Consider the following 135,590-nt stretch of genomic DNA (forward strand, 5'->3'; position numbering starts at 1 on the left):
CACACACACACACACACACACACACACACACACACACACACACACACCCTGGCACAACAGCCCAGAGTAAACCAGACTTCCTTCTGGGAAGTCATGGAAAGCTGCAGAGGGCACACGCAGGGTAGCCTCATCCACAGCCTCTGTGGAGTCACGTTTGCACTTTGACAGGCTTAGAAACAGTTCATTAGTCTACGGTGAAAGACAGGTGTTCATGAGACCCACGGCAGCTATCATGCTCACAGATTCTCCCTTTCCCCTGAAGAAGGGGGTCACAGGGCTCCTTCTAGGTGAACCAGCTTTCTTCACATCATGCCACACACAGTCACCACTCCCACCCCCACCCCAACCTCTAGTTCAATAAAACAAAGAATTGGCACCTAAACCAAAGACCTATGAGCTGACCCAGTGACCCTTGAAACAACGTGCTACTTTTCTGTGCCTTTACTCTGCCCAATAAAGTCACTCCATAACGATGGTGTACTTCAAGCCACACAGAAAGGTAGCAAGGGTAGTACAAGCAGCCCTGGGGATACATTAGAGTACAGGAAGAAAGTATTCAAATGTATTTATATTTATTTTTTCCATTTTTATATATGTTTAATAATAGTACTACATACATAGCTTCTAAATACATAAATATACACATAATGGAGGTGTGTGCTCAATTTTTTTTTTTTTTTTAATTTTTTGGCCACACCACACAGCATGCGGGATCTTAGTTCCTTTACCAGGGATTGAACCCGAGGCCCCTACAGTGGAAGTGTGCAGTCTTAACCACTGGACTGCCAGGGAAGTCTCTCAAATATTTTTCTAATAGGATGTGTAATGAAAAAATGTGGTGACCAGAAGACACCATGTTACTTGGGGTGTTTCTAAACAAGGTGTGGTCCTTAATCCCCACCCCTATCAGAATCTCCTGTGGAACCTGTTAAACATGCAGATTACTTGACCCACCTCAGACCTACAGGACCTAAATCTCTCGGGTTGGTATGCTTAAAGAGCTTCCCAGTAATTCTGATGCCTACTGAAATGTAGGAACTACTGCAATAGAAGAATTAGAGAAGCAGACATAAAGAAGCTGAGCCATGGAAAGGGCAGAGTCAGTGCAGAGGGGAACATCAGAAGCCTGATAACAAGTCACTACAGCCAGGTCCTGCTGGGGCCTGACCAAGGAGGAGGAGCCACCCAACTTGTTCTGCCAGAACTCTGGTTCTATGGGTATTGAGACAATGCCTGTACTTCTTCCAACTAGCCTTCAATTAAATCCTCATCACCTAAGGAAGCCTGGGTACCTCCTCTCCTGACAGCTGGGGAGCCGAGGTGGGGAACCTTAGAAACCAAAAGCCCCTCACATAGAGAGAGGATGCAATCCAGGAGATCTGAAAAGATAGCTGATATAATTTCACTAATTGTGTACCTTAAAGAGTAAGGTTGAGACAGGAGGAAGCGGGTATATGAGCCAGAGTTGTCTGTAAGCATTTGAAAAACTGTACTGATTGACCATTTAGTCTGAAATCATGTGGGTGATTTCTAAAAAGCATACCAAGTAAAAATGGAGGCTGTAGAACAGAAGCTAACACTGTCTGTGTGACCTTGGGCAACTCACTGATTCTCTCAGTTCCTCATCTATTAAATAAAAGGTTAGATTTTAAGTGATATCTAAAGACCTTTCTGTGTTTCTGGAACCCAAGTTCAGGCTCAAGTCCTAGTTCAGGGTTGCTTCCACTATAACATTCTGATCAAGAATAAATTAAAATTCTGGACCTTTAAATGAAAGCATTCAGAAAACACTCCTGCATCCTTAAGAATTAATTATTAAATGGGTCTTCATAAAGAGCAAATCTCTGCTTTTGTCAGTCCTACGCCCTCCCCAAATAGGTACCTCACACACAGCTCTTTGGACCTATCCAATAGCCGACTGTTTTCCAAACCTGAATGAAAATCCGAGTGAGGTTAACTGACTGATTTTTACCCTGTGCAATGAGACTGCATTATCACTGGAATGTAAATATCCAACCTAAACAAAGGGACATCTTATTTTGATTTATTGCTACCTTAGTTTTCTTTTAGGGTCATCCTCTATTTCTCTTTTCTCCTATCAGAAGGAAGGCAGGTTGGTGGGTTACCAGCATTCCATATAAAATGAAACCTGCTAATTGTCACCAACCCCAGGTACAGAGACATCACCTGACATAATACTTCCTACACTTCACTGGGGCAAGCTCTGTTGAATCAGACTTGAGTGAAGTGACACTGTGTAATGTACTCCAATATAGTATAGCTAATGCCCAAATGGAAAAGTGGGAACTGTCTCCTGAAATCTGCTGCAGGTACATAAAAAATTCCAAGGAGAATAAAAATGACAAATCCCTGCAGTATGCCACATTTTATTTCATGAAGATGGAAAGTGCCACAGCATGATATTCATCTCTGGGAAAACTGAATAAAACGTCATCTGAGTCACCAGTTTAAAGAGACTGCTTTAAAAATATAAGCTTGATCTTATGTGTTCTATTACAGATTGAACTTTCTTTATAGATGTCTTGGAACCTAAACTACATAAAAATTCTTTTATAACTTTAATTCAATTGCCTAAAATAGCTGCTGTTAATAATGGATTAGGCCAGTGTTACAAAACTCATCTTCTGTATATGTGGAGATAAAAGATCAGACCCAGTTTTGTTATGAGGCAGCAGAGCCTAGTGGTTAGCAGTATAGGTTCTGGAGTCAGACAGTCTGGCTTCAAATCTGGCTTTACCATTCAATTGCCCTGTCACCTATATAACATACTTGACCACTTTAAGCCTCAGTTTCCACATCTGCAAAATGGGAATACCAATAGTATTATTCCCTTGAAACCATTGTTTTGATCATTCCATTAAATAATGTTAGAAAGCATTTAGGACAGTGGGGCACTTAAGTAAACACTTAACAACTATTAGTGATTACTATCTAATGACATTTCCTATTAATGACTGGGAGTTAAATACTTAAAAATTGAAACTGGTTTCCTCTCTCAAAATATGCTAAAATAAAAATTACACGGCAGTGAGAGGCCTGCGTACCTCAAAAAAAAAAAAATCATGCCAGTTAGAATATAATTTAAAATATAGTATGCACAGGTATTGGACAGCCACCTGTTCTGTCTGGTAAACATTTACCCACATGCAAATTATGTACCAGCTCCTTTCACTTTCCAGTATGACACTGAAATGACAACAGAGAAATGAAATACAGTGCTGTGTTGTATGATGAATAATTGCATCACCCGGCCGTGGATCTAACCATCCACTCTTATTCATTTGCAGCCAGCTCTTTTTAGATTCATGCTTATTTCTTCAAGCCATCCGGCGGTAGGCTATATTAATTTGCAGAACAACGCCAAAACCTGTCCTTCACACTGGCAAATACAATACATGCAGCCCCATTCTCACTCCTGCTTTGAATAGTATCTAGAGCTACAACGTCCCCCTTGTGGTCATGTTGAGTATTTGCCAGGCTCTTGGGGAAAACACCAGGAACCTCAGTGATATGTGTACCCCCAGAATCATCATCTCTGACAACCTTTAGCTAACACCATTTGATTCCAGGATTCTTTTGATTAACACTGTGCAGTTTTTAAGTATATGCAACAAGAAGGAAAAAAAGCAAATTCTAAAGAGAACCAGTAGAGAAAAGAGGGAAGTGAGGAGAATGCAGTTATTCCAATTACTCCACTTGCCCTCCTCCCTCTTTATCATATGCAAGGTAGGGATGTGAAGTTTTCAATTTCTATTTTGCTTCCATGTTTAATATTATTTATTTGTCACTCCTCTCTATGTTTCTATGTTATTTTTCTAAAAATAATTTTTATTGGAGTATAGTTGATTTACAATGTTTAGTTTCTGGTGTACAGCAAAGTGAATCAGTTATACATATATCCACTCTTTTTTAGTTCTTTTCCCATATAGGTCATTACAGAGTATTGAGTAGAGTTCCCTGTGCTATACAGTAGGTCCTTATTAGTTATCTATTTTATATATAGTAGTGTGTATATCTCAATCCCAATCTCTCAATTTATCCCTCCCCCCTCCATGTTCTTTAGCATCAGTATATTGTTTTAGCATACAAATCTCTTTAAAATAGGGGCCATTAGACTGTAACTTGGATGACCTCAGGAAAGTCCACCTCTGAGGGAATTAAGAAAACAAGAGAAATTAAAGTATGAAGTAGACAAGTAAAGATAATATAATGACAACTAACAAATAAAAGGGTGAGGGTACTTTTTTTTTAGGATCTGTATAATCTATAAGCAATATTATGTTTGACTTTTTATTTTCTTACTCCCACTTCCCTCCCCCCTCACAATGTGAACTCAGCTATCTTCTTTCCCTCCTAAACTTCCCCCCAAATTTCCTTCATAATTCCTCACACAGTGGTGGTCACTTAACAGTGGAGCATCTTTCTCTTTTGAAATTGGACTTTGAGACTTTAAGGACAAATTACTTCATTTCTAAAATCAAGGCATTCCAAGACATATTTGTTGAATCGATGAATTAATTCTTTTTCTTACAAATCTGAAAGTGGTCACAGCAGAGAGGTCAGTGGCATCTTGTTACAGAACCCACGCTATCTGTCCCAAGCAACAAGGTTTTGAGATGGGCCTGAGGAGCTGTTACTGAACACAAGTTCATGTGCCTGACTTACAGTGAGGCCAAACAAACCAAAACATCAGAGTTTCGAGCAGAGAAAGGTTTATTGCAGGGCCAAACAGGGAGAATGGGTGGCTTATGCTCTAAAAAAATCCCCTAACTCCCTGATGGTTTTGGGGGAAGATTTTATATGCAAAATTTGGGGGTGAGAGGTGCAGGGCGTGTGACTTTCTTCTGACCGGTTGGTGGTGAGGTAACAGGTCAGCACTCCAGGAATCTTGCCCTCAGCCTGAAGTTACCATCCTACATTTGGGCAGGGGATAGTTTCCACAGAACTCACAGATATTATTATGTATAGTCCTTGACTGCAAACCAGGACCCTGAGCCAGGGCTGCACTATTGCTTCCTGACTGCGCCTCCCTTGTTTCCCTTCCCAGATTAGCAACTGCTTGAATCTGGCTTTTGGAACTAAGGGACAATCAAAGAGGCTGAATGAAGCCTATTTCCTACAAACAATAAATGGGGGACACAGAAAGGCTTTTGTGCCCAAGTGGGCCCACAGGGTCCTGCTCTGCTTCAGAGCAAACCTGGGCAGGTAAGATCCTGAGCTCAGGTATTTTTTCTCGGGATGGTCTGCAAGATAATTAGCCTAAGGCAACCCAATGCTCCGTCTGAATGAAGGGCTGCTTTAGTAGTTCAAAACCCAAGGTCTCTGTGGTAAAACTCTGAAAGAATTTGTCGAAAGTCTGCATATGTAGGTTTATTTCAAGTTACTGCAATAGCAACAAGCGGTCAGAAGACGAAGAAATGACGAGGCTGAACTACCAAGATTTTGAACCCCAGGTGCACACTGAACAAAGGCGCAGTACAAAATGGCGCCCTCCTCGAGGAGGAAACGTCAACTCGCGTAGAGCGTGTATCCGCCCGGGGCTCTCCCAGGGCAACGCTGGGACCAAACTCACGTGAGCTGGAGCGTCCTATGACAGCTCTAGTTAGACTCCTCCCCGGTCTCCGCCACTCCCTGCGCACATGCGCTCCAGGCCCTCAGTAGGATCCCAGTTGCGCAGGCGCAACAGGCCCCTCCTCTCAGGCAACTGACGCAAGGAGACTGTTCGCAATTTATCCCGTGTGACCTTGAGTCTTTTCTGCCTCCGAGGACCGGGGTTGTCCACGGTTCTGCCTTATACCGCTTTTAGCCTCCTGATCTGTCACGGAGCCCAGACCTGCCGCAGCTGGCACGGGAGGACACGCTTTAACCTGGCATCATGCCCCGAAGCGTATTAGCCATAGGCCCTGACTCCGGAAGCAGCGTTCAGGTATTATCTTATCAGGCGGCGCGGGCGGCGCCTCAGAGGAAGAGCGGGCTTCCAGGCCGCAGCGATCAAACCCCGCCCCCCACCTCACGTAGTTGGAGGTTTCCAGAAGCGCTAGCATCGCCGCGCCGCGCAATTCTCGGTGGCCGGAGCGCGTGTTTGCTGTCTCGTATTTCCACCATTTAGCAGCCATGATAAGCGCCAGCCGAGCCGCAGTAGCTCGTCTTGTCGGCGCCGCAGCCTCCCGGGGCCCCCCAGCCGCCCGCCACCAGGTAAGGGACTGCTGGGCCTTCCCCGAGGGGCTCACGGCCTTGGGACTCAGTGCGGCAGGCCGCGGCCTTCGGGGTCAGAATCCTCGGGGAGAGACGGAAAATAATGGACGTTCAGTATTCATTGCTGCCGGTTCAGGGCCTCATTCAGGGTTTTGCGTTCCTGTTTCAGGCCCTGCTGAGTCACACTCCTTGGGAGCCTAGAGTTTTATCTCATCGAGTAGCGGGCAGTGGTCTTGATTAGTCCTTTTGAGACGATTACAGTTTTGGTCTTGAGTAGAAGGACGATTGTTCGCCGTGAAATGCGGAGTGTGCGAGGACCCCGTTGCTATGATACAACGAAGGAAGGAAGAGCATCTGAGCAGTAAATTAAAAATCAAGCTCTGATTTTCTTGCTTACAAACATTTGACTAGTTAGCTCCCCAGAATTTTGTTCTCCGTTATTTCAGAAAAAATGAGCAAATCAGGAAAAGGCCATGGAATAGTTGTTCATTATCGTGTAAGACTAAAAACATACCTTTTGGGGAACAGGGAAGTAGCCTGAGATGAGATTGTAATAAAGGTCTTTGACACTGATGGGAAGCCACTCCTGACAATTTTTTTTTTTCCCTCGTAAACTGACTTCACAAAATTACCAATTCTAGTTCCCTTAAAGCAGCAGCTTGTCAAGGTCAGGGGAAATGTCTCTGATTAAGTTAAATCTGTACCTGCAACACGTAACATATGTGGGTCTTAGGTAGACACTGCTCCTGATGATGAAATTGAGTAGTATTTTAATGTATTTTTGCTTCTCCACGGGATATTTGGCACAGTCTGGAAATAATTTTGGTTGTCACAACCTGGGTAGCCATGCTACTACTGGGTTCTAGTTGTAAAGGCCCAAGCTGATGCTAAACATTCTGCAGTGCATAGAACGGCCCAGCTCCCAACAAAGATTTTGTTCAAAATCAATAGTGCCAAGGTTGAGAGACCCTTTGGTAATGTAATTCAATATAATTTTATATCAATTTATTTCTCTGATTTCATTGGGAAAATTTGTACTTTATTAGGCTTGTTTGTTTCAGTACCATAATGTCTCTTAGATATGAAATATTTTATTTCAGTATATTTTATACATGGTAACCACTCAGTGAACAGAATGAAAGTCTCAACCTTTGATGTATTCTTCAGAAGAATAATTAAAACAAGCGCAAGTTTTCATGTGTAGTTCATGGCTGATCCTTTTTTTGTTTGTTTTTAAGGATGGCTGGAATGGCTTTAGTCATGAAGCTTTTAGAATTGTTTCAAGGCGGGACTATGCGTAAGTATAATTTCATTTCCTTTAGCGTTAAGATAACAAATGTTAAGCCCCAGAGCAATGGTCTCTAAATTTGTGATTAATTACTTCACTCAGAAAAAAAGACACAGCTAAGTTTATTTATAGAGTATGCATTTTGCCACAGTAACAAATATTGTTTTCTTATGTTTTTCTACAACCATTTTGGAGATCACTGTTAAGATAATTAATCATAGCATTGTTTTAAATGTCTTACAGATCAGAAGCAATCAAGGGAGCAGTTGTTGGTATTGATTTGGGTACTACCAACTCCTGTGTGGCAGTTATGGAAGGTAAACAAGCAAAGGTGAGCATGATTGGAAGCTCTGGATCATGTAGTGGTAACCAGTACACAATTCAGAATTCTGCGTCCTTTGGCTTAGATAAGGGACATTTTCAAAGCTGCTTTTAAACTCTTAAGACTCTTGTGAGGTGAATCTTTGTGCTTAATTGTATGTTGGTAATAAATGAATGGATTTGACTTCCCAGGATTTAAGTGTGTCCTAGTATAGATGTAAGACTACTAAGTTACCATTAGGACCCATTGGGATGACTTGTGCTGTTGATTACTTCTGTAATTAACGTTCTGCTTTTTTGTAAGTCAGTTAAACAAAGGCTAAAGGTGCAGGAACAGTCTAGAAGCAAGTGGAGCTCCAAATAATGCATAGGCTGCATCCTAAGTAAGGCATGTTTTTTACTTCCTTCTGGAGGAAGTAGAGGCTGTTGCTCCTTTGTTTGTGAAATCTTTATTCCCACCTGGTTCTCTTCAAGAATATTTGGAGCACCTGGATTTTTGAATTCCTTGTTGGCAGTTTTTTTTAATGCCTGAAACTTGTAGGCATCACCAAAAAATCAGAAGTAGATTTAACTCTCCGTATGGAAGGAAAGATTACGTTGTCCAAACATTGAGTATGAAAGATGTGATTTATATTTATTCCTGTTTCTTGGATGTTCTTAGTTGTAGGTTGTTTGAATCTTCAATAGTAGTTGCTTACTATATCAGCATTCACAGAGCAGAAAAGTATGCCCATTAGTACTGTTCTTTAATATTTGTTTTGTGTCTTAAATGATTGGTACAAAAACAGTAGTGGTGACTGGAACCTCATTCTCTGTCCTATCTTGGGAGTTTTAGGTGCTAGAGAATGTTGAAGGTGCCAGAACCACCCCTTCAGTTGTAGCCTTTACAGCAGATGGTGAGCGACTTGTTGGCATGCCGGCCAAGCGACAGGCTGTCACCAACCCAAACAACACGTTCTATGCTACCAAGCGTCTCATTGGCCGGCGATATGATGACCCAGAAGTTCAAAAAGACATGTGAGTAATAGCAAAAATGTATTTATATGCAAAGGCTAAATAGATGAATCTTACCAGCAGGATCTCTTGGGACAGGCCCTGCTCCTGCCAAAAGGGTATCCTTCAAAAAATTCAATTTTGCCTTCACAGATTAGGTCTTTGCTATGTGTGACATGATACATGAACATCTGGCTAGTCATTTCTGGACCACATAAATTGGCGTTAAACACATAAGGTAGATAATGGCATAGGCGCCATCTTGATACTGATCAAATGTTTTCAAGGTTCATCCTTGTTGTGGCGTGTATCGGTATTTCATTCCTTTTTATGGCCAAATAATATCCCATTGTATGCTTACATACTGCATTTTGTTTATCTGTTTGTTGATGGGCATTTGGGTTCTTTCCACTTTTTGGCTAATATGAATAATGCTTTGTGTATAGGTTTTTTTTTTTGTTTTTTTGTTTGTTTTTTTGCAGTACGCGGGCCTCTCACTGTTGTGGCCTCTCCCGTTGCGGAGCACAGGCTCCAGACGCGCAGGCTCAGCGGCCATAGCTCACGGGCCCAGCTGCTCCACGGCATTTGGGATCTTCCCAGACCGGGGCATGAACCCGTGTCCCCTGCATTGGCAGGCGGACTCTCAACCACTGCGCCACCAGGGAAGCCCTGTGTATAGGTTTTTGTGTGGACATGTATTTTCATTTCTCTTGGGTAGACATCTAGTAATGGAATTGCTAGGTCATATATACCTATATGTTACCGCTTTCCAAAGCAGCTGCATACATTTTTGGTGAGAAGAATGTTCATGTTTCAATTCATCAAGATGTTTTTACATGTTAATGGGTGCTTTCTAAAGGTTTTCATTAAACAAATTCCTGAAGTTCTCATTTGTTGGCCATGGATCTATTGGGGTGGAAGATGGGCTTTCATGGTGTATGGTAACCTCATGGTAGGTTGGGCTGGCATGTTTCTTCAGTACAATTTTTGTGTCTTTCAGTAAAAATGTTCCTTTTAAAATTGTCCGTGCCTCTAATGGCGATGCCTGGGTTGAAGCTCATGGAAAACTCTATTCCCCAAGTCAGATTGGAGCATTTGTGTTGATGAAGATGAAAGAGACTGCAGGTGAGATAGCTTAGTTCATATCTGGGAAAATTTAGAGAACAGCATGATTCCTCTGAGATCACTGGCTTCCATACTTCAGTGTCCTTTGGATGAGTCTGCAGTGGCTTTTATACAGAATACCTAGGAATGGCAAAACTTTATTACTCTTTCCCTACAAATTGAATTTCTCTTCCAAGTTTTCCTAATGGTGGCTTGCTTGTTTCTTTTTTCCAGAAGGGAAATCAAAAGACTACACATTAAGTTTTTGTATCTGTTAGATAAAACTTCCCATTTAAGAAACTAGTGGCTCTTTTAAATCTGAAACTAGGTCATTGTAGCTGGTGAGCCTTCACTAACATGTTAAAGGTGAGATCTTGGGTTTTTTAAATTGGAGTGTTTTCCTACAAGGTCTCTTCATGTTAGGTCATATGTTAAAAACTATTGGGTGCTGTTTGTGACCTCAAGAGAGTGACACAGGTTGTTAGGCTACATTAGTAATTGTAGCCTGTTTCATCTGATAGGGTCTCATGAATGATTTTCATTGATTGCTTTTCCAGAAAATTACTTGGGGCATACAGCAAAAAATGCTGTGATCACCGTCCCAGCGTATTTCAATGACTCTCAGAGACAGGTGAGTTTAATTATCATTTTTAATAATTTGTTTTTATCTATTTATTTTTGGCTGCATTGGGTCTTGGTTGCTGCACATGGGCTTCCTCTATTTGCAGCGACCGGGGGCTACGCTTAATTGCGGTATGTGGGCTTCTCATTGCTGTGGCTTCTCTTGTTGTGGAGCACGGGCTTAGTTGCTCTGCGGCATGTGGAATCTTCCTGGACCAGGGCTCGAACCCTTGTCCCCTGCATTGGCAACAGGATTCTTAACCACTGCTGCCACCAGGGAAGCCCCCCAATTAGCATTTTTATTCAGGAAATTAATGGTACCTGGGACACGGTGGAAAATGCTTTTTTCTTTTTTTATAGGCCACTAAGGATGCTGGCCAGATATCTGGACTAAATGTGCTTCGGGTAATTAATGAACCCACAGCGGCTGCTCTGGCCTATGGTCTAGACAAATCAGAAGACAAAATGTAAGTTTGTGCAGTGAATTCCACCTAGATTTGTGAGACTTAAGTGCATGGAACCTTGAAACTTACCCTAAATCATCATCTTGATTTCATGGTGATTGAGCCTTATACTTAGACTGGAAATGTACTGCCTTGACCTTTTCCCAAGGCTTTTATGGTCTGTGTTTTTCATTCATTTCAAGATTGTCCCTTGATTACGTTTTCTTTTTAAAGTACTGGCTGTGGTCATTTTTTCCCCTTGGTATGCCTGTTGGCAAGTATTCATCCAAAAGAGTGGTTTTTGCTTTTTAACATTTCATTTTAACTGTATGTATGTTTTACATGTTGCTATTAGGGCCACCTGTTAAGACGTACATCACTTATGCAGTCATCAACTTTCATAATTATACCTGGGGGGGAAATAGCCAAATTTATGTTGGTTTGGTTACTGAAATCCATACGCTGTGATGAGTTTTGTTCCTGACGGCCTTTTTCCTTTCTAGCATTGCTGTATATGATTTAGGTGGTGGAACTTTTGATATTTCCATACTGGAAATCCAGAAAGGAGTATTTGAGGTGAAATCCACCAATGGAGACACTTTTTTAGGTGGTGAAGACTTTGACCAGGCCTTGCTGCGTCACATTGTGAAGGAGTTCAAAAGAGAGGTTAGTTACCAGTGTGGTTAATACGTACACATTGGAATACTGAGAATTTCTTTGTTCGGACTGCTATTTGCTTTGTTTTATGATTTTTTTTCCCTTAAGAGAGTGTTGAATAGGCCACTGAAATTGCATTGTAGTTCCATGGGTGCTCTGAACTATTCTGGTTATCGTAGCTTCAAATTGGAAACAAACAACAAAAGGCTATAGCAGGCTTCCCTGGTGGCACAGTGGTTGAGAGTCTGCCTGCCGATGTGGGGGACATGGGTTCGTGCCCCAGTCCGGGAGGATCCCACATGCCGCGGAGTGGCTGGGCACGTGAGCCGTGGCCACTGAGCCTGCGTGTCTGGAGCCTGTGAGAGGCCACAACAGTGAGAGGCCCGCGTACCGCAAAAAAAAAAAAAAAAAGGCTATAGCACCTGGTGTACAATAGTACTATGGCATTTTATATAAGGGACTTTGAATATCTTTGGATTTGGGGTATCCGCATTTGACAGGGGTTGCTGGAACCAATTCCTCACAGATACCAAGGGATGACTGTGTAGGTTTCCCTCACTATCTGAAAATTGAGCCTGCGAAATTTTTGATAAGCTGAAATGTCGTGAAGCTACACATTTTGCTAACGGATGCACAACATAAATGGTTGTATGCTCACAGACAGTTCAAAGCTATGGTGGTGGTTTGGTGCTCAAATAAGTGTAGTTACTGGGGAAGGAGCTTGGGGTGCACACTGCCTCTGTAATGGCTCGCTGCAAAGCAAACGCTGAACATTATTTGTCCTTTTTGCCTTTTTTGTAAAAGTGAAAATCCTTTTTAGATTTCATTTGGTTAGCAAAAACAGGTATTAAAGTAGATCTTATATAAAAGGGAAGTGGTGTAAAGCAAACTTTGGAAAAGGAATTATGGGAACTCCTTTTTTGAGCTAGAATTCTACAGCTGGAAAGAACTGAGAACAGTTCATCCTCTAACTCCAGACACATATTTCTTTTTCAAAGTAGGTCTTCTTTTTTCCTATAGATTTTTAAAGGCAATAAGTAATTTCTGCTTGTTTATAACGGTATGGCTCTATTTTGTTTTGTTACACCTTACCACTGCAATTTAAGTAGCATTTATTTTCTTAACATTAATATATTGTGTGTCTTCACTTTGTAGACAGGGGTTGATTTGACCAAAGACAACATGGCGCTTCAAAGGGTTCGGGAAGCCGCTGAGAAGGCCAAGTGTGAACTCTCTTCATCTGTGCAGGTGAGACGTGGACAAATTCCACCAGTCTTGATGGATCTTTTCAGCCTGAGTTTACTCGAATAGCATATTCTAATTGGCATAATGTCAGTCAGATTTCTTTTAACAGCTTTCTGGTTGGTGATAAAAAGCCTTTCCATTAGCAAAGGAGCATTATGTTTTTTATGGGTGAGCTGAAGCACCCAAATCAGAGGTTATGATTTGCTTTCCTGCTGCCACCTGAGAACCTGGAATTAGATCTCCTGCCATCTTGCTATATCCCTGACACGGACCTAACATACTGTTATTCTGTTCTTAGTGGTTAAGGCAAAGGGAGGCTTCATCTTTCAGAACTGGAGCAACTTTAGCACTCTGGGAAGGGAAGAGGTATTTATAGCATCTGTCATTGTGTTGGTAAAGTGGGTGACCTTCAGTCACATCTGGATTTTTTTTTTCTTTTTTTTTTTTTCTTTTTAATAGCAGCTATAAGGAGTGACAAAGCTGTACAGGGTCATCCATGAAGTTGATGGTATTCCCTTGTCCTGCTGTCAGAATTTGCAGCATGATGGTTGGGGCTGAAATATGTGGCAGTACCAGAGGATAGCTTATAATTCTTCCCAGGGGTTGTCACTGTATGAAACGGGACGTTGGTTAGTTTTACTGTGGCTCTATCCTATTAATAGATATTTGGATTGTTTTCCACCATTTTGCTATTATAGCAAGGTGTATTGACCACCCTTGTACATTAATGTTTGTGCATGTGTGATTGTAAGTCTGTAGGTTAAATTTATAGAAGCATTTATTACCCTTGAGTTTATAATGTGGTTTGGGGAGGTGGACACTAATGAGAACACTTTTTTTTTTTTTTTTGCGGTACGCAGGCCTCTCACTGTTGTGGCCTCTCCCGTTGCGGAGCACAGGCTCCGGATGCGCAGGCCCAGCGGCCATGGCTCACGGGCCCAGCTGCTCCACGGCATGTGGGATCTTCCCGGACCGGGGCACGAACCCATGTCCCGTGCTTCGGCAGGTGGACTGTCAACCACTGTGCCACCAGGGAAGCCCGAGAACATTATATTAGTAAACATCAGAAGTAATGTAGAGGTTAAGAGTTACTCCGGGGCTTCCCTGGTGGCACAGTGGTTAAGAATCTGCCTGCCAATGCAGGGGACGCGAGTTCGAGCCCCGGTCCAGGAAGATCCCACATGCCGCAAAGCAACTAAGCCCGTGCGCCACAACTACTGAGTCTGCGCTCTAGAGCCCGTGTGCTACAGCTACTGAAGCCCATGCACCTAGAGCCTGTGCTCCACAAGAGAAGCCACCACAATGAGAAGCCCGCACACCGCAATGAAGAGTAGACCCCGCTCGCTGCACCCAGAGAAGACCCAACGCAGCCAAAAAAATAAATAAATTTTTAAAAAGAAGAGTTACTCTGCAAGCAGACTGGTGGAGATGAAGTCCTTATTTCATTACTTATTAGCTGTGTGACTTTGAATGAATTACTTAACATTTCTGTTTTCTATAAAATGAGGATAATTAGTGTTCCATTCCCCCTTAGAGTTGAGAGGATTAGTAAATTAATACATATAACATGCTTAGGACAATGTGTAGTAAATAGTAAGTGGTATTCTAAATGTATGCATGTATTTTGTTTTTTTAAAAAGGCAAAGTTAGATTTATAATAAAGGAACCTGACAGGTGTTTGACATAATTAGGAGAGCTTCTGTAAGGTGAGTTAATCAGGAAGAGATAAAGGGTCAGGCAAGTATGAGGTTCTCGGGTAAAGACCTGAGTAAGGGTCAGTGTGGCTGAAGTACAGACTAGACTGGCAGGAGGAGCATAGAAGATAAGGCTAGAGGCTTTATAGATTGGAGATTTGGTATCTTTCCTGAGATAATGACAACAGACAACTGAAAATTTTTAAGGTGGGCCAGTAACATGGTCAGATTTGGTGAAAGCACTCTGAGGTGGAGTGCTCTTTGTGGCAGCCTGAGTGGGTCTGGGAAAATGTTGGGAGGCTATTGCAGCACACCAGGTGGTGAGAGAGGAAGGACTTGGACCAGAGTGTGGTAGTGAGAGATACATGGTTGGAATTGAGAGAGAAGAGGGACAGAACTTCATGGTGGAACTGGCTTTCGAGGGTGGAGAACCCTGGAGTTTTTCACCTGGTCATTATAGCATATAGAACTGCACTAATACAGTAACTACATGTGGCTATTTAAAATTAAATACAATTTTTAAGAATTCCATTTCTCAGTTCCACTAGCTGTATTTCAAGTATTCAGCCACATGTGACTAGTGGCTGCTGGATCGAAAAGCAGAGATAGAGAACATTCCCATTGCCACAGAAAGTTCTGTTGGATTGCATTACTATAGATAATTTTATTTACTGATGCGGTTTGTTAACATTTTGCAAAGAAAGAGAAAATTGTTATTGGTGTTCTTGAAACTATATCCAGTATCATTTACAAAAGATGTGTTGATTTTCCCTGTAAAGCACTTATCTGTCCAGGGTACTCTACCTGAAGAAAGCTGGTTAAGGATTTGCTCCCTTCAGTCTTTATTCCCTGTTGGCCTTGCTTTGTGAAGTTTGAGGGGCAGCATGCACAAACTCTTTTCCTGGGGGTTCACCCCGAGACATCTGTTTCTGCATGTTTAGTAATGAGTTTTGTTAGTCTAAATATTCTTAATCCATGCCTTATCAGGATTTTAGGCTTATTAAATACTGTATGTTACATGGTGTGACTGTAGCAGTGTTAGCTACTCTCTGGGGATGTGATAGCAGTAGTCAGTCCTTGTACTTCTCTTTAGCATTTTTGTTGTATTTTTCTTAACCATCTTCCTGAAACTTGCAAAGCCCTGGTTTAGTGGCAGATTATTTGGTTCAGAGCATACCTTTCACATTTTTCTTAATGTGCAAGGAAATTTTTTAAAACTTGGTAAAAGAACACAGTAGTGTGATTCTTAATATATATATATATATAGATATATATATATATATTTTTTGGTGGTATGCGGGCCTCTCACTGCTGTGGCCTCTGCCGTTGCAGAGCACAGGCTCCAGATGCGCAGGCCCAGCGGCCATGGCTCACGGGCCCAGCCGCTCCGCAGCATGTGGGATCTTCCCAGACCGGGGCACGAACCCGTGTCCCCTGCATTGGCAGGCAGACTCTCAACCACTGCGCCACCAGGGAAGCCCCTTAATATATTTTTAATAGCAGGACAGACTGTTCTTCACCTGAATGGGGATTTTTCCTGCTTCTCTATTCCTTTCTCCATTGTTAATAACAGATTTATAGTGTTTACTTCTGGGAAGATAAGAGGTTGAATCTTAAAGAGTCACTGTCTTTGGTGGCCATTCATTTAAAGTGTCTGACCCTCACTGTGGCTTTCAGAGTCTTCCTTTCCTAGGGTATAGTCTTTAATTGAAGTAATAAAGAGACTTCACTACTGGTCTCCCTGCTTCCTTTGCAGACTGACATCAATTTGCCATACCTTACAATGGATGCCTCTGGACCCAAGCATTTGAATATGAAGCTGACCCGGGCTCAGTTTGAGGGGATTGTTACTGATCTAATCAAAAGGACCATAGCTCCATGCCAAAAAGCCATGCAAGATGCAGAAGTCAGCAAAAGTGACATAGGAGAAGTGATTCTGGTTGGTGGCATGACTAGGATGCCCAAGGTAAGGACCCATGGAATTCTTGACATAGAGCGCAGAGAGGGCCAACACATAATGATTTATTAGGACATAACATATGGCTTATGTTGTGTAGGGACATGAATATGTGGCCTTTCTACCACGCTGACCTGAAAGACGGATGAATTTGTGCCCTTGCTAAAGAGTTCTTAAAGTGTATTTTAAAAAAAGGATTAGGAAAGGGGGAATGTCTTTGGGGTAGTAGCAAGGAGGATCCTGAACTTCAGTTTTATAGAATTTTTAGGAATGAAACAAAGTTTGCGGTCAGAGACAGCTTAACATCCTGGTATTAACTAGCCTCTATGGGCAATTTTGGACATGTGTTTTGCAGTATAGTGTTTGGGGTTTCTAAAGGCATCTCTTCAACAGAGATTTGTGCAATGATGCATTTTATCAACACATCATTCTGAAAAGACAGGTGTGTGGAAAACTAATAACTGAGCACGGAACCTGTTGATGGTGTAATTCTTGCTTTATAGCTTGAACAGAACTATCTTGGGCCTTGATTTTCATAATTTTTCCTTTGGAGTACTTGTGCTTAGGAAAATGATGCATACAATAAATCTGAAGTGAAAAGGAGAGGCTTTGAACCAGGCAGATATTTTTATGTTAACAAATTATCCCAGATGTTACTCAAATAGAACTTTTTCCTAGCATTAGTAAAATAAGCAGGAGGGGAAAACATGCCTCATACTTGCACCGGTATTGAATTACTACTGCTTCTGTTAAGCTGATTTTTAGTTGATATGTAGAAGAGGACTTGGACTATACAAATTAAGTCCCCTTGCCTTGTACCTTGTATTTCTAATTTGATGTGTTGCTTGAAACCAGATAAAAAAATTTAGGCAAATTGTTCCCAAATTTAAAAGGGCTATGAATGAGATACTCAAGAGTAAAGTATATGTGTAACCAAATAATATACTTAACTCATTAACAAGAACTCAACTACAAAATAATTTGAGTAAACGTTCTTGGATCTGAAGCACCCTGTCCTGAGACCTGGTGGGGTCTCAGGACACACGTGCTACTCTCCTCTTCTCAGGCAACTGCCCTGAGTAGTGAGTGACAAGGTTCTTTTTTCTTGGTGCTCAGGTTCAGCAGACTGTGCAGGATCTCTTTGGCCGAGCCCCAAGTAAAGCTGTCAATCCTGATGAGGCTGTGGCCATTGGAGCTGCCATTCAGGGAGGTGTGTTGGCTGGTGATGTCACAGATGTGCTACTCTTGGATGTCACTCCCCTGTCTCTGGGTATTGAGACTCTGGGAGGTGTCTTCACCAAGCTTATTAACAGGAACACCACTATTCCAACCAAGAAGAGCCAGGTAAAAGCCACCCCACTCTACTTTGTCACAGAGATACTAGGTTCTGTGAGGATGTGATTGTAGCCACTTCTGTGAGCTTTTCCTAGAAAACTTTCCTTTTTGTTTTGCAGTCCATACTAGTTGAATATGGAGGGGTGGTAAGAATCTTGTCCTTTGTTCTCTTTTGTTCCTAGAAAAGTTCTCTTTCTGTCAGCCAGTGGTGATAATTTTAGGGAAGTCATCAGTAGTCTCTCCTTCTCAGGATAATAATTGCCAGAAGGAGCCTCATTATTTGAGACTGAATTCCTATACTCTTCTGTTCTCAAAGGCAGTAAAAAGAATGGCGTGGCTGAGACTAAGGGAGTTTGCTTGTCTTCCTGGAGAACGATAGGGGTTCTGAGATATCAAGCCAGGGTTATTTGGACAATGGCTTGGTCTTAGATTAAGAATTATTTCCTTTCTCAGGTTTGGTGTTTTTCTGAAAGAACTATGGCTATTGCTATGTTTGAAGTGACGTATTGCCAACACATCATTCTGAAGTGTGTGGTGATTTCCTGTGACTATGAGCATAAAATAAATGTCCTCTCTCTGACCCATTTCTTTGGATGAGCATGTTTCAACATCTCGCTTTTTATAGCTCCTTCTCTTGAGGCCTTCTGTGCTAATGCTGCATCTTTGTACAATGCCTTTGCTTAGCTGAAAACAATAGCTATTGTATGCCCTTTGCTGTGCTAATCCTACTCCTGTTCTCTGTAAAGACATAAGCCTTTGTTCTGAACATAGTGTACATTAGGATTCTTCCAGTGTTGGGAGGTGAATTTCTTCCTTTGGTTTGTTGCACTTTGTAAGGGGGAATAGGCTGGGAAAAAAAAAAATCAGGCTGCCAACCCAGCAAGTTTCCTTTTTCTCCCTAGGTGTTTTCTACAGCTGCTGATGGACAGACTCAAGTGGAGATTAAAGTGTGTCAGGGTGAAAGAGAGATGGCTGGAGACAACAAACTTCTTGGACAGTTTACTTTGGTAGGTATTGGGAATCATGAATGTTATGTTCATTTTTTTATGGTGAAGTTACACTATTCTAACCCCTAATGTTACCATAAACTGCTGACAGACGTAGTCTGTGTTATCTTAGCATAGTATTCAAATGAATTCTGCAACTGGATAACCATCGCTTCAGTTTTTACCTGAAAGCCCTGCTTCTTGTGCCTTAGGAACTAAATAAAGAAGCTTGTAAAAGCCAGGGAAATGTTCATAAACAGTGCTTATTAGAAGAAATTCCTGATTACTATTTTACTACTTTGATACTGCTGCTACTTTGTCATCGTCGTCTTTTTTTTTTGGCCATGCTCTGTGGCATGTGGGATCTTAGTTCCCTGACCAGGTATTGAACCTGTGCCCTCTGCAATGGAAGTGCAGAGTCTTAACCACTGGACCGCCAGGGAAGTCCCTTGTTACTGGCTTCTAGTCAGCATTGCTTATTGCTTGTTGGGATGAATGATGGAAAAGTTTACTCTTCACGCATTGTGTATCCTTAGGTACATAAAGCCACTGTGGTTACTTGCTATAGCCAGCCTTCACTAGTATGAGTCCTGTTTATTTCAAGCAGCAATAAAATTACCACCCTCACCGACAAACTCATGTTTTTGTACATTTAAGTGAAAGTTTCACTTGTTCCTCCCAGAAACCAAGTAATTTCTTCCCCAGAAGACCGTATAGGTTTTGGAAATAGAGCACTGGACCCCTTTGTGAGAGGAGCTTACTCTGGTATTTATTTATTCTAGATTGGGATTCCCCCAGCCCCTCGTGGAGTCCCTCAGATTGAAGTTACATTTGACATTGATGCCAATGGGATTGTACATGTTTCTGCCAAAGATAAGGGTACAGGACGCGAGCAGCAGAGTAAGTACTCTTATTTATTAAGACTGTAAGAGTGAGGTGAGGGACTTCTCTCTGTTGGGAACTAGACCCTCTAGATTGGGCATTATCTTTTCCCTTAGCCTCAGGGGAGGATGATGAGTCCTCTTTGCCCTCTTTCTCCTCAGGTATCAGTGTCACATTAAAAGGTATGGTGTTTATTCCCCCAAAAAAGGCAAGCACTGAGCCTCTGGATTGCTGAAGTTTTGGTAGGTAGGACAGTTAGTTGTTCTCTGTATATTTTAGACCCTTGGTTTCCCTCTGCTTATTGTAGAACAATAGGATATTCCCCTTCTTCATAATGCACATCAAGACAGCTACTTTGAAGAGGAGGATTCTTTTTCTTAATACAGTAGAGGAAGAAGCATATAGTTTTCCTGGGAAATAATGAGGTGCCTTCTTTTCACTATAGTTGTGATCCAGTCTTCCGGTGGGTTAAGCAAAGATGATATTGAAAATATGGTTAAAAATGCAGAGAAGTATGCTGAGGAAGACCGGCGAAAGAAGGTGATTACTTTGCTCATAACTTCTATGTGAAATGCCTTTCTTATTTATTCTCAGTCTTCCCATATCAAAATTTTCATGTTACAGCATCCAGCTAAAACCTCTTACAGACATCTCAGACCACAGTGATTTCTCCCTCTTAACTGTTTATACTCTGTTAACTGTGTGTAGCAGTTTTCATGTTGTCTTCTTAATGAGGACATTCAGCCAACTAGTTGATTGGGAAGTCTTCATTCATACTACATTTTTAATTTCTCTTAGGAACGAGTTGAAGCAGTTAATATGGCTGAAGGAATCATTCATGACACAGAAACCAAGATGGAAGAATTCAAGGACCAATTGCCTGCTGATGAGGTAAACCCTCTTTTAAAATAGCTCAAGAAGTTGGGAGGCATCGTCACCAATGTCAGTGAAGGTCATTTTTTCTGTGTGGGTCTTGATAGGAATTTAGTTTTTAAAAAATGTTTCTAAACATTCTGCTGTGTGTTATGGGATAAGAACCAGAAAAAGTGAGGGTCTGGTGTTGTTTTTAAGTGCCACAAGCTAAAAGAAGAGATTTCCAAAATGAGGGAGCTCCTCGCTCGAAAAGACAGTGAAACAGGAGAAAACATAAGGCAGGCAGCATCTTCCCTTCAGCAAGCATCATTGAAGCTCTTCGAAATGGCATACAAAAAGGTACAAGGCTGTTTTACTCAATGAATATTTTGCTCCTAACTTGATGTAACTGCTCTTGATTACTGTCACTGATGGCTCCTACATAGCCATTTATGGAACTGGGAGTATTGGAATTGGAAATATCCTTCTTCCTGCCTTCTTGACTACGTTGGGTGGGTGGGAGGGAGGGAGGGAGGGAGGGTGAGGTCAAAGGGAAGAAATCACTAAAACTGGGAGAGTGGAACAGGCAGGATATGGCTTTTTCGTTTTTAGTTCATCAGAGAGCAAACTGTCACCCTTAACATTAAACAAGTGATTCTCAAATGTTTTCTTACAGATGGCATCTGAGCGGGAAGGCTCTGGAAGTTCTGGCACTGGGGAGCAAAAGGAAGATCAAAAGGAAGAGAAACAGTAACAGCAGTAAACTTTGGAGTCGAAAGGACAACATATTATGATGCTTGGGAGTGAAGGGATTTCCTGAGCTGAAATGGGCAAAACTTCAATCTTCTACTGTGTTTTTGCAGTACTCTATATATAATTTCCTGAATATGTAAATTTAGTGACCATTAGCTAATGATCATTTAACAAGTAATAATTCCCAACAGTACAAAGTTCACAGTATTTTGTCCCTAGCCTGTCATTCTTTTTCAGCTGCATGTAAGATGGGGGGAAAAGTTATAACGTTGTTTTGTGCTGAAGTAGCTGTATTTTCAAAGGGGTGAAGCCATCTCACACACTGAAGACAGGTCTGGAATGAGACCATAGGGGGATGAGATCCTTCTAGTTACCTAAGTACTGCTGTACCAGCCTGTGTGTATATGGAGTTCTTCAACTGAGGCCTTGCAAGGCAAGCCAGCTAGCTGTGCCATGTTGGGAGGTAGGGCAGGGGAAGCTGAATCAATGGAAAACTAAGCTAGCTATTTATGTGAGGTCCAGCTTCTAAAACACAAGTCTCCCAAACTTTCTGAAGGCATACTTTCCTAGCTACCCTTTGGCCTGTGTCAGTGGCATCTGTATCTCTGATGACTGTTCTTTTTGATCCATTCTGGATTTTTTTAAAAATAAATAGGAAAAGCATTTTGATCTCTTGTCTGTGAGGGGTGAGGCCCTGAGATTTAGCTTCAGAAATATGACATGAATCACATTTCCCAACTCCCTGACCTCGATACAGGATTTTCTAACACTGGCATTTGAATTTCTAACAAATTGAAAACTTGGGAAGGCTGGTATAATAAGCATTATCACCAAAGACAAGTCTGGTTCAGAGGAGGCTTTTATTTTTTTTCTCTCCCTAGCCCCATCTAAGGTTTGGATGTTGAAATAGTCTTTAGATCTCTAACATGAAAATCAGGCCTCCTATTTCCAGGCTGCTTTCTGCTCTAAATAAGTCCAACCAGAATTGGCTTACAGTAATGAAACACGTCTAGTATTAAGTCCTAAGGTGATTTCAGTGGCTCAATAACAGGAACCCAGATTCTTTCTATAGTTCTGCTTTTTCATCCTCAGTGAGTTGCCTTGTCCTAATTTCTCTAATGTAGTTCTAAATATCACATGCTAACAACTTCAGAACCAGGAAGGTGACTGCATCTTAGAACTCACTTTAGTTTTAATAATTATTTCTTAAGTTTATTTCTTAAAAATTGAGATTGTTTATGTGATAATTATATTTCTGGAAAATTGTTTATTAACACCCTTTTAAAAGCTTCTTGAGGTTTCATATGAGAAATAATAGGCTCAAATTTTCAGCCACACGACCACTTGGTGGGAACCTTGTGGGGTGTGCAGTAATTCTTTATGAAGGATTGTTTTGTGGCATGCTGGGGAAGATAATTAGCATCTCTGGTTGGCCCTTGCTCACTAAATGCGTCTAGTGTTTACCAATCATTGTGATAACTAAGCCTCTCAAGCATTTCCAAAGTACCCCAATTCAGAACTACTGGTTTATATTATTCAAGATTTCATCTTTGAGATCAGTGAGAGGAGCCAAGCATACCCTGAACAAAATGGGTTCTATCAGAGAGGTGGGGAGAAGAGCTGCTTGGGCAGGTACCCACAGATACTGTCTCAAGCTGTGCCATGAGTGGTATATGTAGTAGTAGTTCGGTTACCTTCTAATAAAACTAATAATCAGCACAAGCAGCCTTGAACAAAAATTTATAAATTCAGATACAGTCTTCCTTTTGTGGTGCAAGTGCTTGATAGGTCCCAAAAGGAAAACTTCCTGGGATTATTCCAGTTGTCTTCCCCAACTTAAAACTCCACCCTTGCTACACAATAGTACAACACATGTGATCTGACCCCTGAATACCTTTCTTTTCCCCTGCCCTCCTACTATACTTTGACCTTGCTTGGACAGTCTCCCACAGATTTCTACCTGACTCATCCCTCACTTTTTTCATAAGTCATAAGGGTTTTTTTTTTCTAATTTAGTCATAAGGTTTTGAAATGTCATAAAACATGCTGCCTTCTTCAAGTCCCTGTCATTTCCTATCCTTACCCTACTCTTTCTCCACAGCAGTTATTACCACCTAATTTATCTTTCCCCCCATTGCTATGGTCTGAATTTTTAGGTCCCCCAAATCCCTATGTTGAAATCCTAACTCCTACAGTGATGGTATTAGGAGGTGGGGCCTTTGGGAGGTGGTAGATCACTAAAAGGGGCTCTAGAAATCCCTGATCCCCTTCCACCATGTGAGGACACATTTAAATTTATAACCTGGAAGAGGGCCCTCACCTGACCATGCTGGCACCCCAATCTCAGACTTTCCAGCCTTCAAAACTGCAAGATAAATTTTGTTTATAACCTACCCAGCCTGTGTTTTGTTATGGCAGCTTGAACGGACTAAGACCCACCATTTTAAGTTTCAAGAAGCCAGAAACTTCTGTTCACTGCTATTTTCCAACATTAGAACAATGCTTGGCACTTAAGCACTCAAATCTTCTGTCAAATCAGTCTCTCCCACGTCCAAAACTCTTGAGTGGTTTGGTTTCTCCATTTGAGAGAGAAAGGCCTTAATTTTTAAGTTTATGTATAAATTATACTCTGTCAAGAGTTCTAGGGGCAACAAACCAAACCCAGAAATTAGAACTTAACTGGTAAAAGATAAGTCTTAATTAGGAAAAGAATTTAAGGAAAAATTAATAGTAATGTTTAGAGGACTAAAAATGTGGCCTGAGGTATTCCTGGGCCAGCAAAGGGGGAATACGAATGACCAGAATAAATGCGCAACCCTCTTTTATACTTCATAGGTGTAAAAGTCCAATTCTGTTGCTGACTCTCTTGAAAAAATTTATCCAAGTGGAGTTTTTTCTCAACTTTTTATTTCAAACCTGTTCTTAGAAAATTAAAAGAACGGTATAATGAACACACAAAACACCATTCACCTAGATTCAATTTGCATTTTGCCACATTTGCACTCTCACACTTGTGTGTTCACTCTCTATATATTTTCTGAACATCATGACACTTCAGCCTAAATTTTTCAGCACTCTTAACATTCTCCCCGCAAATATTATAATCAGGAAATTTAGCACTGATAATACTACCACCATATATATAGTCCATATAAAAATTTCCCTGATTGTCTCAACTTTTTCATCTAAGGTCAAATCAAAGATTGCACATGGCATTTAGTTCTATCTCCTTTTCCTAAGAATAGTTCCTTTGCCTTTTTGTCTTTTCATGATGTTGATAGTTTTGAAGGGTACAGGCCATTTGTTTTACAGAAGAGGCCTTTGTTCAGATTCACCTGGTGATTTCCGTGTGCTCAGCGTCATGTACACATTATTGGTAGGGATACTATGTAAGTCTTGTGTCTTAATCAATGCATCAATTACCAGGGAGAATAAGATATCAATTCTGCGCTTTGCTCCACACTTCATTCTTAAGATACCTTTAATAAGTAATCTCTGGCGGTGGCTTAATTTTAAGTATAACGTTTATACTAGGGATTCTATAGCAAGAAGGAGCAGTAAAGAGAAAAGCAAGTTCTTACAGATGGTACATGAGAAGATCGGGAGTAAAGAGACAACTCAAACTTTGAAAATAAACTGCTTCAAAGCAAAGACCCTTCACTATTTCAGATACCACTGTGACTCCATTCTCCAGTCCTAAGGCTGCTATGTTAGGGCTATGTCTCCACCTTTCCTTCCTCTGGTATCAGAAGAACAATTAAATGAGTGAAAGCCCTAGATAAAGGAGCTATAAGGCAACATACATTATTCAACCTGTGAAGGAGGTAATGTAGCAATTACAGAAAGAACCATTGAAACAGCCATTTTAGTAGGTCAAAAACGGTTGAGTATCACCAATTTCATATTGTTAAACCTAATTACAATGCACCATCAATCCCATTTCTGCTGCGGTAAGTCAGGAAATGGAAATCTATCTTCACACTAAAGAGAATACTGCAGCTGAACCAACCTTTAATAATTAAAACTTTCAATGCTGAGTGAGGCCACAGGAAACAGGAAATGTCCCACCTAAACCGTAAGCTCTTAAACCGGTTCTTGGAGCCCCTAACCCAGAGCGTAGAGATTTGGGGCAATGGTTGGTAAGTGGGGAGTCCACGTGAGTGACTTCAGGGGGTCTATAAACCACTGATTGTAAAATGCAAGACTGCAAATATTAATTTTTCTGGGGAAACGGTCCATTGCTTTTACTGATTTCTTGAAGGAATCTGTGACCAAAAGGTTAAGAACCACAGATTTCCTAAATGGGAAACCAATCTACCTTACTAGTCTAACTACTTAAATTCAAGCCATACGCCTTGGTCCATGTACCCCCCTTGCCTTTAGCCATCTCCCCAGTCATGCCTTTCCATATCTTAGGTATCCTTGGTCTACCCTCTTCTCTGAAGCCTTCCCCATTCAGCCCACACTGGCTGTTTCACTCAAATTCTTACACTCTATTTTTCAATTTTTTAATGTTCAATTCAGGAACTTATTATAGCTTTTAATATTTTCTCCCATCTTCCTTTGGATTATTTTGAAGCAAATTCCAGAAATCATAATTTTACTCTAACATTGTTCCTCTAAAAAGGTTATTCTATAAAATATAACAATATCATGATCATATCGAAAAAAATTAACTCCTTAATGGCAAAAACTTGAATGTTCAAATTTTCCCAATATTTTCAAAAACTTTTATTTTTTTTTTTTTTTTTTGACCACGCCACGTGGCATGCAGGATCTTAGTTCCCTGACTAGGGGTTGAACCCGGGCCCCCTGCACTGGGAGCGCATAGTCTTAACCACTGGACTGCCAGGGAAGTCTCATAACTTTTTCAACTGTTAAAGAGTCAGGAGCCAATAACGGCCACACCCTATATTGGTTGATATGTCCCTTAAGTCTCTTTTAAACTATAGATTTCCTTGCCTCTTTTTCCCCTGCTTTGCAATTTATTTGTTGAAGAAACTGTGCCACTTGTCCTATAGTCCTGTAATCTACATTTCACTGATTGCATTCTTACGATGTCATTTAACATGTTCTTCCATCCCCACTTGATCTGATTCAAGTTAAGCTTTTTGACAAGATTAGTTCATCAGAGGGTATATAATTCTGGTTGGCTCTTTTGTGATGTTAGCAGCCACTGATGATCATTACCTACCCCTAGATCTCTAATTTCATTAAAGGTATACTATTCTACTTCTATCTTTTCTTCATTTTTTTATATGAAATACCTCTCTAGTGAGAAACTTCCCCTCATAACAAGTAACTAGTTACCCTGAGGTAGAGTTCATATGGGAAAGGCTTCTTTATTTACTGGTTTTTAGAATGAGTTAGATCTGTAGTATTAATCAAAGGTGAGACCAGTGAGATTTCTTGGGTGTCTTTGTGAACGCACGGATTTTAACTTATTTAATGTGCTTCAATTCACTGCAATTATTCTTATTAAGGCTCAAATTCTTCTAACTTTGGCCTTGGTAGGCTTTTCCTTCTGGCTTAGTTGTTTTTTTTTTTTTTTTTTGCGGTACGCGGGCCTCTCACTGCTGTGGCCTCTCCCGTTGCGGAGCACAGGCTCCGGATGCGCAGGCTCAGCGGCCATGGCTCACGGGCCCAGCCGCTCCGCAGCACGTGGGATCCTCCCGGACCGGGGCACGACCCGTGTCCCCTGCATCGGCAGGCAGACTCTCAACCACCGCGCCACCAGGGAAGCCCCCTGGCTTAGTTTTGACAAGACCACATTAGTAAAGGACAGTATCTTCCATAAATGGTGTTGGGAAAACTGGACAACCACATGCAAATGAATGAAAATGGACCACTATCTTACACCATACACAAAAATTAACTCAAAATGGATTAAAGACACGAACGTAAGACCTGAAACCATAGAACTTATATAAGATAACATAGACAGTAAGCTCCTTGACATCAGTCTTGGATTTTTGGGATTTGACACCAAAATCAAAAACACCACCAAAAATAAACAAGGGGAGGGGGTACACCAAACTAAAAAGCTTCTGTACAGCAAAGGAAACCATTAACAAAATGAAAAGGCAACCTACTGAATGGGAGAAAATATTTGCAAATCATATATCTGGTAAGGAGTTAGTTCCCAAAATATATAAAGAACTCATACAACCCAATAGCAAAAAAATAATCAAAAAATGGGCAGAAGACATGAATAGACATTTTTCCAAAGACACAGATGGCCAAAAGGTACATGAAGAGGTGCTAAGCATCACTAATCATCAGGGAAATGTAAATCAAAACCACAGTGAGGTATCACCCCACACCTGTAGAATGGCTAGTATCAAAAAGACAAGAAATAACAAGTGTTGGCATAGATGTGGAGAAAAGGGAACACTTGTTTACTATGACTGGAAATGTAAACTGGTGCAGCTACTATGGAAAAGAGTATGAAGGTTCCTCAAAAAATTAAAAATAGAACTACCACAGGATCCAGAAATTCTACTTCTGGGTATTTATCCAAAGAAAACAAAAACAGAAATTTGAAAAGATGTATGCACCTCCATGTTCACTGCAGCATTATTTACAGTAGCCAAGATATGGAAACAACCTAAGTATCCATTGATGAATGAATGGATAAAGAAGACGTGGTGTATATATACAATGGAATACTATTCAGCCATTAAAAAAAATGAATTCGTGCTGCTTGTGATGACATGGATGGAATTTGAGGGCATTATGCTAAGTGAAATAAGTCAGACAGAGAAAGACAAATACCGTATGATCTCACTTATATATGGAGTCTTAAAAAAAACAAGCTCATGTATACAGAGAACAGATAGGTGGTTGCCAGAGGTGGGGTTGGGGGTGGGGTGGGAGTGATAGGGGGCTGAGTGAAATGGGTGAAGAGGGTCAAAAAGATAGACTTCCAGTTATAAAATAAATCAGTCTTGGGGATGTAATGTATAATATGGTGACTGTAGTTAATTATACTGTATTGTATATTTGCAAGGTGCTAAGAGTAAATCTTAAAAGTTCTCACCACAAGAAAAAAATTATTTAACTATAAATGGTGATAGACGTTAACTAGACTTATTGTGATCACTTCACAATATATACAAATATCGAATCATGTTGTATAGCTGAAACTAATATGATGTTATACGTCAATTATACCTCAGTAAAAAACCAAAAGTCTATCAGGGTATTAAAAGTACTTTAAAAAAAAAAAAAAAAAGACCCCCAGTAGTCTTCGTTCCTTTCCTTTCTTACTGATATAGCAAAGTGTTTCAGGCTCAATTTGTTCATTTCTGCCTCAGTCCTATAAACAGCTACTTCTCCTTTTATACTATTATCTATTTGTTAAATATTCCTATATCTTTTTTCCCCTAAAAAAAGACCATAAATTTAATGACTGCACTACATCTAAAAAGAATGTTCAGCACTTACCCCAGCACTCTGCTAGACAGAAAACTAGTACGCGATAAATATTTACGGAATTGAACTAAAAGATTAGCATCTGTCTAGCTATTCTACAAGGATGTCTACTGAGTCAAGACAGGCAGCACAGGAAACATTAAGCACTTACCTCCTCCCCAGGTGGTCCAATGGCATGGCTCAATCTCACTCTAATTATTCTTTCATGTTATGGGAAGACCTACTCCAGCTCTAGTGAGTACTCCCTAGAACAAGGATTCTAAAAAAAGAAAAATAAATTTTTCTAGAGTTGAAAGAATGAGAAAAAAAGTTCTCTATGTGCATAAAGTTGGAAATCATTATAAGGTAAAGCATTTAATGGTCCATATCTGCTTAATTTAACAAGACTACAAATTAGTGTAAAGATGTTTGGTTACCTAGAGAGGAAACTGCTGTCATTCCTTAGCTGTAGTCCCCCTTCCCACTGAAAGGTTACATTTCACCACTAGGTGTCCACAGGGGAGGAAATGATACCTTACACTGGCCCATTTCAAGTCACTTTCACACACATCTGCACTCCACAATTAAGCAACTGTGCCTTATGTCAATTTACACAAATCTTCAATCCTTTGAGTTTTATATTGTACCATGTAGGTCTTCTTCATAGACTTTTACTTATGTAAGATTTTTTTATTTACTTAAAGATGGAATCTTCAGAACTGCATTCCTTAAATTCACTATGCTTAAGTACAGCCAAGAATTGAGGGCAGACTACACATTCCTTTATTTATAGAGCTCTACTTCATGAACCTGTAAGCACTTTAGAGATAGTCTAATCCAGAGATTTTTCAAACTATTTTTTATTTTTCTAGGCACAGAAACATTTTTTTTTTCTTTTTGAACATACTATATGTAACTCTTTGATGGATGGACGGGGCAAGGAAAACACACGCAGTTACTAGGATACCTAGGAAAACGTCATCCATTCTACTAATATAGTTAGGGTTATAAAAACCCAATATTTTAAACTCTAACTCTGAAAAGTTCTGAATTTCTAACAATCATTAACACACCAGCCATGGAAGCAGCAGAAAATATCCCACAGACTTATTTTACTGGTCCCCTCTTTCCACCAGAAGGAAAAAATCCCTAAGAATTGTACTTTGGATCTGTTCTTCCTTTAGTTTTTCAAACTTACTTTCTGCTAGAGAATGATCAGGTGAGTAGTGTCACAGATCCTCAATAGAAAGAGTATAGAAAACAGCAGAAGAGGACAGAACAAATTAGGAAAAACTAAAAAGAGAACTAAAATTCACTGGTGACACATGCTTGCTGTAAATGGTACTAGGAACTTCACACAAATTATTCAATCCAACAATAGTCCCAACAAAATAGATGGGATCCCCATTTTACAGACAAGAAAACTGAGATTCTGCAAGATTTAAGAAGTGATTTGTTCAAGGTAAGGAGGAGAGCGAAGGCTCAACCCTAAGACCTCCTAGCTCCAGACTTTTCTTTAACAACGCCATTGACTTCCAGAAGAGCCATGGGTTTGCCTTAGCAAACCTTTCCACAACCATCCCTTGCCGCCTTCTCCACCTTGATTACTCCTAAACTGGCCTCCACATTAGCAACCAATTATTTCATTCTGTACCTAACAGCACTTTGTTCTCAAGCTGCTACAGGTGTTTTCAACATCGAAACAATCCATCCCTTTCCTTTCCCCTGAATCCCCACCTATTTACTAGGAATGTCACCTATACCCCATATTTAAAATTATTACCTAAAGTTCTGAGGTCATCAAGAACAAATCCTTCATTTTTCAGAGGACAACCTGTGCCTAGAGAGGTTATATATTCTACATTTTGAAAAAAATCTTTATCACCGTTATATTACAGGAGGTTCCTCCTGAACACTGAATGGTCATGGCCTCCTCCTTGCCAAAGGAAATAGCATCCCTGTTCTATTGCTCCCAAATCACTTCTGCTAGAGATCCATGCCAGCTTTTGTCTCTAACACACTGATTTCCAACTCTAAGTGCAGAGATGGTGAATTTGCAGCAACTAGGCAAGTAAGCTTTTAGGGCTACAGTTCAACTGCCTGGATTTAGAATATTCTAAGAAAGAAATTGCAGGAATATTACTCAGCCATAAAAAAAGAACAAAATAATGCGGTATACAGACAAATGCGATGGACCTAGAGATTGCCATACTTAGTGAAGTAAGTCATAGAGAGAAAAACAAATATCATATGATATCACTTATATGTGGAATCTAAAAAAAATGGTACAAATGAACCTATTTACAAAACAGAAATAGAATCACAGGTATAGAAAACAAACTTATGGTTACCAAGGGGGAAAGGGGAGGAAAGAGATAAATTGGGAGACTGGGAATGACATATACACACTACTATATATAACATAGATAACTAATAAGAACCTACTGTATAGCACAGGGAACTCTACTCAATACTCTATAATGACCTATAAGGGAATAGAATCTACAAAAGAGTAGATATATGTATATGTATAACTGATTCACTTTGCTGTCAGCAGAAACTAACACAACATTGTAAGTCAACTATACTCCAATAAAAATTAAAAAAAAAAAAGAAACAAGTTGCATATCTTGGTAATCACCAAATTTCAAGGATTCAAAGGTTAACAAACAGCAATTCCATCTGGGATGTCACCATGCTTACTTCAGCATGAATCACAAAGAAAAGCCTGTGAGCTAGTCTAGAAAGCCTGTAAAGCTATCACACACGGACCTGAAGCAACACTATAAACATAAAAATGAGCAGGAAAAGAAAATCAAGGCAACCTAGCATAAAAAGTAGGAATTGGGGCAAAGGGAGTGAAGTAGGGAAAATCAAAGGACATGGTAGACAACCAGTCAGTAAGCAGTGCTTATGACTATTTAAGAAGGCCCATTACTAGGCACAGTGAATGGCACCCAGTAGAAGTACAATAAATATTATGAGTTAACATATGCTGAAAATTACAAAATGGAACCTAAAGAAGAGATTCCACTCTGGGAATTCATTTGCTGGGGGAAAGAAGACTTGCCCCCCATGTCCCCAACCTGAGCAACTCCCTTTTACCTTTCTTTGCCTGAGTTTCCCAATGTATGAAATGGGGGTAAAAGCCCCATTTCCAAGGTGTGGACAAAATTGAAATAACATGCAAAAAGGATTCAAAGCTCACACAAATGCAACCGCCTGAGAGCACCACTGGCATGTCTCATAAGCAATCTCAAATTTAATAAGCACAAGATGAAACTTTCAATAATCTCCCTCAACCTGCTCCTCATCTTGCCCATCTCAGTAAAGGAAACCATTTCAGTACTCTGGCCATCATTCTTGCCCTTCCTCCTCATCCAACCCATCATCCAGTCCTATCCATTCTAACCTTCAAATATCATTCACTTCTATCTGCACTGTCATCACCCTATTCTAAGCTACAATTATCTCTCACATAAATTACTGACCTTGCTCGAGCACACCAGCTTTTGCAGTTCCTCAAATGTGTTTTGCTCCCTCCTGACAAACTCCTGTTCACCCTTTGGGTCTCACTCTAGAGTTTTCACTCACTCCTCATTCATTGCACTCTCACACCATTTTGAAGTACTTATGTATTTGTGCAATTATTTTCTTTCACAAACGGCTATAAATCCAACTAAACTAAGAGTTCCACGAAGGTAGGCACTGTGATTCGTTTGGTTCTCCTCATGAAAACCGGGTCTGGCACATAGTTTAGGCCCAAATATTTGAATGACTCCAGCTGAGGTGGAGACATAAAGTAGCCAACTACAACTCCTAACTCAAAAAGACAACTGCCCACGTTGCTTCAACACTCTCCCCACCTCCACTCTCAACAGCTCAGACCAAACCATTCACGGCATCAGATACCTCAGGGTTCCAACCTCAGGCAGCCCCTGCTTTCTCCACACACACACACACCCATAAAGTTCCAGGTCCAAAGAGAACCCCTCAGCCCTGGGGCGGGAAGGGACGTGCCTCTTTTGCCCCTGCGGGTGTCGGGGTGCCGGACTACCCAGGAGAAGTTTCCTAATCCGGTACACCCTGGCCGAGCGTCTGAACACTGGTCCGCGCAGCCGTGACGCACGCAGGCCCGAGCGCTTCGTTAGCTATGAAGCAGCAAAGTGCGAGGCGCTTCTTTGAGATATCTCAGACGCAATTTAAACCGCGCGTCCCGGCTCGAGCGTAAAGGCGCGTCGCAGACCCTCAAATATCCATTCTATTCAAGAAGGTGGGACAGAAAACACTACGACCCACGCGCCTTGCCCTTTAAGAAACACCCCCGTTTGAGCCAGGCGGGGCTCCGAGTAAATCCTCGCGAGAGCCACCTGCTTCCGCCCGCTTCCTGCTCTCGGCTCTCCGGACCGGAAGGAAGGAGGTACTTCCCCCGCCCCCGGCTTCTACCTCACAAGGCAGCGCGGCCCCAGCTGCGGCCAATCGGCGGGCTCATTCTAGGCCACGGCCCAGAGAGCCAATGGAAAGTCGCGGCGCGCGCAGAGCTTCCTCTCTTCCTCACCGGCCCCTTCCCTTCCGCCTGCCGACTTCCACTCAGCCCCTGGCGGAGGAAGTGATGTCACAGGCCCCATGTGAGCGGATTGCAACACATGCAGCTGCCTGGAAAGAGGGAGCCGGTGTCCTACGTCAGAGCCGCCGCCGCGGAGCCGCCGCCGGGGAGGAGCAGCCGCTGCCGCCCAGGACTGGGCCCTTAGGTAAACCAGGGGAAGGGAAATGCCAGTGACCACCGCGGCGGGCCGCGCGGGGCGGGAAGAGGAGGGACTGTCGGGGGTGGCGAGGAAGGGGGCCGCTCTGCCCCAGCGGCGGCGCTAACTCTGTGGTCTTGGTGTCTCCGGGCCCCGCCGGGCCGCTCTAGGGAGGAGGAGGCGAGAAGATGGCGGACGACCCCAGTGCTGCCGACAGGAACGTGGAGATATGGAAGATCAAAAAGCTCATTAAGAGCTTGGAGGCGGCCCGCGGGTGAGCGCCGCGTCTGGGCCCCCCCATGCCCTCTTGGTTTCCGGACCCCTCAGGATGGCCGCCCCCGCGCCGCATGGCCGGATGAGGAGAACCGGGCACTAGCCAACTCCCGCCTTCTGGACCTCTGGGTAGTAGCCCTAGTCTTAGGGGCGAGGGTCTGCGGTTGGTCCGAGAAGGGGCCCTTTACCCTGTTAGGGCTAAGGGGTCCCGCTCCCGGGGCTCGGGCCCCTCGACCCCCTCGTGGTAGGCTACTGCTACTTTTGTACCCCTTTCAGGCGCTTGAATCCAGAACCTCCCGTTTTGAGCTCCAGGTGCTGCCACCCAACTCGGGTGCTGCTGGGGGAAAGGGCCAAGCCTTGCTTTCCGAACGCCTTCCCTGATTTCCTCTCTTCTCCTTCCTTCACTTTTCTCAGCCAAGCTTCATTAAAATGGCCTCCCCCTCCCGGGCTTCTGAGACCCGGGTGGGTGAAGTTTGGATGGGGCGGGAAGGAGGGGTTGTCAGGGACAACCTCTTTCTGACTTCCTCTGATTTCTCTGGGTCTTACAACTCTCCCAGTATGACTTCCTCCAAGTCCTTTAATTACTCCGTAGCTTCCTGGTGTTAGCTGTTACAGGAACCACCTCTAAACTGAAAATGTGTGCGGGGTCGGGGAGTGGGGGAGGTTTTGGTTGACAGGTGTGTATCTGTATATACAGGAGAAATCCCAGTTACGGGGCCGTTCATGTGAACGCTACCAACAGGGTCCCTTTTGGCCTCTCTCTGGAACTCTTGGGGTAGAGGTGCTGATGTATTAGTATTAATGCTTGTTGAAATTCAGAACTGGATTAAGCGGGCTTTGAGGGTTTTTTGTAAATTTGGGTAAGAAACTATTAGGTGTGTCCGTTTTGGGAAGGGGAGACTAGGTTAAAACTGACTTTATATGTTCTTTTTTTAATTAAAAAAAAGTTGTTCTTTGGGGGAAGGTGTGTCAGAGGTATATTCGTTCTCTCACTATATTACTTTATTTTGTTCTTTTTCCCAGTCATAGAAACTCTTTACTTACAGGAAGTAGGAGGAAAAAGTGTTTGGAACATGACATATTTGTACGTCTTCAGCATTCTTAGAAGAGCAGAGTGGCTTGTCCTGGGCCATGTTAAAAGTTATTTTCAGTACAGGAATTGGACATTCTGGTTTCCAGCACAGGTTTTGTCCTTGCTTGGTAGATTTGCAAGGATAGGATTCATCAAATTCATAGTTGTTACTGCTTTATGAAATAAAGTATGCTTAGTTCCATTGAAGGCCCAGGGCTAACAGTTTTGTCATTGTGTTGTTTTGTTTATAAATTTATTTATTTTTTATTTATTTATCTTTGGCTGCATTGGGTCTTTTGTTACTGCATGTGGGCTTTTCTTTAGTTGTGGCGAGCGGGGGCTACTCTTCATTGTGGTGCACAGGCTTCTCACTGCAGTGGCTTCTCTTGTTGCGGAGCACGGGCTCTAGGCGCGCGGACTTCAGTAGTTGTAGCACGCAGGCTCTGTAGTTGTGGCTCTCGGGCTCTAGAGCGCAGGCTCAGTAGTTGTGGTGCACAGGCTTAGTTGCTCTGTGGCATGTGGGATCTTCCCGGACCAGCACTTGAACCCGTGTCCCCTGCAGTGGCAGGCGGATTCTTAACCACTGTGCCACCAGGGAAGTCTCTGCCATTGTGTTTTGTTCCTAGTAATTAGTGACAGTTCTGTTTGGGGTGAAACTTCTGAAAGTTTAGTCCTCTTCAGTTACTGGGGCTTTTGCTCACTTTCTAAGATATGAATTGAAGATAGCAGCTTATTTTTCATTCAGTAGGTTTGTTTTTCTTTGAATTTAATACGACATTCAGACCTAGATAATAATCTTAACCAGAATTTGAACACAGATGATTCTCTGCTACATGGTAGAATGAATAATTATTCCCCAAGTGTGAGAATACTGTACAGGAGGAGCAATATAGGTCATGACCCATTATGATGCACTACCAGGAATTAGCCGGGTTCTTTTGTTTCACTAGCACCTGCTGTTATGTTACTTGAATCCTTCACTTGAGTATGGCTTTTACAGTTTGCTGTTGTTACTGTTGTTTAAAGCTGGATGTACCCCTTGGGTTTGTTCTCTTATTACTTTAACTTTTTTTTTCATTTATTTGGTTGCGCTCAGTCTTAGTTGCGGCACGTGGGCTCCTTAGTTGTGGCATGCATGTGGCATCTAGTTCCCTGATCAGGGATTGAACCCCAGCCCCCTGTATTGGGAGCGTGGAATCTTAACCACTGCACCACCAGGGAAGTACCTCTTGTTACTTTAACTTGAAGGCAGGTTCACACATTAGAACTTGAATACATTACATACTCTGAGGAAGTCTAAAATATGAATTCAAACTATAATTTGCTTCTTGTCCAAGTGAAGTGACACTGAAGATAACAGTGCTTAATAACAGCATTCCCTTTACTGCTTGATGAAGGAAGCTCATTCTTAAATTTGTTCCTATCTATGTTACCTAACCACTTGAAACTTTTAAGCTCCTCTTTAAAGCTTTTAAAGACTTTAGTCCTTTGATTAGCAAAGTCCAGTAAAGTTTAAAGCATGCTAAAAATGAGGTTCTCTTTGCAGAACTTTTTTTCTAAGTAGTAGTTTTTATACAAGATTAAACTGTCCTCTAAACAGTGTGGTTCATAATCGTGTCTTGCTTTGCCTACTTTGCTTTTATTCAGGATTTGGTTACATCTTGATCCCATGAAAATGTAAAATCTTGGCCATCTATAGGTATCAGGAAGGGAGTCACACGTTTCTTCTGTTTAACTCAAATGGTTCTTGGTATATACCAATTTCTTTTTGAGAATAGCAAGATTGTATTATCATGGTTGAGTTGTGTTAGTCAGACTCATTAGATTATAATAGTGTACAGTGAGAAATGTTTTTCCTTCTTTGCCTAATGGTAAAATACTAATAGGAGAAGCGTGATGGACTTTAAGCACAAACTGGATAGCACAATAAATCTATCTGTACTGGTGTTTAAGGGGCAAGTTGTGGGTTTCAGGAGAAAACAGGTTGTGTTCAAGCATGGTTATTAACACTAGATAGCACTTAGTGGCAGATGAGTAGAATGGCTTTGGAAATGAAGATTTCTTCTCCACCCCCCACCCCCCAACACACACACATACCCCCCCCAGCAATTCTGGGCATGAGAATCACAGATTGGTTTGTTTTTAACCCTGGCTCTTAAGGTATGCTGGGATAAGAGTAATTTTGAAATTGAGATAGTCAATATGTGATTATCTTGATATATGACCCCCAAGGTAATGTAGCTTTAAAGGGGAACCACCTGTAAAATGGACTCACTGATTAAGTACATCTGAACAGAGTGAAGTTTCTAAGCACAATAATTTATTGCACACTTGGCATGTTATAGACATTGTGTTAAGCAATACATTATTTCATTTAACCCTCACAAAAAGTATTGCCACCATTTGGTGGGAAAGGCAGACTAAGGCTGTGAGGTTAAATATCTTACTTTCTGGAATGTAGCAGATGCCCAGGATTTGAACCAATGTGCTGTACTGCCCAATGGATATATTTTATGTTTAAAAAAAAATGCAAGACTACACTACAGCTATAACAGACTGTTTTATGCTATGGAAGACCACTTATAGGGGCCAAAATGACTAAAATGGGGAACTTGCTAGGAGTCTTTTTGTAGTCTTTTTGTCATACTTAATTTTCTGAGTTAAAAAGTGTGTTACACGTATAACTTGAATTTAAGTTGGGTGGAACATACATATTTAGCTTCATATAAGCCTGGTAGAATGTTGGTTTCTGTTTATGCTAGTAAAATAACCAGCTAATTCTTCTCCTATATATAAGTCCCACTTAAAGTTAATGATAGCTCTTCCCGGTTGACGATTGCTCTTGGCGTATTCTCTGTAGTTGGCTTAATGAGGATAAATGTGTACATAAGTCAACTGGAACTAGGGCAATGTGGATGGAAACCATGGTTGTGGGTATTTTGAATAAGGAACTAAACCAGGTGAAGATATGTAGGAGAAAGGCAGTTGGGAAATTTAGGTTGTTTTTTCCTAATGTTTTCTGAGCCAGCAAGAGGTAGCCACAGAAATTGTGTTGGAAGCTTTATAGTTTTCAGGTAATAAAATCATAACCAGAGCCTGTTATTACCAAGGACAGTGGTGAATGTAACCAAGGAACAGACAAGGTTCATTTGGGCTAAATTGTGTCTGTGGGTATTAGAATATTTTTTCACTTATCTTCGGCAGGGAATCTTATTTCACATATAATGAGGGCTCAGTCAGATAACCCATGTTTGAAGATCAGCACAGTTTCTAAGCTTCATTTGAGTCTTTGGGCATTTTTAAAGCTTTTGTTAAAAACAACTTGTAGATATCTTGACTTTGAAGGAAATAAATTACCTGGCTTTACATGACTGTCTTTCCTGCCCCCAAATATAACTGGTGGGGGGACTATCTTTTTCCTCTACTCTGAGGAGTTCTGATCCTAGATGTGTGGTTTTTTGCCCCACACCAGGCAGTTCTCCAATTCTCACTCTACACCAACTGAGCGTTCCTACAGTTGAATTAGATTCTGACACTACCCAGAGTTAGTGTTGGATCCCACTAGGTAACGGGGTCAGTCCCACAAGACTGCCCACACTTGTGATGCCAAAGCAAGTCCTACCCTACCCTACTTCTCAGACAGGCTATAATTTGGGGGTTCCTATGACTCCCTCCTTGGGTTCAGTAATTTGTTAGAATGGCCCAAAGATCTCAGGGAAACTATTTATGTTAACCGGTTTATTACAAAGGATATTATAAAGGGTATAGACGAACCACCAGATGAAGTGGTACATGGGGCAAGGTCTGGAAGGGTCTGAGTGCAGAAGCTTCTGTCCTTGTGAAACTGGGGTATGCCACCTGGGTTTACCAACCCAGAAGTTCATTAAATCTTGTTCAAGAGGTTTTTTTATAGAGCTTACTCTACAGCTTCCCCTTCCCATAGGTCTGTGGATAGAGCAGAAAGTTCAGCCCTCAGAAAACTTGGTCTTTCTGATGACCAGCTCCATCCTAAGTCTGCCTAGGGGCCCCACCCTAAGTCACTTCATTGGCACTCCATATGAATAACATAAACTCCCATCTCAGGAAATTCTGAGGAATTTAAGAGCTTTGCTAAATCCGGAGACAAAGACCAAAATCTCCACAAAATTCCTTATGTTATATTGAATTAGAAGTTAGTAATTTTATGAAATCGTTGAATAGGTTTTTTAAAGACAGACAATACAGATTGTTTATATGGTTCGAATAAATTAAAGTATCTAAAATGTGTTTGGGTACCTTTCCCAAGTGAAAATTGTTGATTAGTAGAACACTTGGAAGTTCTCAAAGCGATGAATTTCGGGTACTTTTATTTTTACTTTTGTTCTCCATATCCTTAAAGAGCCGGCTGTAACTAGAGTGATACTTGGTAGTTTTTCATACTAATACAAGAATATTCAGGCTCTTAAAAGGCTTTTTTCATCCTGTGTTCTGGCTTCCCCTGCCTCTCCTGTCTCTGATTGTTAACACACAGGTAAAAGACCCCGCTAGAGAAAAGTCAGGAATTAGAATATTTTTAATTTCCTGAGAAGAGATGAGTGTAGAACAAATAACTACAGAGGTCTTGGTGGCTTCTCACTAAGGGGTCAAAATACAGATGCCACCAACAGGTCTGAGCCATGAGAAGAGAGCAAGAAAGAGGTAGTAAAGGGAAGAGGAGGAGATAAGAGTAGGGTGTGGTGGTGTTCCTCAGTCCATTCCAAGTGTCATAGGCTGCCTGCCTTAACTCGGATCTAGTCCTAACTGCCTCTGTATTCTGGCATGGTGTTCTGTGCACTGTGAACCTAATGAACAATTACTTTCTTTGAATTTCAACTCTTGACAGACTTCTCATTGTAACAGCAGATACACTTATCCTTCCAGGAAAGGAAGGCTTGCTCTGGACACATTCCTAGGTAAGCAAGAGTACCTAATTAGAGTACCGTTTAAGGCAGAATGTAATGTAGGTCTCCAGTGTCCCCCCCCCCCACACCAGTTGGACCCCTTTAGCAGAGGGCCCTTTTTCTTTGAGCTTGGGGTTGAGGTTGTGCTCAGTGTGGCAAACCTTTCAGAACATGTTTGGTTGTGAGAAAACTTAAAATGTGGGTTTTGTAGCAGGGCTAAATGGTTTTAGATCCTATTTAAAGAGAAGGAGAAATCTGCCTCTTTTCCCTAGACCTACTGCTGGAACTGTCCCTCTGAGAACTTGGGCAGCAGAAATTTTTTCTGAGTCCAGCCTGTTCTCCAGGGATCTCAGAATAGAACCTTCTTCTAGAATACATTCGATAGCTGTCTCTTAATTCTTCAGCAGCCTGCTCTTTTAGTGGCGGGGGAGAAAGGATTTAGAGGGGGTTCAAGATTCTTCTTTCCAGCAAGTTGGAAATTATGAGATTTCTCTTTGGGGCAGCTGTCCTCAGAGAGCATGATGAAGTTCCCTCTGATAACAGCTTTCTCTTATGCCACTGGACATACTTTGAACCCTAGCTTACTGCCTATCAGGAATGAAAATTTCCTCTTTTTTTTTTTTCTTTTTCTGAACAGGTATCTTTTTCTTTGAATGTAAGTGAATTGAGATAAACAATGATTGCTCTTTTTCTCACTTCTAAACATAACTGAGTTTGATTAAGAGCCATAATTTCATTATTATTCTTGTGGATACAAAGATAAAAACACTTGATTCTTGTACGTTGATAGATTGATCAAGCTTTCTGTGCTTTAATCCAGCCGTCTCTCTTTTATCTCCTTAATTTGTATGTAATAGGTGTCTTTAAAGTATTTACATGTTCGCTTTGTCCTTTTTTTTAACCTCCAAGTTGTTTTATATCTTTTTTAACACCAATTTTTAGACATGTAGCTTTCATCCAGTGTATACTTTGTCTTTACTCATCACCATCTTTTCTACCCAGTTCAGAGGACTTGACATTTTCAGGTGCCTGACAACAACTTCTTGTCATGCAGATAACTTGGGGAGTACTGGTCCTGTACTGTTCTGTTTTCACATTTTTGTTTTATCCTTTAAGGTCTCCTTTAGAAGAATGATCCTAGTCAAAACAAAAGATTGTCTTTTTCTTGCCATATCTGTGGCCTTGTAAATTAGATTTTCCCCCGAACTCACATCTAAGTATATGAAAAACAAAGCCCACAAATGTATTTTTTACTATTAACCAGTCAGCTTACAAGCTTCATCAAACATCTGCTGTAGGTTGGACATTTATACATTTAGGGGAGCAGTGTGTAATACCATGAGAATGGTCTGACACACAACTTTGGAGTGATACTATGAACCATTTCTGGCCCCAGAATAACCTGGTACATGTTGAAGGAGATGTAGTGTAAGCAAATGATTTGGGTCTTGAATGAGGCATTGGGCATTGTCAAAAACGGAGAGATTGTTTAACTACTTGAGCAGATTTCCTAGGCAAGTCAAGTGTTTCAAAGAATGTAACTGTGGGCATTGGTATTATTTGGTTGATACAGTATCTTTGATACACTGATGTAGTGGAGCTGTAACTGAACTGAGACTTTGAAATGGTCATTGAAATTCATTCTTGATTAAAAGCCAGTTAGCCTAAAATTAGATTCAAAAGCTTTATGTTGGTCGATGGTTGGTGAGCTGTCGGGGTATTGAAATAGTGCAGAGTATTTGCATATATGTGCCTTGTTGGTAAAGTTGGCTTGACAGAGTTTGACAGTCCCAACACCAGTTTGCCTTTCAGTGTAAATAAACTTTAGGGTGCAAGTACGGAAAATGTACTGATCCCCAAACATTAATTCCTTAATATCTCTGAATATTTTTAGCTTTTTACTGAAGAAGAAAAAAAGTTTTCTTCCTATTTGGCTATCCCATTCTCTGGCATCTTCTGGCCTTTATGACTCTACTTAAGAAAGAAGGCTCCTCGGGAAAGACAGGGTTAATCAAATAATGAAACTAGTTTTCTGAAGATGGGTTGAATAGCATACATTTTGGCTCCTCACAACAGCTCTGTGAGAAAAGCTATTACTGCTATTTCATGGATGAAGAAATTTGAAGTACAGAGAGATTAAGTAGGTTGCCTAATACCACAGTCTAGTACGGGGCAGTGCTAGATTCTGTTCCCACTTTCCTGATTCCAGAGCCTCTGATCCTAACTATTGTACCACACTGCCTTGCTCTTTGATTAGTATTTCTTTTGCTGAATAGAAACATCTATTCTCTTCTGAAAGGAGGATTCTTGTCCAGGGAGATCTGCAATTTACTAGAGGGAGCAGATCTGTGGAGACCGAGGAGCAAAGATAAAAGGGAAGAGGCATGCTGTTTGCAAATCTACCCTAGGAAGAATTTGGGTACTGAACATGTTTGTTTTTAATGAGCGTCATTGGTGAGGGAAAAAACTTAAGTTTTAAATCCTTCCCCAGAAGCTCATTTGTGTATTAGAAAGAAGATTAACAGGAAGGCTGTGGCTTTTCTTTTATTTGAAAAGTACTTGGCGTAGTGGCCAGAAAAGATAAGAAGTGGACTTTCTCATTTATACAGTCCTGTGTAGAACACTGGTTGTTAGTAAGTCCCTAATGTTGGTTGTGATTGATATCTCCTGGCTTTGCACTGATGTGAGAATGCTAGAGAAATTTTCCAGCTTCTGCTGCTCCCTGGTGGAATATTCCACTAGGTCGATTTGTTTGTTTTTAGTTTTCTTTTTATGACAAAGTAAATTCCTGTAATTGTAGAAAAAATACTCCACCAGATATATACATTTTTGTTTTGGAGGACAGCAATCCTAGTGCTTTGAGGATAAAATGAACCTTCTGTAAACTTTACTTTCTGTAAAATACTGGGACATCTTGAGTTACTGTATCCTCTAGGATAGAGACTGCTTTAATGTCTCAGCATGTTCAGATATTGGTACTTGTCCCATCTGGTAATGGCATCTAACCCTGAGGTCAGTTGCACAAAACCAATTTCTAGTAACTTTGTCTAGCCTCTTTCAACAGTAACAGAATCCTCCCTTAGTTTGGTATTCTGCAAGCTCTTTATAAAAAGCAGCCCCATCGACCTCCTACCTGCATCATAGGTAATGTGGGGGGCAGGCATCAAGGTGAGGATGAACCAATTAAAGGTGGCAAAAGAAGGCATTCTGAAAGTGTTAGTTTTGTTGTGTTAAAAGACTGATGGGATGGTGTGAACATTTTAGTGAAGCTAAAGCAGGGACAACTAGTCATTTCTAGGCACATGTTAGTTCCTCTCCAAAGACTGTCAAACTTTTAATTGGTATTTTATTTAGTAGTTTAAAATAAATCTCTGGCGTCCGCTTAGAAGAGACTATATAGAGAAGACCCTATTTTTTATGTTAGCAATTAACCATTTATTCATTCTCAAATGTTTGAGCATCCACTATGTCCTGAAATGAGTTCTGCTTTCAATAAGTAAGTGTTGTTTCACTGTTACTTGGTGGAGGAGAAAACAGGTCAGATCTTTGAAGTGACTGATAACCAGATAGAAGTGACTGTCTCTGAATTATATCAGAATATTTAACCCATGCCACAGCTGTAAGATGAAGCCACTTAAGCTATTTAAAGTTTTAGAGGGAAATGAATTTCTTTATTTCTCCCTTGTGATAAATTACAAAACAGCTTTAGCGTTCTGACCATATTGTTTTGAACTGTTTTGGTTTGGTTCTTTTGTTCTGTTGGTAGATTTGACAGGTCCTGTAACCCAATAAAGGTGATTACCACCTACCACAAAGTCAACTATTATCTCCCTCTTTGGACTTAACTCAGATTCAAAGAAGACTACAGCACCACCTAACAGTGTTGCTCCCCACCTCACCACACCCCGCCCCGCCCAGCTGTGCTGTGCCCTTAATTCTGGTTTTTACTATTAAGGGCAGGGGGGTAGGGCACAAGAAGCTATCAAGTTCCATCTAGTTACCATTTAGCAATCTATCTGCTTCCATGCTAGGCAGTTGACATATATTCTCTTATAGAATCCTCATGACCTTGTGAAGTAAGGAGAAACTGAGTCCCAAATGGATTTATGTGTAATTTGCCCTAGGTTGTGCTAATAGGACAGGACATGAACCCAAATCTGTCAGATTTGGAAACCTGTGCTCATAACCACCCTCCTACTACGTTCCCATATTAAACCCATATAAAACCATGGTGAATAAAATGACAAAAGGAATAGTAATTGGAGAGGAACTGATTGATTTTCAGCTGGTGATCCATATAATGTAGCTAGCTTAGTGAATCCCAGAAACACTGTGTCTGAGATTTAAGTTGAGGTTTGTGAGCTTGAAAAGGGGATAGGGGGAACCTTGGCCATCCATATCCTAGGCATATCCTAGACAAACATCGAGATGAAAGCTTCCTGGGGGGCATATACTCTTAAGTCCCAACTAGACCGTATAGTAGGCAGTCTCTAAAATGCTCCTGCCCTAACCTGAAGGTAGTTCTATTATGTAGGGGTGATAAGATGGATGGCAGGGATTTGATGATAGGGTTCTGGCTGGAAAAAGTTGGGCACATCTGAGCCATCACAATTCACTGGAGTTGTGTTACTGCTAGGGTAAATGACAGCAGCTTACTTGCAGCACTTGGGCTCTGAGTTTCTCTTTAGGTAGGGGTGAGGTCATGGAATCTCCACGACTTGAGCTGGCTAAGAGGTCTGCTTAAAGGCATACAAAGCAACCCAGACACGGTGATTCTTAATCCTAGTTGTGCATTAAAATCTACCTGATTCTGTTTAAATCAATCCATTTGAGAACTGAGACTCTCTTAACCCATAATCACTATCACCCTCACTCTCCCTGTTCATGAGCTATTGAGTCAGAATATAGAGGAAGGGGAGATCTTTTTGTACCGGAGCATTTTTGTTTTGCTTTTTAAGAAAACTCTCCAAGGGTTCTGTGGCTCTCCTGCAAATTGGGCAGTGGACAAGCTTGTGGGTACCACATTTTCTTCCTACCTACCTTTCTAAAGTGTTCTTGAGCATTGTTAATGATGAGCACTGGTGAGATCTTTACAGGTCAAAGAGTACCTAGATTTTTCTTTTTGTTTGTCACTCTTATGACCATCTGCATCAGCAGGCTTCTTGAATCCTGAGGCTGGAACCCTGAGAGCCGTAAAGTTACATAAACATATACCCCACAGCCCAGGCTTTGCTCTGCTTACCTTGTGTTTTCTTCTTTAGAGACCTTTCAGTCCTGACAATCTGAACCTTAAGTTTCCCTGTCCATAGTGTTTAGGGGTCATGAAACCTTGGATTAGGTAAGTAACTGGTGGTACTACTCTAGGGAGAGAAACATTCCTTTCAATGGTCACCTTTGAGAATGAGGGAACAGAAAGCTGTCAGCTATTTAATTCCCTTCCTTCCTGAGTTTTGTCTAGTATTATTTACTGTCCGTATTTAGTCTACTTACAGCTACTTCCTTCTGTCTCCCAGCTGTTTTATTTCTCAGAAGTTAGTCTTCTGGGTGGAAGCACTGCTGAACTCTTCTTTGAAAAGGGAAAGTGCCCCTAAAATGATGAGAAACAAGAAGGGATCTGAGAACAGAGGCCCTTGAGGCCTTACATGGCACATTGTATGTTGTGTCTTATTTTGCTCAGTTTTTACAACCTGCATGTGAATCATTGCTGTATACCTCATAATTCACTGGCTCTTGAATGAGAGCCTTTTGACTTTGGGAAAGGGACATGGTGACAAAGCAGAGGAGTGGATGAAAACTATTAAAATCAAAGGCATAGTTTGCATACACTGCCAGCAGCTCCTTAGTGAGAGCTTTATTTCTCATTCTCCCCTTAGGACTGTTTGCTCTACTTTAAAATGAAATACTCAGCTTCCTTGGTTTTATTTTGGTGTTTACACAAACTGGTCTAGCAACTTAGATTGGCTTGGGGGGGTGGGGTGGGCGGGGAGGACTATTTATTTTGTTTGGAAGCTTTCCTGGAAAAACTTTTTTTTTTTTCCTTAATTTATTTTTTAAAACCAGAAGCCTCCCTTTTTTTTCATTTTAAAAATTTTTATTTATTTATTTATTTTTGGTCACATGGTGCAGCGTGCAGGATCTTAGTTCCCTGACCAGGGATAGAACCCATGGTCCCTGCAGTGGAAATGCAGAGTCCTAGCCACTGGACTGCCAGGAAATTCCTGGAAAAACTTTAATTTTCTGTATCAAACCCAACATACAAAACATCAGAGATTATAATGTGGCCTTTAAATTTCTAAAGTAAAAGCCATCCATTTAAATAATCCTTGTTTCCTCATCCCCAGTCAGGTGTCAGATGAATTCAAAAACATAAGGTTTCCCCCAGACTGGGTAGGGAGAGGCACAAGGGGAAACTAGTGAAAGGTAATTTTTTTAAACATTAGTCAAAATTCAAAATGAGTAAGAAGCCAAGACTAACTTTCAAGTAGTGTTTCAGATTCAGCAACTTGGTAGAAATCTACCAAACAAAATTTTTTGGCAAGCTATACTTCCAAACCATTTTTTTTAAGTGGAATCCTATAACAAGATTCTGTTCTTAGGTATCTCTACCACTTTGTCCTCTCTAGGATGTTAAATGGATGTGAGTGCAAGGTTGCCCAACTCTGGTGCTATACAGTGAAGTTGCTTAATGGATGCTTATCTTCTTAACCTATCTGCAGTGGAAAGTAAATAGCTGCTTATCTTAAGGTCATTGCTTTGTCCTCCACCTGATTATCTTGCTTTAGGGATTTCCTTTAGGCATTTTGGGTTCACTCAGTTAATTTATCCCAACATCCTTTTTAGCCTCAAACTTTACATCCTTTGGGGTTTGGTGCACATTAGCTTCCTGAGCTCTGAGCCTTCACCCCTGCTATCCTTGGAGCCCCTTCTCATTACGTTTCCTACTTACTGCCTCTTTGCTCGTTCCATCTCCTAGGAAACTATTCTGTAAATCAGAGCACATGAGCTTTTTAAAACTGAGCCCTTCTTTTGAGAAGTAACTAACTCCCTTGGTCCCTAAAGATTCCAAAAGCCCCAGGGTAGAGAAATACGCTCTTTTGAGAATTGTTCATCTGAAAACAAATACAAGCCAGTGAAGCCCATATTGCAATTTAACCTGTCTTCTTTTTTCCCTGTCTTGTGTATTTTCATAATATACAGGTGGCACCTACAATCTAGAACAAGTTTAAAGTTAAATTTACTTGCCCAATTTTTCCAGCCCCTCCTAGATAAAGCAAACTCCTATTTTCCTCTTTGGCCTATAAGATTTGGCAGAACTCCAGACGGAATTATCAAAAAGTTTTTTTGAAATTCCTCTTCAGGAACCTAGCAAGATAAATATTGGAAGGAAAGCAGTTTGTTACATTTGATAGCTGAAAAATAGGACCCAGAGCATACTCACTGACTGTAAAGATCATTTTTCTTTTTTTGTAATAGAAGATACCAGTTTGTTTCATTTGAGAATTCTTTTTCTGTCTAATTCAGAAACTGGAACACGGCCACAGGTAGAATTGTCTGAGAGCGATACATCTGACTTAGTGTAAATGTGTGTGTGCATGAGCAAGGGATTGTTCCGAATCAGTCTGGTTTGTCAGTACTGTATTTGAAGTTTTAGGTGATTTAAATAATGGAACTAGATATACATTTATATAGGTGAAGAAATAACTATGGGTCAGGTGTGGTGTGTGGATATGCTTTATCTTATATGAAGTGTATCTTGGAAGCAGCTTTTTTTAATGATCATTTTCCTTGTGTTTGTGGTAACAACTAAAGCTGCTTATCATAAATTTGTTTGATTCTCTGGTTTGGCTAGAATATTTGCTCTGCTATCCAAGGGGTGGCAGCAGAGCACACACCATACTTTACCATGTATTGTTAATCGACTTGTAGTTCATTGGGGGAAGTATCACAAAGGTTCTAGATTTGGAGTAGATACCCCAACAGAAACAGTGCCGGTTTTGGAGACGGAACATTAGCTGACAATCTGAGAGCAACCATTTTGATAGTGGAAGAGCTTGATAGCCAGCTTGTCTCCTTCTATAAAGAAAACTTGTCTGACTAAGGGACTTGTGGAATTTACCACTAGGAGAAAACTTTCAAAGGGCAGGGTCTTGTGTAAGTGAGGTACCTTTCCAATGCTGGTACCAAGGTGCACATTTGTGAAGTTAATTTTACTCTAGAAAGGTAGTTTCCAGACACTTCCAGATTTTAAACAACTATAGTTATAAAGCTAATATTAGGGGTTTTCTCTTCTTTTTGATGTTGTTCCCCTCACTGTCTCTTCCCTTCTTTCTTACGCCACTTGGCACATAAGCCCATTTGACTTAACACTGTACCCATCTTTCTAATTTCTTTTTCTTGCCAACTTCCACCAGACACTGGATATGTGAGATTACACACTCGGTGATTAGGGGAAAATTTAGGTGTTTCTGTCAGTCTTCCCAGTTTATCTAAAGAAAGCCCCCACCCATTTCATTATGACACTAATACTTGTAATGATTAAACTTGTCATAGCCTTTAGGGGCATGATCTATAAGAGTCTCAGGAAGTAAGTTTCCTACAGACTCATTAAGTATCATGTAGAAACAGTCTGTAAAATGATAATCACATTACTTAACATGCTTTGGCTCGTATCAAATCAGCTTTTGCCTTCAAAATATAAATTGTCTCAATTTGTTTATTTACTTATTTTTATTGAAGTATAGTTGATTTACAGTGTTGTGTTAATCTCTGCTTTACAGCAAAGTGATCAGTTATACATAAATACATTCTTTTTTTTGTACTCTTCATTATGGTTTATCATAGGATTGTTTTAATTGATTTATTTTTGGCTGCATTGGGTCTTCGTTGCTGCGCGTGGGCTTTCTGTAGCTGTGGTGAGCGGGCGCTCCTCTTCTTTACGGTGTGCCGGCTTCTCATTGTGGTGGGTTCTCGTTGTGGAGCACGGGCTCTAGGCACGTGGGCTCAGTAGTTGTGGCTCACGGGCTTAGTTGCTCCATGGCATGAGGGATCTTGCCAGACGAAGGCTCAACCCGTGTCCCCTGCATTGGCAGGCGGATTTTTAACCACTGTGCCACCAGGGAAGCCCGATAATGTAGTTTTATGTTTGCTTCAAGGAGAACTAGGAATATTGAAATGAGGTATTTCTTAACTGGTGGTGCTAGTATCTTGAGAATGCCCAGGTAAAAAAGATATGTTGCTGGCATCAGTATTAAGGTAAGAGTGAGGCTGGTGGCTGCTCATAAGGGACCTCCCATGTGACAAGGCCTTGGGGGTGTCCTCCATAGGTCAGGGTTTAGTCCTGGTTTTTAGTTGTAGAAACTTGAATTTGCTTGAGTACCCAGAGTTGATCAGACATTCAGTGCATTCCTCTTTTTAATCAAACTCAAAAGTGATTAATATGTAAAATATATTTAGAGATACATTTATTTAGAGAGAGAGGTGTGTGTATGTGGGTGTGACACTGTGAATACAAGGCTCTCGTTTCCCATTATAAGGATACTTAGGGTGCTAAATTAGTGATTATAAATTTTCGTGGTGAGCCTGGAATTTTATTTATTTATTTTTAATATTTATTTTTTTGGCTGCATAGAGTCTTAGTTGTGGCATGCGGGATCTTTGTGGTGTGGGCTCTTCCTTCTGGCGCACGGGCTTCTCTCGTTGTGGTGTGTGGATTTTTTTTCTTTCTCTAGTGCCGCATGGGCTCTGTAGTTTTGCGGCACGCCAGCTCTTTCGTTGAGGCACCCGAGCTCAGTAGTTGTGGTGCACAGCTTAGTTGCCCTGCAGCATGTGGGTCTTAGTTCCCCGACCAGGGATCGAACCCACGTTCCCTGCACTGGAAGGCGGATTCTTTACCACTGGACCACCAGAAATTTTAAAGGGAGGGACCAGGATATTAAATTGGTATTTCATCTAGACTTTGGAAAGATTTGTTGCACCATCCTATGATGGCATCATCCTCTGAAGAACCACCAGATTCCAAGCCTCTGCCATAGACTCAAGGTCAAACTCCAGCCTGCTGTCACACCCTTATCAAAGCTTCTCTCTTCATTCCTTGGGGAATGAGGTGTTTCCCAAGAACCCCTTAAAGTGCCTTACTTCTTTACATATTACATAACTAATATTCATTCAAATATTTGAGCACCTACCATATTCTTTTTTTTAATTGAAGTATAGTTGATTGTAAATCAAACTGGTGTACAGCAGAGTGATTCAGTTATAATACATATTTTTCATATTCATTTCCATTTTGGTTTATTACAGGATATTGAATATAGTTGCCTGTGCTATACAATGGGACCTTGTTGTTTATTTTATATATATATTAGTTTGTATTTGCTAATCCCAAACTCCTAATTTATCCCTCCCCCACCCGCTTTCTCCTTTGGTAACCATAAGTTTGTTTTCTATGTCTGTGAGTCTGTTTCTGTTTTGTAAATAAGTTCATTTGTGTCATATTTTTAGATTCCACATGTAAGTGATATCATATGGTATTTGTCTCTGATTTCACTTAGTATGATAGTCTCTAGGTCCATCCATTTTGCTGCAGATAGCATTATTTTTCTTTTTTATGGCTGAGTAGTATTCATGTGTGTGTGTGTTTACCACATCTTCATCCATTCATCTCTCGATGGACATTTAGGTTGCTTCCATGTCTTGGTTATTGTAAATAGTGCTGCTGTGAACATTGGGGTGCATGTATCGTTTCAAATTTTCAAGTTTTCTCTGGGTATGTGCCCAGGAGTGGGATTGCTGGATCATATGGTAGTTATATTTTTAGTTTTTTAAGGAACCTCCATACTGTTTTCCATAGTGGCTGCACCATTTTACATTCCCACCAACAGTGTAGGGAGGGTTCCCTTTTCTCTACACCCTTTCTACCATTTGTTATTTGTAAACTTTTTGATGATAGCCATTCTTACTGTTGTGAGGTGATACCTCATTGTAGTTTTGATGTGCATTTCTCTGATAATTAGCAATGTTGAGCATCTTTTCATGAAATGTCTATTTAGGTCTTCTGCCCATTTTTTGATTGGGTGGTTTGTTTTTTGTTATTGAGTTGTATGAGCTGTTTGTATACTTTGGAAATTAAGCCCTTGTCAGTCTCATCGTTTGCAAATATTTTCTTGCATTCAGTAGGTTGTCTCTTTGTTTTCTTTATGGTTTCTTTGCTGTGCAAAAGTTTACAAGTTTGATTAGGTCCCATTTGTTTATTTTTGCTTTTATTTCTATTGCCTTGGGAGACTGACCTAAGAAAACACTGGTATGATTTATGTCTGAAAATGTTTTGTCTTATGTTCTCTTCTAGGAGCTCTATGGTGTCATGTCTTGTATTTAAGTCTTTAAGCATCTTGAGTTTATTTTTGTGTATGGTGTGAGGGGGTGTTCTAACTTCATTGATTTACAGGCGGCTGCCCAGCTTTCCCAGCACCACTTGCTGAAGAGACTGTCTTTTCTCTGTTGTATATTCTTGCCTCTTTGTCAAAGATTGACTGTAGGTGTGTGTGGGTTTATTTCTGGGCTCTCGATTCTGTTCCATTATTCTATATATGTTTGTTTTTGGAGCACCTACCGTATTCTGAACACAATTCCTAGCTCTGGGTATACTTTGATTACAGTGGTGTAGCCCCTACCTTCATGGTCACCTTGAGAGTGATTTATTTCTACTATTTTAGGGGCGTCTCACTTTTAACTCCCTTTATTAATGGTAACTCTTTACTTATATGGTACTTAAACCTCTAATGCTATACTTTCTTCGACAGCAATGGCACAAGCATGATATCATTGATCATTCCTCCCAAAGACCAGATTTCACGAGTGGCAAAAATGTTAGCAGATGAGTTTGGAACTGCATCTAACATTAAGTCACGAGTAAACCGCCTTTCAGTCCTGGGAGCCATTACATCTGTACAACAAAGACTCAAACTTTATAACAAAGGTAATCTGGAGCTTGATCATTTACCTCCTCTACTTTGTCTTGGTTGTATTTTCCACTTTGATCCTGCCATGATGCTTTCGGTCACTAGTGTTTTCTTCACCCAGCCATAAGCATTGTCCCTTTGGTCTTTTTTTTTCCCCCTAAGTTATTTTTTGAAAGTTAAGTAGTATTCACTGTACTTAAAATAATAAATCCTCCTTTTTAAAACATCTCAAGTTTCACAATTAGGGAGAGAAATCTGCCTGAGAGATTTACAGATATTTCCACTTTATTTAAATTATGAGGGGCAGGAACAACAGGCTGTGGGAACATTTTCTATTAATTGAGGAAAATTAGCTGTGGATGTAAGTAGAGAAATTGTTTGTGTTCTTTGCAGTACCTCCAAATGGCCTGGTTGTTTACTGTGGTACAATTGTAACAGAAGAAGGAAAAGAAAAGAAAGTCAACATTGACTTTGAACCTTTCAAACCAATTAATACTTCATTGTATTTGTGTGACAACAAATTCCATACAGAGGTAAGAAGTTCATCGAATATTTTCATTACCCGGAAAGAAACCCCATACCCATTAGCAGTCATTCCCAGTCCTCCCTCCCTACCCCCACACCCCAAGATCTCTCAGCTCTAGGCTACCCCTAATCTATTTTCTCTCTGTGGATTTGCTTGTGCTGGGCATTTCAATATAAATGGAATGATAGAATGGGTGGCCTTTTGTGCCTAGCTTCTTTCACTTAGCATGTTTTCAAGGTTCATCCATGTTGTGGCATGTATTTTGCTTCATTCCTTTTTATTACCAAATAATATTTGCCACATTTTACTTATTTAACATCATTTGATGAATATGTTGTTTCCACTGTTTGTTATGAATAATACTGCTTTGAACATACAAGTTTTTGTATGTCCATATGTTTTCATTGGGGGCAGGTATATACCTAGGAGTGAAATTTCTGGATCATATGGTAACTGTTTAACCATTTCAGGAATTGCCAGTCTGTTTTAATTGTGCCATTTTACAAGGCTGGCTTTTATTTTTTTTTAATTATTATGGCACTGAATGATATGATCATTCAGCATGTTTGAGGAAAGTGCTAAGCTGGGTTTGAAGAACTAATTAGAAGCAAAGAAATAATTGGTTACCTGATCTCCATGTCTCCCTATGTATCCATGATACTTCTCTACATTTCTCGCTTAGTTTTCAGCTCACAGATTGTAAAATCTTTATTAGCAGGTCCATAAGCGCTTCCCCCGCCCCCTATAAAACTTTTGAGTGACAGAGCTGCCATAATATGATGAACATTAAGGGTGGAAAGGAAAACTCATTAGAGTGACCTAAATCAGTCAACAGTAGAACAATCAGGAATTCACAGCTGGCTCCTAGTTCAGTCTCTTGCCTTTCATCGACCTAGGGGAAAACCTCTACAGTGGATTTAGAATTGACATTTGTCGACACAGTTTACAATGGATGATTTTGCTAACTTGACAGGAAGTTCAGTTCCAGTCAGATCTTGAGCGGTTGCATAGATGGTGGAGACTGATTTTCTCTTGGCTAACACAGCCTCCTTCTGGCAAAAGCTTTATTGGAGAAGCTCTTTGCCACCCTCTCCAACTTAACTGTTGTCTGGTTTGATGAAAGCAGATTTTAAATCTTGTTCATTTAAATAGTACCTGGTACTCATGTTACCTAGTTTTAGCTTACTTACTAAGTTAGCTTCATTGGTTTTTCTAAACCTTAACTCCTCTTCCAAGACACCATTTCATTGTGCTAGCTTTATCTTGGCTTTAACGTGTATGTCAATAACTACATACGAATGTGGAATACTGAACAATACAACTTATGTCGTGTTTAATCAGGATATTTATACATTCTTACGAGGGATAAGTCTATTCCCTGATGAGCAGGCTTGTTAAAAACCTAAATTAATCAAGCTGCGTATCAGAGGTTATTGGGATAAGGCAAAATTTTTAACGTGGGCAATATTCATGTCTTTTTTTTTTTAATATCCGCCAACACTTTGTTTTATTTAATTTTTTTTTGTTTTGTTTTATAAATTTATTTATTTTTGGCTGTGTTGGGTCTTCACTGTTGTGCACGGGCTTTCTCTAGTTGCAGCGAGCGGGGGCTACTCTTCGTCGTGGTGTGCAAGCTTCTCATTGCAGTGGCTTCTCTTGTTGTGGAGCACGGGCTCTAGGTGCGCAGGCTTAAGTAGTTGTGGCACATGGGCTCAGTAGTTGTGGCTCGCAAGCTCAGTAGTTGTGGCACACGGACTTAGTTGCTCCGCAGCATGTGGGATCTTCCCAGACCAGGGCTCGAATCTGTGTTCCTCTGCATTGGCAGGCAGATTCTTAACCACTGCGCCACCAGGGAAGCCCAATATTCATGTCTTAATGCTAATTACCGGGCGTGCTTTGGTAAAAGGGTGATTCTTAGTGATTAATCTGCTTTCCAGTCAATTCCTGAAGGAGGTATTTTCTTCCTCAGTTAAATGGTTTGGGTAATAATTAGTGCTAAAGAGGCTGCCACCTAGTAATTAGTCATCCACCAAGTCTATAGAATTTAAACTCCATCATGGAAAGTCTTGCCCATCTATATGGGTCCCAGGACTATTTAAATATTTTCTCTTTCAGGAGGCAGAAATACAGTGATATAATGCTAACCCAGAAGGAGGATTTTCCCCCATAAAAATTCAGAATTATTACCTGTAGTACCTTCAATATAAAATTGAGTTTTAGATCCTGATATCATTAATGATACTCAAGACATAGTTAAATGAAACATTTAAAAATTAGATCTTTTTATAGACTGTTTCTGGGTTTTGTACTCAGTGAGTACTACTCTAGAGTTGATTTACAAGATACTCTTATTTGCCATAGTGAATACCGCCTATTAATGCTGGGGTTATTAATGGTAACAGAAAGTCAACTTTTGGAGGTTAGACTTCGAATGTTATGTTCCCTAGACCATCATCAGTCTAAAATCAAGGACCTAGGAAGAATTTGAGCCCTGTAACTCTGTATTAGTTTTGCATTCCTGTGCCTAGGTCAGCTTTGTAAAAAGGCTTCACATTGATATTGTTGGTTTTCTCCTGAATCTGGTTCAAATTTGTCCATGTGAGTTACATATTTATAGCTGAAGTCTATAAATTACTCCATGAAATGGTTTTTCTGTAGTACTCATACAAGTGAGTGGAGAGGGCTTGTATATGTTCTTTTGGATTTTTGTCTTGACTTTAGCAAAGCTTTGAGGTTTATTGTGTGGTACCTGTGTTTGCTTTTCAGGCTCTTACAGCACTACTTTCAGATGATAGCAAGTTTGGCTTCATTGTAATAGATGGTAGTGGTGCACTTTTTGGCACACTCCAAGGAAATACAAGAGAAGTTCTACACAAATTCACCGTGGATCTCCCAAAGAAACATGGTAATCTAGGAAGAGAACATGAGCACCTTTCCTTTGTATCTGATTAAAGAAGCAAATTGTATAATAGGGGAAAGTAAATCCAGATGATGGGAGAAGCATCATGCAATGACTTGTTGGTGCTTGTGGCTCTTTTGACTAGAGAATTAGTGGTCACTCTGGGAAAGCCAGTAATAGCTTATACCAAACATTTAAGTTAAGGGAATAGTGATTTTCCTCTTTCTCCTCTCCTTGGGGAATAGCATGATTATATAGTTACTTTTTAATTAGCAAGGCATCTTGTACTTTTTAATAATTGACTTTTTCTCTCACTACTTTTCTTTGTCAAAGGTAGAGGAGGTCAGTCAGCCTTGCGTTTTGCCCGTTTAAGAATGGAAAAGCGACATAACTATGTTCGGAAAGTAGCTGAGACTGCTGTGCAGCTGTTTATTTCTGGGGACAAAGTGAATGTGGCTGGTCTTGTTTTAGCTGGATCAGCTGACTTTAAAACTGAACTAAGTCAATCTGATATGTTTGATCAGGTAAGTGAGAAGTAGATGCTCCTTTATGTAAGTTTCTAGGTGAGAGTAGTTGAGTTCTCTGAGTGCTGGGACATGCACATCTTTTTTACTTTTACAGTGAAAAATTCTGTGTTAAAAACCTAGCTCTGAGTGGACAAAATTCCATGTGTATTATTAGGAATATTAGGAGATATTCCCCCATGTCTTTCTGGACTTTTTTTCTTTTGAAATCAGCCATTTTTGGGATAGTATCTTTCTGGACCCTATGTTGGCCCCTGCTTTTAGTGGGTTGCCATAATTGGCTTTAAAATGGAGTTTGATTTCAAAGAAACTAGGACTGGTTTTTCCTGTCTTTTTCCTGGAGGTAAGTAAAGCAGTGAACCTCTCAGCAATATGACGGAGCTGATTAAGCCTAAAGCGTTTAATCCAGAAAGCTCTATTGGTTTATGACTTGGGCTGGGCATAACACATTCCCAAGGTGTTCTTCTGGTGTGGGGTAGTAGCATTACAGTAGAAGGCTCACTAAAGAAGCTGTCTTATATACTCTACCACCTTATATAGCAGGAACCAATAGTTCCTCCTTTCCTCCACAAGACACTTTGTTTTGTTTGTGTTTAATGAGTTAGGCTTTTATAGGTCTGATAGAATGTGTGATATCATTGGCTAAGAAGTTTATCCTGGCAGTGTTCTTCAGTGAGACCTATTCATGAGTAAATTGGGCTCTTTCCCCTCCTCTTGAGGCTTCACTGATCGTGTTGCTAGTTTTGCATGTCATTAAAAGGTAATGGGTCTTGGTAAGGGTGTTCTGAAGTACTAATGATGTGCTTTTTAAATTTTTTTTAATTGTGTCAGAGGTTGCAATCAAAAGTTTTAAAATTAGTTGATATATCTTATGGTGGTGAAAATGGATTCAACCAAGCTATTGAGTTATCTACTGAAGTCCTCTCCAACGTGAAGTTCATTCAAGAGAAGAAGTTAATAGGTATCAGTGAAATGCAACTTACTTACTATGAAATGTTTTTGTATGTATATGTGTATGTATATGATTATATGTACGAAACAAAACACTGAAAAGGTAGAAGGAAGATTTAGCATTTTAAGTCCTCTTCAGTGGAATCATTAATCTTTCTTTAGTTGTTAAGTCTAATAAATGTGTTTGTTTTTCTACTGTTTTTACTGTTTTTGGCAATAGGAACCAAACTTCAGTTAGAGTTCCCATATTAATTATCCTTTGTAATAAGAGTGATGAATAGAGAGCTCAAATTAAAAATTAATGGGGCCATTGTTTGGCTATGTTTCTAATTTGACACACATTTCCAAATGATTGTGTATTTGGCCCAACTGTTACCTCTTCAGAGTCATTTTCTGGAGCCTCAACTAGCAGTGTGATTTTTCACTGACATTTGGCACTCATTTTTAAGTTGACTTTTTTCTCTTCCTGATTTTGAGTAAGAAGGTCTGTATCTACAAAAGAAACCTTAATATATGTTCTTAATGACCTGTCCCTAACCACAGGGCGATACTTTGATGAAATCAGCCAGGACACGGGCAAGTACTGTTTTGGAGTTGAAGATACACTAAAGGCTTTAGAAATGGGAGCTGTAGAGATTCTAATAGTCTATGAAAATCTGGATATAATGAGATATGTTCTTCATTGCCAAGGCACAGAAGGTATGAGAATTAGAAAATAAGATGACTATTACCGACCTGTGTATTCAAGAAGCCTGGGAGGGAGATTTGGGAAAGGTGGCTGATTTCAGGAGCAATGAAAAGGCAGATCTATACCGTGTTTCCCAGTCTTTCAGTCTGTATCCAATTGAACTGATAAATGTCTACCTAAGATTGTTAAATATTTTGAGGACAAGGGCTATATCTTAAATATCTTTGGTGTTTCCTTATGATAGGAGCAGTGTACCTGGTAGACATTCATTCATTGCATGCTGACTAATGTTCTTATGAAAAGAAGGTTGCTAGAATGCGTTCAGGAGCTCTTTCATCTAACCTGATTCATCTCATGGAACTTAAACCTGTTAGTATGAGAAGCGGGTTAACACATTCTTTTTTCCCCAATGCTGCAGAGGAGAAAATTCTCTATCTAACTCCAGAACAAGAGAAGGATAAATCTCATTTTACAGACAAAGAGGTATGTGATTGGTTTGGTGATACACACAAGGAAACATAAATCCATATGTTAGAGCCCTGGCAGCACAGAGTAGCATCAGCCTTGGAAAACCAAACCTCGTACTTGCTGGCAGTGGGGAGTACCAGGAGGTGGTCAGCTCCGGTATGCCACATACTGATCTGATTCCAAAGAAGGAGGCCAGGTCATGGTTACCCTGGTTACTTATTTTTAAAGAAAACATTCTCATACTTGAAAAATGTTTGAGAGGAAGATTAATTAAATAGTTCCTCTCCTGCACTGTGAAGTCTGTGCTGCTTTCTTCATTTTACTTTACCAGCTCTTCTACTAAAGCAGCTTCTACAGGTTTGGCCTAACTGCACCACCACAGCTTCAAGTGTTACCTGCTCAGCACAGGTCCCTTTTAATTGGTAGCTTCTTCAAGTTCTGAGTTGAAGGACTTTGGTTTTTACAAGGCTGCTCCAAAAAGCAGTTCTGGCGTGTCTCTTCTTGGCTGTTGAATGAGTGCTGCCTAGAGACACTTTATAACAGCCTGACTTCTAGAGACAACAGGAGGAACCATAAGCTGAAAAACTGCCAAGTGTGTTAACATTTCCTTATTGAGGCTAGAGCCTGGGGAAGAATGTTGTTTGAAGTAATCAGAATTTCTGTGCTGTTGCAATTATATCACCAGAAACCATAATTCACTCACAGTTTCACATACATAGATACGACAGGGACAAGGAGAATGTTGGCAGGCAAGGGAGCAAGAGTTCCTGTCTTGATATATCCTAATCCCATTGTTTCTGTATCTCGTGGCTGCCCCTGCAGACAGGACAAGAACATGAGCTGATTGAGAGCATGCCCCTGCTGGAGTGGTTTGCTAACAACTATAAAAAATTTGGAGCTACGTTGGAAATTGTCACAGATAAGTCACAAGAAGGATCCCAGTTTGTGAAAGGATTTGGTGGAATTGGAGGTGAGTAGCAAATCAGAAAACTAATAGCCAGGGTCTCAGGCCACAGCCTTTTCCTGGCTATCCCAAAATAACGTTAACTTCAGGTGAGGTGTGCTCATCATCCACTGAAGCAAGGGATTGAGGCAGTGCATGTGCAGGTTCCTTGGTTGGGACCACTTTTTATCATCTCTTTGCTTTCTATAATTCTGCAAGGGGATGGGGCTTCCCTTAATGGAGTGAACGTGCTCCCCACCCCCCAGTTCTGTGAACCACAGCTATTGACTGTTTGTTTGTTTCCCCAGGTATCTTGCGGTACCGAGTAGATTTCCAGGGAATGGAATACCAAGGAGGAGATGATGAATTTTTTGACCTTGATGACTACTAGGTAGTCGACATGGGTCCGGCAAAACGTGCCTCACCCTCCAGCATCCAACCCAAGGAGCATACCCGTGGTGGAATCCAAACAGATCCCTGCCTTACAATTGGAACATTTCCAGAACTTAGTCCATGAGCATTGGATATTGAAAAGAAAACCGAAACAAAAACCAGACCCAACCCTACACTTTGGTTTGTCATGGTGTCAGCGCAGCAGCCTACAACTAAGTTCCTAAATGCCACTTTGGACTAATTTAAAAAAGAATCCCAGTTTTTACTTTTACTTGATGGTGAAATTGGTTGCTCTTGTATTTTATGGAAAAAAAATGATTTTTTTAACCTTCATACATAGAAGCAAAATACTTTAACTGCTGTAAACCTTCAAAAGTTAATAGAAATGAGATCCTACTGGTTTGTTTCTTATTTTGATTGGAGAAAAATTAAATTGCTGCATTTCGCAGTGACCCATTTACATGGCATTCTCAGCTTAGACTGCATAAGAAGAAATATATGTGGTGAAATGTTGGAACCATTTCTCTCTTGGTCTCTGTTTAATGTTGAAAGGGTGAGCTAATAGGAGGCAGTTTCAACTTCACTCCCTCACACTACCCCTCCCCTCCAGACTGTCAGTTTCAAGAATGCAGATTGCATTGCAAAGATAAACTGACACATGAAGCATTTGGGCCAGTGCTCTGTTTCCTTCCATCTGTTTTGCAGGCGCATTTGTGCCCGGGGTTTGGGAGCCCTTAGCATCAATTGCTTTGACAAGGGTTTGCATAATCTTGCATACTAGAAACCAGTTTGGGATGGATATGATGGGGCTTCTGTGCTATTGCTGGGATTGGGAGAAATAAAACATGCAATTTAAGTGGAAGCAAAGAAATTTAAAGAATATTTTATTTTGCTTGGGTCTGTCCTTGGCAAAAGGGAGGTGGTCATGTTTTCCTTGTGTTGGATGGCATGAGATTATATTGTTTTGATTTTTTAAAAATGAACTGCAAGGTTTTCACAGGAACAACAGACAAGACATGTATGACTGTGCATGTAATTGTAAACCCCTGACCTGGTGGGGTTGGAGCATCTGTTTCAAATATGGGACTTACAAGCACCTCTCATAGGAGAAATTATGGGAGGAGGGTGGGAAGGGCAGGGATGGGAAGGGATGGGACACAGCTTTTGGCACCAAGGACTTAACCACGTTGGATCCAAAAGTGGGCCTGAAAACCTGAAGCTTATGCTTCACAGCTGGGCTGTAAATCGGACTTGACCCCAGCTGACATGCAAGGTCATGGCGTGCCTGAGGTGGTGACAGTGAACAAAGTGTATAGGACGTGCCCAGTGGTAGCAATGGACAAAAAGTATACCAAATGGACTTTGAAGGACCAAAGGTTTTAAAAGTCAATTGGTATCACCCCACACTGCTAGGGTAGTGGGGTGCATTTGGTTTTCAAATTGGGTACTTTTAACACTTTAGTGCCTGACTGCTGTTCTTCACTGACTTGACTCAGTCACTCGTAGCTTTATTGGTCTGAACCAGCTCCTTGTTCCCAGGTTACAGACCTGCCTATCGTTCCAATAATCCTGTTTCACTTGAATGAAGGGAGTATGTCTTAAATGTAAAGCTTCTGGTTCTCACACTGTACTCTGAGGTCCAAATGACTGTCTATGTATAACCTGATGTCTCAACCCCCAGTGAGAAGAGTCAATTCTTTGGTATTCACCAACGCGGGAGGCTTCACCGGAGCAGGCTTTTGCTTTGGGCTCTGCTGTTTGTTTGCAGAACACCCAAGAGCGAGCAAACATGCTCTCTTCACAGCAGTACCTTAGGGTTTTGCCATTGTAAATGGGTCTAATGTGATATGACAAGACCAGAGAAATTGGATGTAAATTTACATTTTTGAATATGCTTGTTGTTTCACATGATACATTTAGGGTATGCAGCTCCTTTTGTAGTTTTTATTTTTACTATTTAAGTTTGGAAATGATGCCAAATTTTTGTATTTCTTTAATCAATGTGTTCTCTTTGGTGATATATATTGCATTATATATTGATGTGTGTATCAATATATACTGATATGTATTACACTTACACATACAAACACATAAATAAGAGGGGGTGAAAACCGTAGCCTTTGCATTCTCTATAGCCTCTACGGAGAGATCCTAAGCAGCAAAATCTTGGTGTTGTGATGTACAGAAATGGAGAAGAGTATTAAACCATATTTAAGAATATACTTTGTGTGCTTGAGATTCTTTAGGACTGTTCCTAAGAAAGGTCTAAACTGAGGAGAACAGTGAGTGAGCTCTCTAAGGCACATGTCAGTTTCATCATAGTTACTAACTTTTCAGCCTTAGATTTAGTTGTCTTTGGCTACATTTGCCTATAGAAGGGTATATGCAAAGGGTATCTGAGGTCATGATCCCAGCGTTAACACCAGAGAAAAGAGGTTCCAGTTGCTAGGGCCAAACGAATTTGTATCTTACTCTATTCTACATGCATGCCCAAGGGAAACTTGCCCTTTTTTAGGAAAAGGTGTTATGCCATGTTACCTCAACATTCCATGGAGGTAGATGGTGCTTCCCATTTTATAAGACAGGCCAGAAGAGGTTAAGTAGCAGCTCTTTAGTGGTGAAGCCAAATTTTATCCCAGGCCTAATTCCAAAGTTGATTCTCTTTCTACATCTGCTTGCATTTGAGTCAATAGAATGGTCCAGATGGAAGAGCAGAAACTAAGCCTCCCCACCTTGATCTTGCATACCTGGCACGGGGTAGGAGAGCAATAACCCCATTTAAGAGCAAGTCAGAGGCTGGCTCAGCGGAGCAGGGCTTCTAGGCTGTATCAAAACAAGAAGTTTTTTTTTTTTTTGCAGTACGCGGGCCTCTCACCGCTGTGGCCTCTCCCGTTGCAGAGCACAGGCTCCGGACGTGCAGGCTCAGCGGCCATGGCTCACAGGCCTAGCCGCTCCGCAGCATGTGAGATCTTCCCGGACCGGGGCATGAACCCGTGTCCCCCGCATCGGCAGGCGGACTCTCAACCACTGCGCCACCAGGGAAGCCCAGAAGAGGATTTTTGTTTCATTTGTTTTTCCAAAAGTGGAGGTACTTAGAGCTTCTATTTGGTAGCTTAGGAAGCCTAGTTGAAGTATCAAGGTGGTATGTGATTTAATTTCTCCAAATTTAAGAAGTCAATGTTTTTAACAAAATTGACCAGTAAGGGAACCTATTGTGTCACTTTGCTTTTTCAGCATACTTTTGCCCAGTTTCTTATCTGATTTAGATGATAGCCTTGATAAAACCCAATCACCCTATGGGAAGGGGCAGACATGCCCCATGCATGGTGGAGGTACAGTTTTTTCTCCTAATGCATTCCTAGCTGCTGTTTGAAATCAAAAGTTAGAAGGCAGCACAGTAGTGCCGATTATGTGGGCTGTTGTGCTTGCCTGTCTGGGCCTGCAGCACTTGCCATCTTTTGTTTTCCAGCTCCAGGTCTCATGCCATGGTGCTCCCAGACAGGCACAGTGTATTCAAGGTGGAATTTAAGCTTCATGCCAGCTTCTCCCTTGTTGCCAATTTGAGTGAGCGCCTGCTGAGACTCCTGCCTGCCAAGTCTCACCCTGATAGGACTGTGCCTCCCAGGGACATAGGAACTGACCAGCCAAGAAGTGTGGAAGCAATGGGTGCCAAAGTTATTAAGGGTATGGCTGAATAACTGGCACTAGAAGTATATGTGAAAACCATTTATCTCCAGGGTTCTCTGACAATAAGCTTCAAACGTATCTGGGAACTCTGCTTCAGGTAGAGTCTGAAATTGCTTGGCAAGCTCATCCTTGGGTTCAGTTAAGAGCCCAGGACAAAGAGCCAGCTCTTTGGACAAACATCTCTGGTTCTGTCTCTGCCATTAGTTGGACTTCTGATTTCAGATAAGTCCCTTCCTACCCCTCAGTTTCCCTATCAGTGTAAGGATGACTTTGAATCTAAAGAGCCTTTCCAGCTGTAAAGCTATCAGGATATAATGGTGAGCAGGAGATCTGACTGGAAAAAAGATCCTGCCAGTAAGACTTTGCCCATGTCTCTGAGTAGCAATTTCCCTACCTGTAACAATGCCTACTCCATAAGGACTGTGGTAAGGATTAAATGCAATAAGTCACGTGAAATACATAGTACAATGCCTGGCACTTAGCAAGGGCTCACTCAGATGGAAGATGATCCTAACCTTGGTCCTCAGGAAGTGACCTGGGTGAGTTTGCACTGGCATCCACGAGGTGGTGCTAGAGTTAAGGATACTGGTTGTGGAAGAAAGTTGCTTCTGGTGGGGAGATTTCTGACAAGCATTAAGAGATGACTGGGACAGCTTGCTTACCTTTAAAATTTGGCTATATGGAGAAGGGAAACTACCAAAGAAAGTAGGGATGAGCGAACAGAGAGGAGAAACAGGAGTCTCAATCTGGGCTTCAAGCTACCCATCTGAAAAATAACGACAATCACTAACATTTGTTGGACGGTTACCATGCACCAGGCAAGGTGCCATGTCACATGCATCATCTCATTTAATCCTTAGAAAAACAATGTGCTACATACTGCTGTATATCTGCCCATGTGGTTCCAAAGTCAATGCAAATACAGGTCGTTCCTCACTCAAGAAGAGAACAGGTGCTGGTACTGCTAAAAAGACAAGTCGACTCACCTCACCAACATTTGTGCCTTCAGAGACAACCAACAACTTGGAGTGCAACTGGAAGGCATCCATCTAGCAGTTATGTCCTTCCCCCAGGACACACACCTTTTGACTGATCAGCCCAGCTTAGCCCACAGCCACAGTTGAGAATGGATAAAAGGAGCTCCCTTGGACTCTAGAGGATCCCTGTAATTTATCCAGCATCTTCAAAGAAGAATGTACACACATAACGGAATTTCTCAGCGACTAGGGCATCTGCCCCTACTCTTAAAAACATGTTGTCAGTAGGGCAATTAATGAAATTGGAATGTGGACTATGGATAAAAGTATTGTATCTATGTTAAATCTCCTGAACTTGATAACTATATGTGGTTACATAAGAGAATACCCTTTTTCTTAGGAAATATACACTGAAGTATCAGGGGGTTTAAAATGAGACATTCACTTAGGGAATTTTTGAAATTTCAGAAATATGGAAGAAAAACATAAAAGCATCATTTAACTAACATTTTAGGGTCATCATGAACGCCCATTATAGAACAGTGTGATATAATGAGTGTTTAGGTTCTAAATGATTCACAAGGTATCTAAAACACAACTTTAGTTTGATTCTTCATTCAAGTTTGGTTTTTACTCAGAATTTGGGTTTGACTCAGATCAGCATCTAGAAGAGTTCATTCTGCTGCAGGGTACGCAGTTGAGGAGAAATCCCTACTGAGTCAGCCAGAGGGGCGAGGGGGCTGAGCCTGGGAATTGGGCCCAGACTGGAAGGAAGTGAGCAGAGGCAGTGCCAGGAGAGGAGTGCTGTCAGTCACACACCTCAGAGATGAAATCAGCTTTGAGGTTGGACCAGTGCTAGGTGAGATGAGACAGTAGGAAGAACAGGGCTTCTTGGGGGACCCTTGACCCCTGGCTCACTGAGCAACCAAGGGGGTGATGGGAAGAAGGGAAAGCTGTATCTCAAAGCCTAAAACCCATTCACAGAAAGGACAAGTGTCATCAGACTCTACTCGTTTATCTACAGCCACACCCTTCTGTTGCCCCATACTTTCACTTCTTAAGGAATCATAATTTTAGCACTTACAAGGGCCCTGGACCTTACTATTCCAATCCGCTAATTAGGAATAGGAAAGCTGAAGCCCACAGAGCAGCACGACGACCTGTCATGTTCATGCAGCAGATGACAAGAGCCAACATGAGCAGCTGATATTGCAACTCCAAATTCAGTACTCTTAACACATGGAGGATCTTGTTATTCATCTAAGCCCCTTCTCCCCCTTGTTAGAGATGAGAAAAGGGAGGATCAGAGAGACTAAGGGAGTGGCCTGAAGCCAAAGACAGAGCTGGGAGGGGAAAGGTGGCCAACATCCAGGTGGAGTTATGAAAGTTGTTTTGAAGTCACTTCCCTGTGAGTCAGGGTTGGCTTGAGTGTGTAGATTAACTTGCTTCTCCAGCCCCGAAGGTTCCATATTAGCCCCATCTAGGTTTCCCTTACAGTCAGACTTCCGGCTCTTCCACTTGGGTGAGATACCCTGCCTGGGCTCAGCCTCTTCTGCTTGGTTCTTCATCCTAACCCAAAGGAAACCTAGGGGGCAAACCCATTTTCAAATCAGGAAAAGAGGGTGGAAACGTCAGAGAGAGGCCCTGCAAACAGGAATGGCAAGGATCTTCTGAGGTAAAGGCAAGATGCAGGAATATTCTGCTACATGGGGGAAGGGAGGTGGGAGCCAGGATTGACAACAAGGAGAAATCAGGGCTTGATGCTGGAATGCCTGCCCCAAGTTGTATGGCTGTCCAGACCTAAGTACTGGGTTGGCCCAAAAGTTCCTTTGGTTAAGGAATACATTGTTCAATACAGTTCTTGGTGAAAATGAAAAATGTGTCTTTTATTTTTGCTTAAAACCAAATGAACTTTTTTTGGCCAACCCAATACATTCCCGGGCTAGGCTGAAGAGTGGGATGGACCAATCACCTCACATCACAATTCCTACTGGAGGGCCTGCAAAGGGGGACTCTGTTTGTAATAGGACAGGATGTCACCTGAGGAAGAGGAGTTGCATTCCTGTGCTCAGGGTTAGAGGCCCTCCCTCACACCCCTGTCAAACTTGGATTCTAGAGAGAGATGGCAAGGAAGGGGCTCTGCTCCTCCCTGGGGAGCTGAGCAAAGGCCCTCAGAAACTCAGTCTCCTCCAGACTCTGTTTCCACAGACATAGCTCATTGCCACCTCTATTCCTTACACTGTGCTTGGGTTAACTCTGGTCTCATTCTTTCATTCAGCAAGCATTTAGAGACATTTCCTATGTACTGGGCCCTGTGCAAGATGCTGGGATACAGTGGTGAAAAACAGTCACTGTCCCTGCCCTTCAGTACTTACACTCCAGCAGGAGAGACAGCAAGAATGACAATAAAAGTGAGGAGTATTAGAGGATGAGGGGAGGGCACCCCTACTTCATCTGGGGGTGGCCAAGCTGCCTGCTGAGCCAGGGTCAGCCTGGAGAGGTGAAAGGCGAGTTTGGAAAGGCAGATGTGCTGGTCCTGACTTGACCCAAAGGCCAGGAAACAGCTTTATTGCGGTATAATTTACAAACTATAAAATTAACCCACTGTAAGTATAGCTTGGTGATTTTTTTGAAATAAATTCGTACAGTTGTGCAAACATTACACAATCCAGTGTCCATCTCTCAGAAAGGTCTTTTGTACCCCTTTAGTCAATGCTTGCTCACTCCCAACCCTAAGCAACCAATGATCTGCTTTCTGTCTCTATGGTTTTGAATTTCCTAGAAATTTCACGTTACCAGAATAGTGCTATATATAGTCTTTTACATCAGGTTTCTTTCACTTAGCTTCCTTCATTTAGATGGATTTTTTACATACATCCATGTTGTTGCATGTTTGTTGCTTTTTATTGTTGAGTAGTGTGATACAGTAAGAAATATATATTTGGTCTTTATCTCCTGTTCTTGGTACACAGCTTCTCTAAAACCCCTGGAATCTCTAGCGTGATGAGTGTCTTTTATTTGCTAGTGAGATGCCCAGATAGTTTCAAGAGGGGGGCTGCTTGCCAAAAAAACCCCAGGATTACAGGGTTGGAAGGTTCAGCCCCACCCCAAGAGAGGGGAGAGGGGCTTAAGATCGAATTACCAATGGCCAATGATTCAATCAATAATGCCTACATGATAGTGCTTCCATAAAAATCCCTAAATTATGGAGTTCAGAGAGCTTCCAGTTTGGTGAACACACTAAGGTACTGGGAGGAATCCTTGCAATTCTATATGAATATGAGGATCAACTTTTCCATTTCTTCAAAAAAAAAAAAAAAAGCCATTGGAACTTTGATAGAGATCACACTGAATCTGCAAATTGCTTTCGGTAGTATTGCCATCTTAAAGATATTAAGTCTTCTAATCCATAAACACAAGATGTCTTCCCATTTATTTAAGTCTCTAATTTCTTTTGTAGTAGTCTGTGTATAAATCTTTTACTTCCTTGGTTAAATTTATTCCTAGGTATTTTATTATTTTGGATGCTACTGTAAAGGGAATTTTCTTAATTTCCTTTTTAGATTGTTCACTGGTGTCATTCTGGTTTTGATTTTCATTTTCCTGATGACTAATGTTGTTGAACATCTTTTCATAATCTTTTCATGTGCTCATCAGCCATTCATATGTCTTTTCTGGTAAATGTAATTTCATTCTTAATCTCCCACTCTGTATTTCTAGAGTGGAGAGAGGGGAAGTCCCTTCGTCTCTCTCACATACTTTCTCCCTTCTTCCATTTCTCTTTACTTTCAGAAAGTACTTAACAGGTAGAGGGATAGCATAGTTCAGGGGGTTAACAACACAGACACTGAAGCCATATCTAGGTCCCACTCTGCCATATACTAGCTGCATGACCATACTTCTTTTTCAGTTTCTTCAAGGTTTAAATAGGGTGTTTTGTTAAATAAGCTTTTCATTTGTTACACAAGATAACTACAGCCTACTACAGCCAAGCATTGTGCTAAACCCTACAATGCAGTCATGAGCAAAAGGGACACAGCCAATGAGCTTCCAACGCATTATTCCAGTGAATATGAAACCCCAATTGCAATTAACACCTGAGGGAGGGCCACAGGTAAGTGTCTGTCACAGGGCATTTTGACCTGGCTATCACCTGTTCTGAAGACACTGGTGCTTTAACTGAGCACAGGAGATGTTAGCTAGGCCAAGAGGAGGAAGAGCATCCCAGGCAGTGAGAACGTGTAGGGGGTGGCACAGTACAGCTGAGGAGGCAGGTGGAGAGCAGTGTGGATGAAGCTCAGAGAATGAAAGGGGAATGTGGTGGAAGATGAAGCTAGAAGAGGCCAGCATGGGCAGACTGGATTGAGACTCAAAGGCCTTGCTGAGAACTTGAAATTTCATTCTGAAGAATAGGAGAAGCTGCTGAGGTGTTTTAAGCAGAAGGGTGACAAATTCAAATTTGTTTTTCAAAGAGATCCTTCTGGACACAGTACAGTTTGAGAAGACAGCATGAGGCTGAGTCCTGAAGTACTAGAACACTTAATATCCAAATAGAGCCTTGTACGTCAAAATGTGTAAGCAATGAAAGAGAGGCCTTCAAGAAGAGATGATCACCTACAAGTCAAATGCTGCTGAGAATTACTCAAGGAAGATGAAGACTGAAAAAAATCTACTGAACTCAGAGTCAGGAGGTCCCTGGTAACAGCTAAGGAGCCCCCAAACACTGCTGCTCAGACCTCAGAGTCTGTCTGCCCTCTCTACAGCCCCACAGCCACTGCGTCAGGACTTCCCCTCTGGCAGATCAGAGCAGGTCTTTCTCATTAAGCTTCTTAGGAGGATTCCCTGGTAGCTCTCCTGGCTGGTTGCACCAGATACATCATGGGGCCAGGCCAGTTTGACCATGTCTGCCTATCTCATCTAACCCACCTCACCCATTTCGCTACTCGGGAGCCAGAGGTACCTACTGGGTGCCACCATTCAGGCAGCCTCATGCCATGGCTAAGTGCTACTCTGAAGGCAGACACCAGTTCCTAACAGCTCTACCACTAATCAAGATCTTGGTGAAAGATTTCTTTTCAATTAAAAAAAATTTTGTTTTTGAATTTTTTTGATTTTTTTTAAATTTTTGGCTGCATTGGGTCTTCATTGCTGTGCGGGCTTTCTTTAGTTGCGGTGAGCGGGGGCTACTCTTCATTGCAGTGCGCAAGCTTCTCATTGCAGTGGCTTCTCTTGTTGCGGAGCACGGGCTCTCTTGTTGTGGAGAAACTAAGCCTGTGTGCCACAACTACTGCGCAGGCTTCAGCAGTTGCAGCATGTGGGCTCGGTAGTTGTGGCACGTGGGCCCTAGAGCGCACGGGCTTCAGTAGTTGCAGCACATGAGCTCAGTAGTTGTGGTGCGTGGGCTCTAGGGCGCGCAGGCTCAGTAGTTGTGGCACACGGGCTCTAGAGCACAGGCTCAGTAGTTGTGGCGCATGAGCTTAGTTGCTCTGCGGCATGTAGGATCTTCCCAGACCAGGGATCGAACCCGTGTCCCCTGCATTGGCAGGTGGATTCTTAACCACTGCGCCACCAGGAAAGTCCTGGTGAAAGACATTTAAGTGGCCGAAACTGTTTTCCAATTTGTAAAACGCTGTGCCAGTGAAGCATGTATCAAATACTCCATCTAAGGAATTAGCTATCATAGGTTCATAGTCATTCATTCAACAGTTGTTTATTGTGCAAGTAATAGGGATATGATAGTCAACAAGACAGACGTCATCCACGTCAACACGGAATGCCTAATCTAGTGGGGGACCCAGTCAAGCAACGATTCAGTGCTTCGATGGGAAAAGCACAGGGTACTGGCAGAGGATTAGGTGGGTGGGGGAAAAAAGTCACACCCTTAGTCTTGATAGGGAGGGTTGATTTTTCTTTGGGCAAGATCATTCATTATAGCATAAATACAGGGTTGGTGCCATTGGCAAGAGAAGGTTTGGTTCCTGTCCTTAGAGAGAATTTAATTTGGTTGAAGAAGCAAGCACAGGAAAACAACGAGAAGAAAAATGCAAAGAAATTCTAGAATTTCTAGGCAACTGTCATACTGGGTGTCACACTGGCTTTTTTTGCAAAAAGTCTCAGCTTATCTATACTCAGGTTCCAAATATCCCCACCATACACAGGCCTAAAAGCTGGGCCCCAGGGCCACTGGAGTATCTGTGTCTCTCAAGACAGGGAGCAACGCAGGACCGCTACTGCTCCATAGGATTTTCCCAGGCTCGAAGCCCTCTCACCCAGAAGTGAACACAAGGCCTGCCCAGCAGAGGTCTGGGGTTCCTGCAAATTCTGTAGCTGGAGAGGAGGCTGCCGGAGCTCCCCAGCTTCTCTCAGGCCTTCCTCCTCTGCTAGGTTCAGCTATGAATAGCTTGCTGGTTTCCAGCTGGGAATCTCCCAGCCCTGCAAAGAGTAAGCACCGCCTTCTCACCCTGTGCTGCCCTCAGCCTGGAGCAGAAGGGGGTGGTAGCTGGCAAGGGTAAGGAGACTAGATGAGGGAAGGGCAAGAACCACCACCCCAGAGAAACTGGCCACTGGACTACATTACCCACAATCCCAGATCATAAATGGAAAGAAGAGGCCGCTGGAGGCCTGCAGCCTTAGGTAGGAACAAGTCCAGAGGTGTCCTAGTCCCTGGGTGTGCAGCCCAGGCCCAGACCCAGTTTTTTTTTCCGAAATGTAACCCCTAAACCTTCAGTCATGGGCCTTAGAGATCATCTCCTCTCCATGTACCCAAATCACAGGCACTCCCTGAGGCCAGAGAGACAGACAAGACTTCTTCTATTTTGGCCTTATTCACAGCGTGTGCCTGTGCTTACCACCAAAGACTGGAAGTCTGTGAGTGATTTTACTCTGGATCAAGTCCAGAGGCTTCTTAGTGCTAAAAGCCCCCTCCCTGGCATATTACTTGACTTGTTACTCCCAAGCTCTGAGCTTTTATCTCCCTGCCTCACCTGAGGAAGAGCAAATGCTCACAGGTTGGTCCATGTTGCACTTCTGGAACCACGGCGGGGTGGGTGTTCAGGAACTGCTGCTGGTTTCGTCTCTGCTGAGATCTGGTCCCTCTCTGAGCTTTGCTCATCTCCCAGCAGATAGATCAGGGTAATCACATGGCTGCGGCAGGTTTAAGTCCCTGGAGGCACTGTACGAGGGCCTGTGGGGGCCTGCTGGTTCCTGCAGTGGATAAACCGGAGCTGTCAGGCTGAGCGAGTGAAGCCATTCTGGGTGGTGGAGGCACCCAGTGGGCACCACTCCAGACCACAGTGCCACTGCAGGTGTACACCTGCCCCGTCTCTGTCTCCCCCACCCCAACCTTCCAACTTTCCACACAAACTATTCATGTTGGTTTCTGGGGCTCATGAAGCTCCAGACCACAGGGAGCGTAGCAGGTGAAGATGTTAGCGGCTGGAACTAAAGTCGGGGACCCCTGTCCAAGGTGAAAAGGCACTGTGGCTATCCTGACAACAGGGTCCTTTCCCTCTTTCCCCTCGCTCAGATATAATAACAACTTTCACATACTGAGCCAGGCACCAGGAATGCGAAGAGGAGCAAGATCGAATCGCAGTCTCAATAAATAACCGATGTGTTAGGTGCATCCCAGACCCGTGGGGTGGGAAGGACTTAGATGGCCAGAGGCCTGAAACAAGTAAGGGATGAGTAGCAGTTCTACCAGAATGGTGTGGGAAGGGCATTCCAGGCCGAAGGGACAGCTTGAGTAAAGGCAGGGAGGAGCGAGAAACAGCAAGCCGGGAGGAAGGCAGGGCGAGAGAAATACCGAAGACCGACTAGCAAAATGCTAGCGGAGGCGCGCGGCGAACGAGGGCAGGCCCTCACAGCACGCTTAGGCTTGGGGTTTTAGGCCCCGGGCCGGGAGCCGAGGGAGGAACTCCAGTAAAGTCAGCTGCGCTTAGGGAATTAGGGGGAAAAGTGGGACAAAATATAAAACCGGTGGGGACAGTGGGAACCTCAGACCCTCTTGGGACGCCCAAGTCCGCCTGTCCCGCGTTTACCTCAGCCAGGCCGGGCCGCTCGTTCCCGGCCCCGCCGCCGCCCCCTCCTTGGCAGCGGGTCCCCTGGCCGCCGGCTTCAGGGCGCGGGCGGACCCGGAGGGCCGAACTCCCGCCCACAGCCGCCCGCGGGCCGCCTGCCAGACACGCCGGGAAGGAAGAGCCTTGTATGGGCCTCAGGCAGGGAGCAAGCGTCTGGCAGGGTCCCGGGAGGAAGCTCCATATATGGCGAGGGGCGGGCCGGCGGTGACGAGCGCGCCCGGAGCGAGGAGCGCGCACGAGATGGAGGCCGCTTCCGCCGCCGCAAGGCGGAGCCGCGCCGCGCCGTGCCGCCCCACCCCCACCCCGCGCCAGGCCCACTACCCCTCACCCAACCCTTCCTGTCCCGGGAGGTACGCACAGCGCCCAGCACGGCTCCCTCGGTGTCGGAGCTACGGGAAGTGGGGACGGGAGGCGGGGTCCAGGCCGCCTTTGATGCCTGACCGAGCCGAGACTGATTCCCGGCTCCAGGCACTTGCTCTGTGACCTTGGGCAAAACGCTTCAGTCTCTGATCCTCAGATTCCTCTTCCTCCGAGAGGTGGGGATAAAAATGAGAAGGATGCCTGTTAAGCACGTCCGGGAGCGGTACGGCCCGCAGGGGCAGCGCATTCACCCTAACAATTGTGTGTGGCGGGGATGGGGGCGGGGATTCCCAGTCCCCTGCTGTGTCCTTTTAGCCTCTCCCTAGCCACCTCGGTGCCTGGGGGCTATATGGAGCTGACGCCTCCAGAAGATATATTTCCAGAAGAAAATAGGGCTACCTTAAGGTCTAGAGTTTTCCCTTCCAAGCAGTGGGATTCAGACAGACGGGGTTACAATCCCAGCTTCTCCCCTTCCAGCTGACTGATGCTGGGAAAGCTACTTTACCTTCTCTAAATCTCAATTTCCTCATCGGTAAAATGGGGATAATTCTTGATTTGCAGGGTTGTTGTGGTAATCAGATGAAACGAAATGGGGCCTCTGTGCGTGTATGTGTGTGTGGTGTGAGAGAGAGAGGGAGAGAAAGAAGTGCTTGACTCGGAGTAGGTGCTTAATTAATGTTAGTTCCTCAGTTCTCTGTGCACTTTCCCAACTGGAGGCTGGGGAGAAGGAGATAAGAAGGGCTAGGTAAGCTTGGCCATTCTTCCTGGAAGTCCTGCCCTCTTGGAGGAGACTGTCCCTTCTTTGACATCTATGGGAACTTGTTGCCAATATTTGGTGCTTCTTCCGGAGGCGTATCTGTGGCCCTAATGCTCCCCTTTCTCAGTTCAGCCACTGCCCCAATGACCTGCTCTCCTTGCCTGCTGTTCTTCTCTACCTACCCCAGAGCCTAGCTGACCTCCTGGACAGGCTGGCAAGGGCAAAAATAACCTGGAGGAAGTTGAAGTTCCCATCACAGCCAGAAACTGGTATCTAGGACATCATCCCCTCCCACACCTGCTGTCAGTACCACACCCACACATTTCAACAAGAGATGGGTATCAATCTCAGAGAAACATTCCCTAATCCTCCCTTTGGCCCTGCCCTGCGCTCATCTGTTTTGCCTGTACTGGAGTTCGACTTAAATCTAACCTGAACCTTCTTGCCTGTCAGTGGCAGCCCCATCCTGTAGTTAGCAGCCCCTAAGAGGTTCCAGGCAAGTTTGTGGACACACATAATAAATGTGTCACCCATTGCCTTGTTTCCTTTCATCCTGTCGTTGGCATGGTAACCTTCCCTGTAAAAGTTGCAGCCCTCACGGATGTTTTTCAGTTCTAGCAGGGACATAGCTCCTTCCCCTCACCCCGTGTAGATCACAGGGTGACATGTAGCTGTGTCATTCTGGCTCCTCTTCCAGAATGGGGATGTGGTGCTGGTGGCACAAAAGAAGGACTGGTTTATGGAGGGCAGCAGAGGACTTAAGGGAGATGCTGATTGGATCTCTGAGGAACAGATTCCTTCTGTCCTACATGTTGATCCTTGGCCACCCAGAGAAACCAGCTCTGAGGCCCAGAATATTTAGGGAGCCACTCAGGATCTCATGGTGAATGATAAACACACATCTTCACTAAAATCAGGCACCCAACAAATGGTATGATGGCCGGTGCTTAAGCCTATAGAATAAACTGATAAACTAAAAAGCCTCCAGAATCCAATGATTTCCTCTCTCCTCAGTCCCTCTGTGGAATAAATCAATATTTATTAACCATCTCCCGTGTTCCAGTTTCCCCATATATTATTTAAACTAATTCTTCCCACAGTCCTTTGAGGAAGGTATTAGAACACATTTTACAAACAAGGAAGCTAAAATTTGGGCAGAGATCTTAAGCAACGTAACCAAAACTACGTGGCCGTGGAGTGGTGGCACTGAGACTGGAACCTAGGTCTTCCGACTCCCAATCCCACACAAAAGTCCTGTGTTCCTTTGTATTTGTGACTGTGCTACTGATAAAGAAATCCTTGCCCCCAGGTCCCAAGGCATTGCCTTTCTAGGAGGTCCTCAGGAACGAAATGGACATCAGCGTCAGTCTCTGTGGCCAAGGGGTCCTGCGTGGTCCTGCGTGGCCCTGCGTGGCACAGCAGCAGCAGCAGCAGTGTCCTCATCCTCAAACCTGAGTCTTCCCCCTGCCAGCTGCCTTGTCTCCGTCATGGAGTTTCCCCAGCAGAGGGCAAGCCGAGGGAAAGTGGTTCCCAGCTGCCAGCCTCATCTAGACAAAATTGCATTAGCGCCAGCCCCGGCTTCGGTCCCTCCAGAGTGAGCACATACAGCTCCCCCGCAGAAGGGAGGGGCAGAGAGACATGGAGCAAAAAAGGAAACTTCCATTTCTTTCTCTGGCTGGGAAGCACTTGGCTTCGAGCTGCCACTCATCTTGTAGGTGGGGAAGATTAATACTGATCCTCTGGAGATTATAGAAGTCTCTAAAATGAACCCTTGGGCAAAAGGTTTGCTAGGGAGAGAGGCTAGTAGGAAAGCCCGAGGTTTGAGTGCAGCAGGAGGGAAAGAGAGGCAGTCTGAGGAGGGAGAGAGGCCCCTGATCTCCTCTCGTGCTCTTTTCTGGGTGTCATTCTTCTTTCCGTGGGACTTATGTCCTTTTGTCCAAAAAGACCAGAATAGTCATGTCCTGGCAACTGGAGCAGGGTGAGGGAGGAAGCAGTAGGAGGAGGCAACTATCAGATTGTCACCTCAAGCAAAACAGAGAATGCGTTAATAGTATTAATAGTTAATAGTTAATAGTGGGTCAACCACACTTCATTTATTATCTTATTTAATAGATCCTACTCTTATCCCTGTTTTAGAGAAAAAGAAATTGAGAGGTTTATGGGGCTCCTCAATGACAATACCTCCCAATAGGAGTGGGCCAAGCACTCAGCAGATATTCTCATTTAATCCTCACCACAAACCAGTGAGAGGGAACCATTATGCCCATTTTCTCCAGGTGAAAACTGAGGCTCAAAGAAGTAGGGAACTTGCCTGTGATCACTAAGTAATGTAAGTGGCAGAGTGAGGGATTAGAATTTGGATGTGTGAGTCCAGAACTTATGTGTTCAACACTGTCTTGCTGCCACCAAGTCTTCTCCACACCTTCTGGGACTCCTGCTCACATAGCCTGAGACCACAAATATCTGCCCACACCTGCACTTCCCTGCCTTTTGCCACACAGGTGAAAACCCAGCCAGGAGCATTCACTGGGTTTAGTTCAGACTTGCCACCAGCGTCTTTCTAGGGCTTGGACAGATGGGCCTGGGTAACATGGGGCCCTGTGTCTTGGGGCTCTGGCTCCCATCCAGACTCCCGAGGTGGGAGGAAACCTAGAGAGGACATTACCACCCTCCACATGCCTTGAGATTTCCCTAAGAGATACAAAGATGTATAAATTGAACAGCCCTCAGGAGGTCTCCTTAAGATCCAGGAAGGTGCTTCTTGCAGGAAAGGATGGTGAGCCCAGCAATTTCAACCAGTGAGACCCGAAAGCAGCAGTCTCTCCAGCTGGGCAGGCTCCCAGTGGCCTTTCTCAGAGGCTCCTCTGCACTGTTACATGAGCAGACTCCATCACTCCCACCCCCACTGCTGTGGAGGTGGGAAACACTTGGAATCCTGAGTCACAGGCAAGGTTCCACTTCACTTTCCCTGGAACAGCAAGTCAAGGATGCAGCCGGCAGTGTATTTGGAAAGGAAGGGCAACTGGAAAGTGAAAAAGAATAGTGCTCATTTCCTTCCCTACCATCTCTTTTATTTTAAAAACATTTTATGCATTTAATTTTTATCACACCATGTGTGATGCACGTTCATTGCAGAAAATACATGTTATGGAAATGAGGTTTATTAGTGTGAGTGTTCCTCCCTTTTTTCTCTCCTAACTTATCCGTCCACCAAAAGGTTTCCAGCTCAGAATCCGATCCCACTTTCCCACTTTCCAGTTTAGAGGGTTCAGTCTTTGCCAGCCCAGTTCCTGGACATTTTGTGATGCACAATCAGAACTGGGGGGAGGGAGTAGTTAGAGAGAGATGTAGAGTCTGAGAGGCTGGAAAAAGGAAGGACTTGGGCAGAGAGGCTAAACTGATCTATTTAATAAAGAACAAGGAAGGAGAGGGAGAAGGAAAGTTAGAAGGGCAAAGTAGGAGGACTTTTATGAAGTATTGCTGTGGGGCATTATGTGAACTCCCCATAATTCCCCAAGTAGAGATTGGAATAACTCTGTATTTTCTGGCTCCAGGATCGTAATTCCTTATTTGCAATTCTTTATTGCAAACCTTGTAGAGCTTTGACCATGTAGAAATCCAGCATTTATTAGGGTTCTATACAGGAAAGTACAAAATATCATTATCCGATAAGTGAAAGAAAATAATCAAGTATTTATCCTGCCCTTTTTTTTTTTTTTTAAACAACTATGATTAAGCCTAAGTTCATCATAGACAAATTCTGGCTAACAAATGCAAATGGAATGGTAGAATAACAAAATCACCATTTAGTAACCTCTAATGAGATAATAGATTTAGACAAGGATCATCAGTAATCCAGGGATTCCTAAAACCATTGGGTGGTGAAGGATGGAAGGGAACTTTATAATATCAATAATACTTGAACTCATCAATTAATTTTAACATCACAAAAAGAGAGACACCCAAGAAAACAGAAAACATATGTTCACATAGAAACCTGTATATAATGTCCGTAGCTGCAGCATTATTTGTAATAATCAAAATGGAAGCAACCCAAATGTCCATTAACTGATAAGTGGATTTTTAAAATGTGGTATATCCATACAATGGAATATTATTCAGCCAAAAAAAGGGGAATGGGGCTTCCCTGGTGGTGCAGTAGTTGAGAGTCCGCCTGCCGATGCAGGGGACACAGGTTCGTGCCCTGGTCCGGGAGGATCCCACATGCCGCGGAGCGGCTAGGCCCGTGAGCCATGGCCACTAAGCCTGCGCGTCCGGAGCCTGTGCTCCGCAACGGGAGAGGCCACAACAGTGAGAGGCCTGCGTACCGCAAAAGAAAAAAAAGGGGAATGAAGTACTGATACATGTTACAACATGGATAAACCTTAAAAATATTATGCTAAAAAAATATAATGCTAAGTGAACTGAGATACCAAAGGCCACATATTTTATTGTTTTATCTACATGAAATGTCCAGAATAGGCAAAGACAGACAGAAAGTAGATTGGTGGTTGCCAGGTGCTGGGGGGTGGGTGGAACACGGAGTGACTGCCAACAGGTACAGGATTTCTTTAGGGGTTGATGGTAATGTTCTGGAATTAGGTAGTGGCAGTAGTTGTACAACAGCGTGACTATATTAAAAACCACTGAATTTTACACTGTAATTTTTATGTTATATGAATTATTTTTCAATTAAAAAATAATATCTAGAAAATTAAAAAGAGAGAGAGAGAACCAAAAATTATGTGTCTCTTGATATATTGCAGAAGCAAGTACATAGCATGACCTTAAAAGTGAACCTGAATTTGATCAAACCTCTAGGTATAAAAATGAGTTTGGGGGCTTCCCTGATGGCACAGTGGTTAAGAATCCGCCTGCCAATGAATGGGACATGGGTTCGAGCCCTGGTCCGGGAAGATCCCACATGCTGCGGAGCAACTAAGCCTGTGCACCGCAGCTACTGAGCCTGCGCTCTAGAGCCCGTGAGCCACAACTACAGAGCCTGCCCACAACTACTGAAGCCCACACACCTAGAGCCTGTGCTCCATAGCAAGAGAAGCCACTGAAATGAGAAGCCCGCACACCACAACAAACAGTAACCCAGACTCGCTGCAACTAGAGAAAGCCCGCATGCAGCAATGAAGACCAAATGCAGCCAAAAATAAATGATAAAAATAAAAATAAATATTAAAAAAACGAGTTTATAGGAAATTCACGGGATAGAAGGACATAGTAAATAACATTATGAGGGGAAAAAAATGTAATCTGTCAAATCTAAAAGTGGGGAATTCTTCAGGACAAGTAACTTGGTTTCTTCAATAAATAAATAGCAAGGGAAACTAATATGAATGAAAAGAAACTTAAAAGACATATCAACAAATGAAAAATGTGGTCTTTTTCAGGTCTTGATTCAAACAAAGGAACTTAAAAAATACTCATAAAGATATATACTGAAGTATTTTCAGATGAAATTAGGTAATGTCTGGAATTTGCTTCAAAACAATCCAGCGTGTAGTAGCAGGGAGTGCGGAAGGCAGTGTAGACGAGTCAAGACCAGCTGTGAGTTGACAGGTGTTGAACTGATGGTTAGATACAGAGAAGTTCATTACACTACTCCCTCCTACTTTTGTGAATGTTTCAAAATTTAAACACACACATAAAAATGAGGCTTGATTTATCCATGAAATTGGGGCATATTTAAAAGTTATATGTTATTTAAAGGAAGATGGGCTAAGGTCAAATAATTGAGTTTGAGGTCACTCGTGCTTTATTGAAAGCTGAAATTAAAGAGCATGTGTAAAATCTGAAGTGACCAAATTATTCTTATCATTATTGTTATTATTGCAATAACTAAATTGGAAATGGAGCGGGGGGACCAGGACCCTCCCAAGGAGGCAGGAAGCAGTGCAGCCTTTCGAACACCCAGAAACACAGTCAAACTAAGTTGTTGGCCTTCTGGCCCCAACCTGCTTTTCCAGCCCCGTTTCTTGGCCCCCCTCCTTTCCTTGCTCTCAGGCCACACCACCATTAATTCACAGGTTCCTGAACACCTTGACTTCCTTGCCTTTGTACTTGTTATTGCCTCTGCCTGCAAATCCCTCTCCTGTGAACACCCCATCTTCCTCCTACACCCTGTTCGCCTCCTCCGTCATAGGATTAGTCACTCCCTGCTCCATACACACCTCTATCACACTGTGAGGCAATTATTTATTTCTAAATCTCCCCCCACCCAATTCTGTGATGGCCCAGACTCTATCTTGTTTATCTCTGCATGCTCAGGGCATGACAGAAAGCAGGTAGCATTTGGTGAATGTGTTTTGGATAACAGACTGACTGAGTAACTGAGGAGCAGCATAGACTTTGGATGGCCCAGTGCTCCGTGTGGCCCCAAGAAATTTACTCAGACTTGGGCTCTCTCCCAAGATATGCCTGCTAAACTGGGGTACAACAAAGCAAACAGTCTGATCCAAGAATAAACAACAAGATCACCTGGTTAACACCAACCCAGTTATAAGCAAAAGAAAGAAGTTTAAGAGAAAAACTTGGAGCCTAGTAGTATGCATGAATTGTGTATTGGAAATGGGGAGAGATAATTTGGTGATAGGGGCAAGAGCTCAAGAGTCCTGTGAGAAATAGGGTGGCAAGCTAATAAAACAACACTGCTTTTTGACTTTTAAAAAACCTACAGACCCCAAATATAGAAGCCAGCAGCAGCTCCCTGATGCTTCTATCCTGCCAGCCCCAACGGACAATCCACCTACAGGGAATATTAAACAGCCAACCTGTGTCCTCTCAGCAAAGAACCTAGAGCTCTTAGTCACTACAAAATCTTTCCCTTCTTTTCTTTTTAGCGCTCTTAACACCTTACAACTGAAGGAGCACATCTGTGCAGGGGGAGAAAATACTCCATCAGAGGAACTTCCTAAAGATGACTACATCATACCAGATTCTAGAAAATAATTATTTGCTTACCTAATCTTATTTTTTCTTTTTCTTTCATAAATACTTTCTTCTGATGATTTTTTAAAAACTTGCTTACTTGGAAATACAGAAAAGTACATGAAATGAAATTAAAATTTCCCATAATCCCATCAGAAATAACATTAACATTTGATGTATGTGTGTGTGCATGTGTGCATTTTATGTAACTGGAATCATGTCATATAGAGTTTTATATATTTACCACTTAGTAGTATATTTGGGTATTTTTTCAGGTCAATAGTTATTTTAGAACATGATTTATAGTGACTGCCTAGTAGTCCATCATATAACAATTTACTTCAGCCATCACCCATAGGACATTTATGTTGTTGCCAGTTTTTCTCCATTGCGAATAATACACTGTAATTAATAGCAATCCTGGAAGACCTGCTAGGTCAGAAGGCATGCACTTTTTTTTTTAAGACATTTATTTATTCATTTTTGGCTGCATTGGGTCTTCGTTGCTGCACGTGGGCTTTCTCTAGTTGCAGAGAGTGGGGGCTACTCTTCCTTGCGGTATGTGGGCTTCTCATTGCGGTGGTTTCCCTTGCTGCAGAGCACGGGCTCTAGGCACATGGGCTCAGTAGTTGTGGCTCGTGGGCTGTAGAGTGCAGGCTCAGTAGTTGTGGCGTACAGGCTTAGTTTCTCCTCAGCATGTGGGATCTTCCTGGATCAGGGATCAAACCCGTGTCCCCTGCATTGGCAGGCGGATTCTTAACCACTGCGCCACCAGGGAAGCCCTGGCATGAAGTTTTATAAGGCTTTTGGTGCATGTTGTTGAATTGCCCTCAAGAAGGCTTATACCAGTTTATTCTCCCTCCATCAGTGTGTGAGACTTTCATGCATCCAAGGGCTATCCCTCAATCTACCATGTGTGAAAAAGGTAAGGTGTTTCTATATTTCTCACAATTGATATATATTTCGTAATCAGAAAAAAAATCATGTTCTTTTTTTAAAGAAAAAGAAGTTTTCCCCATTAAACAGATGGGAAACCTGAGGCCCATGGATGAATAACTTTTAAAGTCTTGCTTTTTGAAGCCTGACAGTTGGGTCTAGGAGATTGAAAAAAAGTATTTCTGGATAGAACCAAGATGCTTCTGAGAAGAAAATTCTAAGGACCTTGGCAGTTTCAGTAGCCAAGAATGAAGTCTGGCTCTGAAGAGAATGAAAGATGGCTCTGAGGAGACAATCAGGGGAGTCATCACAAATTTGAGGGGACAAATTTGGTTCTGAGGCCGCTGGAATGGGATTGGAAGCAGTCACCACTCCAGAGTTTCTGTTTTATAGAGACTTGGGGCAATCAAATTTGCATTTGCATCATTCATAGGATATTGAGAACGCTCCCCAAAGTACTGCTTGGTCTCATCACTGATCTAAAAAGACTTACAAATGGGCCAGGTCGGGTGGACCTTAGAGTATTAAATAGGTGGTTCTGAGAAGACAGTTTAAGATGGATGATTGGTGTTGAGGTGACTGAAAACTGGTTTTCGTTTGTTTGTTTGTTTGTTTTTTTGCAGTACGCGGGCCTCTCACTGTTGTGGCCTCTCCTGTTGCGGAGCACAGGCTCCAGAAGCGCAGGTTCGGCGGCCACGGCTCACGGGCCCAGCCACTCCGCGGCATGTGGGATCTTCCCGAACCGGGGCACGAAGCCGTGTCCCCTGCATCAGCAGGTGGACTCTCAACCACTGTGCCACCAGGGAAGCCCTGAAAACGTTTTTTTTTCGTTTTTTTTTAACTACTTATTTCAAGACTTAGTATTTTTTTTTTTTATGAATCAGTTACATATATGCATATGTTCCCATATCTCTTCCCTCTTGCGTCTCCCTCCCTCCCACCCTCCCTATCCCACCCCTCCAGGCAGTCCGAGCTGATCTCCCTGTGCTATGCGGCTGCTTCCCACTAGCTATCTACCTTACGCTTGGTAGTGTATATATGTCCATGCCTCTCTCTCGCTTTGTCACAGTTTACCCTTCCCCCTCCCCATATCCTCAAGTCCATTCTCTAGTAGGTCTGTGTCTTTATTCCTGTCTTAACCCTAGGTTCTTCATGACATTTTTTTTGAAAACTGGTTTTGATAAGGCAGCTGGAGATTCACTCTCTCTGACAAGCCAGTTTGAAGGAATTCAAAGTTGGTTCTAAAGAGATTCAAAGGTGTTTGGCAGGCTGGGATGGTTTTGTTTTTTGTTCTCCCAGATCCCCTCCATATGCTCTGGACCAACTTAACCCCAGTAGGTGCTTCATTAATTTGTTCAATAAATGAGGCCCAGTTTTGTTCTCAGGAGTTTGGTCTTTGGATCTGAAAAGATTCTAGGATGAGAAGTTGGTTATGAGCAGAAATGAGCTTCTGAGGAGGCTGAGATAATTTTCTCTGAGGCGGGCACCCACTTATGGTTCTGTGGAAATGGCGACTTCTGGGTTTGTCTGGGAACTCAGGAGGCACTCAGGCCCAGGTGGGCAGCCTGATTTACCTGGGTCACAGGGCTGGGAGAACACAGATTCGTTTCCATGCATTTGCCTCCCCAGATTTACTAAACCCCCTCCCTCCAAATGAGTCCCAAGTGAGAGCCTTAGGAGGGCCTCCCTCCCCACTATTTCCAGGCCTGCTCTTTGGACTCTAGTTTGCAAATCAGCGTCATGGTCTTAGAGGGCTATGTTCTCCCAGCAGAGAGGCTGGTCAGAGCCCAGGCCAGGGCAGCCAGCAGGAGAGAGGGCTCAAGAGGGTCACCCCCAGGGAGGGAGGACAGGTCTGTAGGACGGAATGAGCACTGGGAAGTCTACCTGGGGAATGGGCACTAGAAGACAGGAAAGGAAAAGATTTTAAAAATCTAGATGTAGTGAGGTATAAAGGGTTTAAAAATAGCTTTATTTACATACCATAAAATTCGTCCATTTTAAGAATACAATTCAATGACTTTTAGTAAATTTCCGGAGTTGTTCAAACATCACAGTTCATTTTTAGAACATTTCCATCATCCCCAAAATAAGAAGCTGATTTGCAGTCAAGATCTACTCTTTTTTTTTCTCTTTTTAATTTATTTTTGGCTGCGCCCCTCCGCATGCAGGACCTTAGTTCCCCCACCAGGGATCAAACTTGCATCCCCTGCAGTGGAAGCACAGAATCTTAACCACTGGACAGCCAGGGAAGTCCCTCAAGATCTACTCTTACCCCGAGCCCCTGGCAACTACTAATCTGCTGTCTCTATAGATGTGCCTTTTCTGGACATTTCATATAAATGCAACCATACAATATGCACCTAACTTTTTTTATTATAATGTCTTTAAGGTTTATCCATGTTGTAGCACACATCCATATTTTGTCCCTTAATGATTGCAGAGTGGTCTTTCGTTGTTTGGATCTGCCACACCTTATTTATCCATTCACCAGTTGAATAGAGATTTTGACTTGTTTACACTTTTTGGCTCTTATGAATACTCGCATCCATATCTTTGTGTAAACATGTTTTCACTTCTCTTGGGTAGATAGCCAGGAGTGGAATTGCTGGGTCGTATGGTAAGTGTATGTTTAACTTTATAAGAAATGGCTAAACTGTTTTCCAAAGTGGCACCTTTTTACATGCCTACCAGCAATGTATGAGGGTTCCAGTTTTTTCACATCACCAACACTTGTTATTGTCTGTCTGAAAAGGGTAACTGTTAAGGATAATCTTCTAAAATAAAGCAAGTCACCCTCTCCCCACACCAACCCCAACATATACCCAGGCAGGCAGCAAGTGCCAGTTTATCAGAGTTGGGAACCCACCCTCTGACCCCCACTGCCTTTTCACCCTCAGGCTGCTGCACAGCCCCAGGCTCCCTTGGCCCAAAGAGGAGAGAGAAAAGATGCAGTTGCAAGACTATCTCAGAACTGAGGGGTGGGAATGTGGTAAGATAGGGTTTGTGATAACTAGTGAGTGAGTGGGGCCCATGTTCTACAAAATCCATCCAGGTAAGATCCCCCAGGAGATAGTAACAAAATGCAACGTGTACAGATAACCTCTCAGGACTAGTCTCCCGGGACAATTTCCCACACCATCTGATCTTAGCCCCTTCCTCCTTCTGAGGTACGAGCACCTCATCAGTGTGTGGCCCACCATCCACCACGCACCTTTTCTCCTTAGAAAAGTATTGCTGAGGACTTAAGGACATTTGCCAAACTGAATAAATAATGACATATAAACAAGCATACCTTATTTAGCCCCAGACATATTACCAAGAAGATATAAACAAACGGGACGGAGTTTGAAATAGAGCAATAAAGATGATGAAGGGGATGGCTCCGTTTCCATGCAGAAAGATTAAATGAAGCAAAAAAATTTTAGGAGTCTGGGCCCTGACTCTGTGAGTGGGGGGGGAAGGGGGTGATTATTGCTTTGAGTAAGAGAGAGGGGAGTAAATGGGGACGTGGTGGGAAGAAGGTGCCAGAACGGGGGGGCTCTGGAGTGAATGGGCCCACACCCACACAAATACTTGTACTCAAATGCTCAAAGCAGCTCTATTTCTAATAGCCCCTAAAGGGAACCAACCCCAACGTCCATGCACAGGTGAGAAGATGAGCAAATTGTGCTATAGCTGTGCAGTGGAATACTGCTCAGCAATAAAAAGGAGTGAACTATTTATACATGCAACAACATGGATGAATCTCAAAATAACAATGCTAAGTGAGAGAACCCAGACCAAAACGAGTACATACGGAATTATTCAACTTGTATGAAACTCCAGAAAATGCAAACTGATCTATATAGTGACAGAAAACAGATCAGCGGTTGCCTGGGGACAGAAGTAGAAGAAGGAAAGACGTCCAAGGGGTATGAGGAAAGTTTTGAAGGTGATGGATATGTTCATTTTCTTAATTGTGGCGATGGTTTCACCTGTGTACACATGTCAAGACTCATCAAATTGTACACTTTACATGTACCTCAATTGTATTTACATCAGTTTTGTGTACTTTTATATGTACATCAAGTGTACCTCAATAAAGTCATAATAATAGCAGTAATAATAATAATAAACAATCTAAGTACTGAGGAGAATGGACTTATGGGAGGGCTTCCTGAAAAAGGAGATGAGATAGTTTTACTTGGATCTGAGAAACTGAGCCACCAACTTGACTTAAGAGAACATATCGAGTAAGCTTTGCCTCAAAAGGCTCTCCTAGGTTCTAGTACTGGGAAAAGGGAGATGGGATGAAAAATCACTGAAGTGGAGGGCTAGATTTGCTATTTGGGTGCAAAATCTTATTAGCACCCAAAGGCGTATGGGTAGAATGTTGACATCTTACTTGCTCAATACCTGCTTCTTTTAGACTTGGTCTCATTCCCCTTAGGACCACTGGGATCTCACTCTGCCCAATCTTCCCCTCTCAAGTTGCATTAAGTGTCGCTGCACCAGGGAAAACAGCAGAGGAGAGAGGGGAACGTTGGAGAGAACCCCTCTGACTCCATTGCACCCGTTCCTGACTCCATTTCTTCCTGGGGTGTGGGAGCTGTAAGTGGGGGCAGGTAGAAGGAAGCACACCTCAAACCCAGCCTGACGATAGAAGCTAAGCTCTGCCTTTCTGAGTGCTTAGAATCTTTCAAAATGAATGAGGCTGAACATTCCTGAAATTTAAGAGAAAAGAGTACCTCTCAGATACTAAGAGGTCAGGGTCAAGAGTCCTTAGGACCTGGTTTTCTTTTGCTTCAGAATTGAAACCTGTCCTTCGCTGGCCGAGTTCCCTTGCCCTCTCTCCTCTTCCACCCCATTCCTCTCTGTCCCTCTCCACATCCCTGAAGCCCTAGACAATGTCCCCAGGTAGCAATCAATTGTTCAACACTATCTGGGTCCCTTCCCAAACCTCAGCCTTTATGATGATGCGAGTTTTTATCAGCACTGCCCTGTGCCCTTGGTTTTAGATTTCCCTCACAGGAGCAGGAGTTAAAGTGAACACTTTCCTTTTTCTTTACACTATAGGACCTAAAAATCAGGCAATTATTGAGTCTTGGCCTATTTAAACATGCAAAGAAACTTAAATTTCAACTGTCAGAACCTAAAGAAACCCTGGTGACAGGACTAATAATAATTAGCTGGCAGGCTTGGCATCTGCATCAGAATCACCTGGCATGCTAGTTATCAAGGCCAGTTCCAGGACCCCATTCCAGACCTCAGGAATCAGATGCTCTGGGAATGAGGCCTAGGAATCTGATTCTGATGCACTGTAACAATGTAGGAGACCCTTTGCTTTAAAGGAACAGAGTGAGTCTCTTTGCTCCTTCTTTCGTATTTTATTCTTGCCATGTTTTTTTTCTTGGAAGCCTGTGATGAGAAATTCTTAAGAATGTGTAAAAGGCATAGTCTTGTTTTCCTGGGCCTAGAGTAAGATGGGGAGGGGAGGTGGGGCTGGGAAGAGGTGTGCCAATGCAAATATTGTCCCATCAGGACGTGGTGATTTTGCCAGGAGGCTACAGGGATGTGCCCGTTGCTAGAGAAGGTGGCTTTGTTCCCCGTGTTCCAGGCTGAGGAGTCTGGTGTCATGGGAAAGGGCAGAGATCAAACACTGCTGGTGCTTGAGGGGTAGAATGGAAGAGAAAGAATTGGGTTGATGCCAGGGGATTGCTGGAATTCCCCTGGCTCCGGGAGAGGTGTGGGTTGGTAACCAGGGAGACCCTTGGGGGAGGAGAAGGTGTGGAGGTAGGTTAGACTTCGATTTCATTCAGGGCCTGATATCCATACTGGATAGAGGGGATACTTCATTGTCCTTGATTTGGGGGTCAGAAGTTGGGAAGGGAGCCAAGGCTTGGGAATTCCAGGACACCAAATTTATTGCACCCATCTGACCAATGGAAGGTGGTGTCTGACCAATTCACAGAAGACTCATACCAGGGTTGGAGGTAGCGCTTCCATTCAGTAATCCAACCATCCATCCTCCCTGTCTCACACACAAAGCAAGCCAATCGGGCTGACTTCCACTTACTCTGCCAAACTCAACTTTTCCACCTTTCCTAAGCCCCTGGGTGGGTTGAGTGTCCTTCGCAGTACTCCCAGAGAGCCTCATGCTTGCCCATGTTATATGACCTAGCACCATGTTATAATTTTTGGCTTCATCTCTATCTCCCCAACTGACAATGTGCCTTGTTGTCATGGCCAGCTCAAGGTCTCTCACAGAATAGACAGATGCTCACAAGCCCACGAGAATTGCTCTGGCTATGAGTGTGGACCCTCTGGGGGCTGGGGCCAGAGGAACCTAGCACTTTAGGCCTCCTGCATAGTGGGGACAGACTTAGTCTAGGTGGAACAATAGACACCAGGCCAGCCTCCTGCCCCCTCTGCCCTGTGTCACAGGAGGCTGCCAAGGTTCACAGCTCTAGCTGGCAAGTAATGAGATTTTCTCCTGGAAGGATTCTTGGCTTGATAACTGGTCCTTGCCTCTTCTAACCTTCTTCGATACCCTCAGGGTTCTGGGGACATGGAGGATGGGAGGAAGAGTCTGAGGCAGCCCCAGCTTTTACTGTTTCCCAAAGCCCTCTGCCCACCCCTTATCTCCCCCAGGTGTATAGGGCAGGGATTCCCAAGAACACAGAATTTCCCTACCCTGGGTAGAGATGGAGGCAGGGCTGGTCAGACATTTGGGGCTAGAATGGTGCTACCTCTGGCCACACATGTTCCTCCTCTATCTCTGGCCTTTTTTAGCTTTCACTAACCAAGATAAGCCTGAAGCCCACCAGACTGAGGAATGGGCCCAGTATCAAGAAGAGGAGACCCAAACCCAATTCTCAAAGAATTCACTCCAGTGACACACAGTGGGCACGTCTCTGGTTGGAATATCCTTGTCTCTGGAAAAGCCCCTCAAACCCCTCGATAGAGACGGCTACTACAGAGGCCTCCCCCTAGCCCAGGAAACACACCCAACCACAGCTATTTTATTTTCCTTTTAATTTTTCTGAAGGATATACACCACATATCCCATGGGCAGTAAAGCGCATTCAACGTGTTTATAAGCCAAACAGTCACTTTGTTTAAGCAAACACAAGTACAAAGTAAAATAAAACCACAAAATAATGAACTGCATGTTCATAACATACAAAAATTGCCGCCTACTCAGTAGGTAACTACAACATTCCAACTCCTGAATATATATATAAATTTACATTTTCAGTTAAAAAAATAGACTTTTGAGAGTTCTGATTTTTAGATTTTGTTTTCTTACATTCTGGAGAACTGAAGCTCAAGCTCAGCCCTTTTCCTTATTTTGCTCCCAAAGCCTCCCCTGAATCACCACTCCTTGCCCCCCTTAAGGCTAGAGGTGAGCACATCCCTCACAATTGCACATGTCAAGCCGTCAGCAAGGCGCATCACACAAAAGGCACCAAGACGTGAAACTTTTTAAACCAAAAGGACAAAAAAAAACCCAAACCTTTCAAAAAAAGGAGAAAAACCAAGCCATATTTTGCCACATGTGAGAGTACAGTCGGGCAATATTTACAAAAAGGTTAACAGAACAACACTCTGAAACATGCTCCGATTAATACCAAGAATTGCTGTTTCAAAAAAAGCTTCAAACTTAATTGTCACAGCATCATCACAAAACAAAGGATCACCATTGGTTTGCTTGGCTTTTCTTTTTTTTTTTTTTCCCCAAAGTGAGGATCTAATTTCAAATAATACAAGAGTATGCAAATTATTTCACATCAAGAGTACCCCAAGAAAAACAAAATCCATGGCACAGACACTGTACAAGAGTACAAGGCTGGACTCTGAGGGGCCCAAACCCCATTTTGCCAACTTGATTTTCTAGCATTGAAGGGAGCAAGGGGTCAGGCATACGATGGAGATGATACTGAAATGATATATCCAAAATCCATGCAAATCAAGTTCTTTGGATAGAAGTGAAGACCTTGCACATGGCTGTTTCAGGCAGCTGAAGTCAAAGGGAGTAGGTCCTGGGGAGGAAAGGGAAGTGGACAGAAAGAATTGTTGGCCAACAGACCTTCCACAGCGACCCTGGGGTCAAGTAGAGGAGGATTTGGCTCTGAGAACCTCCATCTGACTTAAGAGGAGCCCCCTCCTACGGCCATCTCCTCCTCCCGTCCTTTAAGTCTCTTGTGTTTCATTTTCTGCCTTTTTCCTTTCCTTTCAGCAAATTTCAATTGTCCTGGGAGAAAACGTGGTCGTCATGTCCGAAAGCCCTGTGGAGGCGCTGAAGGAGTTGGTGACAGCTGAGGAAGGGAAGCTGCTGACCTGGGCAGGGAAAGCAGGAGGAACGGAGGAGTATGTGGTAGCCACGGAGGGTGACGGGAAACCACTGTGCACAGGCGATGGGTAGGTCGAGGAGCCGGGAGAGGAGTAGGAGGTGGGCACGGGTGATGGGTATGAGGTGGTGGCTGGGGATGGGTAAGAGGTAGCCACTGGGGATGGGTAGGAAGGGAGAGAGGAGGTAGCGGCAGAGGCCACACTTTTGTCTGCTTTCTTGTCCTTCTGCCGCAAGTGGATTTTGGTATGCCTCTTGCGTTCATCACTCCTGGCAAACTTTCTCCCACAGATGTCACAGGCGAATGGCTTCTCGCCTGTGTGGGTGCGGATGTGGGTGGTGAGGTGGTCGCTGCGGCTGAAGTTGCGCATGCAGATGCGGCACTGGAAGGGCTTCTGGCCGGTGTGGATGCGGATGTGGCGGGTGAGCTCATCTGAGCGAGAGAAGCGGCGGTCACAGGACTCCACGGGGCAGGCGTAGGGGCGTTCATGGGGGGGTGTCTTGCTGGGTCGGTTGGGGTACTTGCGCATGCGGCTGGGTTTGATGAGCTGGGACTGGTAGGTGGTGTTGAGGGCCTTCAGGTCCTGGGAGCCCGACTGTGTGGCAAAGGCCTTGATGGTAGAGAGTGGAGTGAGCGAAGGCTGCTGGGTACGGCTCTCCAGGCCCTGGAAGGGTTTCTGGTCTGGGGTGCCCAGGCCCAGGTCCCCCTGCTGTTGTGGAAACAGATAGTCAGGGATCATGGGGACCTGGAAGCCACCCTTGGCAGCAGGGTAGGCAGGAGGTGGGTACTGAAGCGCGGTGCCTGCTGAGCCTGGAAAGGCCTGACCTTGTGGCTCAGGGAAGATGTCGGTGTTAGGTGTGGGGAAAGTGGGTGCCGCTGAGTAAATAGGGCTGCTGTCGTTGGACTGCACTGCGCAGCTCAGGGGTGGGCTCTGAGAGGCAGAGGAGGAGGCCGCTGGAGATGATGCTGAGGATGAGGTGGCTGGGGGGTTGGTCATGCTAACGAGGCCGCTGACCAGGCTGAAAAGGGGCTCAGGCCATAAGGTGTTGCCACTGTTGGGTGCAGGCTCCAGAGAGAAGCGGCCAGTGTAGGTGATGGGGGGCAGCCGGGTGGTTTGGCTGGGGTAACTCGTCTCCACTAGAACCTTCTCGTTATTCAGAGTGATGTCAGGAAAAGACTCTGGCAGGAGAGAGAGAGGGAGGAGGCCTGGTTACTGGAGAGCAATCACTGGAGGGCGAGGAGGACCCATGCTGCCAGGCGAGAGGTCGGGCCAGCTACCATTGACTCTTGAGCTGGTTAATAATTGATAGCAGCAGATTGCAATGTTCCTGGACCCGATCCAGAGGCAGAACCCATTTCAACAACAGCTGACGCAAATACGGAGAATCCCCCTCCACTGCAGCTCCCAGCGTTCCGCAGCAGCGGCTGCGAGGGCGAGGGATTCCCGCCAGCACCCCCTCGGCCACCGCTAGTGCGCGACCCCTACCCGGGGCTGCCGAGACATCCCTGGCCAAGGATCACGGTCCTTCCCTGGGGACAGGCGGCAGGCTAGCCTTCCTGGAGGCGGAGGGGGCGCAGCCCTGCTCGTCAAAACAAGCCCTCCCCCTCTCCCCCCACCCCCGCAGCCCCACAGCTCTCCATCCAAAACAAAAGCTGGCTCCCCTGTGCACCGTTAAGGACGAGGAGGGGGTGGGGGGATGTCCCCAGGCATTCCTCTAACACAGGACCTTGGGGATGACAGGAATGGAAGGGAAACCCCACTTGCATCCCTGAAGTCTAGAAGCACTGCCGCGGTGAAGGGGCGCTGCAAAGGCCGTGGGGAAGGACCAGACGCCAGGATGGTGGCGAAGGGGCTAGCCCTCGACGTAGGCCACAGCTTACCTGCGGTCAAGTGCTCGTAGGGCTGCTCGCCCGCCTCCCCCTGAGGGTTGAAGGCGCCGCCGCTGCTGTTGCTGTTGCTGCCGCCCCCTCCACCTCCACCGCCCCCGCTGCTGCTGCTGCTACCGCCGCTGCCCTCCGGGGCCCCGGAGGCACCGAGGAACTGGGGAGCCCCATTGCTCAGCAGCATCATCTCCTCCAGCTTAGGGTAGTTGTCCATGGTGGGCGAATGAGGAAAGGAGCCAAAGGGGTCGGAGATCTGCAGCGGGGACATCAGCTGCATCTCGGCCTTGGCTGCCGCCATCCCGGACTGGCGGGCTGGAGAGCTGGTGTTGGGGCGGGTGGGCGCAGCCCGGGGCAGGAGCTGCGGGGGACACCTCTCGGGGGCCTGGCCAGGTCACATGCGGGGCGCGGGGCACACTGTGGAGAGCGCAGGTGGGGTCTGCCGGCTCGCCCTCGCCGCCGGCCGGTGTAGACGCGGCGCGGCTGCCGAGGCTGGGGTAGGGGCCGGTCCTGCGGCGGAAGCTGGTGGCAGCGGCGGCGGCAGCTGGCGGCGGCGGCTCCCCGAGTTCTGCGCGCTGGGATCTCTCGCGACTCCTCGGATCCGCCTCTATTTGAAGGGTCTGGAACGACATGGACCCACCTCCTTCGTGACGTACATGGCCATAAATGGGAAACAGGAAGCCCTAATATGGCAAGACCAGCCGGGAGGACCCGGAGTGACGTGAAGCCCCCTCTCCAAGAGCCATAGGCACTGCCATCCCGCACCCTGGGCCCGACGCCGGCTCCCACACCCTGGGTGCCCAGGCCTTGAGGAAGCTTAGTGCTCAAGCCACAGCTGAGGACTCCCGGACCGAAGCTGCTCCGTAGTTCCCGGCGTTGCCCCCGCCCCTTCCCTCCGCCTTCTTCCCTCCTCCCGGAGCCGGAAACAGCCGGGCCATATCTGGGCACTCCAAATAAGGCGCTGCCCATATAAGGGTTGTTCCGGCGGGGGATCCTTCCTGCTCCTTATATGGCGTTTCCGGGTCGCTGCTTGCTGTTCCCTGCCTCCCTCCCTCCTCCCTGGTTCCGAGCCGGGAGCCCTACGCGCGCGCAAGAGCTGGGGACGCCCAGGCGGGGAGGGTTCCAGGCGCGTAGCTCTATGCGCTTCGAGGCTCCCGGCGGGGACTGGGCTGGGAAAGCCCGGGCCCTGGGCGGGGGCGAGGGCGAGTAGGACCTGGGTTCTGCCACCGTGATCCAGGGCTCGCCCGCCTACCTCTGGGACCGTGGGAGCCGGGCGGGAGCGAAGGGGAGGAGCTGCTGGGCTGGCCAGGGCAGAGGCCGCCCAGGAGAGGCGGGGCCCTGACCCCAGGCCTCGACCAATGGCATGGTGCCTTTCCAAGTGTCGCGGGGGAAACTGAGGCTAGGAAATAACGGCCAGATGGTTCCTGGGTTCCTTCCTGTGCGGTACGGTGGGCCATCTGTTTCTCCGCCATCTGCCAATGGGGTGGGGCTGCTGGAGCTTGGGGATCCCTCTGTGCCACCCGAACCAAAAGGCTGTTCTCTGGTCCCTCTGGGGAAGATCCCACGTTTGGGTGGTTGGACGAGGTAAGCTGATTGCTTCTGGAGAGACCTGAGTGCTGTTCCCACCAGGAGCTGGTGGTCCCTGTGTTGGTGGGAGACTGTCCCACCTTTATCCAGAACAGGTGGAGGTGGGGCGGGAAGTGTGGGAATCTGAAAAGGAGGCTTCCCTGTGGACTGTCTGGGGACCCCAGGCTGGCTCGAAGAGAGGACCTGCTTGGCGGGTTGGTGCTGCCCTCTGGAGGTCCCTCCAGCTCGGTTCCCCCGGCCCCTGGCCGAGTGGGCTCTTCCGCCGCCGTCTTGCTCCCCCTCCCGGCTTCTGTGCTGGGCGCTGCGCCAGGCTGGGGGAGCCTTAGACGCAGTGAGCGCGAACTGAGCAGGCGCCGCATCCTGGGCTACCCCTGCAGTCCCTGGGGAGCCGCCACAGCCGAGGCGCCCAAATCCCGGGCGGGATAACACTCCCCTCCTCGAGCCAGGCCAAGGGCGAGGGTGGGAGGAGAGGGGAGTAGACTGGAATGGTTCCCGCAGGTCTCCCAGGAGCGGGACGCAAACGAGGAAGCCCTCCCTGTCTCGTCCCCGCCCTCCTCCCCACAATCAAGTGCGCAACCAAAAGAGAACTGGGATTCCGGTAGGGGAAGGCTTCTGCTCTAGCTCTGAATCCAGGGGAGGTGGTGTTTTTCTGAATTTAAAAAGAAAGCAGAAAGTGTGTGTGTGGAAGGAGCTTGCTGACGATACTGGGAGGGAAGGGGGCGGGTTAGGGTCAGCTTGAACCTAAACAGCCTCAGGAAGTAGGTGTCGGAGGGTTTAAATTGGGGGGGGGGGCGTAGCTATCTTGGGCTTCATCCCTCTGAATCCTACACACACACACACACACACACACACACACACACTTTGGGCTTCATCCCTCTGAATCCTACACACACACACACACACACACACACACACACACACACTTTCTTATAAAAACCGGCTTAAGAAATCCGGCAGTGAACCAGGGCTCCCTCCTCTCTGTGCTCTAGGTCTGAACTCCCCATCCCAAATGCTAGGGCCTGGTGGGTGTCCACTCCCACTGCCTACCGAGTTGTTCATTAGGAGCAAGAGTGAGGCACCTCTCTGAGGCCTCCTGCTGGGCAGAAAGGCCAGGCCAGTCAGGGTCAGATGTCTTGTGTCTGAATGCCCATTTTGCTACTTCCTGGTGGGGTACCTTGGCCAGGATTTTTGTATCTTTCTTCAGCTATAAAAAAGAGCTAATGTTGGGCTTCTCTGGTGGCGCAGTGGTCGGGAGTCCTCCTGCCGATGCAGGGGACGTAGGTTCGTGCCCTGGTCCGGGAAGATCCCACATGCCGCGGAGCGGCTGGGCCCGTGAGCCATGGCCGCTGAGCCTGCGCATCCGGAGCCTGTGCTCCGCAACGGGAGAGGCCACAAAAGTGAGAGGCTCGCGTACCGCAAAAAAAAAAAAAAAAAAAAAAGCTAATGTTAATGATGCCCACATGGAAGGATTGTTGTGAAGACTGAAACTCACGTGGACTTCTGTCTGTGAAGTCCTAAATAAAGCACAGTGCCTGCCTTGCTGTTGGCATTCAGTAAACAGTGGCTATTGTTATTTATGACCCCCACAGGGTCACCCACAGCTCACCCACCCATCCTCAGCCTCCAAGCAAACCCCAGTGACCCTTTTCTGAAAAGTTGTACAGAGAAGGAGAAACATTCCAATTCTAACACAGGGGACATTGTCCTGAAGAGCTAATCGGAATCCTTCTTGCGGCAGTAGAACATCATTTCCTAGAGCAGAATTATTTCAACCTTGACTGTGCAGCAGAATCACTGTGGAGCTCTGAAAAAGAAAGGTTTTACCCTAGGCTAACTGAACCACAATCTTCCTGAGCTCCTGAGGGCCAGAACTAAGCAGGCACTTTGTCCTAGGATCCTTCTTCTGTCTCTCAGGAGCTGCCCAGACTCCAAGAGCACATCTTCCTCCCCCAGCCAGGGCAAACTGGTTCCCCTGTGATTCTAATGTGTAAGCTGACCTACGGTATCTTCAGGTCCTCACTGAAGCTGGGCACTTGAAATCCTAACAATCTACATCTTTTGCTTTGCATGTCCAACCTTTCTTTTCCTAAGTGCTCCCTGCCAGTTATTTCCTCTGGAGAGCCACCCCAATCCATGTGGTTGAGGGAAGAGAACCCCATCCTAGTTCTAGGAGAGGGTATGTCACCCTTGCCTGGCCATCTGTCTAGGACGCTTCCATCCAGCAGTCCAGGAGCATTCCATCTCCCTAGGCATAGCCACTGAATCAGGATGGGCACATGACCCAAACCAGGCTAATGAGAATCTCTTCTTGGACTTTTTCTGGAACTCTTGAACAAGGGGAATTCTCTTACCCAGGTGGTACTAAGCCAATGGAATGTAAGCCTGGAAGCCATCTTGCCATCAGGACTGGAGAGCTTACCTGAGAATGAAGCCAGTGCAGAGGAAATTAGACAATAGATTCACACATAGAGAGTAAGTCTCTGGATACAGCCTGAGCCTTTTAGTTACACAGGTCAGTGTATTCCTTTTTTATTTAATAAAACTTATTTCAGTTTCTGTTACAACACAGCAGGTTCTGATTAATACACCCATTATACACAACAACAAAAAAATTTTTGAGGACTTTCTGTGGGCAAGGCCTGGGAATAAGGCCTAACGCATAGGCCCCTGCCACTGAGAAGCTTACAGTTGGGTAGAAGCAAGCCTGGATTCCACGTTACAAGAGAATTAAGAATAGGCAGCAGCCCTGTTAGCCACCAAAAGTCAGTTACGCTACAGAACATAGAGGATAGGGGGCTGGGAAAAGGACAAGGATGATATTTTGGAGGAGAAAGAACATGATGAGGAACAAACTTTGTGGTGAGGAGATGAGAGGCACTTTCAGGCCGGGGTTGGGGGTGGGTTGGCCAGGAGAGTCCATGTGTGGTCTGTCTAGAAAAAATGCGCTGGAGTAGAAAGCGTTCCTATTGGGAAGTAGTAGGAGATACAGTTGAATAAAACATTCATTCTTTTAAAAAGAGGTTTATTGGCCATTGCGTGTATCAGACACAGTGCTAAGGAGGAGGCGGCCTTTTCAACTCTGTCCTGACTCCACGGTATATGCCCCTAGAAGGCAGCTTCCACCCAGAAACAGTGACAACAGCTGGCTCAGAGCCCCTACGCACTGCCCACCTTCGCGCTCGCTGTGAGGGGGCATGAGTGAGAAAGAAGCCCGGCGGAAAGCCTCCTCCTGGACAGGGTTATACTGCTGGTCTGCCTTCTCAGCAGTGGGGCTGGGAGCATCTGTGTTATCCCCATTCTCCTCTGGTCTGTCTTTTGGCCAATGGCACACTTTTGTTCGCTGTGACTGGGGGGACAGAGAGGGGAGGAGACATGGTGAAAAGACTTGGCCCCTCCCAAGGAGGGTTTGTGAGCACCCAACTTGTGACCAACAACCCAGATGGGACAACAGGTCTGGGGCCTAAAGGAAACCAGGTTGGGAGAAGGAAGGCCCTGAGCACCCTGGCCCGGGTGTCAGCGGGGCCTCAGGGGGGCTCAGGGATGAGTCTGGGACTCTCAGACCTTGCCTGCTGGGTGACTGATGCCAAAAACCCTGGAAAACTTGAGAGGCCCTCAGAGGTTCTGCAGGTCTGAGCTGCTATCTGTGCTCAGACCTTCCTTGCAAACCAAAGAAGAGGAAGACGCAGAGGTGAGAGCAGAACTGAGCTGGTCCAGGGCAGCTGAGGCTGCAGGAGAAAGCCAGTGGGAACCATCATGCCTGACCCAGGGTTGAGCAGGCTGCAGCTCTCGGAGTAAAACAAGCCCCTTTTTCCATTGCCGCTTCCTCCTCCCCAGCCCCAGGCTACGTCAGCACTCACATGTGCTGCTCAGATCGTGGTTTGCCACCACTGTGGCCCGCCCAGGGCTCAGGAAGTGACTCTTGCTTTGGTTCTGTCTGGGGTGCCTGTCACACTTTCCGATGGCTGATCGGCTCCGCTGGAAACGTGGAGGGCCTGGCCTTCAATGGGTCTGGGGGTAGCTCTGCTCCCACCCCAGGGAGGGTCTTTGGGTGCAGAGAGAAGAAACCTGAAGAGGCCAGGTATGGGGTGCGACAGAGGGTGCACTGAGAGGGTGGGGAGAAGTGGAGACATGGAGGAAGGGGGGAAATGAGAGAGAATCATCCCAGAGTGGTGTAGAGTGAAACCATCTCATCTTCTCCAATTACAGACAGGAAACCAGGTGCCAGAGGAGACCCTGAGCCCTAGGATAGGTGGAGAAGGGCAAGTTCTGAGATAGGCCCATGCAGAGTGATGCTGAGGCCTGAGGAAGAGGGGGGTCCACTGGGCTCTGAAGAGGTGCCTGGCATGCGCCCTCCAGATGGCATCCAGGGCTGCAGGGAAGAGCCCATGGAGGACTGGCCCAGGTGGGGGTCTGCCTGCGAGAGTTGGGGTCTGGGCTGCTGTCCTCAGAGTCTGCCTGAGGGGTCATGTGCCGGACAAAGTTAGGTAAGGCCTGAAGTGGAAGTCACGGAGGTGGCTCAGAGGGGCCATTGAGGGAAGAGGGAGGGAGTGGGTCAAGATAGACGACCTTTATCGTTTAGGCCTGCTCTCCTGGTCCTCTCTGCCCCAGAGTATCCTGCAGATGCAGAAAGAGGCCGCTGTCCCTGGACATCAGTCCCTCTGCCCTGTGCTGAGTGGCCCCTCTCCCAGGCTCAGGGCCAGCAAGATCCTGGGCTTAGAGGACAATCCATCCTGCGGTGGCTTCCTTGCTCCCCGCACCCCCAGCTGAGTGTGCAGCAAAGCTGGCTGCAGAAATCTCTGGAAGCTCGTTGGGCAGGCAGAGGGAGGGGAGTGTTACATAAGAGCCCACTGATGTGCAGGAAGTCTAGAGCAGCCTTTAGATTAGAAAGGCAGCGTTCCCATCCAGCCCAGAAAGGCAGGAATAGCAACTGCGGTTATTTCTGGCCCCTCACCACCACCCAGCGCCAGGGCTGCTCAGCTTCGTGGTGGGTGAGCTTGGACTCTGCAGACCTGGGGGGAGGGCAGGGAGCGGGGACAGGTAGCCCCTGGGGTTACCCCACTCTGGTACTGGCCTCACCATCCCCTTCCTCTAAACACCAGGATGCTGAAATCAGTGGTGGTGCTCGTTTCCTCTGATTTTCCTTAATCTCTAGATGCATTCTCTATCTCCACCCCACCCCCAAGACACATTTACGATGTGACAGCCTCCGTGCTAAACACTTGACAGGCATTTGTCCTCACAATGCCTTATGAAGTAGGTTCCATTCTCATCCCCATTTCACTGAAGAGGAAACAGGTTCAGAGAGGGCAGGCGACTTGCTCAAGGTCAGAGAGCCCGGCAGTGGTAGAGCCAGGATTCCAATCCAGACAGTCTAGAACCCTCTAGCTGAACCCCAGCTCATCCCAAGAACTGTTTTCTGGGGCCCCAGAATGAATCAGACAAAGCTTTCATCTTACCGGGGTTCTTGAGTCAAATCGAATGGGGAAGCAGACACGCGAACACATCATTTCACTTCATTCATTCAACGATTACTTATCACATATCTGCTCCACTCTAGGCATTAAAGATATAAGGAAAAAAAAAAAAAAGATATAAGGAGAAGTAAGGAGGGTTCTCCCTTTTTTGCAGGTCATAGCCCAGTAAGGGAGACAGACAAGTAAACAAGCAATTTTAACAGTGTGATATGTGCTATCATGGGGGAAGCACAGTGACTGTGGGAGCCCCTAATCCAGCTCCCACCCACTGACGTGGTTCCCAGTCAGTCAGAGAGCCGACTCACCATTTTAAAATAATTCCAGGAGGCTGGGTGGGGGAGGAATGGTGGTGAGACCAGCCAGGAAACCATGCAATCATCCAGGAGAGGGTGAGGTCTGGGTGCATCAGCACCAGCTATCACAGAGACTCTCTTCAGGGGCCTCCGAGTCAGAGGCAGAGAGCAAGAAAAACTGACACCCCAATTTACTGACAGGCATCTCAGCCCAAAGTGCATCCATTTCCCATGGTATGGAGGCAATAGGATAGTTAGAGAGGCTGGATGGAAGAGTCCTCTCTTTTTCCTCCTCTAATCATCACCCTATCTGGTCTACCCATATTATGAGGAACGCTGTTTTAGGGCAAAGTCAAAATGAGTGACTGAAGAGGAAGCTGGCACCCAGAACCAGGGAGAAGAGCTTCACTTGGGCAGAGGCTGCACTTCTGTTCCTATCAGCAAAGGGAGGGGATCTTTGGAACTGAAAGGACCCAGTTTCCCTCTGGTCAAGCCACAGAGAGAGCCATCATGGCAGGATGACGGTGTCTTTAGGCTGACATCGGACTCACTGTTTTTTTCAAAAATATATTGCAGTAAAATATACATAACATAAAATTTACCATTTTAACCATTTTAAGTGTCCTATTCAGTGGCATTAAGTACATTTGCAATGTTGTGCAACCATCACCAGTATCCATGTGCAGAACTTTTTTTATCATCCCAAACAGAAACTCTGTACCCATGAAACAGTAATTCCCCATCCTGTTCCCTGCCCTCTGGCCCCTGGTAACCTCTGTTATAGTTTTTGTCTCTCTAAATTTGCCTCTTCTAGATACCTCATGTAAGTGAAGATATTTGTCCATAATATTTGTCCTTTTATGCCTGGCTTAGCATAATGTTTTCAGGGTTCATCCGTGTTGTAGCATGCATCGGAATTTCATTTCTTTCTAAGGCTGAATAATATTCCATTGTATGTATGTACCACATTTTGTTTTGTTTATCCTCTCATCTGTTGATGGACATTGGGGTTGTTTCTACCTTTTGACTATTGTGAATAATGAATATTAGTGAGCAAGTATCTGTTTATGGATTCTGTTTCTATTCATCATTCATCTCATCTCAGCAATTACCAGAGGGATTAAAGTTAGGTTTAAGAAGGATTTTCTGGTTTCCTACTACCAGTGACCAAAGCAGCAGCATCTCCCTCTTTGGATAGTTTTCTTAACTCAAGTCTCTTCTACCTCCTCTAATCCCACCCCTAGACTGGGGTAATGCCCAGAATGGCTGCACTGGTATTAGTAAGAGGCTTTACAGGGGTCACTCTGGGGTCATAACTCTGGATGGTTTATTTTTAGGAGCTGGGTGGCAGGGGTCTCACGGTCTTCTCCTGGGCTCTGGGTACTTTTGCCACCACTACCCACCCCAGACCCAGACTTTCTCCTTTCCCTGGCAACATCCAGGCTGTCTCCCTTTTTCTCTCCCAGGCTAAATTGGGAGTGTGAAGCTGCTCTTCTTCCCAATTTAGCTTTTGAATTAAAGTGAGAACTGAATGTGGCTGGAAAGCTGACTCCCATCTGTGTGTGTGAGGGAGAGAAAAGCAGAGCAAGTGAGCATGAGCACATGCACGGGGGGAGTCCAGGCGAGGGTAGGTGATCTGGGCAGCCGCTGTTTAATGCAGACACCCATCCTCAGGTGCAGGCAAACAGCTCAGCAGAGAGATGCTGAGGTTGGAAGGTTGGTGTTTTTCCAGGAGCAGAAGAATACTGCATGGATATCATTCGAACATTCCAGAAAAATGTGCTGAGTTCTTATAGTGTGCCAGGCCCTGTACTAGATGCTGGTGGACCAGGTAGACCCATCCCCTATGCCCTGGCTTTCAGTCCAGTGGGGAAACAGGCAATGACCAAACAGGGTGATGTATGCTGTCAGGGAAGAGAACAGAAGGCCACAGGGGCCTGGACTGAGTGTGGTGTCACATCTAAGCTGAGAATTGGAGCACATGCAGGAGCTGACCAAGTGAAGCAGGAGACCAAGAGTGCTCGGGCAGAAGGCACTGCGTGTTCAAAGATTTGAGTGGGCCTGGCTTCCCCAAAGGAGGACGCTGGCCCCGGGAGCCCACCAGGTGGGCTCAAGAGGGCCAAGAGCTCCCATCTCCTCCTCGTCCTCTTCTTCCAGGGAGAACAGAGCCAGATGAGAATGACTGGGCCAGAGAAGTCTGGGAGCATGTGAGTCCCTTCTGCTCAGGCTCTAAATAGTTGAGGCAGGGGGAGGAGGGAAGCCTCAGATCTCCTCCTGAGTCACCACTCAGAAAGCTGGACCTGGCAGGTCCAAGATGGACATAGAAGAGAGGAAATGGGATCTCAGTTGCATCAGAGGAGACAAAGGAATCAAGAAGGGTCTCTGCTTGGTTTAACTTACTCCATCCTTTCCTGGGAAGCTGGCTGAGTTGGTCTCTGGGGGATCTGTCCTCTTCTAACCAAATGGCAATGAATCATGATCTGGCTGAGATAGGAACAGGTCGAAATCTTGGCAAAGAAAGACCTTCTCTTGACGGGAAAAGGAGAGAGCTCTCTGGGGGGCCATGCATTTCTCTGTCAGCTCTCTAGTGAGTTCCCCAATGACAGGCACAGCTAAGGGATGCTGGTGTAAAACTTGCCATTAATATTTCAAGCAGCATTATTTATTGATCACTCATCTGGCTGGGACAAAAGGAGAGGGTAATACATTAGGTATTCAGGGCTGGTGGGGTCAGTTTGGGAAAGAGGTCAGGCAAAGGTAGGTCATTGAGGCGTCTCGGCCCTGGCTGCTGGAAAAGTACTTTGGGATTCCAGGGTTTGGAGATTAGGGTCTTTGTCTTCTTTTTCATCCCTACAGTACCCCAGATGAAAATAAGGGAAGGGGAAGGGGACAGGGACACCTGGGGGCAGGCCTGGGACTGCCACTGTGGCCATCCAGGAGATCATATCCAGGGAATCCTGCAGCTAGGTTAGCGTTCCTCTCTCCCGCCCAACCCGTCCCTCCCAAATTCCCTACCCCTTGCCACCTCTTGGGTCCCTCTTCAGACCTGACCCTGAAATCAGCTCCAGCATCCTCTCTAGATGCCATTTCAGAGCCCAGGTTGGGTTCCTTGGGCTGTAGGGCCCTCCCAGGGTCAGCTTGGCAATTTCCCTGCTCCCAGGAGGTGCCAGATCCTCGCCCAAAGGGAGTACCTGCCCACTGGGTCTGACCATCTCCTGTGCACACAAACTGGGGTTAGGAAGTGATTGAGAATCCACAGCTGTCCTATCTACCCACAAGGATGCTTTCTTCATGAACCTCCAACTCCAGGGAGTGGGGTATAAAGCATCCTACTCAGCAGACTGACTGCTGAATGTAAGACTGTCCCCGGCAGGGGCCAGAGAATCCCACAGTGGGAGCGAGCTGCGCCATCTAGTGGGCTCTTTTCCTCCTTGCAGGCATCCCTCCCACCCATCGCTGCCTGCAGCCTAGATAAGCGACAAGCTCTCAGGTAGAAACCAAATGGCTCTAAGACTTGAGGTGCTCTCCTCCTCCATGCAGGCCTGACCCAGCTCAGAGAGCGAAAAACTGGGGGCAATTTGTGAGGCAGATGATCACGTACTGGCTGATATTTAAGGCAGTGGGGAAGCCAGCAGTACCTTTAGGCCTGGAAACAGTCTCTCCCTATTATCCAGAATGCCACATATATGGGGACCAGAGCCCCCAGAGCCCCTCCTTCCTCTACCTAACACCCTTTCCTCCAGGCTGAGCAAGGCTGGGCTCAGCTCTACCGGTCAAGGAAGAGCTGGCATAGGCTGGAGCGGCGGCTACCTTTCCTCTGACATCACAGCCTGGAAATCCCATTTTAAGCAGGTTCTCTGGGTGTGGGGCACACACAAGAAAGGGAGGGGGAGCCAGCTGAAGCAGCTTCAGGCCTGAGGCCATTTTAGCCAGGGACCTCAGGCCTGGAGGGCTGCCCAGTGTCCCCAAGATGGTCTGGGCATGGGTCACAGGGCTAGACCTCAGCCCCCGCTCCAGAGCTAATCTCTCTTAATGCCCAGTGGGAATCCAGGCAATGATCAAGCACTCTCCACATAGCTCTAGCCATACACCTGTTATGACTTCTCTTCCCCACTCCCCTGGCCTAGAGAGATCTATTGAGGCAGAGGGGAGAGGGTAGGTGGTCCCAGGGGACGAGACAGCAAGGGGTCACATATACCCAGATGTGTCTCCCCAGCCTCCTCCCCCACATTCTGTTTGTCACTCTCCATCTCTCCTCTCCTACCCTGCACCACAGGGGTCAGGCCCTGTGCCTAGTTCTAGGAGGTTGAATGTTTCCATGGCAACGGACCAATGAACTTGGAAATCGGAGCATGTTTCTGTTGACACAGGGAAACCCAGATGTGCACGGAGAGCCTGGCAATGTGGAATCTGGCAGTGACCTCCTTAGCCACTGGTCACTGTGGATGGAAGTGTGTTATCTGAGTGTGTGTGAATGTGTGTGTGTGTGTGTGTGATATGCAGCAAATGAGATTAAGGTAGAGAAGGCCTAACCTGCTTTCCTGGCCATATGGTAGCTGCTAGCAGGAGACTGCAGCATCTTACTCTCTGGAGATCTTTCTAGAACAAGGGTGTCTCTCCCCTGAATTCTACCCTGACACTTCCTCTCCTTTCTGATAGAGAAAGGGGCCAAATTGCCCAGAGGTCAATGGTGAAAGGAATGCCATTCAAAGGTCTATTGACTGGAAGAATCCAGGAAAGATGAAAAGGGCATCTCACACCCCACCTCCACTGCCACCTCAGTTCAGGAGGTTCTTGGCCAACTGGCTCAAGTGTGGCAGAAGGACATGGCCTTGTGATGCCAGGGAAGGGAGAGGAAAGCCTGATGTAGGGACATTTTGCCAACCTTGGGGTCCAGGGCCTGGATTTATGTCCCCACTCATACTCCCTACCCCATCCCCGGCGGCTATGCTTCCTCTGTTTTCCTTCCGCAAGGCTGAGCCGCTATTTCTCTTGCTTCCTTCACCCTCCCCCTCCTCCTTCCCTCCCTCTCTACTCTTTTCCTTTGTCTCTTCCAACGCTGCCTCTGATCCTCTGTCATCCTTTCCTTCTCCTGGCTTCTACCTCAGGATCTCGTCCCCACCAGCTGTGCCCCTCCACCCCTGGAGACCTTGGGTCTACCTCCCCAGAACTCAGACTCCAAGTGCTACAGCCCCCCTCCTCCTTCTCTCCTCCACCCCAGCCCAGCAGCTCAGGGCTCGACCCCTCCCTCCTCAGGCCACATGGGCATGCCTCGTTGGCCCCAGCCCTTGCTTGGTTCCCTGTCCTCCTTGCCTGGCCCCAGGGTCAGACATGAACCATGGGGCTGGTTCCTCATCTCCACCTCTCCCCTCATCCCACCTATCTCCTCCTTTCAGTGTCTGGCTCACCGTTTCTAGGCACTATGGGTATCCAATCTCCTGGTTCTGACCAGGAGCCCCCATATCCCATTCTCTCTTCCCTGGGGGCCTCATCATGATCTCTGTCCCTAGAGCTTACACCTGGCACTTTCTGTGAGGTACCAGAATGTGCAGGGGTCTCAGGGTAAGATTCTGAGGGACAGGACAACCTCTGAGGGTTGTCGCTCGCTCTTCATAAGTCCTGGCCCCGCCTAGTCCCCTGGCTCTACCTTGAACCTCAAAACCATCTTCCCAGACTGAACCGCCTCAAGCCTATCTCTTACCTTGGAGATCAGAACTCCTGGGGTTCACAGTCTGGCCTCTTCCCCCCTCCATCCCACAGCTGAGCCCTGCTTCTCACTTGAAGTCCTTCCCACCTGTGGACTGGTAGAACAAGAACAAAGCACAGAGGCCAAAATAAATGAGGTGCCAGAATTTGGTTTATTGGTTCATCCAGTGCGAAAGGTCCATTGGGCACCCTCTTTCCATGGATTTGGGAGCCCCCTGGCTCCTAATATCTTTTTCTTCTTCATACATTCCTCCTAGCCCTGACTGAAGCCACGGCAGAAGCTGGGGCAAAGTGTGGGGCAAAGGCTGGGCTCTGACGGGGGTCTGCTTACATGGGGCCTAGTTTGCTTGGCGTAAGACGAGGACCCTAGGGCGAAGGAAGATGGGCCCCCAGGTGAGGAGGAAAGGAACCAGCTCAGCAAGGGCCTCTACTGAGGGCTCTGAGGGGTGGAGCCTAGTCCAAGGGCAGGGCAGGAATGGGAGGAGGCAAAGGGGAGAGGATCAAGGGCAGAGGAGGTGAGAGGCCCCTCAGAGCCCTACTCTCTCATGAGCTGGGGTCCTCTGAGGCTCAGAGAGTAGGAGGGAGGGCTGAGGGTGGGGGGAGGTTACTGCTAGAGGGAAAGTCCTTTACTCAAAACCCCCCAGCTCTAGACCCAGAAAGATGCACACACACGTACACTCTCACACGCACACCCCTGGAGCCCCAGCTCTTTTCAGTGGGCGCATGTAGCACACAGTCCTACCCAAGGCCCTCAGCTGCAGCTCTGGCCTGGCCCTCCTGGTCATTTGAGTGCACGCTAGGCCCGTGTCCTCTATTCACAGCTTCAGGCCCAGAGCCCCTGCCCAGGTTCTCCGAGGCCTTCCCCACTCCCTCCCTCTCTCCCAGGGCCTTCAGGACTGTCTCTGGTCATTCTGGGCTGTGACTGGCCCCCGACCCCGACCCAGGGAGAGCGGTGGGACCATGTCAGGACTTCAGACGAGGGAATGGCCATGGTCTTCAGCAAGGCACTGGGTGGGCGGGGGCAGGGCTGGAGCGGGGAGAAGAGCGCTCAGGCTCTGAGGAGCCCACACCTCCTCGAGTGGCTCAGTCCTCAGCTCCTGGTCCAGCCTCTACCCTCAGCCCCCACAGCAGGGCCTCCCTCCTCTTTTCCAAGCCCTTCCGGGGGAGGGGCCACTGGGCAGGCACCAGAACCAGCCATCTGAGAGGCCCTAGGGCCTGAGAATGAGGGCTGCTGGCACAGTGTGGAGCTGGGGCTCTGCAGCCTGGGGCGGGGGGTGCGTGCCGGGGCCTCAAGCGGAGTCACCCCCCGCGGAGATCTTCTTCTTGGGCCGGGTCTTCAGCGTCTTGGAAGCCAGTGGCTGTGGGAAGGAGACAGGAAGACAGAAGGCTCAGCCTGGAGTTGCAACCCCTCGCCATTTCCCCAAGCTCTGGCCCAGCTCTCACCTCAGCTTTGGGCACTTTTTTGATGGATTTGGCCCTCTTAGGGGCCTTGTCTCCCGTGTCATCCTCAGAGATCTCTGTCCGGGGATCTGCCTGGTTCGTGCCTGACCTTAAACTCACGGCAGGGTCATCTCCTGGTTCGGGGAGGAAAGGAGAACAGTGGTCTGGCCTTTCTCCCACCTGGCCTCCTTGCCCCTGTGCCCCATGCCCAGCCCTGGGCCTGGTCTGTACCTAAGTCCTCAATGGTGTCCAGGAGGCTGCCAGGGCTGGGTCTGAGGCGGCCGTCGGGCCCCTGCAGGGGCAGCGCATCCTCGTCCCGGATCAGGGTCAGGTCCTGCATGCTGAAGCTTCGGAGCTTCTCTGACAGCACCCCCTGGCCCTAGGGTCACCACCACGCACCGGGAGAACCGGAGGAAGGGGCGGGGTGGAGATAGAGGTCACCGTGGGGCACTGGGCAGCCACTGGGCTCAGTGCTCTCCCCGCAGTGTCCTCACCCCGTCCTATGGCAGCACTGACAGGCTGGGGCCATGCTTTCCCTTTGGACAGATGAGGAAACTGGCCCGTTGAGTGGAAGTTCCTTAGCTGGAGGGTGTTAGAGGCAGGACTGGAACCCTAAGCTGCACAAGACCCCAAACCTTCACACACCTGAGGACCTGGTGGATGCAAAGGGGCTTGGCCAGGGGGACGAGATGAGCAAAGTGGGGCCCTGGGAGCTGGGTCTGCCCCCATCTCACCTTGGCAGCAGCCGTGACCGCGGCATTAGCGGCCAGGTTCAGACCCCTCTTGCCCACCCTCATCATGGTCTCATAGCTCTTGTCTCGGGCCTGTGTGATGTACTCGTCGATCTCCTGAGGGGTCGGAGGGGAAGCAGGAAGAGGTGAGGGGTGGGCCCTGCTGGCCAGGCCCTGCCCTGCCCTTGTTCACACCTGGACAAAGGCACTGCTTGCCCCAGGAGGCCAGGGCCCTGCCAGATCACCCATAGGGAGAGCCACGAATGCACGTGGTTACAGGCACTGGGCTGCCTTGACCTGGGGCAGATGGGAAGGGAGCTTCCCTCGTCCCAACAGACCTTCTCCTTGTTGGACAGTGTTGGGTGCACGAACTTGCGGTAGAGCACGCTGGAGCCTTTGGTATAAGGGGACAGCAGCCATATCACAAAGGCAATCTTGAGCTCAAAGTAGAATGGAAACCTGTTGGGTGGAGAGAGGCAAGCGGCGGAGCCTGGGGCAGGGAGTCAGGAGGTGCGCCGACTCTCTGCATGACCCTGGCTGGCCCCCCACCCCTTAGTGCACTGAGGTCCCCATGTGGCTCAGGAGACTGGTCAAGGCGAGGCTCAACTGAGACTCCAAGTGGGAAGGTGAGAGGTGATCCCGCAGGAATTCCCCGCAGCAGTGGCTCTCCTCACCCTCTTCTGACAGAAGACTACCCACTCCTCTGTCCTGGGGTCAACACCATGGCGAGATCCCTGAACCTCCAGGTGCACTCTTGGGTCCTCACCCCATTCTCTTCCTGCCCTTCCTCCCATGAAGAAGCCGGGCTTCTCCAGCTGTGCTCTGGATCCACCCCTTGATGCCATGGCATGGCCCCTGCTTTTAAGGATCGTTCTCCATTCCCCAAGGCTCTTTCCCAGGCCACACACTCCTTCAGGTCTCCTCCATCCTCATCAAAGCTCCCTCCTTTGCTTGTGTCAAGAGGCACCTACACTCACTGTTCTCAAGTTTTAACCCATTACTCTTTCCTAATTTGACCCCATTCAACTTCCTCTTCTAAAACTGTTTTTCTCAAAGGCCATAGGCCCTTGAAATCTACAAATGCAAGGATGTTTTGTCCTCTGCCTCTGTAAAACTCTTTTCTTTGGACTTCCAGTGTACCGTGCTACATTAGTCCTCTCTTCCAAGAGGCATTTGCTCATTCAGTAAACATTTTTGAGCTCCTGCTGTGAATATACAGATGATTAGGGCATTCCGTGTCCTCAAAGGACATATACATAGTCTAGTAGTGCCTAGAAAAAGCCTTTGAAATACAAGCATCCAATGTTTATAAGAATGAGTCATACGCCTATTTTACAAATAGGGAAACTGAGGCCTAGGAAACTGTGACCTGCCAAGGTCACGGCAAGTTCGGCAGAAGCAGGTTTCCTGAATTCTATTGTGGTGATTTGGCTACGACCAGAAAGAAATGTGAGGGTTATATCTGTTCTTATTCTGCTGATCAAGCCAGGCCTGGATGGGGATTGGGGGGAGGGGACACCCAGGACCCCATGGAACTGTTGGGGGATCCCACCCTGGGTCTCAGTCTTCTGTTTGACTGGCTGTGTAGAAAAAGTCAGAGGCCCTGGTCCCTGAGGATGCAGGGAGGGGACACTAAATCTCACCAGGAGAGCACAATATCTGTGAGTGTCTCGGCAGTGGTGAAGAAGGCAAAGACGATCCAGTACATCATCCATTTCACCTGAAGGTACAGAGGGTGGTGTTGGCTGGGGCCTTGGGGGAACACCCAGGACCCCACCTTTGCCTACCAACCATGCTGGAGGTGCTGTGGGGGACGCTCAGGACCTCAACTTTGCCTGCGTATCACACCAGGCCTGGAGGAGAGGAACACACTGGAACCTCCCCTGAACCAGGTCTCATTAGTGCTGACAGCATTAGTACAAAGTCATCCCCACCTGTCATGTGACCCAGTGTCCTCCCTGATCTCTGCCACGTGGGTTGGGTGGGAGATAAAGGGTCATACACTCACATATTCCTTCACGTTTTTTGTCTTCACGGCCTTGTAGGAAGAATAGGCTGGGTACAGGGTGCCAAAGATGAGCCTAGGGAGGCAGGCATGGTTACTGGGCCCCTCGGCCAAGAGCAGTAGCCTCTCCCTCCCAGCTCTGCATCAGTCCCTGGGTAGGTAAGGGGAGAATGGACAGAACTCCAGAGTGCCACATCAGCTGGACTGATGAACTCAGGTCAGGGGTTTAGGTCAAAGCAGGCAAGCCTGAGGTGATACACAAGCATGGAAGCCCCAGCCAGCTAGGGTGATGCCTCATAACACCCCCCCCGCCCCTTTTTGTTTTGGCTGTGCAGCACAGCGTGTGGGATCTTAGTTCCCCAACCAGAGATCAAACCTGGGCCCCCGGCAGTGAGGGTACCGAGCCCTAACCACTGGACACCAGGGAATTCCTCTGTAACCCTTTATTCAGTTTTTCTCCAGCCCCCGAGGCACAGAAAGACCCAGAGGCCAGAGGGTCTGCTGTGGCCTCTTCAGCCCTGATCCTTGTTTGTACATAAGCATATCAGGGGTGGGGGTCTGGTCACTGCCACAGGGTTGTCTTCCTTCTTGACACCACTCCCATTCATACCCATCTGCCCTTACCCTCTACCTCCCTGTTGCAGAGCCAAGCTGGGTAGGGCCACCTAACAGGGCACTCTACCTGGCAGTCAGAGGTACCACTGTAGCCCTTGGGGCCTGGGGAGCAGAGGGCACAGGGGCAGGAGGCCCTGAGAGAGGTTTATTCCCCCATGTAAACACTTTTGGGAACAGGCTCAGGGTAGCGTGCTGGGCTGGAGGTCCTGGCTAGAGTGGAGTCCGGTGTTGATCCCATCAGAGATCACATACAGGACACAGGTGAGGGAAGGAGAGGACCGATGCCGCTCAGCGAGCTCATTCACACGAGAGAAGCAGACACTGGGAAGGTCACAGGGAGGTCTGAGGCCCTTGGATTCCCTCTGGGGTGGGATGCGGGAGAGGCAGGAGGGAGACTCTGGTGGGTCTAGAGGAAGCCAGAACACAAGCACATGACAGCAGGGAGGGGATTCTGGGGTGTCAGTCTCCCAAGGTAGAGGCTTAGGGGCAGGGACCTGAGCTGGGGCAGGGAGGGGTTGGCTGAGGCCCATGTGGAGCCCCTGCCAGGCCCAGCCCCTTGACAATGTGTGGTACTGCCTGTTCCCCCATGGACTTGCCTCACTGAGGCAGGACACTTCTGAGAAATAGGCTTTGGAGATGGGGTGGGGGGCGGAATCCTCAAGGACAAAGTCCCCGGTTGTGGGAGAGGGTGACCTCCTGCAGCCTGGGGGAGGTGGGAGGGACGTAGCTGGCAGCCTGAAATGAAGGCCACCTAACACCTTCCCCTCCGCGTCTTTCACAATTCCAGGCTGGCCACACACATCCTCTCCCAGTTACCTCCCACACTTTGTCCTCCAAGCATCTCTGCTTCCCATATCCCGTCCTCCCTGGGGGGTCTTCAGAGCATGTGCCCTCACCCCCCAGTCTCCTGACAGTCAGTGGAAGAGGCAGGAGAAACCCGGCCCTTTGGGGAGGCCAAGGCTGCCACGGCCCTAAGCTATGGAATGAGGAGGCCCTGCCTTGCTCCCCGGGCTCTTCCATTAGCCCTCTCCCCAAGGGAGATGAGGGCCCAGGTTTGAGGAGCTCCTCCAGTCAGATCTGCGACGTGGGGGAGGGGACAAGCCGCCTCCCCTGATAAATCAAGCCGTGCTGCCCAGCCCCTGGGGTGAGGGAGGGCGAAGAAACAGGGAAATTAAAAATAAAAGGGGTGGGAAGCCAGGTCTGCCATGCTCCTCTAACAGTTCCCCCTCCTCCAGGTCCCACACCTCCACGTCTCTGGGGACCCCAAATAGGGACGATGTGCCTTTAGGTGACTCTGATGTATGAAGCCACGGAGTGGTCCATCCCGGGCTTCAATACCCCTCACCTCCCATCCCTAGCCCCCATCCCCCTCCCAACCGGCCGCGCCCCGCCGCCGCCGCCGCCGCACTCACACCACCAGGCGAGAGATGATCCAGGACACCATGGCGGGGCCGGGCGGGGCGCAGGGCGGGAACCCGGCCGGGGCCGAGGATGCAGCTGCTGGAGGCCGAGCAGCGGCGGCAGTAGGAGCCGCACTAGCAGCAGCACCCGCAGCAGCAGCCGCCGCGGGGGCCGCGGAGCGCCGAGCCGCCGCCGTTAAAGGGGAGGTCCTTGCCGCAGCGGCGTGCCGTGGGCGGTGGCGGCTCTTAAAGGGGAGGCCGCCGCGCCGGCGGCGCGCCCCCTGCACCTGCTGTCGCCGGGCATGCGCCTTTGACCTGCCTTCTTCTAATCGCTTGTTCACCTTTCTTGGGTTCCAAGCCCTGGGCTGAGGTCCTCAGAGGCCTTCATGGTTCCATCCTGACATCCTAGCCCTCCTCCTGCCCTGCCCACAACAGTCTGAAAGAACATCCCACGAGGAATAATAGCTATGACTTATTGAGTGCTTACTGTGTGCCAGGCCCGTGCTAAGAGCTTCACATGCATTATTTCAGTGACCATCCTGTAAGGTAGAGGTTATAGTTATTCTCATTTTGAAGATAAGAAAATGGGAAGCTTTAGGGAGGTTCAATAACTTGCCAAGGGTCACAGAACCACAAAGTCATGCTGCTAAGATAGGAGCTCAGGAAGTCTACTAAATGGGCTACTTCTCCCAACTGCTGACTATCAAACCCTCCTCCCCCATCACAGGCCGTCAAGACACCCACCCAGGAAGTCCTGAAGTCAAAGGTACAGGGGCATCTGTCCACCCCACCATCACCAATCACTCCAGTTGGAAAAGGACCTAACCCCGTTCCCAATCTGATCTGCTTTTTCAGTTTTGTAAGGGAACTGAGCCCTGTGCTCTCAAGGTGGATACCCTGGGGCAGGGGAGTGCCTCTTGGTAAACAGAGGCTGGTAGAGAGGCCTGGGGTCCAGGTAGGAGATGAATCCAGGGGCTCCAATTCCATCCCCATCAGCAAGCACTGGCGGCAGTGGATGCCCTAATTCTGAAGACATTTATATCCAGAATGTAGGCTAGCCTGCCTCCTGATTTTCACCAAAGCAACAAAGCTCCAGCAACCTCTGCAACCCCCCTTCCCCCACTGCTTTCCTTTCCTGTGCCATTTCAAAGCTTCTGCATTCTTTATGTCGAGGTGTAATCCTCTGATGACCATAGCATCAACCCATGCCCATCCAGGCTGAAAGGACATGCTCAGAACTCTGTATTTCATTTATGGTCCTATTCAAGCTCAGTATCCTTGAACCACACAATGGTCTATTTCTACCCGGATAATTGTATTTCCAGGCTGAAACACTTCGGAAGATGTTTTTCCAACAGGATCCAGAGAAGCAGCTTCTGATGATCCCTCTTGCTATTCTTTACAACTTCCTCTTCAAAAGGCCTTTTCTAATTGGAACGGAGTCTGTCCTCACCCTTCAAGCCACTTTAATTTCATACATGGACAGCCAGGCCTCTTGTTTTGATGAACTTTTGTCACTGATTGCCAAAAACCTTGCTCTGGCCACTTCCCATGTCCTTTTCCCCCCAGACTGTTCAGGAAGGTAGGAACCCAGCTTTCCCATAGAGCATAAACTATGGAAAGCCCATCTTTGCTCCTACCCTCTAACTCATGTAGCACCTTCCCTTCATCCCCAAGCCCTCAAACCACAATGACCTGGCACTTCCCTCTCCCAATTGGACACATTCGGGAAGGAAAGAGTAATAATCGGATGCAACAATGTAATGATGATATGAAAATTAACCATCCTCCACCTCCAACCCCATCCTCAACCTGGCCCTGCTTTTTAGAATGGCTGGCACAGGAAGAATTTAGTCCACTACAAACAGATTTGTTAGATTTTTAATAAGAACATGGAAATCCCAATCAGCCCTTCAACAAAATTAAAATACAGAAAGTGAAATTAAAAGTATTCTACAGTAAATGACTTTTATTAAAAAAAAAAAATGTAACTGTGAACATATAAACAAGCCTGCAGGGCACTACAGTACAGCCGGGAAGATAGATACATTTTCCAATGTACCTATGGGCCAATGAATTCCATCATTTTCAAATAAATTCTTAATAAAACTCCACTGAGTTGGAAAGTTTTGCTGAAAATATTTCCGGACAAAAAAACCCCCAAAACAAAAAGCCTCATGTAGGAAAGCAAACTTTCCTTCGCATTTGGAACTGTAAGAGGAGTCCCAAGGGAACGCTGGTAATAGATGGAAATGGGTCCTGGAGTCACCAGTGTGTGTATGCGTGGAACACACCAACAGCACAGACATGACAAAGTTCTTTCTCAAGATGGCTGTTCCCTCAAGATAGGACTGAGATGGGATGGGGAGAAACTAAAAGAATCCTACAAAGCCAATTCTTTAAAATTCTGCTTTGGCTGATTTTTGTGCTATAATGGGCCGTTGATTTCTAAAAATCTTATTTCTTCAAAGAGTTTTATCGAAAGGAAGACTAAACATAATGTGCCTTTCCTCATAATCCAGGAAAACAACTGTGGTATTTCAAAAGTTCTAAAAATATCTACTTTCATGAAATAGTAACTATTTCACTACAAACCTATTTTTCACTAAATACACACATTTCCTAATCCTGGAGCCCCTTGGGAAAAGCAGTGGATTCCCCCTGGGTCCTTCAAGACTCCACTGTTTACAGGAGAGATGGTGGGGAAAGGCTTCACCCGGCTCCCGGGATGGGGTGTGTCAGAGGTCATGTGCAGAGACACCATCAGGCTTCCACCAGGCGTGTTTAAGCAATTAGCCCCCACTTGTACCAGTTACGTGATTCCCCCTACCTCCAAACACATTCCCACTTAACTAGGCACAAGAGAAAAAGAAAAGAAAGGTGTGCCCACATTCCTGGTTTCCACGAATCTCAAATCATGAGAATGTGCAGGAAAGCCCAGCGATATTCAGGCAATTCAGAGTCCCAAAAGGCCACAGGATGGGGATGTGGCACCCTTGGCTTGGAGTCTGAAACTGTGTGTGTGAACAGTGCGACTTTCCTGTGTCAACCTTCAGTGTTGAGGCAGCAAAGAGTGGCTGGAGAGTTTGTAATACTGACCACACTGGCTCCAAGTGAAGGACCTCTGCTCCAGCAGAGAACCCTGCTGTTCCCTGTATGTGTTGTGAGTGAAAGACCTGCTTCACAGGCGAGTTTGGAATTTCTCCACGCCTAAGACCTTGCCAGCTTGGATTCATGAGCCTTGAGGGTGCCAACAGCATCTTTCACTGCGTGATAAATGATGTTCTTCACCTGGAGAGAGCAATCAGCACAGTCAGTTTATGGCAGCCAGACTGTGTTCTGCAAATGAAAATGTTATGTCCTACACTGACTAAAAGCCTTCTGATTAGTGACGAAAGCCCTCAACCAGGACTGCATGCTTCCTAAATCAATCCCAAAAGATGATTTACAAGTCACACAAGATATATAGTCTATATTCAAAAAAGAATGATTTCATCATTTGAAAGGCTATGTAATCACCATCCTCTATATGCTGGGAACTACTGTTAAGCTCTTTATGTGGACTTTCATTTAATCCTTACCATAATACTATGAGGCAGATTCTATTATTATCCCCATTTTACAGATGAGAACTGAGGTTCCATGGTTAACAATCTTACCTGAGGTCCTGTAGCTAATAAGAATGCACTAAAACAATAGTGGGCAGGTAGGATTTATTGGGTATTTTTCCCTTTTGTGCTTATACATATTTTCTAATTTGTCAAAAAGGAACACACATGTGAAGTAAAAGTTATTAAAATAAAGTGAACAGGATAAAGACGGTTTTAAACCAACACTGTGATTATTTCTGAGGAGGTAGAATGGAAAAGAGTACATGGAGGCTTCAATAATGTAGTTGTTGAATATGTATATATTGTGTATGTGGTACGTATATGATGCTGTATTTCTTAAGCTGAGTTATGGGCACAAAAGCCCCCTTTGCTGTTCTCTATTACATTTTTTGTATTAATTCAATAAATATTTACTGAGTACCTACTATGTGCTAGGGAAAAGCAGTGAATAAAACAGTAAAATCCCTGCCTTCATGGAGTTTAAACAGCTTATGTCCTAGTAGGGATAGAAACAAACATAAAATACATAGTACGTTAGATGGTGAAAAATACTACAGAAGAAAATAAAGCAGTGACAGAGGATTGGGAGGTGACATGTAACAAGTAGAGACCTAATGGAGGTGGGGTCTGAAATATGTATGCCTGAATACTTGCATTATATATCTATAATATCAATGTTATCTATTTATCAATGTGATGGTACTTTGTATAAGAACTTTATGGTTGAAATATTCCATAATTTTGAAAAAGGAACAGCAAAACAGATCAAGTTCAGGGTTAAAGGTGATTAAATCTACCAGCAACCAAGAAAAATCTACAACCTCATGGGACACTGACCAAAGAAAATACACCTGAGTCACAGGCACGATGGAGGAAAACAGGTCATATGTGAGAGGCTGGAAGAACGCCTATTCAGATGCTGAAGTTCTGCCTGGGAAATCTTGCTTCCTTACATTCTTTTTCTTTTTTAATGTTATTAAAGCATCCAAGTATATTAACAATGAAATTCTGCCCTTCAAGTTCCAATCCATTTCTGAGCAGAGGAAAACCTAATCTGATTGTCCAGCTTAGATCTACAAGTGGGAAACAACTCTTAGGGACATGGATTACAGTCCCTAGCAGGGCTCTAAGGAATTGAGTTTGCACAGAAATTTGCTGTGAGAAGAAGCTTTGGGGAAAGAGGTTTAGAACACATTGCCACAGTGCTTTTCCCACCTGACCGAGGAAGTCAGTCTAGTCAGTTACTAACACGGATACACTGTATCTTCCAGGGGCAGAGAAATAGAAGATTGTAACACTGGAAGTGACTAGGTTAAAAGATTCATATTCTCTAAAAGCAAACCTGAAGAGGACTGATTAAATACTTCCTGGAGGGAGGACTCCATACCCCAGACATGGGTCCCTTAATCATCTCTCTGCAGTTATACTGCCCAGGTAATATCCTCAGAAAGCAGAATGTGCCTCCTGTGTATGTAGCCTAGTAGGAGATGAGAAGACAGCGTTGGGGTGGAGGAGGAGTTCTTTACCTGCAGTTTATCCTCATGGTTTGTATGAGTGTTAGAGAGATGCCTGAATTCCTGAGTCAGGCGGAAACAGTGCTTTACATGCTCTGGAGATACAAAGTCTTCTGCTACTTTTATGCAACTGTATAGATTGTGCACCTGGGAGAGGAAAAGTACAGAGGCAAACATCAGGCACTAGAGAGTCAGCAACAGGTGGAAACTGTCCATCATATCGTTTAAAAAAACACTTTAGAAATACTTATGATATTCCATTTTCATAAAGACAACAAATGCAGAAAGACTGTAAGTATACATTTATAGATGAAAACGTTAGTATTTGCACAGAAAAGGATCTGGAAAAATACACACCAAACTGTTAACAGTAGGCTACTTTCTGGAGAAGGCAGGACAAGGGGACTGAAAAGGGATATGGCATAGGTAGCTGAACAGAGACTCACCTTTTCTTTAATAGTCTCCCTTATTTAAAAATCTTTAAATAAGCATTTAAAATTACATGGAAGGGGGACTTCCCTGGTGGCGCAGTGGTTAAGAATCCATCTGCCAATGCAGAGGACAGGGATTCGAGCCCTGGTCTGGGAGCATCTCACACGCGGCAGAACAACTGGGCCCGTGAGCCATAACTTCTGAGCCCGCAGGCCACAACTACTGAAGCCCGCGTGCCTAGAGCCTGTGCTCCGCAACAAGAGAAGCGCCGCAATGAGAAGCTCGTGCACCGCAACGAAGAGTAGCCCCTGCTCACCACAACTAGAGAAAGCCCGTGCGCAGCAACAAAAACGCAACGCAGCCAATAAATAAATTAATTAAAAAAATATATATATAAAAAATAAAATTACATGGAAGAAAATTAAAAATCAAAAAATAAGTTGCACTTGAAGAGCAATCAGTCTAACCCAGCCGTTTATATCTATTGCCAGATTAGCAAGAAACACAGATATAAGGAAACTATGGGAATTGTGGAGCCAGCCCTACCCCCAAGTTGGAACATACCTGGTGTGGGGCTCCAGCAGGTATGAAGACGGCATCTCCCAGGAACTGAACAATGGCCCAGCCTTGCACACCATATTCCTCATAGAGTCGCTTACGTAGGGTCTGGTCCAAGTACCAACTTTGGTCATGAATTGGATCATGATCAGGGGGATTCTCTTGGCCTTGCTCTTCTCCAACCTGATCATGAAACCATGATCAAAACCCAAAGATGGAAAAATCAATAAATACATAAAGATTATTAACAGGATAAATCCAACTTGCTGCAGTAACATCACTGGTGGGCCAAAGTTTCTACTTTGTTCAATATCCTCTAAGTGTGGATTCAGCCCTATGGGGCATTTTGACAGAGGGCACAGGTCTTTAATGCCAAGGGACTCCGCGTGAGAAACCCTAGGCAGGCTGTCTCAGCATCCCCAGACCCTTTGTCTGTGAGCTGGGAGCCCACCCAGGGACACACCTTTCGGAGCAGCTCCCGGATCTTCTCCGCATCCTTGGCTGCATAGATGTGCCACAAAGCACCAGGTTTCTCCTTTCCATCATGAATCCTTTGCTTTGTCACCTCATCAGCATCTCCCTCATCAATTGTCTTGAGCACCTCTGAAAAGAGCAAAGTGGCACTTTTCAACATAACCAGCCATTTCAGTACCTCTGAGTGAAGCAAAATGTCCAATTCAAACAAGTTTAGTCTCTACTATTCTCTATCTCTCTGGAGTGATATAAGGTAGAATCAAAGAATCAAAACTCACATTGGTCTAAGCTTCCTACACATGGGAAGAGCGACCCTAATCTTCCATACTTAACAGAGACAGCATTTTTTGGAGATATAGTGTCCCTTTAAAACATATTTCCTGCTCAAACTGTGTAGCCATATTTTATGTTCAAATTGCAGGTTATTTCCTGCTGTAAGTAGGTGGACTGTATACTTTCTCAAGACCTCTTCAAACTCTAGGATTCTGTGGATTTAAGGCCATGAAGAGTAAAGCTTCTCTGGCAAATTAAGAGGCTTGGCTTCTAATCCTTGTCTGTTATGATGCTTTAAATGACAGCCTAATGGAAAGATGTGCAGATGTGTAGCATCAAAAGCAAATGTGTCGCAGGAAATATACCAAAGTAATGATATTGATTATCCCTGAACTTTCAGATTTTGAGTTTTCTTCTTTAAAATTTTGTTTTCTAAAACTTCCGTAATTAACACACATTAATTCTACACTGAGATAGCGGAGAGTGCAATGCAGCAAAATATCACTTTTATGCTTCATCTCTGTGCAAATGACCTGGCTTTATCACCTATTACCCCACAGCTGAACTGGGTGATGGACCAAGTAGGCCAGTTTGAACTTTCTTCTTTTTTTTTGTTTTTGTTTTTGTTTTGTGTGGTATGTGGGTCTCTCACTGTTGTGGCCTCTCCTCTTGCGGAGCTCAGGCTCCGGACGCACAGGCTCAGCGGCCATAGCTCACGGGCCCAGCCGCTCTGCAGCATGTGGGATCTTCCCGGACTGGGGCACGAACCCGTGTCCCCTTCATCGGCAGGCGGCCTCTCAACCACTGCGCCACCAGGGAAGCCCTGTCCTTTCTTCTTTACTCCTCTTTGTGATGCTACATACTCAGTATTAAAGGGCAGCATTCCCAGAGAGGGAATAACTCTGGTCAAAGATACACAAGTACCACTCTTCTCTGCTGCAATCACCCCTTTGTCTGGGCACCTACTATGCATCATGCCTGGCAGAGATTTAAGAAAAACCCACTGGCCCTGACTGAGGAGAAAGACACACCATTTTACTCCTGAGGCTAAACCTCACCCTGCTGAAGCACTGGGTTCTAGAAATCATACCTTCATCATGAGCACCCTCCCCGATGGGGATCCCAACATACACCATCACATTAACTGCATCGGACACATCTAAGTGAAGATTTGTTGTGCCAACTCTTCTGTCTTCTGCTGTTATCAAGCCTGAAGGTAAAAGGAAGATATGCAAGGTGAAAGGGCAATATTATGTTGTTTTTTTTTCTTTTTTGGCTGCACCGCAAGGCTTGTAGGATCTTAGCTCCCCGACCAGGGATTGAACCTGCGCCCCCGGCAGTGAAAGCGTGGAGTCCTAACCACTGGATAGCCAGGGAATTCCTGAAAGGGCAATATTCTGAAGAATCCATATAGACCCTACAAGTGAAAACATACTCGAAGATATTCTTAAATGTGTAACATTGGGAGAATGACGTATATCTATTTATCAATAAATAATTCTCCACGTCTCTTTTCTAGTGTTTTAAAACTGATTACAAGCTCAGTTGACACTATCATTAGCTTTGGCCATTGATCCAATTCCACCCTCCTAAATGATCTCTCCCCTTCAGAAGCAAAACAGATATGGGCATTATGGACACTCAAATGAAGCTTGGCTTTCACAGTGATTTAGGACATTATTGTGACTTCACAAAGAGCTGGTTGGGTAGCATGGTACTCAGACGTCTTCACTCTTATCTTGTCAAGTCTCTTAAAACCTAAGGATCTTTGGTTGTGCCGTGCGGCATGCGGGATCTTAGTTCCCTGACCAGGGATAGAACCCTCACCCCCTGCAGTGGAAACACAGTGTCTTAACCACTGGACCACCAGGGAAGTCTCTTGGATGGAACCTTTGAGAGGAAACTTTCTAACTACTGTGTGTGTGTATATATATACACACATACATACATATACAGTACTGGGCCCAAAGGGCTATTATGCAAATCAGTGGCAAAAGCAAACATATTCTAAACCATCCTGGATACTGTCAACTTCTTCAGCTCCTGTCACTTTGCCCTCTACACATGATCTTGATTACAAATCTCCCTCTATAGGTGAAATGGAAACAGTAGTGTCCAGAAAGGTCAGTTATGGCCTCTCCCTCATACCGTAGGCATTGTACATCTTGGGGCCCAAATCGGGCCTTACAAAGTAGCTGGGTAGCCTAGAGGCTAGATTGAGTCTGCCATCTCGTTTGGTATATTCTGGCAGAGGAAGGTTCTCCATCAGATCTTCAAACCTATAAAAAAAAAAAAGCATGAAAGATGACTTAGCTTGTTATAGGGGAAAAAGGAAAAGAGGTGGAGTTCACTTTTCTGTGATTACTTTGTGACAGCTTTAGCAAAGCACAAGTCTCTCAAGACGACTCACTGTAGTTCACTAACCTTGTTGGCATCATGTCCCGAAAATCTTCCCCAGGAGGCCAGTCCTTGAGTTTGAGCACCATTGGCTGCCCATCTTCTGACCTTAATCGCTCTGGAAGACAGAAAGCACTCCTACAAATATCTGCTGGGTTGGCTGCTGCCTGATTCTCCAGTGACTAAAAGGTTTAGAAGACTAAACTCTTATTTTCAGACTTGTAAACCCCCATAATGGATAAGGTGGGCTTTGTTTTCCTTAGCCACTGCTTTAGTACATGATAAATTTTTCCATCTCAAAGTGAAAGTGCTCCACACATCCCATGTGATCATGTGCTTAAGTCCAGGTGTGCTCTGGGAGCCATGTGATTGCCATGAGAGCTACCTGGTTGGCACCAGGATAGAATGTTCCTCCTGTTAAGAGGATGTAATTTGTTATTTCAGCGGTAGGGCTGGGCATATAGATGCTTACTTTGCAGTCTGCTTTTACTGAACCAGATATCAAAGCTACTTACTGCATATGATCTCGAAGCCATCCCAGAAATCCCGAACTTTCACATCGGAAATTATAGCACAGTTCCTGCAGTTCACCAAGTCCACATCCTGGTCTCCAAATTCCTGGCTAAAGGCTTCTGGCTTCCAGAGTTCAGACTTGAGTTTTTTATGTACCCCTGATACCAGCACTGGCTGTGGAAACAAAAGTATCTCAATCAGAGTCACTTAGGAAATACTTAGCTCAGGGCTAAGGGACAGAATAGGAGGGTTTCCTGGGGACAACCTCTTCTCCACAATGATTTATTATTCCCTCCCAGTTTCACAATCTGTGGATTTCAACAATGTCAGCTACAGAAAATGAAAACACTTCTACTCTGTTATTACACTTGATTCTCACTGCAGGGGGTGGGGTGGGGGGCACATTCCACAAAAATCACTTCTGCTGCCCTGGTATCTACCACTATTTTGAGGTGAGAGGATGAAAAGCTGACAAATGCAAATTCTGAGAATACGTCCTCACATCTCGAATGAAAAACTCTCCAGACAATTCTACAACCTCCCCCCCCTTCCTCACACCTGCTAATGTATAAAAATCAGGAAGTGTTATCACACTATCACACAGACTTGTATGGTCTTGAAACATTTACCTAGAAGAGTACCACCCACTTCCACCCATTTTCGCCTCACCCCATATCACACTTACGGATTTTCCTCTAAAGGTGTCATTAATGCCAGATCACAACCTCACAGGAATTTCAACTGCCCTTTTAAGAACACAGAGCTACACAGCTGAGAAATAAAAAGATCCACAATGTATTTTTAGGAATCTTCTGACTTTTAAAAATCCAAGAAAACTCGAAGTAGCAAGGCTGTCTATAACAAACTTAGTATATGTCTAAATCTCCTTAGCAAAGTGTCTCCCAGAGAGAATTGAAACTATCCTGGTAGCTATAGTGGGCAGGCAGACAGCCGACCCTGGGATCTGCTTATTCTTGCTTACCTGGCCTTGCTTCCAACACTCCCGGAAGATCTTCCAATTGTTTTTGTTGCTGGGGTCATGGAGACACAGAAGTCTTCCATCACAGAGCCAGGAGTGAGAGGTATGGGGGTCCAGCACATTTAACCCCATCACCATCTCCTTCACTTCCTTTTGGGTGTCAGTCAAGTTACAGGCCCGCTTTGCAGCATCTGAGGTTTTCTTATTTTCTACCACTGAGGCAATGATGTGGTCAAGGAAGTTGGGGAGGCTGGCCTTGTTCTTCACTCCCTGCCAGACACAAACCCATCAGGTTAGTATGACTGAGGCACCATCAGTAGAGTATTCAAAAACAGTCTCACAGTTATATTCACACGGAGTTCTGATCTACCTGATTAAATTTCATAAAAGTTAATTGTAAAGTCTTTTGTAGTTGGAGGGGGGAGCCTATTAAGTCACTATCTTACATTTCCCTAGCCTTCATATTTTGCTTTATATTTATGAAAAAAAAGTACAGAAAGGTCCCCTCTACTGCAGGAGATTTGAGACTTAAGAAATATCTTTGGCATTCAGCCCCGTTTTAAGCATATGCACGTAGACTGCAGGGATCACAAAATGCTGTAACTGAGTGAGAAAGATCATTTATTTTGAGGGTTACACATTTTTTTTGGCCAGCATGCCCAAGGGATATACTTCAATTAAGTAACTGAGGTGACTTATCAAGGCAGTGATTTTTTTTACCAGGGAGTGTACCCCAATAAACAGTTGTACCAGAGTACCCAAGATAACTGTATATTCTGAAAGCAGTCTCCTACTCCCCAATCCGTCCCCTACCAAGAATCTCTCATTTGTTTCAGCTGGTGGGAAAGCTCAGGCCCAGAGATGAAAGTGACATACCTAAGGTCATAGAAGTGAAGGAAGGGGAGGGCTTTTGTAAACTTGATAACACAATGTCTGAAGTATCACTAATCATGATCTCTACAGAGTACATGTAATCATATAACATCCTGGGAAAATTTAAAAAGAAAAAGGAGAACTGGGAGTTGGAGCAGTACAAATAAGACAGAGCTCAAAGTAATTTTTTTGGTCATTTATCCAAAAGAGAAACAAATAACCCACATTGTACAAGGCTCAACCACCCACAGTTCATCAAATTTCAGTCATTAGTCATAAAATAGAATGAGAAACATATTTGTGTACTTGTTTGAAATGCTCTCTGGAATATATAAACTGAAAATACAAAAGCAATGTATAAAAACATCTGTGTAAAAAGGGGGGGAACTATATACATATTTTAATATCACTGAAAGGGCAATCATGAAACAATGGTCACCTACAGAAAGGGAGGCAACAGTGGGAAGGAGACTTTTCACTGTATTTTTAAAATTTAAATTTTGTACGTTTTGAATTAATTAGTTCAGTAAATGCTTACTAAATACTTATGTATCAAACATTGTGGCACTAGGGATATAGTAGTGAATAAAACAGACAAAAATGGGGAATTCCCTGGCAGTCTAGTGGTTAGGACTCTGCTTCCACTGCTGGGGACCTGGGTTCGATCCCTGGTTGGGGAACTAAGATCCTGAAAGCTGTGCAGCACAAAAAACCCAAAAAACCAAAAAAACAAAAAACAGACAAAAATGCCTTTAAGTGGAGGTAAGGCAGAAAATAAATAAAACACAGCAAGTCAGATGGTAATAAGTGTTATGGAAAAAGTGCAGGGCTTCCCTGGTGGCTCACCGGTTAAGAATCTGCCTGCCAATGCAGGGGACACGGATTCGAGTGCTGGTCCGGGAAGATCCCACATGCCACGGAGCAACTAAGCCTGTGTGCCATACTACTGAGCCTGCACTCTAGAGCCCGTGAGCCCCAACTACTGAGCTCAGATGCCACAACTACTGAAGCCCGTGCACCTAGAGCCCGTGCTCCGCAACGAGAAGCCACTGCAATGAGAAGCCTACGCACCGCAAGGAAGAGTAGCCCCCACTTGCCACAACTAGAGAAAGCCCGCGTGCAGCAACGAAGACCCAATGCAGCCAAAAATAAATAAATAAATAAATTTTTTTAAAAAAGTGCAGGGGAAACAGACATGAGTGGAGGATGGGAGTAAAATGGACTTTTAAAAAGGGTGATCTAAGAAGAAGGCTTACTGAAGAGGTGACATTTCAGGAGGGAGGAGAGGAAGTTGATTAAGAAGCAGGCCATGTTGTGACATGGGAAAGAGAGTTCTCGGTGGAGAAAAGGACAAGTGCAAAGGCTCTGAAGAAAGAGCATGCCTGGCCATGTTCAAGAAACAGCAAGAAGGTGGGTGTGGCCAGAGCAGAGTGAACAAGAGGGAGAGTGGTAGTTGAAGTCAGGGAAGTGAGGGGAAGATAGGGCTGGAACGTTATAGTCCACTGAAAGGACTCTGCTTTTATTATGAAATTGGAAGCCCTTGAAAGACTTTAGGCAGAGGTGATATAATGTGACATATCTTAAAAGGACCACTCTAGCTGCTCTGTGTAGAAAGGGAAGAAATACAGAGGACCTCTAAGGAGTTTACTATAAAAATTCAGGCAAGAGAGGATGTTGACTCAGACTAGAGAGGAAGCAGTGGAGCTGATGAGAAATGGGTGCACTCTGAATACATTCTGATGATCAAACTGAAAGGTTATGCTAACAGATTAGATACGAAATGTGAGAGGGGAGTCCCAAAAGACTCCAAGATTTTTCGCCGAGCAATTGGAAGCCACTGACCAAGAGAAGCAAAAAATAAAGGAGATGCAGGCTCACAGGCAGAAGAACAGGAGTGTGGTTTTAGAGGTGTTAGGTTTGAGGCGTCTATTAGATACCCAAGAGAGTACAATATGAATGTACTGCCTACGTTTAAAAAAAATTTAACGTCTGTTATTGTCAAGAAAATAAAGTGATTTCTGCTGATGATTGAAAAACTTCAGTCTCAGTTTCTACTGACTTCCTAACATGGCACAAAAGGTTTACTACTTAAAAGGATCTCAAACATTCCCAAAATTTAATATAAAGAAAGATCTTGTCAGCTGGACTGATAATGTGGAGGACACAAGTCAGTCATATACCCTCTAACCCAGTTATCAGATCTCTGATGGTTCTTTCATGGAAAAGCAGCAAAGGCTAGAGTTGTAGAGAGGACACTTACTGCTGAGGATGTAGAGAAGACCGGGGGGAAGGGTATGCCTGTGTCCAAGGGGGTTTGAGGAAGCTTTCCGGGCCCGGAGTGGAGGAGGTCTCGAAGGCTAGAGCCTTCAGTTTTGTTGTTGGAGGCAGTGGGACCCAGTAACAGACTGTTAAAAAGCTTTGGAGTCAACGGAGAGACCTTTGCAGTGGAGTTGAATGAGTCCAGCCCAAAGGGTGAATGAGACTCTTTATTGAGCACCGACCTCAGGGACCCTGCTTCTGTAAGAACATAACCAGGAATAGCATTAGGCACAAGGAATACCCAGCAGGCAACTGACTCCTAAAAATCAGCCAAGTGGGAAAGAGGAAAGACTTTCCCCTCCCCTGCCCCCCAAACTACGTACGGTTTGTCTGGGCCAAGCCTGACGAGCTATGACTATGGCAGGTCTCATGGCCAAGGAGAAGCTCTCCTACTTCTTCCTTTCTTTTCCAGATCTGGATTTCAAACTTCCTTTTGTTCCCATCCATCTTTCGTCTCCCTCACTTTCTAAGACAGTGTTGCTTCAAGTGGGTCTCCAGAATACTTGTATTAGAATCACCTGGAGTGCTTGTTAAAAATGGAGATTCTCGGTCTTACTCCAAGAGATTTTCACTTAATAGTTCTGGTGGGGCACAGGAATCTGCATTTTTAACGATTCCCCAGGTGATTTTGTGCCCACTGAAAACCAAGTGTAGCCCTCCTGGCTAGTAATACTGGCTATCAGGGCCATTTGGGAAGCTTGTTAAAAATCTTATATTGATTCTGACTAAAGAGGTTTGGGGTAGAACCCAGGCATGTGCCTTTTTTAGAAAGCTCCACTTCTAGAAAGAAGTGGAAAGAGATTCCCTCATTTTACATGATCAGCCAGAGAAAGCAAGTGGCATGTTTCAAAAATGTGGATGGTAATGTGTGAGTTTGAAGAATCCCAGAATAACTCAAGTGTTCCACCCACAGGCAGGGCAGAGGCTTGTGTTAATCTCACCTTTTGTTTCTTCCTTAGCCTTCTGAGTTGCTAAATCCGCCAACCAGTGCAGGGCAGAGGAAGGTGGGCCTGTGTCAGGGCAAGGGGGCCTGATGGCTTTTAGCTCACTATTGCTATTTGACGCCGAACTGTCTGCTTTCAGAGGCTCGTCAGATCTGATGTCAGTACTGTCGGCTTTGGCAACATGGTCAGTCTCTGGTTGTGTTACCGATGCAGTTCCTCCTCCACCTGAGAAGGTGGTTTCATTTCCAGAAGAGGCACTAGGGTTTATGCTAGGAAGCTATAGCACAGAACGCCAACATGGTTAAAGTGTTGTCCTTGTGTAGAAAAAACACAATGCAAATAGTAATGACAGCTGACACTAAACAGGTCTGGGAAAGCAACTGTCCCATAAACTGCTATTTCACTCATTCATTAATTTAACATATATTTGTTGAGTCCTACAATGTGACAGAAACTATGCTAGGTTCTGTGGAAAGAGCAGTGAACAAGACTTGAAAATAAAACAGTGTTTTTGTTTGGCATGCCTGAGGCTCAAATTCTGCACTGGCAAATTGGTGATTAGAACTTGACCGCATAGAGCTGTTCTGAGGATTAAATGAGATAGTACTGATATATGCAAAGAGCTCAGAATAGTGTCTGGCACACATACATGCTCAATAAAATGGTTATTATTCTATTATTGAATTTTCCAGATGATTTGCTCTAATATGTCAACTCTACTGAAAAGATATTTTGAGATCTCTCAGCATTAATCCCTGTACCTCTTATTGATCATGTGTAGCATTCCTGGAAAGCCCTCTGAATGTAAGAGGTGTGTGTGTGGTTTTTTAATTTTTTTAAAATAGCCTCTTATTCAAAATAGTCACCATCACACCAGAATGACCTCCACCTCTGACAAAGCAATGAGAAAATCACTGCCTCTCTGTGAAGGCTTAGGACTGCTTTCAGGGTAGAATGATCCCAGATCAGCAGGCTAATATTCATATTTCTTTCCTCAGTACCTAACATGACAAGGCAGGGACCATGCACACAAATAGGACTGTATTCCTAATTACCTTTTCTGTACTCTTCACCTACACAAGGAACCTGAGGTACAAATCTTGACAAGATGCAAAGAATCTCTTTGTGCTATTTATCAAACAAGCCTGAATTGGTTTTAAAGACACATGAAGAGAAACTCATACCAGTCAGGGGGAATTTAAATCCCTTGAGTAACTTCTGGGGCTCTCTCTAGACAGGCCTCCCCATCCCCTAATTCCCCAGGAATCTGACAGTAGCCTGGGACAACAGAGGTGAAAATGAGGCACTTCCTGGTACAAAGAACTTGAGTTTCTCTCAGTTGTACCTATACACACCACTTTACCTGTGACATCCCATTAGTGACAGCAGGTCTCAACACAGATTTGTTCTGCCGGCTAATACAAGGGCAGTTTGCTTTAATTCCCCACTTGCCCCGGGCAGCATGTACCATGTCTCCAATATTGTAAAGAGCTGGAAAAAAAATAACAATTAACCTTAGAATAATTGTATGTGCCAGGTATTGTGCTAAAGACCTTATTTACATTATCTCTCTCAAGCTTTACCACAAGTCAATGAGGTAGCAGCTTGTACCCTAAATTTTTTTTTAAAGTTATTTTTTTTTAAATTTTATTTATTTTTTATTTTTGGGTGCGTTGGGTCTTCGTTGCTGTGTGTGGGCTTTCTCTGGTTGCAGTGAGTGGGGGCTACTCTTCGTTGCGGTGTGCGGGCTTCTCATTGCAGTGGCTTCTCTTGTGGAGCATGGGCTCTAGGCGCGTGGGCTTCAGTAGTTGTGGCACGCGGGCTCAGTAGTTGTGGCTCGCGGGCTCTAGAGCGCAGGCTCAGTAGTTGTGGCGCATGGGCTTAGTTGCTCCGCGGCATGTGGGATCTTCCCGGACCAGGGCTTGAACCCTTGTCCCCTGCATTGGCAGGCGGATTCTTAACCACTGCGCCACCAGGGAAGCCCAGTACCCTCAATTTTTGATGATGAAACTGAGACTCAGAGAAGTTAGGTTATTTGCTTAAGTACATAAAGTTGGTAAATGAAAGTACCTAGACTTTAACCCATGTCTATCTAGCACTAAAGTTCTGTGCACGCTTAACCACTAAGCTACACTCCCTCCCTCCTCTAGTAAACGTTAACAAGGTGTCCTTTAGCAGAAACTCTAGGGGTAGATTCCCTGTTGTTCAAGCGTATGTAAACATTTTGAATTGTATACTTGAGATTTACTGTAAGTTATACCTAAAAAAAAAATAGACCAATGTAAACTTTACACAAACATTTAACCAATGCTTAGATCAGCAGGGAGCAGGCATCTGACCACTGCACTCAGGGAGCTCTTCTGCTCAGATGCACTGGGTTATAAAGATCCAGGGGATGGCTCCCCAAAGTGGAGAAGAATATAGGCAGAGGATTCACCAACTTCAGTGTGTGCATGTTAATGGAACTGTGGAAGCTGGAAACACTTTATCTGGAGGAATCAATGAAGTAAGCTGTCACAAGACCATTCATTTCTACTGTTAAGCTGCCTTCTTCATGGATTCAAGAGCTTTGATTAGCTTCAGCTGGATTTTTATAAACCTAGAACCAAAGGTCTTTCTGGAAGCCAGGGGACTGGCTTTTTCTTTCTTTCTTTTTTTTTTTGCTGGGCCACACGGCTTGTGAGATCTTAGTTCCCCGACCAGGGACTAAACCCGGGCCCTCGGCAGTGAGAGCACAGCGTCTTAACCACTGGACCACCAGGGACTTCCCAGACTGACTTTTGCTATCCTGGTCCTGCCGACCATAGGAATGTAAAATGACATCTGAAAAGCAACCAACCCCTCCACCCACAAAGATGAGGCAAAGTGGGTGCAGTGGCTGCATACAATCTAACATTTCTGAAGATTCAAATTCTCAGGGAAATCTAGTGAGGCTTAAAAAGAGTCAAGCTGAGATAAACCATTTTACCAAATATTATGGTGTGTAAATTACAGCTCAATTAAAAACATCTTTTTTCCCCCACCAAATCTAAAGAAGGAATTCCTTTACCTGTGCCAGGGATGATCTGTGTGGGCATGAGATTCTCTGGTTCATGGGACTGCCCCTTTGCACACTTCAACCAGGAGAAAACCTCTTCATCACCTATCTCTTCTGTCTCTGAAACAGAAACGAAATGACTTTACTTATTTTATGAGGGTCACAAGATGTATCTCTCTCAGTAAGTCAGAGTTTCAGACTTTACAGGCCAATTTTTTCATGGGTCAAAGAAGATAACAGCTAACTTTAAAAAATACTGCTACACTGAGTTATAATTTACATAAAATTAATTCAACAATTTAAAGTGTACACTTCAATGAATTTAGACAAATGTATATAGTTGTAGAAACAGTACTACATTCAGGATTTAGAACTTTTCTATCCCTTCATAAAGTTCCCTTCAGCACTTTACAGTCAATACCGTTTCCTCAACCCCTGGCCACCAACAACCAACTTTCTAACACTAAAATTTTGCTTCTTCTAGAATTTCATATCACTGGAAACATATGGTATGTCATTTGTCATTTGTGTTGGGCTTCTTTCATTTAGCAGTGATTTTCAGATTCATCCATATTGTTGCATTTATCAGTAATTCATATCTTTTTATGTCTGAGTGCTGTTCCATAGTATGGATGTACCTTATTGTGTTTACCCACTTATCAGCTGGTAAATAGTTGGATTGTTTCCCATTATTGGCTATTATGAATAAAGTGCTACAAACATTCAAGTACAAGCCGTTGTGTGGACATATTTTCATTTCTCTTGGAAATACCTAGAAGTGGAATGCTAGTTTATGTCTAAATTTATAAAGAAATGGCTATACTGTTTTCCAAAGTGATGGTACCAAATTGCATTACTATCAGCCATGTTTAATAAGTTTTAGTTGCTCCATATCCTTGACAGCACTTTTGTACTCTCAGTTTTAAAAATTTTAGCCATCCTAGTGGGGTTGGTGGTTTCTCATTATGGTTTTAATTTGTATTTCCCTAGTAAGTAATGATAGCTTTTTCCCATGTGTTTATTTTCCATTGATCTATCTTCTTTGATGAAGTACCTGTTCAAATATTTTGCCCATTTAAAAACTGGGTTTTGGTGGGGACTTCCCTGGTGGCACAGTGGTTAAGAATCCGCCTGCCAACGCAGGGGACACGAGTTTGAGCCCTGGTCCGGGAAGATCCCACATGCTGCAGAGCAACTAAGCCCATGCACCACAACTACTGAGCCCGCGTGCCACAGCTACTGAAGCCCACATACCTAGAGCCTGTGCTCCGCAACAAGAGAAGCCACCGCAATGAGAAGCCCGTGCACCGCAACGAAGAGTAGCCCCCGCTCTCCGCAGCTAGAGAAAGCCTGAGAGCAGCAACAAAGACCCAACTCAGCCAAAAATAAATAAATTTAAAAATTAAAAAAAAAACAACTGGGTTTTTTGTCTTCTTGTTATTGAATTTTAAGAGGTCTTTATTATGGATGCAAGTTCTTTAGCAAATATGTGATCAGCAAATCTTTTCTCCCACTATGTGGCTTGCCTTTTCATTTACTTAATGTCTTTCGAAGAGCAGTTTTCAAATTTGATATTAATTTTTCTTTTGTTTTTCTGTGTCTTATCTAAGAAATATTTATCTAACCCAAGGACACAAAGGTCTTCTATTTTTTTCCTAGAGGTTTTAGAGTTTTAACTTTTATGTTTAGGTCTATGATTTATTAGAGTTAATTTTTTGTATATAATGTGAATAAAAATAGTTCATTTGATTATTTGAATATGTATATACAGTTATTTAAGTACCATTTGTGAAAGGACTATCTTTTCCCATTCAATTAGCTTGGCACCTTTGCAGCTAATCAGTTGAATGTATATGAGTGGGTTTACTTCTAGACTCTGTTCTGTTGTGCTAACCATAGTGTCTTGATTACTGTAGCTTTATACAAAGTCTTAAAATGAAACAGTATAAATCCTCCAACTTCATTCTTCTTTTTCAAAATTTTGGTTATTCTAGGTAATTTGTATTTCATATAAATTTTAGAAACAACTTGTCAATTTCTACAAAAAGGCCTATTGGAATTGCACTTAATTATAGATCAATTTGGAAGAACTGACATCTTAATATTCAATCTTCTATCTGTGAATACAGTACATCTCTCCATTTATTTTTTATTTTTTTGTGGTACGCGGGCCCCTCTCCCGTTGCGGAGCACACGCTCCGTTCGCGCCGGCTCAGCGGCCATGGCTCACGGGCCCAGTCGCTCCGCGGCATGTGGGATCCTCCCGGAACGGGGCACGAACCCACGTCCTCTGCATCGGCAGGCGGACTCTCAACCACTGCGCCACCAGGGAAGCCCCGGTGTGGTTTTCTTAACGTATTTTCTGTTTGAGGATTATTGTTGGATTTGTGGTGTTATAGCTTTTTCATCAAATTTGGAAAATTTTTGGCTTTATTTGTTCAAATATTTTTTCTGTCTCTGCCCTCCTGCCCTCTTTCTGGAACTCCATTTATAAGTTTTGGAGACTGCCCAATATATCCTGTAGTTCAACAAGCCACTCTTCAACTTATAAATTTCTTTCTTCTCTCTGTGCTTAGTTTTTATAGTTTCTATTGCTGTCTTCAAGCTCACTGTTTCTTCTGCAGTATCTAATCTGCCACCTAGTGTATATTTGGGGGGGAGATATTTTTCATCTCAAGAAGTTTCATTTGGGTCTTTTACAGGTCTTCTGTTTTTCTCATTGTGTTTTCCTTTATGTCCAAGCATATTTAGAAGTTTTATAATAGCTGTTTTAGGTCCTTGTACAATAATTTCATCACTACTGTCATTTCTGGATTTGTTCTACAGATCGTTTTTTTTTTTCTTTTTTCCAGATTATTGGTCATATTATTCTGCTTTTCTGTATACCTGACCATTCTTCACTGAATGCAGAGCTTTGTGAGTATTATGTTCAGAGTACTGGATTTTGTTGTAATCCTTTAAAGAATGTTTGGTTTTTTAGTGTGGCATATAACTAAGTAACTTGTAGATGAATTTGATCCTTCCAAGGCTTGCTTTACACTTCATTATGGCAGCTCCAGAGCAGCCTGTATTCTGGGACAACATTAGTCTTACTACTAAGGGTGTGACTCTTTTGAACTCTATCCAGTGTCTCTCCACTCTGGCTGGTGGGAATACAAACTGTCAGTTCTGTATACTACTCAGTTGATTGCCTTGAGGAAAGTTTCACCTTATGCATGTGCAGATCACTATAAGACAAAAAAAATTTAGACGATTTCTCCACAGATCTCTGGTGTTCTCTCTGTGTAGTTGTAACCTCTTTAGTACACTACCTTACTCTTTGCAGATTCTGATCTCTGTCTCAACTCATGAGATTGCCAAACTCTATTTTAGTTGCCTTTCCCTGTGGTACAGGATGGAAACTGCCTCCAAGCAGTAAACTGGGCCAACTGTAAGATTCACCTTGTTTCTTCCCTTTTCTTAGGGAACACAGACTCAAACTGCCTGCTCTCTAATATCTGAAATTGTGGTTTCATATATTTTGTCTGGTTTCCTTGTTGTTTATGGCAGGAGGGCAATTTGTGCAGAAGTTTATCTTTCATGGGCGAAAATGGAAGATCTTAGCTCCATTAATATGTAGAACCTAGTGGATGTCAGGCCCTGTGTTAACCACTTTACATACATCATCTCATTTAATCCTCAAAACAATGCTGTGGGGGACATACTCATATTATCTTTGTTTTATAGACAAGGAAACTGAGGTTCTGAGGGTTTAAGTAGCTAACCCAAGATACCACAGTTAGTATAATAATGTGTGCAAGTAGGATTCAGATCCCAGTAGCCTAAGCTCTAAAACCACCGTTACAATGGTTACACTGTATCTTAGAAGAGGGAAGAATGAGGAAGTGGTGGGCAATAAGGTAAAGCAAAAACAAAGTGAAGCAAAGGATTTGAATAGACATTTTTCCAAAGAAGATAAACATAGGGCCAATAAGCATATGAAAAGATGCTCAACATCAGTAGTTATCTGGGAAATGCAAGTCAAAACCACACTGTGAGGGACTTCCCTGGTGGTGCAGTGGTTAAGAATCTGCCTGCCAATGCAGGGGACATGGGTTCGAGCCCTGGTCCAGGAAGATCCCACATGCCATGGAGCAACTAAGCCTGTGCGCTGCAACTACTGAGCCTGTGCTCCAGAGCCCGCAAGCCATAACTACTGAAGCCCACGCTCCACAACTACTGAAGCCTGCGCGCCTAGAGCCCATGATCCGCAACAAGAGAAGCGACCACAATGAGAAGCCCGCGCACCACAACAAAGAGTAGCCCCCACTCGCCGCAACTAGAGAAAGCCCGTGTGTAGCAATGAAGACCCAATGCGCCATAAATAAATAAATAAATTTATTAAAAACACACACACACACACACACACACACACACACACAGTGATATACTACTTCATAGCCACTATGATGGCTACAATTAAAGACATTTAATAACAAGTGTTGACAAGGATGTGGAAAAACTGAAATCCTCGTACATTGCTGGTGGAATTATAAAATGGTGCAGCTACTTTGGAATACAGTTTGGCAGTTTCTGAAAGGGTTAAAAATAGAACTGCCATATGCCCCATCAGTTCCACTGCTAGGTATATCCTCAAAAAAAATGAAAACATATGTTCACACAAAAACTTGTACACAAATGTTCCTAGTGGCATTATTCATAACAGCCCAAAGTAGAAACAACCTATATGTCCATCGACTGATGAATGGATGAAGAAAATGTAGTATATCACACAATGGAATATTACCTGGCAATACAAAGGAATGAATTAGGTGCTATAACATGGATGAAACTTTGAAACAGTATGCTAAGTGAAAGAGGCCAGTCACAGAAGGCCAAATATTGTATGATTCCATTTATATGACATGTATAGAATAGGCAAATCTATATAGACAGTATGTAGATTAGTGGTTACCAAGGCCTAAGGAGGGGGAGGAATGGGGAGTGACAGCTAATGGGTGTGAAGTTTCTTTTTGGAGCAGTGAAAATGAAATTACTATATAACCTTGAGAATATACTATACTATGGTGATGACTATATAACCTTGAGAAGATACTAAAAACCTTTGAACTGTACACTTTAAAAGGGTGAATTTTACAGCATATGAATTATATCTCAAAAAAAGATGTTATTAAAAAAAATAACCAGGGAAGACGAAGATTTACTCTTGGCTTGTTTTAAACCTTCCCAGTCAGGCTGGAGTGTTGGCAATTTTAAGACCTCACAATGTGACAAAATATAAATGAAGCTAAACAGCTAAAGAGGAGGCGCAAACCCATTTCTGCTTCAATTTCCAAGTCCACACCTCCACTGACAGTTTACCTTTAGAACTACACAGGACAACATTTGCTCACCACTGCGTGGTCGGCTTTTCCTGAGCCTGTAACAGTCAAGGCAGACCCCAAATCCGCATTTGCGACAAACCCAGTGGATGTTGAAGAGAGTTGTTTCACATACATCACACATCTCCCGTACACCACGCACTGCTCGCTTCCATGCCACTTTCTCTGGTGGAAAAAGAGGAATACTGTTGGCACTGACCATCCTGAGCAACAGCAAAAGATACCAGACCCACTGATTCCTACTCAAGTGTTTTGTCTAGCAATTAAACTCAAAGGTTCATGAAGTCTGTATTTCTATAATTGTAAGAGAAACAAAATACATGGAATTTCTAATATTTCTGAACAAGTGTCAATGAGAATGAATGCCACGTGTTGTCATTTAAGATACTATAAAATTTTCAATTTGGGGAATTTTGAAACAAGAGGATTCTTTTCTTAAAGTGTAGGGCATAATTTCATAGTATAATATTCCTTGGTCTAGAAATAGGGTACAGTATCTCATAGACATGGAAATATCATAAATGTCTGAAAAATGTGGGTTCTAGGTATGAAACACAACAACCAGTAGCACTTCATCTATTCACAAACCATCAAGTATCACTTACTAACACAAATTAGTTCAAAGCAAACTGAAAATATTCGGCGTGAATCAAACCCAAACAGGGATCAAAATGCAAATTATGACAACTGTGCTACAACAATGAAAGACAAACAGGGAAGGAATTTTTAGTTTTTTAACTGCCAAAGACTAAAAGAATGAGGACTGTTGGATACAGGTGTGGCTTCAGCTATTTAGTTTACTACAAAGAGAAGTTTTATCAGCCTTAATTCATCCATAGAAAATGCCACCTGCCACTCCTTCCACACCTCCCTTTAAGCAAAAGAAAATGAGTTTCCAACTAGAACTGACTGGAAGACAAGCAAGAGGGTGCCTTACGGTGTGGCTCCACCATCATCATGGCCTCCTTCTCAGACATCACAAGCTGGCAGAACTGGTCTCCAACGTTGGCAAGAATGTATTTTGAGGTTTCGAGGTCTATTCCTTCTGCTAGGGAGGAAGAGGGAATCCACAGGTTCATGGCATCAGGGTCACTTTGCTGGGGACTCAGAAACCCCTCCACTCGGAGTACCCCCTTTCGAGTGAAGATCAACCTGAGACAGGAAGGTACACAGTCAAATACATAGTAAATAGCAGCAACCATGCAAACCAACACACACTTAAAATCCTAGGACCTAAAAGAAATTAAATGACACATAACAGGAATCAGACTGAGTTCAGAAATTTCACTGTATTAGACCAACACAGTATGCACTAATAGGAAGGCTTGTTCACACCTAGTAGGTCTGGGTTCTTTAAAAAGCTGTCCCCAGAAATGTCCACCAGTTTCTCCAACCACCTGTTCCACACCAGTACCCACAGCACTGAATCTGACCAGAGAAAAATACAGAGCTATGCTCACTGTCACACTTAAAATTCATGTCTACTCACGTGAACCCTTAATATTGCCTGGCAGCCACAATACAGTTTCCTAGCGTGCTCCCTCTCCTAGATGCCTATTTAATATCTTCTCCTTCTTTTTAAACCTCCGGTATTACTTTCCCCACAAGGACCTTGCTAAGTATTTCACTGAAAAAATTCCGCAAGGAGCCAGAAGAGAATTCCCACAAGCTCCCACCACCACGCTACCACACGTTCTTGTCACTGGCCCCATGTACTCCATTTCATCTTCTGCTACTATGGATGAACTAGGTACCAGTGAAGACCAACCTCTCCACCTATGTTCTACATCCTATCCTCTTGCATAGGCATCCCTCCACTAATTCTCTCTTCCACATCATCTATTTTCCTCTCTACTGAATCACTCTTGTCAGTATTTGAACATGCTATCTCAAAAATCCCCTTGATCCCACACCCACCTCCTCCATTTATGTTTGTAAGAGCAGTTTCCTTTTTTTTTTTTTTTTTTTTTTTTT

General features: G+C 44.6%; 5 protein-coding genes, 2 long non-coding RNA genes and 1 other non-coding gene across 12 annotated transcripts in view; 3 read left to right on the plus strand and 5 right to left on the minus strand.

Moving 5' to 3' along the window:
* Positions 1 to 6,040: 6,040 nt before the first annotated feature.
* Positions 6,041 to 22,016, plus strand: HSPA9 (heat shock protein family A (Hsp70) member 9). Its single transcript, XM_027096209.1, has 17 exons — positions 6,041 to 6,216; positions 7,455 to 7,513; positions 7,748 to 7,835; positions 8,661 to 8,842; positions 9,819 to 9,943; positions 10,480 to 10,553; positions 10,904 to 11,010; positions 11,490 to 11,652; positions 12,799 to 12,891; positions 16,339 to 16,548; positions 17,656 to 17,883; positions 18,777 to 18,881; positions 19,643 to 19,760; positions 20,188 to 20,282; positions 20,541 to 20,633; positions 20,814 to 20,954; positions 21,271 to 22,016. The coding sequence occupies exons 1-17, from the start codon at positions 6,136 to 6,138 to the stop codon at positions 21,346 to 21,348; spliced, it is 2,040 nt and encodes a 679-aa protein (XP_026952010.1). The 5' UTR covers positions 6,041 to 6,135; the 3' UTR covers positions 21,349 to 22,016.
* LOC113614605 (uncharacterized) lies at positions 10,598 to 10,977 on the minus strand. Its single transcript, XR_003430687.1, has 2 exons — positions 10,865 to 10,977; positions 10,598 to 10,780 (listed from the first exon to the last, which is right to left on the minus strand). It is a non-coding gene; the product is annotated as an uncharacterized LOC113614605 (long non-coding RNA).
* LOC113617707 (small nucleolar RNA SNORD63) lies at positions 16,939 to 17,009 on the plus strand. Its single transcript, XR_003431718.1, has one exon. It is a non-coding gene; the product is annotated as a small nucleolar RNA SNORD63 (small nucleolar RNA).
* Positions 22,017 to 33,320: 11,304 nt separating the features above from the next.
* ETF1 (eukaryotic translation termination factor 1) lies at positions 33,321 to 61,335 on the plus strand. Its single transcript, XM_027096239.1, has 11 exons — positions 33,321 to 33,511; positions 33,673 to 33,776; positions 51,565 to 51,740; positions 52,117 to 52,256; positions 55,016 to 55,154; positions 55,482 to 55,672; positions 56,504 to 56,633; positions 57,167 to 57,322; positions 57,730 to 57,794; positions 58,602 to 58,749; positions 59,031 to 61,335. Exons 2-11 carry the CDS (start codon positions 33,691 to 33,693, stop codon positions 59,111 to 59,113), a joined length of 1,314 nt encoding a protein of 437 aa, XP_026952040.1. The 5' UTR covers positions 33,321 to 33,511; positions 33,673 to 33,690; the 3' UTR covers positions 59,114 to 61,335.
* Positions 61,336 to 69,707: 8,372 nt separating this feature from the next.
* LOC113614597 (uncharacterized) lies at positions 69,708 to 71,998 on the minus strand. Its single transcript, XR_003430684.1, has 2 exons — positions 71,819 to 71,998; positions 69,708 to 70,982 (listed from the first exon to the last, which is right to left on the minus strand). It is a non-coding gene; the product is annotated as an uncharacterized LOC113614597 (long non-coding RNA).
* Positions 71,999 to 87,846: 15,848 nt separating this feature from the next.
* EGR1 (early growth response 1) lies at positions 87,847 to 91,641 on the minus strand. Its single transcript, XM_027096260.1, has 2 exons — positions 91,061 to 91,641; positions 87,847 to 90,358 (listed from the first exon to the last, which is right to left on the minus strand). The coding sequence occupies exons 1-2, from the start codon at positions 91,359 to 91,361 to the stop codon at positions 89,064 to 89,066; spliced, it is 1,596 nt and encodes a 531-aa protein (XP_026952061.1). The 5' UTR covers positions 91,362 to 91,641; the 3' UTR covers positions 87,847 to 89,063.
* A 12,612-nt stretch (positions 91,642 to 104,253) lies between these two features.
* On the minus strand, positions 104,254 to 112,066 carry REEP2 (receptor accessory protein 2). 2 transcript variants are annotated; one of them, XM_027096401.1, is made up of 8 exons: positions 110,799 to 112,066; positions 108,300 to 108,372; positions 107,935 to 108,011; positions 106,630 to 106,750; positions 106,295 to 106,408; positions 105,792 to 105,939; positions 105,564 to 105,694; positions 104,254 to 105,478 (listed from the first exon to the last, which is right to left on the minus strand). In XM_027096401.1, exons 3-8 carry the CDS (start codon positions 108,000 to 108,002, stop codon positions 105,410 to 105,412), a joined length of 651 nt encoding a protein of 216 aa, XP_026952202.1. In that variant the 5' UTR covers positions 108,003 to 108,011; positions 108,300 to 108,372; positions 110,799 to 112,066; the 3' UTR covers positions 104,254 to 105,409. The 2 variants fall into 2 exon arrangements, with proteins under 2 accessions (XP_026952202.1, XP_026952193.1); XM_027096392.1 differs by having other exon boundaries at positions 110,324 to 112,066.
* Positions 112,067 to 112,176: 110 nt separating this feature from the next.
* KDM3B (lysine demethylase 3B) overlaps positions 112,177 to 135,590 on the minus strand; it is a 59,306-nt gene continuing 35,892 nt past the window's right edge. The window contains exons 10-24 of one of the 4 annotated variants that reach the window (XM_027096291.1): positions 134,554 to 134,768; positions 133,629 to 133,781; positions 128,248 to 128,355; positions 126,562 to 126,689; positions 125,196 to 125,475; positions 124,196 to 124,452; positions 121,066 to 121,332; positions 120,086 to 120,257; positions 119,598 to 119,688; positions 119,322 to 119,452; positions 118,264 to 118,383; positions 116,890 to 117,029; positions 116,433 to 116,609; positions 115,449 to 115,583; positions 112,177 to 113,602 (exon numbers count right to left, since the gene is read on the minus strand). In XM_027096291.1, the coding sequence (XP_026952092.1) occupies positions 113,522 to 113,602; positions 115,449 to 115,583; positions 116,433 to 116,609; positions 116,890 to 117,029; positions 118,264 to 118,383; positions 119,322 to 119,452; positions 119,598 to 119,688; positions 120,086 to 120,257; positions 121,066 to 121,332; positions 124,196 to 124,452; positions 125,196 to 125,475; positions 126,562 to 126,689; positions 128,248 to 128,355; positions 133,629 to 133,781; positions 134,554 to 134,768 (2,455 nt within the window). In that variant the 3' untranslated portion in view covers positions 112,177 to 113,521. Of the gene's footprint in view, positions 113,603 to 115,448; positions 115,584 to 116,432; positions 116,610 to 116,889; positions 117,030 to 118,263; positions 118,384 to 119,321; positions 119,453 to 119,597; positions 119,689 to 120,085; positions 120,258 to 120,768; positions 120,855 to 121,065; positions 121,333 to 124,195; positions 124,453 to 125,195; positions 125,476 to 126,561; positions 126,690 to 128,247; positions 128,356 to 133,628; positions 133,782 to 134,553; positions 134,769 to 135,590 lie in introns of those variants that run through there. The other 3 variants (XM_027096309.1, XM_027096301.1, XM_027096318.1) reach the window with 3 other exon arrangements.

Source organism: Aethalodelphis obliquidens, unplaced genomic scaffold (genome assembly GCF_003676395.1).
Source record: "Aethalodelphis obliquidens isolate GAN/ISIS:26980383/991018 unplaced genomic scaffold, ASM367639v1 scaffold4, whole genome shotgun sequence".
NCBI classification, from domain to species: domain Eukaryota; kingdom Metazoa; phylum Chordata; class Mammalia; order Artiodactyla; family Delphinidae; genus Aethalodelphis; species Aethalodelphis obliquidens.

Bases quoted from the DNA above. Each gene is read 5' to 3' on its own strand.
- HSPA9 (XM_027096209.1), top strand. From the start codon at position 6,136: ATGATAAGCGCCAGCCGAGCCGCAGTAGCTCGTCTTGTCGGCGCCGCA. The intron at 11,653-12,798 runs GTTAGTTACCAG...TTCACTTTGTAG, and splicing joins TGAAGGAGTTCAAAAGAGAG to ACAGGGGTTGATTTGACCAA. The intron at 12,892-16,338 runs GTGAGACGTGGA...CTTCCTTTGCAG, and splicing joins AACTCTCTTCATCTGTGCAG to ACTGACATCAATTTGCCATA.
- ETF1 (XM_027096239.1), top strand. From the start codon at position 33,691: ATGGCGGACGACCCCAGTGCTGCCGACAGGAACGTGGAGATATGGAAG. The intron at 33,777-51,564 runs GTGAGCGCCGCG...TTTCTTCGACAG, and splicing joins AGCTTGGAGGCGGCCCGCGG to CAATGGCACAAGCATGATAT. The intron at 56,634-57,166 runs GTATCAGTGAAA...CCCTAACCACAG, and splicing joins TCAAGAGAAGAAGTTAATAG to GGCGATACTTTGATGAAATC.
- REEP2 (XM_027096392.1), bottom strand. From the start codon at position 110,355: ATGGTGTCCTGGATCATCTCTCGCCTGGTGGT. The intron at 106,409-106,629 runs GTCTGTTGGGAC...CCGACCCCTCAG, and splicing joins CACTGTCCAACAAGGAGAAG to GAGATCGACGAGTACATCAC. The intron at 105,940-106,294 runs GTGAGATGGGGG...TGGTGACCCTAG, and splicing joins CGGTCACGGCTGCTGCCAAG to GGCCAGGGGGTGCTGTCAGA.
- EGR1 (XM_027096260.1), bottom strand. From the start codon at position 91,361: ATGGCGGCAGCCAAGGCCGAGATGCAGCTGATGTCCCCGCTGCAGATC. The intron at 90,359-91,060 runs GTAAGCTGTGGC...CTCTCCTGCCAG, and splicing joins CTACGAGCACTTGACCGCAG to AGTCTTTTCCTGACATCACT.